Source organism: Drosophila novamexicana, unplaced genomic scaffold (genome assembly GCF_003285875.2).
Source record: "Drosophila novamexicana strain 15010-1031.04,08,12 unplaced genomic scaffold, DnovRS2.1 tig00000193-arrow-pilon, whole genome shotgun sequence".
Lineage (NCBI taxonomy): Eukaryota > Metazoa > Arthropoda > Insecta > Diptera > Drosophilidae > Drosophila > Drosophila novamexicana.
This window is the reverse complement of record NW_020824787.1, coordinates 4,736,004-4,880,182: the sequence shown is the minus strand read 5'-3', so window position 1 is coordinate 4,880,182 and position 144,179 is coordinate 4,736,004. Positions and strand designations below refer to the sequence as shown.

The window sequence follows — 144,179 nt, the reverse complement described above, 5'->3', positions numbered from 1 at the left end:
CCTCAGGGGAGACGTGTGGCGTGCAGGGGCTGGCCATATATTGCGTCTTGGGCGCGGCTTCTTTGGCGAGCCAAGGGCCAAATAAACAAAAAAATCAAGCAAAAAAAAAAAAAAAAAAAAAAAATGAAATAAAATGGGGTAGAATGGGCAAAAACTTTTTAATAAAGGTCGATTGCTGCATGTCAATGGAATGTTGCTCCAGCAGCAGCAGCAGCAGGAGCAGAACTTTGGGCCCGTCGCGTCACGTCGCGATTAGCTTGGCAATAGTTCACTCTGCATGCGCATCCACATCCGTATCCGGTTGCCAAGTGGAGTAGGGGTACTTCACTTTAACGGCACTTTGTCTTCCGTTTTATCACTTATTACTTCCGTTGCGACAGTTTCCACTTTTGGCAGCAGCAGCTGAGGCAGCAGTCGCTTAATTTCTGTCACCTTTTGCATTTTAATTTTGCTTTGTGGCTTGTAATGAGATTTTCGGCCTTTGCCACAAATGAGAAATGCAATTTTGGACGTCACTTGGCTATTTGCATTGCGCATAGTTTGTGGCATACGGCGGCACGATTAGCATTTATATGGGCAACTTTTCCATTCATCTAATTGCTGTTTGCAGCTGCCAAAATAAATCTTAGCCACTCTGAACGCTGAACTACTCCAACCAAAAGTTACGCTGCCCAGCCAATTTAGAGTGTGTCTGGCAAGGGGTTCTAACAAGTCAGGGGTGGATTGGTGGGGAGAGGAGCTGCTGTTGCCAAATGCTGCTTGGCAAAGCGATAAAATATACATAAATAACCTTTATTACACATGCTGCCGCTCAAGTGCTCGAACTTTTTCAAGTCCACTTTGCACAGTTGTTTTCGAGTAGTTCGCTCGGCGTTTTTCGGCGTCCTTTGTGCCTGGTGCCGGAGCGCTGTTCGGTTTGTTTTTCTTGGAGTTAGCCTAGGTGCCCCAAAACCAAAGCAACACATTCCACCATTCCACCATTCCACCATTCGCCATCCACCAACCTCCCATAAATCCCGCTGTGGCATCAAGAATGCCAAACCAGTGCGCACAATTCAAAGTTCAAAAGCGTTTTCCTGCCACAGCCAAGCTAGCTTTATGGCGTTTAACCTGGATTCGCTTCGGTTCGCAAGACATTTCTTAGAATGTAATACATACTGTCAATCCATACTCAATACATTCCATAGTCCTAATCTATTATTTCCGTGCTCAGTAATGCTCTCTAAACTGAATCAAATGTGTGTCGTATTTAACTAGAAAAGCTATCGAGTAGAAGATATTTAAATGGTATATAACAATTCTTTTTATTTTTCAGCTGAGAAAATGCTGCTAAATCCATTAAAACGTGTGCTAACTCAAGCACACTTTGGCGTTGTAATTCGATTTCAAATAATCTTAAGTCCTTTACCGTTTTTAAGCATTACAGTCATGCAGAAGGTATGCTGATTTTGTTCCGCGCTTCGCTTTGCATGAAGCTTCATTATACCCTACACCCATTAAAAATGGGTATAAGGGTATATTGTATTTGTGCAAAATCCAAATGTATGTAACAGGCAAAAGTATGCTTCTCCGACCCCATAAAGTATATATATTCTTGATCAGCATCAATAGCCGAGTCTATCTAGCCATGTCCGTCTGTCTGTCCGTCCGTCCGTCCGTCCGTCCGTATGTATGAACGCAAGGATCTCAGAACCTATAAGAGCTAGAGACTTGAAATTTTATATGTAGGTGCTCGTATTGCCTGCGCAGATCGAGTTTGTTTCCGATAATCGATAACTTACTCCGTTTCCAAGCAATACGAAATCAAAGAAACTACATTTTATATTATAAGCAAAGAGATGTAAGTGATATCAATCTCTTTTGTATAATAATATGATAATACAATAAATTTTCTTGCGCTTGCGACTAATGAAACTTATATATAGAACTATTTACATTGCTATGACTTGTGAGTCGTAAATGTATCGATAGATCAGCTTGGAATCAAGATGCTTGTTGATTTATTAGCTGAATGCGTGGATCAGTTATCCTACTCAGAAAGTGGGGCGTATATAATGTCTACTACTTCCAGTTTTTAAAGATGCTTTGGTTGTCCCGAGCTACAAGCTAAGTTCAAGTGACTTTTCATTTGAGCTATTAAATTTGTATTAAAAACATTTTGACCCAAGCTAGTGTTTGTTTCACTTACTTGCGGCCTTGTGGATGACACTTGTTGTAAATCGAATAAGCTACATACATTTAATACTATAAATTGTAATTTTTTTTCATTTTTTTTATTTACTTACATAGTTTCTTGATTTTAATTCATTTTATTTTACTCTTATAAAGGAACAACTTCAATTAAACTTATATGAATAACTACGAAGACAATTTATTATTATAATATATGGCAAATAGTTCTATTAAGATATATATTTCAATAATATTCTAATATATTAAAAGTAAATATCATTTAAAACAAACATTCTTGTTGTAAAAGAGAGGTTTGCTTCAGGCTTACGCACGTCTTTTATTTTTCCAACTAAGCCGATTTAAGATTCGGTTCATTTTAAATAAAACAATGGAGCTTCATCTAGAAACCGATTCGCTACAAGAAACCTGTTGTAGATGATTTAAATACGATAATTTCTTTGGGCGTAGGTTAGGCTCCAATATCAATCAGTACAATGCTGTCAGGCTAATCAGCTTAATCAGTTTAGTCAAAGCCAATTTGGCAATGGTAATGTGAATATGGTAGTGGGTATATGCTATATCTACTAAATCTATATATATACTATATGTACATGTATGTGTATTTAATTTGTGGATATGCTATTTACAGAATACATTTGAGCTACATTGGGCCTTTGCATACGCTGCAGCCAATTTTAGTTAATTAAAGCACGCAAATCCTAATGTGACCTAATTGGATTCCTGCCGTCAGCTGGCTGTCCATGTCCTTTGGATGGAGCGTTTAGTCTGACATACCGTTAACAGCCGGCTGCCACTTTGTCTATTTTATCTACACTCATTTCGCAGCAACTCAGCCTTGCTCGGCTTTATGTTCTGCTTACGGTTTTCCATCGCGCCAGATATGACCCTTTTGATATGTGCGGGCGTTCATCAGCAGCTTGTTGCTTCAGCCCCATCCGCCAAATGTCCTATCTGGCTGTTTCAGCTTGTGCTTGTGCTTGTGTTAGTAGCCGCCTTGCTTTGCTTTGCTGTTTTCCTATTCGCCGCGCTTTCTAATCCTACAAGCAACTATAAGCCTTGGTAATTATCTGCAAAGTGACCATTTGGCGATTAGTTGACGCTGCTTCGCTGCTGCTGCTTCTGCTGATGCGCTTTGCCTCAGCTTTGTCCGTCAACCCCCCGTGACTCTCTTTCCTCTCCCCTCTCCCGCACTCCATGGCAATATATCTGTCGGTGCTAATGTGGATAGTTGTGTGTCCCATTACGTAGCACAAAGTTTCTGTCGATGTTCAATGCTAGTTAGAAATAAATAAAAATACGCTAGTCGATTGTGACCGACTGGCAGATATCCTGTAATTATTAATGAAATACCTGTGTACCTAACTATGCAAAGATTCCAGCTCCTATAATAATAATAATAACAATAATAATATTAAAAAAAAGTAAACAATATTTATTTGTTTGATTCCCTGTAGAGGACATTCTTTGTCAAATGAGTAAAAGTTTTTATTTATAATAAAATTATACATTTTTATTTGATTAATAATATCTATACAAGGCTAACCGTGTTCCTTTAACAACAAAAACAATACAAATGTTGTAACATAAATAATAATAATGATGATAATAAGTCTAATAATAACACAAAATAATAATAGTGAATGAATAATAATGAATCTTGTAAGACAGATAATAATAATTATAAATATAGGGATAAAAAAATCGAATAACAATCATAATAATAATAATAAATAATATAAACAAATAATCATAATAACAATAATATTTTTAATTCAATAAATATTCAAAAAATAAAAATTAAAAAAAAAAAAAACAAATGATTGATTTTTATTTCTTAAACTTACTATTAATTTTCAATATATATTTCTGATTTTATATTTGTCTTAAGCTAAGCATAAAGTTATTATTTTATTTTAAAGGAAGCCACATTTTGCATACAACAAACATTAACAACACTTTAGTACAACCTTTCTTTACAGGATATACACAAGTAATCTTTTGCTTTTACAACACGGTGCTGTCAATTTATGATTATGAACCGAATAGCAATTGAATCAAAGGTTATTCTTTAATATCTATTAATAGAATTCCAATTTGAGGCTAACAAAGAGGTGTAAGTGATGTCAATCTCTTTTGTATTATACAATAATAATTATTATTATATTCATTCGTATTTTTATCACGCTTACGACTAACGAAACTTATAAATAGCACTAGTTACATTGCTATGACTTGCGAGTAATACATTTACTATATCTGTAGCTCAGCTTGGGATTTAATCTATATGCATGTTGATTTATTTCCTGAGTGCGTGGGTCGTGAGCTTCTTTGATGTCTACTACTTCTACTCTTTAAAAATGCTTTGGTTGTCCCAAGATACAAGCTAAGTTCAAGAGACTTTTCATTTGAGCTATTAAATTTGTAGTAAATAAAATTTTGATCAAAACTAGCTGTTATTTATCTCAATTAGTTGTGGCCTTGTGAATGATACCTGGCATCTTATTACTTCTTAGCATTTTTTTTTAATAAATTCTCTCAAAATTTTTGCAAAAATAATTGCAAATTCGTTTATAATGATTATGTAATATATTATTGATTTATTTATATAGAATTTATTGTGATGTTTTTTTAGCTAATTAACTCAATTATTGATAATTTATCTTCGTCTTCCCGAAGATTCTTTTAATAACTGTCGGACACAGATTTAAATAGTTAGTCGAATAAACTTTATATGCATTTTTAAGACTGCGTACATATATTTATAATATATTTTTTTCAAAATATCTAAAGCAAAGTTAACTATCGCGAACACCGCTGAGCTCCTTTTAAATAAGAATTATCCTATCATTATCAAATTATTATATGATATAGGTGCAACACAATATTTTTACCGAGCTCTCTGCCAGTTTATTTGTGTGTCATTCTATCTGCCTTATAGGGTATTAGGTGTTCGTTAGCCGGATAATATTAGTTCTTTTATGTTTTCATATATAACTTAGTTTGCTTTTTTGATTCATTACATTTTCCGACATACTTTTTATCTTTGCTGGCATTCTCAGATGCTATTCTTTAAAACTTTTCACATTTTTGCTCTCATTAGGCTCTTGTGTCATTCAACTGCGTTGCGTTCGCTTCTGTTGAATCTTTTGATCTACTCCTATTTTATCCAATCTCCACATAGCTCCAACTCGTAAATGAGCCCATCTCTGCCCCATACCCATTTTGCCTGCTCGTCGGCCAAGTTCTGCACGCTTTGCGCATCGCATTTCATTGTCTCATTCTCATTTTTTATGTTCATCTAATTTGCATTTGCATAGTTTCCTTTCTGACGTGCTCCGTTTTCCTTCTTTGTGGCCAGTTGGAAAATATGATGAGTGCCAGCTCTTAGCTGACAACCGCCCCTCCCCCATCCCCCTTTCACCGCCACCCTATACCTTTTCCGTAAGGGGCAAGCGCATGGTTTATGAACTGTTGCATACATTTCGCTCTGCTAACAAGCTGACTTAGTATGTGATAATTTCGCTGGCCGATAGTTCCCCATTTTCATGTTTTTGCTGCCATAACGAAACATGGCAAAGGAATGGAAGGACAAAGGACACTTTTCCGGGACAGCGACAAAAGCTGCAATTGCTTAAAGCAATACAAAAAAAATTTCCATAAGCTCTTCTAGTCTACGCCCATCCCCCAACTCCACTCGCCACCCATCGAAGTCTAAGCACACGCGGCGCATTGAAAATTATTTACGATAACGATCGCATAATCATAATAATAATCACATTATAATAATTCTTAGCTTTATGGCCTCTGGTCTATAAGGGCTGCGGCTGCTACGGCTTGCGGTCGCCGGGGTCTTTGGCTTCCGAGGACGTGTAATAGTTACTAATAAAATGCAATGCCCATCTGCTCCAACATGCTGGCGAGCCACGGATGGAGGGCTAGTAAATTCCGGGCAACGCATTGGAAAAAAATTACATCCGTGTGAGGGAGACTGCACGGGGGAAGGCGGGCGGTGCCTGGGCAAAAAAATGGCAACTGCATTGATGTTATTACCTGTGCCGCCAACTATTTGCCAAAGTCAATAAACAAAACTGACAGGCGGACAACAACTGGGGCGGAAAGGCGACAAAATGTTGAACAACCCAGCCACCCACTGGCACACCCTGCCATACACACACACACGCACACATTGCAGTTGTTGTTGTTTTATATAGTTATGTTGTTTCGCTTGCAGCAAATTATTGTTATGCTTTTGGATTTTGCGCATAATTCTGCAGTTTGCGTTTGCGTTGTTTTTCATGTTGTAAGCGGCATTTGGAGTATGTTACTCATACGCCATGTGAGCCCTGTTTTTAGCATGCAAAGTTTCGTATGCACTTTTAAATGAGCCATAGCCTCAGACATGCCACCAAAACCAGCACAATACCATTTCCCTATGTGCACCTATTTTCTCTCTTCCTTTTTTTTTTTTTTTGGTGTGTGTGTTTTCTTTTCTATTTTCTCTTCATGCATTGTTCACCATTTTTCAGCATTTTCAATTTGTTTTTGGCCAGGCATTTGCCACGGCCAGCTGAGGGCAGCCAGAATTGCAGCTGTCGTCGTTATCATCGTCGTCGTCGTCGTCGTCGTCGTTGTCATGGGTTTGCCATTTAGTTTGGCGAATGGTGAGGGTATGCGGGCAGGCATATAGACTTTGGATTGTATAATATGTATGAGAATATCATACCACTTGTGGAGTATCTATATTCGGCATATCTCAAAGTAAAGCATCTTAATTTTAGGCACTTATAAATATTTTTACGTACGTATTTTGGTATTATTTTTTATATATCAGCTCAAGAGGCACTTTGAAGATTACGTTTTTGTTCCTTAATTCCAATTGTTCTTCGATAGCTTAGATTATGACACCCACAAAACTAGTCGGTAACCGCTTTAAAGATAAGCCTATCTGCGTCATTTTCACACAACGCTGTTCAATTCATCAACAGCTTTCCTGTTATGACTCAACGAGGCGCATGCTTAGCGATAAGAATAAGCTCTATAATAATGCCTATATCTAACCGGTACAGGGGGCCATTGAAGCAGCCGACTCCAGCAGTCGTATCTCTAACATACCCTATACACACGCATTTAATTTTTATAATACATAAAACACACAAGCAATTTAGTTTTAAGTTTCTTGAATAGGCTTTGCATTCATAGTACGATTGTTTGAGGGCTTTCAGCTAAAAGCTAAAAAGGCTTGTAGAAAATATGTAAGAAATGATTGGATATTTATATTTTTTTTTTATCAAATCGGAAATGAATTTGGTATCTGCATTTAGGTTTTCATTAAATTCTATAAAATATTAATATTCTATTATATTAATATTAATTAAAATTTGATTTCAAGCCTTTGCACAGATCTCGAGCTTGGCGACTTTAGGCAGGTCCAGGCAGAACCGTCTGGAGGGTTAGACAGACGCCTTTTGGCCATCAAGACGACTCGATCACTGATGCTAAATAGTGTATTAGTTATTCGGCTTGCATCACCTTCTAGATTGGCATAAACTATTTTTATTTAGTTTGCACGCTGCGGTTGCAAACTCGTTTTCAAAAAATCGACACCAGCAAAAAAAAAATGAAAGAGTGAAAGACTATGGCAAGTTTATTTATGCTTTGCGTGTCTGCTGTGAATTAGTGCCAAATTTGATTATCTATGGCCACACACACATACACAAACACACTAAAACACACACACACATATATAGAGTATAACCCATACAGCAACACGCCTAAAAGTAAGTCACGCTGGTTTTGCTGACAGTTGTTGTAGTGGGTGTTGCTTAAATTTTGGTTGTTTTTGTTGTTGTTGTTGTTGTCACTATCTGTTTTCAAAACGCCCCTATTAAATTGATTACCTTAATCAATTCAAATATTTATGGCCTTTTTTTTTAATTTTAATTTCTCATGTGAGCACCTCTAACCACAAGATATGAATATAATTATATTCTTTTAATTTTTGCCGCAACGTTTTGAATTTTTAAATCGTGCCCAGGTGGGCTTTTAGTTGAGCAGTTGGGAGCGCCCATTATTGCGTGTAGCCATCGACAGCTACAGATTTTCTATACCATAAGTAACATGCCAATGGGTAATTAGTGAGAGCTCTCTCTCCATGGTTGACCTTTAGGGCGCAGCTTTTGCTTGCCTCAACTAGTTCAAGGATATTGTTGGCGCAATTAAATGAAGAGTTGCTGCTTATGGCATTATGAAGGATACGAGAATTTAATAAGTTGTGAAGATTCACTTTATAATCAATAAAAAATTCACCAACCCTCTAGATGGGATTTTCATTGGCAGACCTACTACTTGTGCCTGTGAAAAGTACTTAAGCTGTATTCAACTTTTCAGTGTACAGTGAGCCTTCGAAATATGTACCAAAAATTGTGATTTTTAAAAAATTAAAGATATTTTTCTTATTCATAAGAGATACAAATATTTAATATAATATAATATAATAAAATGTATGTATATATATAATATATAATATTTAATATTATAAAAATATAATTTACTTTCTTCATTTTAATTTAGCCAAGCTAAATATATAAAATCGATGTTATATGTTAAAAAATAGCAAAGGGAAGATTAAATTTTTATTGGAATCTAAAATTTGTGAAGGCTCTTCTTAAGGAGCTACCACCGTATTTATGCTTTACATATTGAACTACTGCGCATCACTTTATTGATTAGTGGCACATCAATGCAATGGAGTCTGTATAGGATGCTAAGAGTATATAAGGACTTGCTCTCTCTCAATGAATTTGTCTGGTCCGCGCTTCTTTGTAACCGATTTCAATGGCTTGGCGGGCCAGGAAGCGCATTATGGCTTCCCGGCGTAGCGGCTGCCAGGCGGTCTGGCAGGCACTCACAACAATGAATGGCGCGAACAATGTCTAAATCTTTATTAATTCGACTATTCAGTGGAGCTGCTCAGATTCTTAGTACCAAAACTCCAGAGCTCTGGTCGAGCCTTTGGGCCCATTTGGGTTGGAGGCGCATCGTCTGCGGACCACTCAACAAATAAATTAATAGCCATCAATCAGTAAATCCGCCAAAGGACCTTTTGCTTTGAATGCAAAGGTTCCGCGTGTGTGTATTTACCATCCTGTGTTTGTGTGTCTGTGTGTGTGTGTATGTGTGTTTGCCGCAAAGGCGCACAAAAGCGCACTATAAACGCGCTCAATGAATGGCTAATATGCCGACTGCACGCGTTCCTGCTACTCCTGGTCTCGCATGGATCCTGTGTGCTGCTCCGGTGCCAATGCAGAGGTCTGTTGGTGGCAGCAATTACATAGCAGCATTGATACAGTTCAGTATGTGCCGCAAATCCGATTAGGCTAGCAAAGCTTAAAATGAGCCTTAAGATAAGCAGAAACTTTAGACAGGTCGAGTTTGAATATGTAAACTAAATAAATAATATACTACAAATAAGTTAATTATACAAATAATATTATTAGATTGGTCTTTTATGGTAAATAATAAAATAATAAAACACATACACGGTATGCAGTGTGTCGTTGGAAGCACACAAAATAGAAACACCTGTCGAATACTTAATATATCTTTTGCATATAGTAGATATGTTCAGTTGTGTGAGTAAATGTGAAGGGTACATGCACTTGCAAATGCCTTTTAACCTGCTTCGGCATCTCATCAACATATTGCTTATTAAAATATTCTGCAATTGAGAATTGCTTCTTTAATTGTAAAAAAAATTCCACTGTTGCAAATCAATAATCAAATAAATATTAAAAAAAAAATTAAAAAAGTTTATAAAAAATTGTCATACAAATTAAATCGTTTTCCTTACACTGACTTTTGGTTATGAAATCGTGAAATTAATTCGTTTTACCAACATTTCTTTATTTATTCATATATCCTAATAGCCCGCGAGTTTATATAGTCAAAGGTTCTGCCTACGATTATACTGCAAAAATGTCAAAGTTTTCAATGGAAATGTCAAATGTCTTGACCTTAAACTGACTGTTGCCAGGGCACAGCATAATAAGGATAACCTTCAAAGTAACTAAATTTGGTTCGATAAAAAATTAAAGCAAACATAAAATTTTGATTGCAGCTATAACTTCTCTAAAGGGTATTGGGCAGTCGTGCAGATTTACGCTGCTTACTCTTACTTCTTTTCAACATGTGTGACGTGTTAGGGCTTATAAATTATTTAAGTATGTATTTCAGATTATTTTAAGATAGTATTTTACATCTCGTTGATTTATAGGTGTGCAACAAGCGTAAACTCATGTGTTAATTATATTAATTATAAATTCTATTTATATGCCGTTGAAGATGTTTTCTAGGAAAAACATTCATGTTTTATAATAAGCTGGGCCAGGACTGTGACTCCTTTGCATATGCGTATATTCATTCGAATTTTCGGTGAGTCGGTTTGCGTTTTGAAGCAAAGGCGAGTTCTTTAGATTCGGTTCGTGAACTTGTTTCTAGCTACATCTTAACTCCCCAAGATTCTGTTTATTATTATTACTACAAGAGAACAATTCAGCTAAAAAGTATTTCGTTATATATACTTGTTATATTTTTTACTTAAAAAGTTAATATATTTTTCTTAAAGTATTAAAACTATCTTGAATAATTGACAACTTCTGCTATAATATTTTCATATATATATATATTTTGTTTCACCATTTAAGAAAAACTATGTTTTGGTTCAGGCACTTCTTTTTTTAATTGATTGGGCTAAGGTGCGTTTACCTTAGTGTGTAAAGGCTCAAATTGAGCCTTGATTTGAACAATTCCTTTTCTTTTTGCTGATCTCAGTTGGATCAGCTGAATTTTATTTTTTTCGAACTAAGCGATTGCACGCTAAGGGCGTTTGACAGTTCAATTTCTTTAAGAGACAGCCTGAGGGCAAATGGCAGATGGCAAACTGCACAACACTGGAACAGCCAGGAAAACAGCAACGACATCCACGACAACAACAACAGCAACAACAGCAACAACAAGCAGCAACTCATAAATCATTTCGCGATGTCGATGTCGAGTATGATGACGACTGGCAATGGGGGCATCTGATTGACTACTGTCAGACAGACAGATAGACAGACAGAGAGACAGAGAGACAGGCAGGCAGGGGACAAACCTATAAACCTACCAGCAGGCATACAAACAAACAGCCATTGAAGCTGTAAGCATAGACCATATATGTTATACGTATGTGTGTGTTTGTGAGTGTTTCTAGAACCATGTGCATTTATTGTAAACGAAAGAGACACAGCAAAGAAAGAGAGCGCAATGGAATTGATGTCGAGGGCTCAAATGGAAATGCTGCAGCATTCATATGCACAGTCGCAGTCGCTGCTGCCGTCGCTGTCGCTGTTGTCGTTGACTGCGCAGCCAGCAGAGCGTAACAAATGAAATGTGACACATAATGCGACGAGGCGTCTAACTGTCTTTCTATAACTGTGTGCCGCTGCAGCTCTCTCTCTCTCTCTCTCTCTGTGTGTGTGTGTGTGTGCGTGCGTGTATGAGTGTGTATTAAATCAAATCGAAATGACTTTCGTACTCCATCAATGTCGAAATTATGCAATAACTTCAATTGATTACGAGTGCGTGAGTAATTTAGTGGCATCGGCGTCCAAGTAACATACAAAATAAATATGCCTGCGTGTGTCTGTTTGTGTGTGTGTGTGTGTGTGTGTGTGTGTGTATATCGGCAATCAGTGGCACCCTTCGTGCAACAGTAGGAGCCACATTTGAGGACAGTAAAACGTTTAAAGTGTCATGTTGCGGCCTTCTGACGCTTTGCTGCCTCGTTACGCGGCACTTGGCTGCCTTTTCTTACTTTATTATTATTTGCTGTTGTTGCTTATGTTGTGTTGCTGTTGCCGTTGTTGTTGCTGTTTGCTTTGACAACCCACTTACTTGGATAGACGGGCACCTGTCCTGTTTGCGTCCTGGTTCCTAGTAAGCAAATCGCACGCATCGACATGGCTGAGAGCAGCAAAACCCTTCAAGTTGGCTTGGCCGTCGTCTTACCCAGTTTCTGCTGCTGCTCCTCCTGCTACTGTTATCTGCCTGCTTAGCTGATGGCTCCTGGTATTTGGCTTGGCTCAGGTCCCGCATGTGTTCGCCATATCCAGTTAAAAGGATAATGGAGCACAACAATTTTTACACGCATATATTTTACAAATATTTGCATTTTTGCCTGGCTGCTTGTCAAGTGAGCCAAGCGGCGTGTAGGCAACAGGACATGGGCATGGCATGGCTAAGGTGTACCAAGAGGATTTGCGTCTTGGGGGGGGACTGTGGTGGGGTTCTGCTATGGAGCACATAACTTTGGCGTACCTTTTGCATTGCTTCCTTTTTAAGACACATTTGTGTTGTAGTAGTTGTTGTTGTTGCTCTTGCTGTCGGTTTTAGGCCTGAAAGCCTCAACTGCACATAAAGGGATTGAATGTGCGTGTACGTGTGAGTGTGTATATGTGTGAGCACAGGATTTGCTGTGTCGCCTGTTAAAGGCTGCGCTTTGTTATAAACATTCACAACCCTATTTATATGTTTGTAAGTGCGTGCTTTGATCGAATTACGCGCCCTTTACACGCCACTCTGTCTGATCGGCAACAGTAGATAGGTATTTGCATAAGTGCTACCAACATTTACATACATATATACAAATTATGGTCAATTTATGACAATGGGTTAATCATCGATGGGTCATTCGACTTGTCAAAGCGCTCTGCGAAAGTCACCTCACCTCAGCTCGCTCCGCCAAATATATTTCTAGTTCCAAGATTTCATATCTTGTGCGTATATATTTTAAGAGAAAATTTCATAACTCAAATTTATTTATTTGTATATTGTCTTATTTATATCTTATCTTTGTTGCTTTTCGTATGGAAATGCCGCAAAATTAAATGTTTGTGAAACATTTTAAAATTATTGTCTCTTTGGGCTTTGCTGCTACATGTTTATCACAAGAGTTATGCTATGCCCTGTATCCTTGTTTTTTTTTTTTGGTATTCAAAACTCGATTCCATGTTTATTTATATGTAAGAATTAAACTTGTATTCGCTGTACACTGAAAATGCTGCTATGGCAGAGTCAAAAATATTTTTTTTTATATAGTCTATCTATTATATATAGTCTATCATTCCATATAAAACTTAATCTCAATTTAAAAGAGAGCGGAAGCAGATTAAGTATTTTAACATAGACTAGGTGTCTCCAAATTGAACGGATATTGATTAGGCGCTACCAAGTTGGCCTTCCGGTAGGTCGCTGCGTTGAAGCCGTTTGTCGGCACATATAGCTGGCCAACTCGGAGGAAAGTTGGTTTGCATAAGTGCGCCGTCTGTCCAGATAGCAACAACTGAACTGGCTGTTAATTTGATTTTGTTATTAATAGTACGATTTCGAACATATAAAAGAGATATAAGAAATCAAAGCTCGAGAGTCATTCGACAAACAGATTGTAATATCCTTAGTGGACGCTGGCAATTATAGCGGTCTATTTGTACATATTTTGATGTGGGATTTATAAGTTAAACCAAAATAATAGAGTCCCTATGTTAGAACCAAACTGTCGTGTCTCTAATTGGTACCTGTGGAATTGATGTTCCCAGGGGCGCCGTTTGAAGCTTAAATTAATCCTATAATAGGAACCGTGAGATTAAACCATCGTGGCGGGTATTCACGTTAAGCTTACTGACTTTGATACCTTCAATATATAGTATTCGAGATACGTTGTATCTTCCATAAGGTTTGGGACCCCGTTTAAGCGATAAAGTGCAAAAAAGCAAAATTTGGAAATATTTGAATTCCTCCCTTTTTTGTATATGTTCGAGCTCGAATGCCTGGCTAGTATATGAATGCTGCATTGTTTTGCTCAAACTATATCCTATACTAGTAAAAATATAAAAAATATTTTCTGAATATCAATATGTAGCTTACATATATATATATTTTTTATTAATATTTTCTAATATTTTTTGCATTGTTCTTGTTGTTTTCGGCATGTGTTAGTTATTTACCACTAACATCTTTTATCATAAGTCACATATTTTCGATAGTTCCCAAGCTACAAAAAAGTAAAAAATGATTGCAATATGTATTTATTCGGATACATGTTCTATTTGAGTGAGTATGCAAAGATGTTGGTAGTTTAAAATTGTATATGATTAGTTATTTTTACTTCTCGGCAGCAAGTGACACAAAGAGCTCGAGGGCCGCCTTTCGCATGGCCTTGCCATTGTGATTAACGGGCAGCTTGTCGGTGAATTTGACGCCGGCGTGCAGCTGCTTATTTATGGACGGCAGGCGTTTAGCGACATGATTCGCAATGTCAGTGGGGCTTATTGTGCAGCCAGGTGTTTTGATCACCAGGGCGCCGGCAGCATCGCCCAATAGTTCATGTGGCACGCCCACAACACAAACGTCGCGCACCTGCGGCAACTCTCTGATGGCATTCTCGATTTCGGTGGGCCAGTAGTGTATGCCCTGATACTTAAGAACTTCCTTCTTGCGATCAACTATATACAGATAGTTCTGATCGTCAAAGTAGCCCAAGTCGCCGGAGTGTATCCAACCTTGCAAATCACGTATCTGCCGTGTGGCAACCGGATTGCCATAGTAGCCATTCCAGTCCTTGCCGGTGTGCACATATATCTCACCCACCTCATTGTGACCCAGGCTCTTGCCATTCTCATCCACAATGCGTATACTTATGCCGGGTATAGGCCTGCCGGCCGTAGCCGTATTCTGAATACCAAAATTCATAGTAATCAGTCCCACCTCCGTCATGGCGTAGGCCGAGTTGAGCGTGGCATCTTTGCACAATGCCTGGATACGTTTCAGTGTCGCATCCGAGGCGATGCCACCGCCATAGTTAACATTGCGCAGCGAGGATAGTGCATAGGGCGTGGCAGCTGGACTAGCGACCAAGGCGGCCAAATGGACAGGTGCCATAGTTACATAATTGATCTTGTATTTCTTAACCAACTCAATAAAGTACTCCGGCGAAAAGGGCTTCGTCGTTAAAATACGCGTGCTGCCAAATACAGCGCTAAACATGAAGGCCCACAGCCCGGTTATCCAATCCAGGCCGCTATTAATAAAGAAAATCGATTCGCTGTTCACAAGCCTGAAAGTGAAGGGGTATTAAATAATAGCGAAACTGTTTATAAGGTTTTAAATACATAAATATAGCCTTATGTATAGGCACATCAATTTAAAGTTGTCGTGTAAGGGTACATTTTTTTTGCTTGAATATTTATTCTAACTCATTGACTCACATATTATCCGTTAATAGTACACTATTTGATATGCACACCGCCTTGGGCATTCCGGTGGTGCCGGATGAGCATAGAATGGCCACAGTTTGATCACTAGATTTAAGAAGCTCCGGTCTGCAAGCAGAATAATTATTAATAGTCCATGGCAGTTATTGCCATATTAAAGTAATAATAATACAGTTCGATTAACAATTGCCACTCACTGATAGAACTTTTCGGTTGTGGTAAATTCCAATAGACTGCGTATATTGGGCACACCGTCCATTGGTTCGTCTATGATAAATATCTCGGGCTGCCAGTCCTTGGTCGCCGCATATACCTTCCTATATTCCTGCTTGTCACAGAATATTAGCGCCGGCTTGGTTATCTCAAACATGAACTTGATAGTCGCTGCACGGTAACAGAGCTCGATTAATCAAGGAAATCAAAGTGCGCGGTAACAAATAACGCACCTTCGTCGAGTATCGGATTGATAGAATGGAATGGAGTGGCATTCAAAAGGCATGCCACGCCCAATGGCATTATGTAGGTAGTATTTCTGGCTGCAATGCCAATGACACTCGAGTCGTCAAGGCCGCGTTTCTTGAAGTGCTGCGCCATGCGAATGGCCCAGGTGAGGGCGTGTTCACTGGTTAAGGACACACCATCGGTATCTGAAATCTGCCAGATTTTTTTTTTATTGATTATAGATATGTTCTGTGTTCTAGCAGCTTCCTTTGCCCGTCTATGCTCACCTGACACACATTCTTTGGCCAGTTTCTCATTGTATTGAAAATGATCCGACCCACAGATGTATTGGGGCTGTACATGGTGCTGCGACCCGGACAACTCCATATTTTATCCGTGCTATTCCAATTGCATTCCATGCTTGTAGAGTTCTTTTGTTGCTTGGACTTCTGTTCACTTTAAAGTGCCGAGAGCGACTATTCAAAATTTTGATTTATTCTTATCATTTTATTGCTTATTTCAAGGCAAGCGCAAACAAACCAAAAATAAAAAAAAAAGGCTTTATCTTATACTAAGCAATTAACTCTGCAGTTTACTTATCAATTAGAATAAGTATCATATTAGGCTTAGCCTTGCCCGTTGAATGCCCGATAAATTAAATACATGCCTTTATAATCAGCGGCACATTCGAATCGATATGCTCAAGCAAATCTGTTTTAAGCTAGCTTGCCAATCTCTCTATTTGACTAAATTGGCTGATAAATTGGATAGGGGACGAAAACTTTCCCAAAGTCTGATGCGACTTCATGCATGACGCCGTCACTGACCTGTCCTAACAATTGTCAGCGCTCTTCTCGAATATGGTTCATGATTTGTATATGTTTATCTATACTTAGTAGCACTCCATGTTAGTCTTTAGCATCGATGATACGACCATTCGCGCTTTTGTATATGCGCCTTATGGATATGAACTTTTATGTATATAAAAAGTATCCGACGCAGTTGAAGACATGTCATTGTCAGTGAGCCAAACTCCAACGAAGACTTGTTGCTGTTAACTCAGTTCTCACTCAGTTGGACTGTTTCGTCTATTGATCTTTTTACTTTTGCAACAATCAGAGCACATACTTCATAATTTAAATGCTATGTATCCCCAAATATTACTGATTGTCACGCTTTGTAATCCCTTGATAAAATTAAATTGTGATTGTGAAAACTTGTTAGCTAACACGAAATGGAATTATATTCCCAATCGGCCATCTTTGGACTGTGCCATAATTTCAATGCATATATTTATAAAATTTGAATAGGTTAAATTAAAATTCATTTGTTTGAGTTTATGACTATTGCAAAAATTGGCTCAAAATGCCATCAGCAAATTATTATTTGCATTTCATAACATTAACATGCCTAAATGAGTAAAAAGTAATCAAAATTTATGAAATGAGATTTCAAATGGCATTCTTTTTTTTTATCTTTATTTTTATTTACAGCCATTTTTATTGCTGTGTCGATGTATGATAATTTGTCGTATACTACCTACAGTAGTGCTTAAAAAATGTGTGAGTGTTAATATGGCAACCTGCATTTATTTATCTACATACAGTGCAGTTCATAAATATATGTATCGGATACTAATTTGAGCAAAAGTTGAAGTCGGGTGAATTCACCAACCAAAAACAGGTGAAAATGCCTTTTTGTTTAAAACCCCTGGCTAGATATTCTGAAAGAAAGATCTATGTTAACTGTAAGAAAATATCTCTAGTATTACTTTTTGCTAACATCTAGACAAGCCCAAATTTTCAGCGTGTCCTATTATTACGAAAGGCACTATTCGCACACGGACATGTGTGCATTTGAATGTAAATGCAATATTTGCAATTAATGTATATATATATAAAAATTGCGCATACGCCATGTGTGACGACTTTAATTAGCTTTATACGCTTTCCTACCGCTCCGACTGCTTGCAGCTAAGGTCAATGTGCACGCTTATTAGGTGTGTGCATTCCATGTGGATATGGGTCAAGCTGCGTTCGCTCTGGGCTTTGGGTACACATTCTCCCTCTTTCTCACTCCTTCTTGGATAAAAAATGATGTGTGCGTGCCAGTTGAATGGAACACAGAGCAGCAGCCATAGAGCAGTTACAGTGGGGACCAGGTCATGTTTTAAAGCTGCCTTTGTTGTGTGTGTGTGTGTGACTGTGTGAGTCTGTGTTGCGCCCTGTGTTGTTGCTGGCAGTATCTATGTGGCATACTGTCGACGTCGGCGTTGACGTCAAGCCGCACTCATCCTAGAAAACAGAGGAGGCGCAAAAACTAAAATGTTGGCCTAGCGACTGCGTGCGAGGCAAGTGGCGCCAGTTTGTATTGTCATCCTTTTACCCGTCGCTTTTTGTCTTCGCTTGGCGCTTTGCTTTGCCATTTTTTATATACTCTGTTTTCTTTTTTCTGCACGACTTCTGGCCTGAGCCAGAGACAGAGCCTGAGCCTGCCATGTCTCTGTGCTGCTGCTGCTGCTGCCGTTGTTGTCTCTATCTCTGGCTGTGTGTCCTTTTGTGTCAGTGTGCGCCGGAGCGCTTTTTCTTTTCTATTATTGTCTCACTTACAAGTGTACCCGATGTATTATGCATATCCTGTAACACTCCACTTTTGTTGTGCATTAGTCAAATGTGCGACAGTTGGAAAACGGAGACGCCAACAGCAGCAGCAAGAGAGGAAAGGGAAGGGTTCTGCTCTGGGGGGAAATGGGCATGGAAATGGAGCACATTTAGTCACACAATTGGCTTTGCATGGCCAATGGGGCTGGCTACGAGCTAAATATTGTTGTCAGCCCTTTTGTTTTTCCAAGGTAAGCAAATGAAGAAATTAAAGCGCCGAATTAATAAGCACTTTATCCATTTCCTTTTGCCTCTTTAATTAGGCTCCCGCGTAGGCTTTGTGCAGCTTTGTTTATATTAATATGCTGCTATAAGCCTCGGCAAATGTCTTTCGGGACAACCCGCCAACCTACCCACCTGGCGTGGGGCAATTATCTGGGCAAAGGCGTCGACTTCGAAGTCGACAATGTCGGCCTCTCGGCAATGCCATAAAAGTGCCACTTAAACTGTTTTAGTTTTTAGTTTTTTTTCTGTTTTCTGTGTGCGTCCCTTTGAAGTTGGAGGTGGCAGCAAGGGGAGTGCCAAACCTACTTACCGCCCGCAACTATGACACTGAACTACAGGGAAATATTTGCTATGCGCTAAGCATAGGTTTGAGTTTGTATTTGTATAGTATTTATTTATAGGTATAGCCCAGAGATTACTTTCTAACCTTGAAGACACAATATTGGGCGGGATATATGCATTAGAAAAGTCATTTATACATATAGAAGGGTTAGATATAATTACATTTTTGTTGTATATATATATATTTTTTTTGGCTGCAGGAAGTTCAGTTGCTTGAGTTAAATGAATCGGAGTATTAAATCTTCCTCTATCTAGTACAACAAGCAAATTGCTTAGAAAATAGAGTGACATACAATGAAGCCTGACAGTATTGTTTGAGCTTCAAAAAGTTACAACAATATATATTATATTGTTATTATATAGTTTGTTTATTTTAATTTAATTTATACTTTTGTATTATTAAATGGAATATTTTTCATCTTATATAGAACAATCTAATACAATACTATTTTAATAAAAATTTTAAAGGCAAGTTATTATTACAATTAATAAGTACTTGCTTTCGGTTCTGCTAGACCCCTAGTTATAGCTTTGTTCGCGGGATCGTTTTTTAAATCAACAGATAAATAGGAAGACTTTTAAACAATATATATATTAATCAAAGCAAAAGTTAAACAATGTTCTTATTAAGCTATATTATATGACATTCTATGCAATTATAAAAAAAGTCAACTTCAAGAGAAAACGAAACGGGCAAAAGTTTTATAAAGTACAAAAAAAAAGCACGTGAAAGGTGAAAAGATTTTTCAACGAGTGAAAGCTAAAGAAAAACGCACTGTAGCAACAAAACGAAATAAGTCGAAAAATGAAAGCTTTAAATGATTTTGAATTAAATTACAAGCGACAATTGCAAGGATTTCAATATTGTTAACAGAGTTTGTGATCAACAGATATTTCCGAGTTGATGTGTTGGCCAGCAATTAGTTAATTATTCAGATGACTTTGTCAAGTTTGGTTACTTTGTAGTTGAGTGTGGTCTGGCCATAACTGTAAATTGTCAGCACAGCGTGCGTGTGTGTGTGTGTGTGAGTGTGGATGGTTAAGCGAGCTGCCAGTTGGCAGTTGTTTAGTTGCTTGACTGTTTGCCTGTTGGCCAGTATGAATGCGAGACGTGTTTAATTGCTCGATTAGCGCACAGTTTGTTGGGCAGTCGGGAGCGCCCACGCGGCCAGCGTGGCCATGTTTGCCCGCAGGCGGCTTGTGGCACAATGGTAAGCGGCCCGTTGGTGGCGTCACCGAAATCCCCAAGCCATAATCTTGAACTTCAGCTGAGAGTTGAATTTGCCTGGATAGAGGGGTCTCCCTCGCACAAGCGAGGTCAAATCTGGTTTTCAATTTCATTTTCACTCGAGCAACACTTAAAAACAGTCGCTGAATTAAATTATTCAAAATGTCAAACAATTATTCAAACGCCAACGGAACTGTAACTCTCGGCTTTATGCCAAAGGGGGACGTGGCGCAGAATTGGCGGGCGATGAATTCTGGCCTCGGGGAGTACCTGTTTCTGCAGTTCCTGTTGCCGCTGGTATAAAGGGCAAGTTATGATTTAAAAAGATATTAGCCTTGTTTACAGTTACCGCTGCCGCAGTCGCTGTCGCTGTTGTTGGCTTTGTGCTTTATGCAAAGCAGAAAAAATATATATATGTGTGCGTAGGGGGCAGCACATTGTTGGGAAAATTTAATTATATCTAAAGTTGAGAGGGCAGCTTTATTGCTGATTCTACGCATAAACTTTTATTAACTGTGTGCGCTCATATTTTGCAATTTTCCCAACTTTTATTTTGCGTTTTTTTTTTCTCCAGCTCTTTCTCATTTTTTGAAGCCATTTACCAGCGAAATGGCGAAGGCAGCATTGATATTTAAAAGGGCGGCAGAGCATGCACTGAACTTTGAACTTTAAAGAGCCTCATCGCAAATAATGCCGTAAAAACTGAATATGCTAAATCGTCGCTGTTTGTGCAGTTTGTTTCTATCAATCAAAGGTTCATGCCACAAAAGCCACACAACCAGCTCCCACTGTCAGTCGCGCTTAGTACATAAACATACACACACACACACATACACACACGCAAATATGCGTGGTGTCAACGAGCTTGCTGCAAGTAGAAATTTAATGGAAATGCGGTTTTCCTTTTATTTTGCACCGAAAGCTGATCAAAGGCAAGACCTAAAAACCGACACTAATATCTGTCTGTGATTTCTCACATTTTTACACATTTGTGGCCCAGCTATGTAAATAAATGTGTGTGTGTGCGTCTGTGTGTGCGTGTGTGTATGTGTGTGTGTGTGTCATAGTGTCAATCCTAATGTACACGCAGACAGATCAATCTGCGAAACTTTGATTTACAAAAAAATGTCCAACTCTTGCATGAAAATATTTTCTATATACATGTGTTGGCGATGCAAAACATCTTTAAAAAAATTGTTTGAAAATGTATTTGACTTAAAACCCAACTGATTCAGTGAAAATGGTTGGTAGAAAGTGATATTTTGGGAAATTAAATCAATTTATAATACAAATATTTAAATAATATGTTAACTCTGCTGACTTATAAATATATTTATTTCAAAGTTAAGACTAATGTTCGAGCGAAAACTGAATCCAGCAATTGTAGTTGCAGCTGAAGTGGCCATCAGAAACTGAGAACACTCGAGATGCTTTCAAGAGAAATGTGAAGTGGGCTCTGTTTATGGGAGTTTATTGAATTGGTTTTAGCCGGCACATCTTAAATGTGCCGAGATGGGCCATCCATAATGCAGCGCGAAAGTAAGCAGCAGTGTTATAAATCCATAACACAAACTTGGCGTCATTAAAACAAGTTTTGTAATGTCTTTCAATTACACTTGACGCTCATAAGTATGCTATGATTAATGTAAAGGCGATTCACCCCACACGCTGCGCTGTTTGGCGCAAATGCGCCCCACTCATTATCGCATCGCCAATCCCAATGTCCATTTATCATGAACGCAATGAGACAGACCTCTCGCTGAGCAGGGCAGGCGACTCAGCTTTAGCTCTTTGGCAAACTAGGTTCGAGTGTGTGTGTGTGTGTGTGAGCTTAAGTAGCGGCTGTGCTGTGCATTGTGACACGCGCCATAATTAGAGAAGCTGGCAAAACTAATAGATGGCCAAAAATTTGCTCATTTTCTTTTGGCTTTTCGGACAGCCGAGCAAATTAAGTCGTTAGACAGACACTGGATTTGTTTTTCCATAGCCTGATTGACATCAATTTTGTATGCCAACTAATTGATGTTAATTTTTGCTCGTTCGGTTTGTTTAGCCAGCGCCAAAATGTAAAACTTTGATGGATTGCCCCTACGCACAAGACCGTGGCCCGTCACCATATCAGCAGCAGGAGTTGCTGCCAGCGTGTATCCATCCATCCATCCATCCATCCATCTATCCCCGGGTGTGGACTGGATCAAACAGAAAACGCTTTGAAAAGCACTTCGCCATTTGCTTGCGTTTTTTTGTATTAAAAATAGAAATGCAAAACTCAATCGACGGCAAAGTTAAAGCGACACAAATCGAATCGCAACGACTTGGGATTTAGTTGAACGCCAGTCTCGTCTTAAAGCGCACGCAGCGAGAATCACGTTTGAGGTGGGCATGACAGGCTTTCAAATACTCTATACCAACACAAACTTACCCATCCAATTACCTTTTACCTATGAAATGAAATTTAAAAAGCTTATGCCCTTAGTTTGGTAAACTCTTCTTGATCTGTGTATGCGGTACCAAATTTTGAGTCTTTGGCGCTGATTGAAACTCATGAGAAATGCTAAGAAAAGAAGCAGTTATATTAATATTTATCTAAAGTGAAAGTTGTTGATAAGATGTTCCAAATTTAACGGTTCTAACTTCCTCAGTTTGATGGCTCAAACTCCTAGATTAATGACTCATGCCCAAAAATTCAGGATACCGCTCGTCTCCCTTGTTCCAAAAACTACTTGAATATACCTTGGGACAAAGATGTCTCCTTCTGGCTACTTTAGCTGACACCATGCTGACACCAGCCGATCTCAACATCTTAAAGGGTATCAAAAAGGATGGCAATGCAAAAAAAAGAGAGAAAACCAACAATAACAACGACGTTTCATCGCCGACACTTGAGCAAAAGTTGCCAGTTGTCGTTGGCAACTGCTTTCGCTGGTGCTCTCCTCATGCATGGTGTGAATCGAGCAGAAACGGTAGCAACTTCTGAATTTATTTTTATCCGTTCGGATGCCGCGGAAATCCTGTCACTGCTGCTGCTGCTCCAGCTCCTGCTCCAGCTCCAGCTTTAGCTCGTGCCCGGTTCCCATGTCGATGTCGTTGTTGACGCTTTGCGTTTTGCGTGCTTCATTCGCAGACACTTTGCCAACCGCATTGCAGCCGGACTGCCTGCGGCTCCAACTGGCATCTATGTCTTACCCGCCGGCCTCAGCTGTCTGTGATAACAAATGCAGCGCCTTAATCAGCGGCAGACGGTCCGTTTTGTGAGCTTCTGAGTTTGTGTTCTCCAACTGCAAAACAATCACTCAATGTTTGACTCAAGTTAATCGCCGTTGGCCCTCACGACTTTGACGGGACGAGACTTTGACTTCGGCAGCAAGTACATTGAAAATGGCACCCAACTTCGAACACACACGCACACACACATCACTCACGCACACACACGCAGAGAGCTGCAGGGGTAAACAGAATTGATTGCGTGTATTTTCATTTGGGCCATTGCCGCAATGCCATTTCATTTTCAGCTTGGCAGACGAGGAGTTGTGCTGCGTGCTGCTTGGCACTGATATGAAAAATTTGAGGTATGTACACACCATAAACATGCATCAGGGTTGGCAACAAGTCGGACAACTCCGAGTTATACAATTGGGGCAGGGACTATTTTGTGTTTTTAATCCCCAATTCAAAGTAATTGCATTAAAAAGTAATTGCATTTAAAATGTCATGCTTAAGTACAGATTCAGAGAACTTATATATTAATTTGCAGCATAATTTACGAATGTATGTATCGCAGCCAACTTAACTCGGTGCTAAAAAAGTCTGGCAGTTCCAAATGTATGACAGTCTATCCAAAAGTATAAATAGTGTACAATTTAAATACTATAAAAACAAAAGAAAATTATATTTTGCAGTTTCGAACAGCATTAAAAAATTTGATAAGCAGATTTTCGCTAGAGTGTTGCCACCTGTTCGGTATTTCACTTAACTTGCCTGCATGCTTAAAGCGTTTCGTCATTGCCAAATATCATAAGGAATTGTAAATGCTTGCTCAGGCACAATAGTATAAATTATTTATTGCAAACAGCATAGAAAATTAATTTGACATTTGAATATTTGTTTACATTAAAACACCTGCAACTTGCTGAGTGTTACCACCTTGTTTGTTGCTTTGTTTATGTTGTAAGTTTGTAATTGCTGCAGGAAAAATATGTTGAAATTTATAAGGACTTGAATCCTGTTGCATAAACGTAGTATATGACCACAATGTTCAATTCATAAATTGTTGTGGGGCAGCTGGATTTTGTAGTGGTTGCTTGTGCTAAGTAGTTAATATAATTAACAATTTATAGAGTTGCCATCTTGTAAGTCTAAACATTGTTAGTTTACTTTCTGAAAGCTCCGTGCTGACACCTTGATGGTTTTTTGTCTTATTATAATTTCTCGTCTTGTCAATTTGAAGGACTAAGAAGTTCAAAAGCGTGAACTCTATAAGTTCTTAAATATTTGTGGTGCAGTCTAAAAAGTTTTTAATCAAAAATCTAGTTTTTGGCCGATCGTTCCTAGTGCAGCTATATAGTTGTCCGATCTTAATAGGATTTTGCATATATATGAGGAGTATAGTATAACTAATAAATGCCGAGTGTGGTTAAGATATTTTACTGCGTGCAACAGAAAGATAGACGTCAGCAAAGTTTCATAAAGATAGCTTTAAAACTGAGAGACTAGTTCGCATAGAAACAGACAGACGGACATGGCTATATCGACTCGGCTGTTGATACTGATCGAGGATATATATACTTTATGGGGTCGGAGATGACTCCTTCTATTCGTTATACATTTCACGACAAAATTCGAATACCTTCTGCAAAGGTTTAATGAGGTTTATGTTTCTTCCCAACACTGAGAATGTTTGTTTACCTGGGGCATTGGAATGTTTTGTGACTTTCTGAATTAAATGCTATTAGTGTGTATAAAATGCTATTAGATACTGTTATTGCCCCATAAGCTTTAGAAAACATATTAAGCTTTACATTTACTTTAAATATGTAATGGAACTCTCTTGTTGCCAAAAATTAAGCAATTACTTTTTTTTTGAAAGTTGTATTTGGATTCAGGCTAACATGTGGCAAGGCTGCCATCATGGACTCTCGCCAACCCTGAGACTTCGGTGCAGTGTGTGTGTGTGTGTGTGCGTGTGTGCGTGGCCTTTTGGCTTAACTTGCAATTTAGTCGTGCTCCTTGGTGTATCTGGGTGCTCGTTGCTGCTGTCATTTGTTGGTGTTTCCTTCGACCTGCTTGCTTGCAACTTATGCGTGACTCGAGTGCATACTCGAGAGCTCGAGTCGGGCTAAAAGTGTACGCAGCTAAAACTTTTTCCACTTGAAATAGTTTTTACTCCCACTCACAGTTGTCTCGTCCTCTCCCTCTCTGCCCCGCTCTTCTTTCTCTCTCTCTCTCTCTCTCTCCCTCTCTCTCTCTCTCTCTCTCTATCCAGCTCTCTATTTCCCTGCCAATTGCTGTGCCTTTCACTCGTGGCCGACTTTATGCAAATAAATGTTTTTACTCATTTTAATATACATTTTTATGGCACTTTTGCTGGTAATGGGCCGCCTCTCATGGCTGCAGCTACTCCTCCAACTGTGCGTCGTCCTCAGATTGCAATCGTGCTTCTCATCTCTCATTTTGCTTCTCTCATCTCGTTAGTGCTTGGTATTTATATAGGAATTGGCTCAATTTGCTCTCGATTTATGCAGAAGATGCTTGAAATACTCCACGCTGCGATTGTTTGCGCTGATGCCATCCAACCATCCAACCATTTGCTACTTAATTGACTTGCATTTCTGCCCAGCAAAGTTTCATAATCATGCCTGCTAGAGGTGACAGCGTGAGGTGCGACAAGAGCTAGGAATTATTCTAATTTTAAATTGTGTACTGATTTAATAACAATTATTAAAATGATAATTATTATTTTCTTTCATTTAATTAGTATTATTATTGTTCATTCATTGTATTTATATTATATTATCTTTATTATTATAAGTTTTATTATAATTATGTAATGTGTAAAAACCAGTTTAACGAACCTTGCTTTTTCGATGAGCCCTAAACTGCTTGTCACCTAGTGTTGGAAAATGGTTGTCCAAAGCTGTGTTCGTCTATGTTCATAAAAAGTTAATTGCTTGTGGTTGTGTTAGCAACTTTTGAGAATCCACCTCTACGGGTGAGAAACGGGCGAAAACTGTACTAGATTTCGATAGCTTGCAAAGCCAATACTTAAGAGCTAGGCTTTTCTATTTATTTCTATTTGACAACTTCAGATACAATTGTACAGATTCTGTGTCGTGAGTTCAGTTTTCGTGCCCATCTTTAGAGTCCATTGATTGCGCTCGCCTGAACTCATACATATAAAGTATATTTATATATGATATTAGTTCTTGTCGCTGGCACAATGTTGCCATTTTATTGTGCAATTTCTGGGTGCGACGATGGCACTTGGAGGGCAGGCGCTATTAAGCATTGCCAAACCTTTCGCCTTTACTTTTGGCCGCTTAGCAGCATAGCAAGCGATTTCCGGCGCTCGTCAAAAGGTGGCGCTTTTGCAATTGAATTGCAAATGGCGGCCGTTGACGTCGTTTGCCGTCTGATGGCGACGGAAGTGAGGCCATCAGCGGCAGCTACAGCAATGCTGCCATTCAATGGATGGGCTTCAGCCGTGTTGCCGCGGGTGGACGGCTGCAGGCCTCTGGCTTCAGATGGCTTCTGGCGACCGGGCTGCCCGCTCGGCTCATGCCACCCAACCGTGTTGGATTGCGGTTGCCTGACGCGTCGTTTGCTTTGTGGCCTGTGCTGTTTGCCGCCAGTCGTTCGCCGCCCACCGACCGTCGCCCGGCGCCTCGGGCTGCTGATTGTTTGTTTGCTTTGCGGCATATTTATTTGAAACGAGCCTGCACTTAGCGCCAACCCCTGCTGCCGCTGCCTTTGCCACAGCTGCTGCTGCTGCTGCTGCTACAGGCACCTTCACAGCTAATGCAAAATTCAAGCGAAATGCGCTTCGAATGAGAAACTCTCTGAGTTCACGTCAAAATGGTTTCCGGCACGGAAGCGGAAGCGACCGACTGCAGCCGTAACGGCGACGACTTCTCTGCTTAGCTTATTTATGTTTTCAAGCCGCAGCAGCCCCAAAAAGGATTGCGCAAGCATTGCCTAATTTAATTAGTTGTCGCCTCCGTTTCCAGGCTTTGGTAAAAAGAGAGAAAAAAAAAAGCAAAAAGTATTGGGTTTAAGAAAAAACGCAGCTTTTCGCTTCGCTTGGCCAAATGATTTACTCAGTTTTTTTGAGCTGCCGCTGGTTGACGTTGCCTGTCATGTTTGTGACACATACTTCAGTCGAGACTGTTCAGCCTGTTCTGTGCCTGTCTCAGTCCTGTTCGTCCTGTCCCAGTCCTGTTCGTCCTGTTCGTTCGTTTGCGCGCCGCATCGCTTTTGCGTGCTGCATGCAACCTGTTCCTGCGCCCCTGTGTCGTATGTGCTTGTCACACAGCACCCGTGTTAGCGTCGCAGTCGGAGTCGTAGTCGTAGTCGGAGTCGGAGTCTGACTCAGAATAGGTGCCCGTCAACTTTTTGCAGACTGTATAAAAATGCTGTCAAAGGCGGCAACATCGCCGACGTCCTCGTCCCCGTCCTTGTCGCCGTCCTTGTCGCCGTCGTCCTCTTCGTCGTTGGCATGGCGATAAAAATCCTTTTGATTAGAGACCCAACTTGAGAAATTAAATTGTGCTCACCTGGCATCTTGGCTTGAGCTGCTTCTGCCGCTTCAGCCGCTTCAGCTGCCTATTACCGCTGCCCCCACTCCAACGGCTGCATTTCTGCTGCGTCTCGCTTTGGCCTTAGGATTTCGCCTTTGCCTGTCTGTTGCTGCTGATAAATTTCCTTATTTCATGGTTCGTTTTTTAATTTATTTTTTCGTTTTTTTTTTTCCTTTTCATTTTCTCCTGTTTTTGCTTTTTGTATTTTCGATTTTGCCGCTCGCGGCATTTCCGCAGCAGACGACGCCAAGGATGTCGGTCCAGAGCAGGCGCGTTGCCAGCAATCCTTACAGGGTAAAGCGCGTCAGTCGTGTACTCTTGTAATTACAGTTATGTCTCTGGGGTATGCAAGCAATTTCTGGGCGTGCGGCTCTGCCGACAATCGCGGGGCGTGGCAAATGAGTAAAACGCTTTTAAATATTGTTTGGCTTTAATGCAATCTCGTCATACAGATTACTGACGCAGGCAGCCACTGCTTAGCACCATGTTGGCGCTGTGATTGCAACAGATTCTCTTGTCCAATGCTTGGAATTAACAAGGGTTTAGGGCGATGCGTGTTTGTGTGTGCATGTGAGTGTGTGCATGTGAGTGTGCGCGTGTGTGTATGCTCTTATCGGACTTGTGATTGCTGCCTGTGCTGCTGCTGTCTGGTGTTAGGTCCTTTGGATAATGAAAGAGCTTTGCCGTCCTGTTATTATATTTTGAGAATTACAGATGATGCTTTAAAGGCAAAAGTTTGGCATTTCATGGCTACAATACTTTTATTTATAACACTAAAAACAGCAAACTAAAGTTCTGGATATGTTAAATTATTTGGCAATTAGAAAATTATAAGAAATAAAATATGTGCGCGAGAGGAAAATGAAAAATTCAAAATAGTTATACAAAGGCTCTTTTATCATTATAATTTTCTTTAATTACATCTGTTTTTTTCAATATACGAATTCAATATTAAATATTTCAATAGTATAAATATTTTTAAATAGAATCTGTCTTAGTTAGTTAATTTAGTTGTAATTAATATACGAATTTGAATTAAAATAATTTATAAATACAATATTTATTAATTTTTATATTTACTCTAACTGAGTCTGTCTTCTCCATGCTGCTTAATTTATTATTATTTTTTAATTCATAATTTATAATTTTACGTTGGCGATATTTATTTATTAATTTATTGTTTAAAGCTACATATACATTTAAGTTATTAAATAGACAGAGGACTGATCCAACTTGATGGATGTAACTAAATCGACTTAGTTGCTGAACGTGAATTTATAAATAGAAATATATTTAAAAACCTTTCTTCAACCCGTTTGGCCCACTTTAAATATTAATATAAAAATATGTATTGAAATAAATGCAATTATTAATGTACGCTCGTATAAAAAATATTGATAATTACAATAATAGTAATTGCATTAATAACTTAGCATATTTATAACGAAGGCCTTTGTTTGTTTGTTTTTTTTTTTGTTGTTTTGCCTGCTCCAATTCCCTGTGGAACCATCATCATTGTCAATTATTAACTTAATTAAGTGTTGCAGCAGCATTCGTTCTTGATTCTTTTTTGCATAGCATGTTGTCAACTTCCCCATTAATTTCACGGCTAACAATTTTTCTTGCTGCTCTTCAACGTTTTTGAATACCCTTTAGCCGGACTTGCAATGGGGTATAGCGATGTGGGCCAACTGTTGATGCTAATGCTAGATTTCAAAGTAGGTTTAAGTACAATGCGGTTGGGTCGAACTGGCATCTGCCTGTCGAGCAGCTTTCTCTTTTTAAGTTTTTAAATGGCATTTATTTTGTTAGACAACTGACTACAGGGTATGCGCGTGTGCTGGCACTCTCCACCAGAGAAGTCTTGTTATTTTTGTCGCGCTGCCATTGCCCCCGGGGCGTGATGCTGTCGTGCGCTGACATCGCTGCTGCTCTGCATCAGGCCTTCGCCAGCCCTATCTTTATATACGGTGCGTCCTCGTTAGCATGGCTCTGCCCAATATGCTCGTCGCCGCCCGCTCTACGCCCCGGCACCCCGAGCGCAGTCGCTCCCCTTTTCACCCACCCACTGGTTTTCCTATCAGCACACTTTTTGCGCTGCCTTTTTATTATGACAGGCTGCAAAATAATATATAAAAAAAAAAAAAAAAACAAAATAATAAAAATAAAGAAATTTAATAATGCCATCAACAATAAATCTATTTGTTGTGCTTGCTGTTATTGTTGTTCTTAGACAATGCACAGCAGCAGTTGGCCCCCCAGCTGACCCACCTCCCCCTGCCGCAGCCCCTGCTGTGAGCTCTTTAATGGGCTTGGGCTTTTGCTCCCTGGGCTTAAATAAATCTGCGGCTATTCTCATTTTTACCTACTCTTTTAATTGCATTTTGATGACGTCTTAATTTTTATTTCAGCTCCCCCCAAATCCAATTTCACTGTTGGCTCCGGCCCACCCTCTCCAACCTGGGCTGGAGTCTGCGGGGTAGCATTTTATGCGCTTAATCTGCTGTTGCCATTTTTCAAGGTTTCTTTGCACTCGTTGCCCCTTTTCGGGCCACCCCACCCAGGATGGTTATGGAGGGGGGGGAGTGGCGGCAGTCAACTGGCAGTACATTAAAACTCCGTGGCCGTTACATTTTCTGGCTGTGTTTTGTATTGTTTTTGTGTGCGGCAATTTTTGGCATTTGCTGCGGGCATAACATCAGCAGAGGCAACAACATGGGGCAACATTGTTGTTGTTGTTGTTGTCGTTGCTGCTGTTGTTGTTTTAATGTCGCGTGATAAGCGATTTATGGCGCAGCTCTCTTGAATCGGTACTCGAGTTTGGCGTCTCGCTTGACTGACTGTTCGGCTGCTTATTGGGGATTGTGGGCCGCAATGTGGCGTGGCTGTTAGCTGGACTGACTTAATTCTGTTTAATGGCTTGCCATGGTTATAAACTGCAAATGGTTTAATTGCCGGGCATAGGCGGCAGCCAACAACAACGACCGCCACAAAGGCATTGACAATTAAAACAGTTGCTTGCCAGAGATAAACGCCAGTTATTTTTAGTCATAAGACAAACTCAAAGTTGTCTAGCATCTTGATACTGTTCCGGTTTCTTAAGCCAAAAGGGTCTTGCCAAACAAAAAAAAAAAAAAACAGGCACATATGATGCCCGCGAAGGATTACAGAAAAGAGCTGCCCACGCTGGGACAGGAAGGAGCTTTCTTTTGGTTTTATTCAATTGATTAAACTTTGTTAAATATTGTTTAAATCTTTTTTTGATGTTGTATTTATTTGTCACTATATAAATTCTATTTTTAGCGACCCTTCCATTTTCAAGTATTTGGTTAGCTGCCCGGAGGTTCGGGTTTTAATATATTAAAATCAAATATCAAAACAATTTGGTATTAATATATATCTTCTTATATATACTTCGGATGCAGCTCGGCAATCGTCTTCGGTGCACAGCAAGAAGCAAACAACAAAAGGGTATATTATTCATTGTACAAAATTTTGATTTAACCTTCTGATTGTTAATTCAATTATATGCCATTCGATAGTGTGGTTCCATACAAATTCAAAAAGGCATATCATTTTAAAATATGACAGTATTTACCCGAGATATTAAAAAAAAAAATCATCAAAAAAGTTTTGATTTGCGAATCGACCCCGATTTTGAGATAAAACGTGAGCGTAGCTTCAATTCAATTAATCTATTAATTAACTAATTAAGCTTATAGTAGACAACACGCTAATAAGTTTAAAGAGCGTTTACCCGTCGTCTAATTAATTGCCGCGACTTGCATCAGTTAACTGAATTGAGTTACCAAGTATCTTATCGCCGCAAATGCACTCGATGGCGTCTTTCGGGTTGGCTCCTTTTTTGGGTCAGGGTAAAAAAAAATGCCAAAATGAAAAACTTTAATGGCTCTGCTCGGTCGCCCGAGCCGCTGGAAAATGGCGGAATGCAGACGATGGCACTCGACTACGGTTTCCGGCTGTGTCCATGTGTTGGCGGAGAGCTTCAGAATAAACAAATATTGTATGCATTTACGCATTTTACGCGCGCGCGTGTGTGTGTGTGTTTGCAATGATGTACATGTGTGTATGCATGTGTATGGCTATGAATGGGCAATAAATAATGCGAAATGCGAGTCGCCCACGAGCACACACACACACACACACAGATATGTATACATGCGCAGCCTTGTGGCAAATCATTAAAAATGCCACCGACCTCGTCATTTGCTGCCTGTTGCCATGCCAGAAGGAGCTGGCGTCGTCGATCTACTGCCAGCTGGTCAGCGGCTTTATTTTGGTGTATATAATTAATTGTTGTAGCCTACCTGACATTACTTCTTGTTGTTGTTATTGTTGTTGTTATTGCTGTGTTGTTGTGGTTCTGCTTGCGACCACTTGGGCGAACTTTTAAAGCAGAAGCAGGCCAATAATGAAATTCGCTTTAATTTTCAAGTTGGCTCGACATGAAAGCAAAAGTTTTCTGTTCTAAATAGTTGAAGCGGCTTGTTGAGACGCTCCACTTGCATTGATGAAGGCTTATTTCAAGAGTAGGTGTGTCTGCGTGTGGGCGGTATTTTCCTTTCTTGCTGCTTGGGCGGGCTATATAATGCCTTAAAGCCGCCAATTAAAAGTTTTCCAAACTGGCGCTGGCGAAACTGATTCAAACGCTGCCTAGAAACAGAACGAGCGTGCGCCTGATTACGGCTGATAAATCTTTAATTTTCACAAAATACAAGCACATCAAGTACAACAACAACAACAACAACAAGTCGACGCAATCCAATTTGCCATTGACCCTCGCCTTTGATTTTGACATGTACATGAGTATAATGGCCACCCAGTCCCCGCCCCCCGCCCCTGCCCGTACGCACACACACCACACACTGGGCCCTGCTGTACGGGGTGGCTTTTTTTGGGGGACAGAGCTGGGCTGGGCTGAATCGCGTGCTGCGGCTGTTATTGAATTTTTAAGATTTATCGATTTTGTGTGCACATGGCAGAAGCCGAGAGTTACCTGGCAGTACTTTGAACTCGGCAACAGCAAAAGCGACAGCAGCTGCCATACTTACAACATACGAGCCCTGGCGAGTATATGGCCCAATGTTATAGTCAATGTAAAACACACACCATAAAAAACGACAACGACTGCGGGTCCCATAAATTAAAGGCCTTAATAATGATGAATGTTGGAAAGGGAGGGGTACGGATTGAGAGCGAGTGTGGCCCTGATATGTGGCCAATATGAAGCAGCAGCATATCACACCAGCAAAGTGCTTTAAAGGTTAGAGCTGAAAGACAACCAGCACGCCTTATGATCTATGCCATGGCAGGTTAATCAATGATGTTCTCGCACATATGCTTTCATGCTGGATTGAAAGCTATGCAAACTATGCGAAACATTCAATGTGATAAATTATCTCGGGCTTATGATTTTGCTCCTTTATGACAACTCTATGCAGTCGTACTAGGCGTTTACGCAGTTAAATTTCATCTTCTTGGCAGCAGCAACGCTTTAAACTAATGCCATTTACATATGCATGCCAGCTTTAAGCAGGAGTTATATATATACCAATGGTATATAGCAATAATTCACTTTAAAGTGTGCTGAAAGCAAAGTAGAGCACTTTGTTAGTTTGCCGATTATTGATATTTTGATAGAGCCCTTTGTGCATATTCAATCAGCTTATCAAAATTAACTTATTTATGTACTTAAAAACTTTTATTGTGTGTTTTGTTTACTTTACCTTGACTAAGCATATTATCGTGTGTGCCTTGCCAGATTGGATCGGGTATACCTAATGTCACTTCTGTTACATTCTTAGATTGAATCACAAGCTTTAATTAAAGATATATAAGTGTATAGTTCGAGCTTCCTAGTATAGTATTTATGTTCAAAATATTTATAAGCCATAGATTTTCAAAATCGAACCATATTTACCCTAAATATTTGACAAAAAGGGTATCTTAGCTGCTTTTGTATCAAAATCTCGGGAGCGGAACCTTTCAGTAGAAATTACCAACAACATAGACGTTCTAAATAAAAAGCCTTTTTATTTATTTTGTTTTTATTTTATTTTATTTATTTGTTTCTCTAAAATTCTCATACATAGTTATTGTTCATTTTATGTTCATGTACGTGATTATTAATTTTTCTTAAAAATTTACAGATATAAGTTTAACTTATAATGGTTATTAATTGGGTTTTTTTGCAGATATAATTTATGCTTCATCCTATAATGACTCCTAGACTAAGTCAGTAATTGAAGTCCAATTCTGGAAACATACGCCTTTAAGGACTTTGCCGAAGTCTGCAGAATCAGTTGGAATTTTGAAGTCTTTAATATTAACATATAAAAATTATTGTAAATAAAACAAATAAAATAAACGAAATAACATTGATTTGACAAAACTCAAATTATTCATATTTTGGGTAGAGGAAATTTGGATGGCAATAGATAGTCGGGATCCGTACGAGTAGAAAGAGGTATATCACTCCGAAATCGGACTGCATTTAGCCGAGTTATTTCCATTTTAATATTTAATAAAATTTTGCTGCAATCTGTTTATTGTGAATGGTTATTCTTATGCGCGGCCCAAAAGTATGCAGTAGAACAGCTACTCTAATCGGCTCAAGCGTTTTATGTGGACAGCTCGAAAGTATGCAATGCATTCTTTTACTTCTTTGGCCACAACACGAATTTTTTTGGAAAACTTTAAAACTTTTCTTGGCCAAATGAAGACCGATTGCGGCCAAAAAGGGAGGGGCTACTCGCGTAGGTCCATAGAATCGAATGCCATCAACGTTTTTCAATTTCGGGAAAAAGTAATTTTTCGAAAAAAACATGATGGTTGAAATTATGGAAATTATGTCGTTTTGAAACGTCATATCTCCAGGCGGACGTGTGAAAATATTTTTTCGAAAACTTTAAGTGGCCATATCTCGGCCAAATAAAGTCGGATCTTGGAAAGATTGGTCGCGTTCGACTCGTGGTCAAGTCCAGTTTTATCTAGAATCGTCATATATCGTCAAAAACTGTATTTTTGATCATTTTGGGTCATCTCTTAGAATGCGGATTTTTGAATGGCAATCGATTGTCGGGATCCGTACGAGTAGAAAGAGGTATATCACTCCGAAATCGGACTGGATTTAGCCGAGTTATTTCCATTTTAACATTTAATAAAATTTTGCTGCACTGTGTTTATTGTGAATGGTTATTCCTATGGGCGGCCCAAGAGTATGCAGTAGAACAGCTACTCTAATCGGCTCAAGCGTTTTACATGAACAGCTCGAAAGTATGCAATGCTTTGTTTAACTTCTATGTCCACAACACGAATTTTTTTGGAAAACTTTAAAAGGCTATATCTTGGCCAAATAACTCCCGATAGAAGGCAGATTTGGAGGGTCTATATTAGGGTCATATTTAGCAAAAAACTTGATGTTTTTTTTAGTTTATTTATTGTATTTTTAGTTTATTTATTTTTTTATATTTCTTAAAAAATATACAGAGTAGAAGACGATTCCCTTTCCTGGAAGAATATGCCTTAATGAATACACGCGTTCTCTTAAAGTCAATTTGATGCCGAATTAAGTAATCTGAAAATAAAATAATATATAGGCATTAAATTTCTGTTTATAAGCTTTGAAAGCCTGTAGAAAGCTTTAAAATTGCATTGTTTAATTGAAAAAATCCGTTGAAGTTAACCGCTTTTAAGCAATTAGAACCAAATATAAAGTACCATAAAAATTTATAATATGTATTTCAAAATAAAAGATATAAAAATTCCTAAATTATACTGGACTAGGTTAAATCAAGAACGAATATGAGTTAAAATTGACTTGAACTTATTTACAATCAAAGTTATCAGCTGAGTTAAATTTAAAATCAACCATACTTTTTTTTTTAAATTATTACCATTTTGCATTAAAGCTAAGCTACTTTCTGCTTGAATCATCCCTAATTAAATGGCATAAAGTGGGTTTACACTTAAAATTTCGGGATTAAAGAGCAAATTACCACTTATCGAGAGCATATTGTATCCTACTTAAGAAAATGCAAGGCTACTTACGTTGGCTACCTCCAGGCTTCGATTTAATAAAGAAATATTTGACTATTTATTTTGAGGATATGTATGTAGACTGCATTGTATTGCTAATTCTGAGCTAATGAAAATCTCTTTAGTAGATGCTAAATGCTTTTTGATTGACAAACATATACTCTCATTTTGGCCAGATCTTACCTATCTGCTGCCCCAACCAGGCTCATTAATATCAATTAAAGCACAAAATATGTGCATGCAATACAACAGGACTATCTGCCCCACTCTCTCCCTCTCGATCTCTCTGTCCAGGCCACCATCGACCGCTTCGACCCACACGTGTCCATTAACACACACAAACATACAATTTGTTAATATGTATGCCAACAAATATACAAACGAGCTGTCGCACATTTGTCTACAATTCTTCTGTGAAATATGAAGATAATTATTGACAATATTGCCAGAGAGCAATTGCGGCAGAGATTGTGTGGCATGCGGCGGAGGTGCGGCGCGGCACGGTGGCGCACGCACCGGTGTTGATGAGGTGTGACAGATGATGAACGTAAGTGAAAGTTGTACGGGCCGCAGCGCATTGCACAAATGAATTATTAACCCCTTAATGCCCCAGCAGTTGGCCCGGGAGAGGGCAAGTGTGCGCGGTGGAAGTGGAAGTGTGGAAATACAAGTGGCGGGCTTTTTGACAAATTGACTAAATAGTTTAGGCTGGCGTTCAAATTAATAACAATCGATACGTCATAAATTTATGCACGTGGCTCAAATCAGACACGCACCAACATGACTACCTGTTGGGTTGATGGGGCAAGGGAAAGGGATTGGGCAAGGGGCTATAGATAGCGAAAGCGCGCAGTTGTTATTATTTAATAGCTTTGACAAGGCGGGCGTTGAGCTTAATAAATAAATAAACGACAATAAAAAGGCAGGTTCTCAGGCAAAGGATATACTCTGTACCAAGAAACTTATCGATATTATGGAGCTTTAGAAAGATATCGAAAAGAGAGCTACATTTGCACCGCGAAACACGAGAATATATCATTCACTTTTCTAGCGTCTATATAGACAAGAAGTCAAGAGGTCGGCGAGGCAACATACATTGGCAGCCAACCATTATGCCATGTTTTACGCATTTTCAATGGGTAACCAGGGGTAACAAATCGCAACGTATCGTATCGAATCGCATCGACTAGAAATGCGACGCCGGGTGACAGAGGCACGCGTCTAATTATCCATATTGGAAAAACATGCCAACTGCGTAGATATCTATGGCGTATATCTTTATTATGTTACTGGGGTTCGGGTTGCGCTATCCAAATGACTGCAAATTGTTTTTATAATTTTGTGTATCTTTATCTTGGCTTATCTGTCAAGGCTTTCCCCCATTGAACAATGTCTTTTTGTGCTGGTTTCCAATTTGATTTGCATGGAAATGTAATCGTCGTGGGGGCGTGCCGGGCAGGATGGGCTAAAGGGAACAACAACAACAGTAGCAGCAGCAGTAGCAGCAGCAGCAGCAACAACGCATTGTCAATGTATTTTGTATTGAATTTTTAATGAGCCAAGCTCACATAGGAGTGGCTGGTATCTTCAAGTGCCTGCCGCCCTCCATCACGCCATTTGCTGGGCGCCCGGTGCGTATACTTGTTTGTTCGCCGTATTTAAATGCTGCTGTAGCATACTTTTCAGCGCCAGCCAAACACCGCTCACCCCACATTAAAGCCAAAGCAGCAGCCCGCATGCCGCTATTGCGTTCTCATATTAAATTGAATTAATTTATGCGCACGAATTGTATATATCTTTTACTTTTTAGCAATATTGTTCTGCAAAATCAATACATTGGAATTAAATGTATTTGAAAGCAAAGAAGTTATTGTGCCGAAACCTTGTTTACTTAAAGACTAAAACGGGTGTGCTCAAGCATATTTTTTGTTCTTTAAAAATAAATATATACATATATAAATTGAATTCTCTGCAGATATTTAAGAAAATATATTTGCAAGTCGCGACCTCAAATTTTCTAGAAAATAGGCAATTGAAACCTTAAAGAAACTGGAAAGCTATATAATTTAATAGCTAGCTACTGACTGCTGCAATTATTGGCCAAATCCATAAATTTGGAAACAGAAATGTTTGAATAACCTAATTGATGGATATTTTATTGCATATTATCACAAATACGAGCATACTTTCAAAAGAATATTCAAAATCCTTGAAAGTATTGTGTGTTATTAACTATTCGATTATATTTATTTACGGTATGCACAAAATTCCGTGTGATATGGCGAAACATACAAATCTGATAGCTTTATAACAATACCGATTCATATAGAGCTTGGATGATTTTTTATTATTATTAAGTTTAGCTTTATTTTAATTTTTCTGTTATTATCTGGAACAACTTAAATTAAATTTGTATGAATATTTACAATCTACTTATTCTACTGGTAAGTCTTATATACAAATTTACAGTGTCAACTATATAAATCGATCTGGGAGATCTATTGGGTGAGACCTTCGTAGTCTCCTCCGCGTTCGGAGTCCTCCAATTCTGCGCCTATTCAGAAGACGCCTAGCCAGTCGATTAGGATGACTTCTCAGTCGCGCTATATAATTTGCGGCCTGTATATTTATTATGTCCCCGACTTTGGGCACTCCTAAGTCTTTTTCCAAGTCGGAGGTTCTCATATACCAGGGGGCACCAGACAGATATCGGAGCGTTTTTGCTTGGAGCACCCTGATTTTTGAAAGACTGGACTTTGCAGCAATGCCATATACCTGGATACCATAACGCCAGGCGGGAGCTATGCAGGATTTATAAATGGTGACTTTATTTTTCAAAGATAGCGCATTTCTACTGTTCAGAAGCCATCTTAGTTTTCTTATTCTGTTCTTTAGGGTTACTGAAACACTTGTGATGTGCTTGTTAAAGTTCAAGCGTCTGTCTAGGTGCACACCTAAGTATTTGTGGCTGTTGAAGTGCGTCACCAATTGGCCGCGCAAGAAAACTCCCGGACACATGTCCCTCCGTAGCGCATAGGTCACATTGGCGCATTTATTTAAATTAATGCCAATATTCCAGCGCTTGGCCCACATTTCAAATTGGTGGAGATATTGCTGCAGGACGTCGGTAGCTTCGTAGACACAATCGTTTCTTGACAAGATGGCTGTGTCATCTGCAAAAGTGGCGATTGTAAGGTCGTGGGGGTCCGCGACTTCAATTGTAGAGCCAGTGGGCATATCGTAGGTAAAGAGGGTGTAGAGCGTGGGCCCTAGCACACTCCCTTGAGGAACGCCAGCCCCGATGGCCTTCATGTTTGACTCAACTCCATCGAGTACTACCGAAAATGACCGGTTTGTCAAATAATTCTGCACAATTAAATATAGTTGAGGTGGCAGTAAGGGCTTAATTTTGCAGAGTAGCCCATCATGCCAGACTCTGTCGAAGGCTTGTTTTATGTCTAAGTACGCTGCCACTACGTACTCTTTGGCTTCGAAACCCTCGAGGATAAAATTCACCACCCTATTTAGCTGTTCCGGTGTGCCATGAGATTTTCGGAACCCAAACTGAAAGGGGGGAATTTTTTCTTTAATTCTGTCCAAAGACAGCAGTCTCGTAAGCAGACAACGTTCGAATAGTTTTCCGATCGTGGGCAACAAACTAATAGGCCTGTATGAGTCTAGGGACGAGGGGCTCATTCCAGCCTTATAGATCATGCATATTCTCGCCTTTTTCCATTGGCTTGGAACATGCCCCAATCTCAATACCGCATTAAAGATTAACACTAAAAATAGGACTGCTCTGACCGGCAATGCCTTTAGTGTTATGTTGTCGATGCCATCATCGCCAGGAGCTTTTCTTGTCTTAAGTGCTGCTATGTGGTCTGATACTTCGTTGACAGTGATTGGAGCAACTGGGAGGCTTAGCTGGCCTGGGCTCTCCAGTGTGAGTTGAACCCTTCTGTTCATGCTTGCCGAACTTGTATTAAAAGGCTTGAAGCGATCCTCCAAGTCTTCGGCAAATGCATCAGCCCGTTCCTTTGGGGATCTGGCCCAAGATCCATCAGGCTTTCTGATCGGAAATTTGGGGGACACTTGCTGTTTGTGCCTTCTCGTCAGTCTCCATAGGGAGTGACTTGAGGATTCATCTGGAGAAACATTTTCCAAAAAACGGTCGGTTTCCCTTTGTCTATTCAGCTGCAGCAGCTTTTTGACACGGTTCGACACTCTACGGTAGATCCTGTCCACAATTGGATCTCCGGTTCGACAGTACTGCCTTCTAATCCTTCTCTTAATCAGCAGTAGTGTATGGATTGCTGGCGGAAGTCTCACTTGTGGTCGTGAGCTTTCTGATCGGCTTACTGGCGCAGAAATGAGGGCTGCCGAGTGAACCTTGTTCAGGAATAGCGCATATACATCTTCGATGTCTTCTGGTGCAAGTATTTCCAAGTTAAGGTCTAGAGTTTCCTCTAGATCTCGTCGAAAAGCAGCAATGTTGGCTCCAGGAGGCAGCAGACGACCTTTAATTGTTTTGCCCTTTGGAATACAGTCGTAACCAACTACTAGTGGGATATGATCAGAGGATAGCTGAAACTCAGGCCTTATACTTAAGCCATCTGGGTGAAGTCCGTTATAAATAAAGAAGTCAATGGCACTCGGCGTGTAACTTTGGGCAAACGGGAAATGAGTGGCTTGCCCAGTCGCTAGTATTTCAGATGATGAGTTTTGCACCGCGTCCAGTAAGCAGGTGCCTCTTGCGTTAGCTCTAAAGCAACCCCAGCATCTGTTTTTTGCGTTAAAATCGCCTCCTATAAGGAACATTCTTCCTAGTCCGCTAAAAAGTTGCTGGAATTCCATTGCTGACCACGACAGTTGCGGCGGGAGATATGCCGAAGCAATGGTTAATTCACCCCTGCTAGTTGCAATCTGGATGCTGGCCATTTGCAATTTCTCCATCCTTACCGGTTCATTTTGGAAATATTCGATCTCCTGCTTAATAAGCACCGCCGCTCCTCCTCTTGCTCTATCGCTAGGATGATCCGCTTTGTGAATTTTGTAGCCTGGAATAAAGATGGATACACCGGTCTGAAGCCAGGTCTCTGTAATTAGCATCACGTCAATATTATGTTCAGTTAGGAAGTGCTTAAGCTCCTCCACATGCCCAGAGATACCACGGGCATTCCACAATCCGAGGCTTAGTGAATTGTGCATCATTTTTTGGCGTTCAATAGACTCAGACACATTTGTTTTAGGAACTGATTCGTCTCCTGAAGTTCCTTAAACATAGCTTGTAGAGTGTCGACTTTCACAGTGAGTGCTTCTATTGCAGCCTCCAGCCTTGAACTATTGTGGGGTGGGGTATCTTGGTGCTTGGGGGTAGGGTTCCTAATTGACGTCTCTTTATTGAACTTTTCCAGCCCAGTACGCAGAGTATCGGCGTACGAAATATTTCCTCGCACTAAGCTTGCTGGAATGTGTTGCTGACGGTCTTTTTTGCCACTGACATTACTTTTAAGTCCTAGACTTACTTTTGGTCTTCTTTCTTGCGTTCTAGCTTTGAACACATTGCACCCCTTATGCCAAGCCTCATGGTTTCCACCGCAGTTGATACAGCAAAGATTCTCAACCAAGGTTTCTTTGCATTGAGCTGTTGGATGATTTTGAGCACACTTTCCACAGGTATAAGGCCTCATACAGTAGTTTTTTGTATGTCCAAATCCTTGGCATCTGTGGCACAGGATGGCATTCAAATTTTTCTTTGGTATTTCAACCAAGACTCTTTGTCGCCCTATTTGCTTGATTTTCAGCGCATCCTTATTATTAGGCTCGCGAGCCAAATCAATGAAAAAGAAATTATTTTGTATTAGTTCCTCAATAGCTTCACCGTTTTCCTGTTGTTGGGCCTTACGAGGACGAGGATTGTGGATACGAAGGACATTGTGTCCATATCGCATAAACTCCTCTTTAATGCTATCTTCAGGGGTGGTGCTAGCCAAATTGCGGACGATAATCCTGAAGGCCTTGTCTTCCTTCAGTTGGTATATTCATATAGAGCAGTTTAAAGTCGGCATATTCATTTATTTTGCTATATGACTGTGATTTCAAAGTATGTTTACGATTCAATTGATGCAGGTTTATTTGTAGCATACTTTTAGGGGCTTTTTAAATTTAGCTGCCTTTGAAGTCATTTGCTGTCTGCTGCTGTTGCTGTTGTTGTTGCTGTTCATATGAAATGAAAATAAAACAAATGCCTATAAAAAGCAACAGATACAGTTTTACAGATACTGATTTGCATAATGTGCCCACACACACAAACGCACACACGCACACACACACACCGAGAGACACAATAACAAATGCAAACAGAATAGGGCAGAGCCACGCAATAGACAATATAATTTACATTAAATTGCTGATCAATATAAATGTATCTATCTGTGGCATTAGTTTAATTTGTATCCCTAAATGTTATTGTGTGTGTGTGTGTGTGTGAGAGAGAATGGGGCTGGAGGAGCTCTAAATCGTTTTACCTCTTGCAAATTGTGCCTGCGCCCCAGGATTGCCTTTGCATGTATGTATATAATGCGTTTACACACGCACACACACATACACAGACATACACAATCCTAAATAGAGATGTATAGATACGCAGCTAGATTTTGGCTGACCACGGTCGAAAAATATTTTTGCATAATTTCTCGCACTGATTTGCTGGGTTTTTGGTTTTTACGCTTTGTGCACCATAAATTATGCTGAAAAATTGAAAATTTTGCTGGGCAACGTCGGGCAGCTTACAAAGTAATTTGGTTTATGGATTTTGTGGGCTCCCCCTAACCCAAATATTCTTCTACTTTTTGTTGTTTTTGTTGCCATTTGGCATCCCCAGAGCTGGCAACAAAATTATCATTTGGCCGTTGATTTTATGCATATGTGTTTTGTATTTTGCATACGCATTTGCCTGCTGATTAATGTTTGATGTGCTATAATTACAAAGGTACACACACACACACACACCCACACACACATAGACATATACGAACAGAGTGTGTTATAGGAGTAGGCAGTTAGGCTGCCGCTGCCCTATGCTTGTTGCATGCAACAGGGGGCGGCTTATGTTTATGCAATTTCAATTTGCCATGCAGTAAAAGCGATTTGTTTTAATTACTTACGCACATGGCATTTAATTATTTTTATTGATTAAATAAAACAATTAAGTTTATGTAAATTAATGCGGACGACACTGAGACATTTGGCATTGGCATTGGCGTGCGCTCAACGCGACAAGTGCTGCGGTGGCTGGGCAAGCCGAGAGGGCGGGGCCAGTCAAGTTAATGGAATCGCTGAGCAGCGTACAGCGCAGGCAGTAAGCAGTTCCTGTGTCTAGTAAAATAATTTAAGGCCAAGCATAGAAAATTAATGAGGCCATTAAATGCCGAAGACGCTAAAGGGACAACACACGCACACACATGCACCAGTATGAGGGTATGTGTGTGTCTATATATGCGAAAACTCTTTGTCGAGCCTCTATTTATGAGAGCGCTTCATGTGCGTGTATGCGGGCTGTTATGCATGTGTGCGTGCGTGCGTGTGTGTGTGTATGTGTGTATGTATTATTATAATGTATGAGAAGACTTGAGAAATAATGCACAAGTGCTTCCGTTTGTGCGCATAAAGTTTCCCTGAATGCCTTCGCGACAGACCGACATCAAGCGTCAATACTTTTAAAGTGTAAATAATATTATTGTCAAATGTCAGTAAAAAAACAAAGAAGTGCTTGAATATGATAGAGGGAACAACAATGAAGCACATAATATTAACAAATATCAAGATATCTTACTAAACGACGAAATTTTCTATGGTTAAAGACAGTTTTCTCCCGCTTCTTCTAATATATGCATATATAGTAAAAATAATGTAAGCCAGGTTCTAGATATTTTAAAAAACCAGAGTTGTTCGTGCAAAACTCAAGTTTTGAACAATAAATTTCTATGGTCATTATATGATGCGGACATATATACATAGTAAAAAAAAAAATATGAGTTGATAAAAAGAATTCAATAAATACATGACAAGCTGTAAAACACACTCCTAAATAGAGAATTGGCCAGTCTGCTTGACTCAGCGCGCTCTTAAGAATTTTTGCTCGTTTGGTTCTTATTTAACTTGCGGTCGCTTTGACCGGCTGGCAAAAGGATTTAACAATATTCCCAGCTCCTTGCACCTGGAATCAGCTGTCTCTTTGTTGATGCTGTTTACTTCCATCAGCGGTTCGGTGTGTCCTTGTTGTCCTGCTATTGAATGATGTTGGGCCCAAAAATAAACTGCCGTTTTCAACAATATTTACTGTCTGTTAGCTTAGGCATATGAGAGTTGCGAGTGTGTGTGTTTTTGTGTGTGAATACTCTCCTCTCTCATCTCGTCGGCCGTCTCCAACTTGCTTTTCGCTTCTTTTTATAAATTCCTCGGGGCTAGGCATTGCCCAAGTCGTTAAACAGGCCGCAATGCATGAACATAAAAGTGCGAGGAGCACCTGGCGGCGTTGTCTTCATTAGATGCGCAGAGATCAGAGGCGAGTTGTTAAAGCAGGTGGTGTTGGTTGTGGGCAAGGGGCAGGGAGGCGTGGCACGTTTTGCATTTTGGTTATTTACACAGGCGGAACAACGGCACGTATATGTAATAAAGTTGAACAAATAAAATTCACTTTCCTTCAGCACAAAAGTTCTAATTTTTGTTTTTTTTTTGTTGCCTGGCGTTGTTCTTGTTGCTGTTTTTGCTTTGTTTTGTTTGGCTTTTGTTGGGCTTCAGTTGCAACCTAAATTTCATTTGAGGCACAAAACTTGTTTAGTTGGCAAACTTTGCGCGTCGTCAATAAGGCGAGGGATATGGCTGGAGAAATTGCCGACTGCGGGGTACGATCTGCGGCAACGAGCCAGAGAGTTAGACCTATGCACGCCATGATATAATCTCGTGCTGGGGCCCGTCGTCGTATTTATTACGCGCTTCCCACACAACTTCCACCTGCTCCACCCACCCACACATACACACACATACACACACATACACAAATACACGCATGTCAAACATGTGTAGCTGCAAATTGTGCGCCAAACTGGAGCGCAATGCGGGGTAAGCAGAACGCGGCTGCCAAGCGCTTCGAGAGGGTATCAAAACGCTGACGTGAACCAGGCAAACCCAATGAAGACGCAAATTAACACTAATAGTTGTATATATATACATATAACATAGTTAGAATTTGTTTTATAAGTGGAGGGAGTACTGTGATAACACATATTACTAAAGATACGAGTTTTACTTGTATTAAATTTGGAAAAGTATGAGGTTTTTTCTTTATAAGCTGTGTAAAATAGAAGTATGAATGAAATAAAAGTTTTGCCAGAAAGACCTCAACTCCATACTGTAAGATATATAATATAAGATATAAAATATTAGGTAAGATATAAAATATAAGATATAATAATCATATATGCTATATATTATACATTTTTAAGAAGTTTGGTTGATAAGTAAAATAAAGGTTTGGGGATTAATTACTTTTTCTCATAATACTTTATATGTGTGCACTTATATACTACAAAATGTAATACTTACTAAAAAAAAAAATAGCATTAAAAAAATTTAAAAAACTCATTATTTACTTACATTCATATAAATTATTTAATACAAACAATGAACAGCTAAAATTAAATTTCGACAAATAAAAATAGGCAAATTTTTCGGTAAATATTTTTGGACAAGTGAAAAAGTGGATTAAAAATGTTGAATTTGGTTAACCATAAATGAATTTAATTTATTTAAATATACCATGGACAGACAGGAATATTAAGGAATAACTTTTGGAGATCATGCGCAAACAACTTTTTACCTAATTCAATTTTTAAAAAGCGAATTTATAGGTCATAAAATATAAAAGCTAAACATATTATGAAAAAGTGAAAAATTATATTTTTAGGGCTTTCATTTCAATGTGTTTCATGGATAGACTAAACAATTAGTTTAGTATAGAGTCAGCTAACTAAGTCAAACTGAAAGTGTGTACAAACTTCGGTCTGTTGGAGGTTTAGCACTTCGCTCTTCATTACGCATATCGATTTATATACTTAACTAGCGAATATGTCGGTGTGTGTGTGTGTGTGTGGGTGAGTCTAAATTTGAGGGTGTGTGGCAGGGTAGGTTAAATGCATAATTGGCGATTAGACGATTGGCCCTAATATGCCAAACGCTGCAACGGTTAACAACAAAAGCGCAGCAGCAGCTTTTGGGCTTTGGCTTTGGGCTTTGGGGCAACATCATTCGGATCCGACATATTGTCTCTGGCTGTGGCAGAGTCTTTGCTGCTACTGCTGCCGTTGTTGTTGTTGTTGTTGTTGTTGTTGCTGTTGTTGTTTTTGTTGTTGCTGATGCCGCGAGTTAATTGGGTCACGCCCCGCGTACCTACCTTTCAGGCTGTAAAAGTAATGACAACGCCATGTGCTTTCATTTATATGTATATATATATATATATATATGTAGATATATATACGTTTATATATATATTTCCTTTGCTTTGTTCTTCATTCAGTTGCTATCGTGCATTCAATGCCTGCCTTTGTTATGCGAACTCTGCGCCCTGTCTGTCATACATGTTAAGTACAATACATCTATATACTATATTTATATTTATGTGTATTTTTAGGTTATATTATACAATACAATAAGTATTACTTACTTAAATGCTAAGGTTATTTTCTTGTTTCAATGTATTTCTCATGCGGGCTACTTTTCCATTCATGTAACATTTAGCTTATGCCCCACACATTTACTAGATGCAAAGAAAAAAGTCTTTGGTTTACCTTAAAAATATTATTTTTTTCTGTTTCCATTCGGGTAATTTTTTTCTTTCTTTTTTTTTTTTTTTAATGTTTTTAGGCTTAACATTAATGGATATATTTTAAATTGTCCTTCGTGTGTGTGAGTGTGTCTGTCTGTCTGTGTGTGTGAGTGTGTCTGTCTGTTTTAGTGTGTGTGTGCGTGTGTGTGTGTACTTGGAGCACTGTGTCTTGGGCATTTACATATGTTTTATTTACGTATGAATTGATGAATATGTTGAATTTCATGTTATATTCTTTATACATTTCTGTTTAGTTTTGAACTAACGTCTGCAAATACGTTCGAGTTACCTAAGTTTAATGCTAAAGCGCAGTCGGACTCACAGTTTATTTTTCATTTATTTACCTTTTCAATATATTTTGCATAGATGAGTTTGATTAGCTAACATTGAGGGGGCTGGGGAAATATACATTCATAGTGCTTGGGGCAGCGACAACTCAACAATCTATTTCTATTAATATGCAAAATTAAACTGGGTCAATCTCCTGGTGCGGATTTCACTTAACCCTATTGCCTGGCATTTAAATTCGATTACTGTCAAAATGTCAATTTAAAGTGAACATTAAACGAAAATCTAGTGGAGAATTTATATATAAAAATTAATGGTTTGTCAGGGCCAATTATCTGCGAAGTATTCTGGCAGCTTTGTGAGCATATTAAAAATAAACTATATGAATAAAGTAAAATTAAAAAATATCTTCATGCTAGCCAGCTGTCAGGGCTGAATGTAAGTTGTCACGGCTGTCAAATCTGGCTGTCAAATGTGCATGTTAGCTGAGTTAACGCTGCCTTGGCTTTTCTTTTGTCGTATCTATATAGTATATGCGTGCTGATCATTTTTTTTTTTCGTTTGTATTGTTGTCTCTTGTTTTCATAGCTATAGACTGGCCACGCCCACAAATAATGCGAATTTTAACATGTTTTTCGAATTTGTCTATATATACAAAGGTCACACAATAAGTTTCGTTTTTTTTCTTTTAATTTTCCTATTACACATATTAAGTCATAACGTGGGCCTTGCTTCTGCTTATAATTTTCTGTTGCTATATATCGCTGTCTCTTGCTGAGTTTTAACTGACAGTTAAGGATTTGTTAAGCCGAATAAGAGTTTTTTTGTTTTTCATTTATAATACTTTACTGCCTACAACTTACGTTTTGCTTTCAAGGGCGTGTGTGTGTGTGTGTGTGTGTGTGGGGAGGGGGACTTGGGTATTCTTTTTGGCTTTTGAAACAACATTGAAACTCTCACACACGCACACACCAAGTCAGAGTTACAGTTACAGTTAGAGTTACAGTTAGCGTTACAGTTAGAGTTACAGTTACAGTTAGAGTTACAGTTCAGTTACAAATTTAAGTACATTTACATGGGCATAGCTGACTTTTCAGTACTCTGTCTGTGTGTGAGTGTGTTCCATTTTTCTGCCTTTAAATTTATTGCATTTAGCTTTTTAGTTTTTCCTTGCGATACTTATTATTTATAATGCGGGGATTTGCGAGAATTGAGATGTTGTTATTTACAGTTTCTTAGGGTACTCTAGTTAGTTGTAGGTGAATACATACATATATATATATGTATATATATATATATTATATGTATATAGTATATATTTAGTTGGTTTTTCTTTTAGTTTAACTTTATACTAGGAGTATACAATTATATTTTGCTTCGATATTCTTTTTAGTTCATTTACTTTCTTTATGTTTTTTTTATGCCTTGCTTTTGCTTTTGCAATTTTCCTTTTAGTTCGTTTATTATCTTCATTCGCAATATCTTTTATCAGACACTATCACAAACAGTTTGCTTGCACAAATTCACGCCACACAAAATCGCCCGATTCTCGCTAGTCGATGAGCCCATATGTATCAAATATGCGTTGGTTATAGTGAGTGTTTACTGTGTAAATTGGGTTTTAAGTTTAGTCAGTTCTGCTGGGAATTGTGTGTGTGTTTGTGTGCGGGTGTGTGTGTGTGTGTGTTTGGGTGCTCGTATGGGTTGGGGGGCGCTTAGACATCGGTGCCGCAGCCCTCTTGATACCCCTCGTCCGGCGAGTTGCGGCTGCTGCTGATGAGCGCACGCTTCAGCGCAGTGACGGGCGGCAGCACGGGCACGCCTCCCTTCTGCCAGACCCGTATCGTCTTGGCATTTACGGGCTGACCGTTGGGCAGTATTGAGCAGGAACTGGAGCTGGCCGGAGCCTGAGCGGGCGTGGGCGATGAGCTGGCCGAGGCCGTGCTGCTGCTGCCGCCGCCTCCATCGTGTAGGCGTGGCAGGGTGCGACTGCTGAAGTGTGGACTGCCGCTGTGCGTGGAACTGGAGCCATGATGCTGCTGCAGCTGGTGCTGATTGAGCTGCTGCTGCAGCTGATGCAACGGATGCATTTGCAGCTGATGATTGTGCTGATGCTCGGCGCCGGGCACCAGCGGCAGGCCATAGTCAGTGGGATAGCCGGAGGAGCCGCCCGATAGATTCGTCGTGGCTGTCGAGGTGGTCGAGGCAACAGCAGCAGCAGCTGCTGCGCCGCTCTGTTGCAAGTGGGAGCGCGGGAAGGTCTTGCTGAAGTAGTCGCTGGCCGCGTTGCGCTCGTGCAGATCGTACAGCTGGCTGGAGTCGATGATGGGCGTCTTGTCCGTGTAGCGCTTCATGAACAGATCATCCGCGGAGCTGGCTGCCGTGTGCTCCCACAGGCCGGATGGATACAGCGAATCGCAGCCGTTGGCGCGACTGTACTCGCCACTGCCGCCGGTCAGCTCCTGGCCGAGCATGACGGGCAGCTTGAGATCGCAGAACTCATCGCTGCCAAAGCGTTTGGTATCGTTGATCAGATCCGGATTGTTGCCATGGCCCGTGGAGCCGCTGGGCGAGATAAAGCACGGAGCCGTCGAGAGCACGCTGCCCGCATTGTCATAGCCCTGCGTTGAATAGGGCAGATCGGTGAGACGCGGCGGTTTCTGCACAGGATTCGTATTGCGCTGATCATGCGGCGAGCCGCTGGCACGCCTGCCACCCGCACCCCCCGCACCCCCCGCACCCGCATGCAGCACGCCCGTGTCCGTGCCCATGCCCATGCCGCTGCTGCTCTTGCGCTCCAGCGTGCCGCCGGCAATGGCCATGCCGCCATCGATGCAATTGGCCACAGCTCCATTGGCGATGACGACGCCTCCGATGCTGCCATTGCCAGTGGCCGGCTGCGTCTTGTTAGTTATCGAGTTCTGGTGATTCACCGAGGTGATGACCTCCATATGATTGGGCGTCTTGCTGTCCACATACGGCTGCCGCTTGACGCGCAGCAGCAAGCACATGATGGCCGCCAGCGCGAACACGATGAGCGCCACCAGGGCGGCACTCAGGCCAACAATCTGGCCGCTGCCCAGGGAGGCCATGCCCGCGGCACGCATGCTCACGTGCAGCGTGAAGTTGGCCTCGGCGCTGCCCGCACGATTCTCGGCCACGCAATAGAATTCACTGGAGTCCGTCTCCTGGGCATTGGTCAGCACCAGACGCGAACGCTTCTCGAAGCCGCCCTCCAGCTGCTCGAACATGTGGACACGCTGATAGGCGCTGAAGGCGCTATTGTTTGCCAGCTGGCGTCCGTTCCAGTACCAGTGGATGCTGGCCGCGGGCACGGCGCGTGCGCGGCACGTGATGGAGGCATTCTCGCCCATGGCCGTTTCCACGTAATGCGATATGGGCAGCATTTCCGGCCGGCAGGCGAAGTCGTCCACATGCAGCTCCGCGAAGCTGCGATCGATGAGGCGTTCGGGTCCGCCGGCGCACACAGGCGCCACCGGGTACGGTATGTTGCGCTGCATCAGCCAGAGCTTGGCATCCCTGAGCCGGCAGTCGCAGAGCCAGGGATTGTCGTGCAGCTCGATGCCGTGCAGCCGGCTGAGCGTCTCGATTGTCTTGGGCAGCAGCTCGCTTAGCTTGTTGCCGTTGAGGCGCAACAGGGTGAGGCCCTGCAGGCCGCCGAACGCCTGCGCGGATATCGTCTGTATGTCGCAGTGAGAGAGATCCAGCTTATGCAGCGAGGGCGTGCTCCCGAAGGCCTGTGCCTCGATCTTGTGTATGTGGTTGGAGGCGAGCGTCAGCTCGCGCAGCGATGAGATGTAGCTCAGCGCCAGGCTGGGCACGGTCACCAGCAGATTATGCGAGAGATCCAGCTCGACCAGGTTCGTCAATCCCTTGAACGTCTCGCGCTCGATCTCGCCAATCTTGCAGTTGCGCAGATAGAGCTTCTGCAGATTCAGTAAATTGGCCCGCACGAACTGCTCATTGGACAGCGTTTGCAGCTTGTTGCCGGACATGTCCAGCACCTGGGTGCTGGGATCAATGTGCTCCGGTATCTGGATGAGCAGCCGATCTATGCACTCCACCGTCTGCTTGCCCCCCTTCCACTTGCACGCGCACACCGTCTGGCAGCTGCTCTGCTGCTGTGCCGTATGGTCCACTTCGCTGGCTGGATAATATGCCGGTGGGGGCGAGGGCGCCAGATAGCCGTCATCTGTCATGGGCTGGCTATCGGCTATGGAGTATACCTCATTCTGTTGCGAGGCCTTATAGCCGTTGCTGCTCGAGCCGGAACTGGAACTGGAACTGGAGCCGGTGCTGGAGCTGCCTCCATTCGCATAGAGCTGCTGTTTGCCGGAATTGTAGCGAGATGCTAGCAGGGATCGGGGCAGCAGCAGGAGGAGCAGCAGCAGCTGCTCCCATTGCTTGGAATGCCTGATATGCATGTTCACCAAGGGTGTGTACTCTGCGTGTGTGTGGGTGTGTATATGTGTGTGTGCGGGTGTGTGTGATATGCTTTAGGCCATGCCAGGCAGGCGTTTCATATGTTTGCTTTGATATGCCCCGTTTGCGGGTGGAACGTGTCCTTTTCCTTATTTTTTTTTTATTTTTTTAATTATGATAATAGTACAAACTTCCGTGTGAATACAGCTCGAATGAATTTATTATATATTGGTCAAGCGGAAAATTGATTAATTGCCGAGTTTTTCGCGTTGCTGTTTTCCCTTTCGCTGTTGTCGTTGTCGCAGTTCTCCTTCTTGTTGTTGTTGTTGTTGTAAATATTTTCATGTTTTGGCGTAATTAGCGGCGCCTGGCGCAACGTTATTTATAGAAGCGACGCTCGCTAAGACCAGATGATAATCGTTTTTCCTTGAGCTCCACAAAAAAATAAAATAGAAGCGAACATTCTTGCCTTTACGCAACTGGCCAGCTACAATTTACTTTTTGTTTTTGCACTTGGGGTGTATTTTTTTTTTTTTTTCGGTTTTCTTTTCTTTTATTTATTTATTTTTTTTTTGTTGTATTTTTTTTTTGGTTAGCGATTTTTGCCACGCAAAGCTTTAATTTTCATCGCGTTTTCATTTTCGTTACGTTTCGGCCTCGTGGCCTGCAATCAGAACGGCGATAGAAGAACGACAGGAGCGTACCGTGGAACGTGTGGATGGACGAGCCCTGCGTTCAAATCGCACACACACACTCTCGCGTCGAGTCACGAGACACGAGTCCACGATGCCAACTGACGATTGTGTGCGTGCCTGTGTCTGTGTGTGCGTGCGTGTGGTGTTTGTGTGTGTGTGCGTGCGAGGTGCGCGTGATGAGTTTTATTCAGCTATTCATTGATTTTCATATGCAACTGTTTCACTTTGCTGCCCACTCATATTGCACATCATCAACATTGTAATGATCATTGGTAACTTCATTATTGCATTGAACTGAAATCACGATTTGGTTCAGGTTCACACTTGTAACGATTTTCAAGCTGACGAAGCTCACGGCTGACAAACGCGCGACAAACAAGAAACCCAACCGCTCGGCAGCAATCATCGACTTGTACTGAGCGCCGAGCTGATGCGCTGCACTGGCAAAAGCGAAAGCCACAGTCAAAGCCAAAGCCAAAGCGACAGCGGCAGCGACACAAAAACAAAAACAACAATAGCTTGGCTACTCGTTTCGTCGCGGCGTCGTTTGTGCTCCTCGTTCTCGGGCAGTGCTTCGTGTGTGCGGCTGCTGCTGCTGCTGCTGGCTTGGCTTGGCTTGGCTTGATTTGCGCTCGTGTCGTCGCTGTTTAGCGCTGAGAAGCGGTTCGGGTGGTTGTTCGCACTCGCTCTCTTTTGTGTTGCTTTTGCTAAAGCGCGCACTTATGTTGCTTTAACCGTTTACAACATGTCGCCAGCAACATGTTTGCAAAAGAAGCCAGTTTTTGTTTACAAAGAGCAATAAAATGTAGCAAAGAGAATTGCTTGGAAGAATCTTGAGTACTCTCAACATAATAATGGGGCTTGTTTATCTATAAGATAGAATCATATCTTTCAGATATAATATAATCATCACACGGGTAAAATATGGTCTGATTCATATTTTAGTTTGGGTTAGAAGTCAGTTTCATTACATGAAGTATTTCTTTTCATGAATTAAGGCGAACTTTGAACCCTGGTTGAATGCTCAATATTTACACAAAGTCAATAGCAGGCATGTCTGAAGAATGTTTCTTAACTTGAACTTACTCTAGTTATAAAATTAAATAATTAAATATAATTTATTTTAATATATTATTTAAATTATATTATAAAACTGAAATTGTTATCCACGTTTCTCACACACGTGAGAAAAACTCCGTGCCTTTTGTATTTTTAAGACAATAAGAGATTGTTATCCAAATATTTGTGAATCAAAGTGTGAATCTATTCATTTATTCGCTTTCTGCTTGAAAGCCAGTCACGCATGCCTGTCTTTAGGAGATGAATAAAAGCATTTCATGATGGTAAATAGAATAATAATAAATCGAAGTAAATATATTCATTAGTTGGCTTTAATTATTTAACAAAGGTCTTTATAAAATGCAATCAAGAGTGTTTTTTCACCGGTTCATTATTGTGCACAGATGTTGGCATATATAACGAACTGAATGATCTGGTGAAATAAGAATGTGGCAAGTAATTGCGAGTTTTGCTTCAGCCGAATACCAGCACCGACCCGGCCCGACCTACTCAGGCATGAAGCACAAAAAAGGCTAAATAAATAAATACAGAAAACGTTCTTTCGGTGGCCCTCTCTTTGAGTCTAAGACGTAATTCGTCATTTTAAGTGAATGACTCACATCCGTCGCGGCAGAGATTCGAGTACGGGCCCAGAGACCAAACGAATGTGGAATGAATCGATGCATTGTGTGCAACGTGTGCAGAATTTCACAATATCATGATATATGTATGGACTGCCAGGCCGGGCACTGCTCAAGATCAGCTTTCAGCTGTGCAAAGTACTAAAATGTATCTGCATATATATATAATTATATATATGTGGACAATTCTATCTGGAATACAGATCGCCTTGGCCTGAACAGAAAAAAAAGAGTTGTTAGATCTGCTGAGCAGCAAAAAAATGAAAAAGACAAAAAGTAAAGATACAGATACAAAGACACACAGACAGGGCTTTTAATGATGATGACAACAAGACGGCGACTCAGACCCACACACTATGATTGCCCCACGAGACGCAGACCAAGACCTGGACTGAGATTGAGACTGAGGCTGAGACTGCGGCTGAGACAGAGACTGAGACTGAGACTGAGACTGGGTAGCTCTATGTGAGCGCTAAACTAATTATCTGCAGGCGGCGTATAAGTTACTTCACCTGCGGGCCACTTCGGGGCAGGTAGTTGTACGTGTAGTTGTCGTTAAAGTTGTTGTTATGCCCTACTTAAAGGAATTATAGTTTTGTCATCAAGTATGTTACACATGGAAGAAGACAACTGCGATCTTATAAAGTATATATTTATGCTTAATCAGCGCTTGTCTGTCTATCTAGATAAAAGAAGTCGGTCGGATCCGATCATTATATTATATAGCTGCCATAGGAATTAGTTCTCTTATTAAAAACTCGTTTGTTTCTCAAGATATCTCCACCAAACTTGAACTCAATATATACATGGCTTAAAAAATACATGAGCTATATCTTATCAACCTTAGAGCACTATATCATATAGCTCTATAGGACGCATCGGTCGAAAAGTTATCTACAAAACCGTATCAAATTAGACATGTTTGCAAGGGTATTTAATGTGCGGCTTTCATTCTTTCAAGTTGCAAAAGCAGCAACAGCTGCGTTATGTGCGGGGCATGGTATCTCATGATGTTGCTCAGACAGGAAACGCGCTGTGTAGCTGCCAGAGTCTGTACCCCCTTCAGCCCCGTCCCCGTCATCACCCCTTCCCGTTTGCTGTTTGTATTGCATATGAATGAAATTGCAGCCAGAGACGCGTCTTCCAGCTGCAACAGAGATTCAGATGCAGCCTGAGAAGTTTTCACACAACGAACGTGTTTGCTCAAAAAACTTAACCAGCTACGCGTTGTTTTTGTTTGCTCAACTCGCTTTTCGATTGCCTCTGCCATATACATACATATATAAGTACATATAAATATAAATGTATGTGTATATGCATGCCTGATAGATACATTTTTTTGTGTCTAGCTTAAAGCCAACTAGAAGCATAACCATTTGCCAGCCGCACAACAGCATTGGGTTTGATTAAGGTCAGTTATGATGATTGTCGAAAAGTGAAATCTTCTCTTGCGTGTTGCTCTTCACAGTTACAGTGGGTGTTTTTCTTTTTCTTCTTCTATTGCTTCTAATTTTTTTCATGCGGATCTCGAGGCAGCCGAGCATAAAGCCGCGCTCTGCCTCAGGCACGTATTTAGATGAGTTGTGTTTTTTTTATTTTCCTAAATTAACCTATTCGAAATGTGTGTGTTGAAATGTTGAAAAGCCTGAAAATTCTTCAGGTTGGGATAAGAAATATATATATATAGATAAAAAGGCTCATAAGATATATATGATTGTATTATTTTGCAAAAATTATTTGCTCTTGATTTGTACTTTAAGTTAATCTTCGAGCATATCAGAGCAACTAGGCTGTTATTGTTTACCAAGTTTATTGAAGGAAATGATTTATTTTACAAAATACAGTCTGGCATTTGAAAGTCGTAAATAAGCCCTGGAAAGTTTATAAAGATCGAGTACCTAAGTTATTTCAGAGTACATATTGACACTAGCGAAGAGGCGGCACAGCTCGTGACGTGTTTGCTTGCGAGTGTTTTTATCGTTTACCTTTCTTTCTATAATGTCTTATTATATTTATAATATATATTAAATGTGTATATGGATGTATAGTATCTTTTAAATTGACTAAAGCTCAACAGCTTAACGCCTCATCAGCATTTCGGAATCGCTTAAACGTCATGTTAGTTATGACAACTTCTTCTTTTTTTGCTGCAAAATAATAAAATCGCTTGGCTTGGCGAAAGTAGAACTCAACATGCTGGCAAATCGTTCCGCAGCGGAAGTTGGGTGAGAAATCGCTGTGAGTGCTTTATGATCGGTTGCTTTTTTTTCTTTTTCTGTTTTTTGCTGCGCTCAGTCACAGGCCGCTTCTCTGGCGCTGTTGGCCTCCCACTCGCACCAGTGGGATCAGCGGTCGCGGCGGCACACACATGTTGCATGAATGAGATTGGAATTGGTTGCCGCGGCTGCCACTTGTACAATTTGTTGACTTTCACATTTAGCTGTACTTAAATATTTCTTTGTACGCAACAATTAGCCGCAGTTAATTGGCCAAAGTGCTTTTGCGCCACGCTTTCTGCACTCGAGCACAACTTGCCACTAATCTTCGAGATTTGAACAACTTCCGCGCCGCCGAGGAAGCAACTGTAAATTTTACAGAGCTACATCTTGTAATTAAAATATAAATAAAAATATAAATAAAAGCAGCAAGCAATTCGGACACTTTGCCTGCAAATGCTTCAAACAAATATTTGCCAACATAATTTCTAGATAGGCAAAATCACCTGGCGCCACTCGGGGACGGCGCTGGGGAGCAATTGGGCAGCAGGATGGATGCTCCTGCTGGAGGTGCTGCTATTGCTGCTTTTGACCTTTGTGCTTGTAATGCTGCGCCTAATTGCCCTTAATTTATTTAACTTCAAGCTGTGCGCCGGCAAGCCGACCAAGTCCGGCCCGGCGACCACGCGCAGTGTCAAGGGTTCACTTTGGAGCCGCCGCTGCGTGTCCTTTGGGTCGGTCATTGGGACGTGGCTGGCCGGTCGGTTGCCTCTCCCATCTCCATCTATACATACATATATATATATATCTCAGTCTCCTGGTTGCTGACTTTAACGACTGTCTGCTCCAAACAGACAGCACCCAGCACCTAGTCCGTGTTGCACCCTTGCTCTGGCCATTACAACTCGTGTCCCAGAAAGCAATTAATGTAAACAAAACTGACCGCTAATGTCTATTTGGAATGTATTCAATTGAATACAAATTGGAGTATAAATATATTAATAGATTTGGGACCCGACATAATCAGGGTACGTATTGAGAACTAGAAGCACACAATAATTACAAGTCCAAGATGAGATATAAATCTATATCCATTACTATATCTACATCTACATCTATATCTATATCTATATCTATATCTATATCTATATCTATATCTATATCTATATCTATATCTATATCTATATCTATATCTATATCTATATCTATATCTATATCTATATCTATATCTATATCTATATCTATATCTATATCTATATCTATATCTATCTATATCTATATCTATATCTATATCTATATCTATATCTATATCTATATCTATATCTATATCTATATCTATATCTATATCTATATCTATATCTATATCTATATCTATATCTATATCTATATCTATATCTATATCTATATCTATATCTATATCTATATCTATATCTATATCTATATCTATATCTATATCTATATCTATATCTATATCTATATCTATATCTATATCTATATCTATATCTATATCGATATCTATATCTATATCTATATCTATATCTATATCTATATCTATATCTATATCTATATCTATATCTATATCTATATCTATATCTATATCTATATCTATATCTATATATAGCTATATCTATATCTAGATATATCTAATATCTATATCATATCGATATCTATATCTATATATATCTATATCTATATCTATATCTATATCTATATCTATATCTATATCTATCTATATCTATATCTATATCTATATCTAGATCTATATCTATATCTATCGATCTATATATATCTATATCTATATCTAGATCTATATCTATAGATCTATACTATATCTATAGCTATATCTATATCTATATCTATATCTATATCTATATCTATATATATCTATATCTATATCTATATCTATATCTATATCTATATCTATATCTATATCTATATCTATATCTATATCTATATCTATATCTATATCTATATCTATATCTATATCTATATCTATATCTATATCTATATCTATATCTGTATCTGTAACTGTATCTGTATCTGTGTCTGTATCTGTATCTGCATCTGCATCTGCTGTTGTCGAAGTTTGGTTGGCGAAGGCGTCACTTGGCCACAATTGAAAAAATATTTTAGCGCATCTTTGTCTCTGTCTGTGGGTTTGAGGTCCAGGGCACTAAACGCTCTAATTATTTTCTAACTGTTGAGATTTAAATGTCTCTGAGGCGTTGCAGCAGCAGCCGCAGTTAAGTTGGAGCAGTAGAAGCAACAACAGCAGTAGAAGCAGAAAGCGCTTTATCTTCATTTGGGCATTAAGCCGCTTAGTGCAGTTGTCGTTGCCGTTGTTGTTGTTGTTGTTTCTGTTGTCTGGTTGTCTGGTCGTGTGCTGTTTGTTGGTCTCCTAGCTGCCGACTTTGGCGTTCCGTCGTTCTGTCGCTATGTTGTTGTCTCTCGCTCTGTTTGCATTAAAACTGATTTGGCCGCTGCCGTTGCCAGCGTCCCAGTTGCCCCTGGCTTTTGCCTCCAGTTTGGGGCAATTATTCAAAGCGTCTAAATTAGGTAATTGCCCTTTAAAGAATCATGCTAATTATTTATGTTTATGTGTGCGTGCGAGCTGCGATTGTGCCCGCATCCCATTCCCGTTCCCATCCGCAATGCATTTCGGCTGCGTTGTCATCGTTGTCCCTGGCCGGGTCGAATCGGCATGGGCCGGGCTGGGCCGGTCCTGAACTCGGTCCGTATTCTGGGACGGTCCACGCTTGTTTGCGGCCTTGATTAATGAAGTCGTCCTGCGGCCGTCTCCCGGACCAAAACAGTGACAAAAACAACAACAACCACACTAACATGGGTCAACAGGCGTGCGCCGACTACGAAGGCGCCACAGCCCCTCCCCAATTGCCCCGCTCCACCCTGAGTTGACTTGTTTTGTTTAGATTTATGTCAAATTGTCGGCCGCGTTGTTGGAGCACAAGTGCGGGGGGCTTGACGACGTGCGCGTCGCTTTTAAGCTTTTCAATCAAATCGAGTTTAAGTGGTTTTCAGCTTTCGGGCCGTGGGCGCCATTCGCAACTAGGCGAAATTAATTGTTTGTCTAATCAGTCCATTGCATGCGGCGACGCTGAGCAGAGTCAGCGGAGCTGCTGGGGCGGGGACGGGGAGACCGCAACAAGCGGCGGCGGCTGCACAATTGACCCGACCATGTGGATAGTTCAAGATGGGTCAATAGGTTAAAGGCAGCGTAACTAATACCGGTTAAATGCAATGCGCAAATTAATTGCCAGCGACTGTGAGTTGTGTGTCAATATAGACGAAGATATCGATATATTGAGTTACCAGTACGAAGAAAGGTAGACAATGGAATTGACTGTCAATTTAGGCATGATTTAATTAAAGTTATGGATATACAGACAACAAAGAGATGAGATAGACAAAGAAGAAAATATAGATAAATATGTAGATATAGGAGATGTAAATAAATAAATATGTCTATAAATATATTTATATATGTAATGTACTATTCGAAACATATATACAATAATATGATTAAGATATATTTATAAATATAATATATATAAAATGTATCTATTGATATATTCATATTTGCATTTATTTATTTAAATGCCTACACATACTATGTACGTGATGTACGTATGTATATGCATATAGAAAATGACAGTTATATGCGCATGATATAGTTAATGACTAATGTTTGAATGTCTACTCAAGAGTAAACTCATGTTAAATAAAGCTAATACTTATACTTCCTTTGCAACACAATCGTTTAAGGCCTAAATTAAATTTAAATTCACATTTCATTAAACACCTTAAAATATGATTAGAGGCTATGCAGTTCAACTCTTATATCTTGGGAATACAACAAGGCGTTTATGGAGACGACACACAAGACAAATTGATAAATGAAGTGCTCTCAAGAAAGCGAATTCGAGAAGAGAATTCGAAGCCAATAGATATGGGTTTTGTGTGACTTAATAAATATTTAAAAATACATCAATAAAACTATCTGCAACAAAATGAAAGAAACATTTTGTAAAAAGTGACTTGGTAATTGTTAATTGATCGGTGTATCAATTAAAAACCATCTGCACTTATAGCCAGGTATTTTTTAATAACAAATATAAAGGCATTATAAATAAATGCTGCAACACTTTTCACTTGGACGAGCCTGTTGCGAGTATAAATGTAACATAATTGATTTTATTTCGAGCGGAAGCTGCATTCCAGCGGGTCTGCTGCATTCAGGCCTTTAATTTCCTATGATTTATGCGTAACTGGCTTTCAGGCTTCGCTTCGTTTAAGTAACTTCCAATGTAGCCTGTCCAGCTGCGACGACATGGACATGTACACCTGTGCCGGGGCACATCCTGTGCGAAATGCAACTGAGAAGGAATAAAACAAAAAAAAAGCAAAAGAAAAACAAGACACACACTCGTCCAAAAGATACAGATACCAAAATTCAGGTTTAACTAGACTTTGGCTTGCCACAAAGACTTGAGCCGGACAGAAACAGGCGACGGGCAGCGGCCGGCGGGCGGCGAATGTGGGGAGCTGGGAATAGGGTCTCGTCGCAAGGGAAACACCTGAAATACAGGTGAGCCCTGCATTTGCTTCTGGGCATGCTGAAGTAGCGCCCAAAGTATTTAGAGAACTGTCGGTGCGGTGCCGGGGCTATTAAATGTCAATGGATTTCTGCATGAATGAGTTGTGTGTCTCCTCTGGGCATAGAGTCGTGGCATGGCCAGAGTACCGCGTGCCCCACCAAATGTTCGCTGCGTGGCGGGTCTTGGCTCTCGTTTGTGCTCGTGTTCGTAGTCTGGTTCTGGTTTTTACCTTTTGCCCATTTGAACATTTGATGTTTACTGGCGCACGTAGTTTCATTTAAATTTCAATTGCCAAAAATAAATCTCTCTCGCTGCCTTGGCAAGTGCTTTGCGTCTCTGCCACCCCCTGGGGAGCTGCCGGCGGGGAGGCCCATCGCAATGCATAAGAATTTAATTTGCAACGCATTCAAACATAATTTTTTCTTTTTTTTTATAGAATTTATTGAAATATGTGCATGTGTGCTGGGCCTGAGACTCAGGCTCAGGCTCATGCCCAGATTCGCCCATTACGACTCGCCGCTTTCAGTTCCTGTTAATTAAAATGTACAGCAGCAGTCGAGGACCACGACGTGCCCCTGAAATGCCGGTCATAATTTTTCAAGAGCCCACCCAAAACTCCAACTAGAAGTATCTACGCCCACAGCTGCTGGCCACAGCTGGGAGCTCATTATGTAATTCAGGCAGCGATGAGGCTTATCATAGTAGTTGCTCCGGCTGTGGCGTTAAATCTTCAACTAAATATTAAACGTCGCCGCGCTCACTTTCTCCTCTAGCGACAACATAAAAGCGTCGGCTTTCCACTTTTATGCCACTTATTGTTTGGGGTTGCAAGGCTTTGGCTTCAACACTTGTCTGGTAATAAACGCAGCCTCCTAATCCGCGCACAGTTGGAAATATTTTTCATTAGCATTAGGGGGCAATAGGCAGAAAAAAAGAAGTGGAAAAACCAAAGTAACAACAGTTGGCCATAAGCTTGCCACGTTTTCACGTGTCGGACTGCTAAATCTTTTGGGCCAGAGCTCGATAACGTTCTGACCCCGACTCCAGTGATTCCCAGCCCCCAATCTGCTAACTGCTAAACACATAAGTTCGCCACGTGTAGCTGAGTGTGCGTGCGTGTGTGTGTGTGGTGGCCTTTATGGCTACGTGTTTGGCAAACGGAAGTGGCCACATAGCTATAGCTACAGATACAGCTACTTAAGTATCTATCTTATGTATGTTTATGTATCTGTGGCTCACCTATGAGGCGTTGCCCCTGTGATTTACACGCCGCAGTTTAACGCTTTAACGACTCCCATTAGAAACAATTGCGAGAAGTTTTAATTAAACTGTGCCACTCATTAGATGCGTTGTCGTTCCCATTATTATTGTTCTTGCCTTTCTTGCCGCCAACAATAAGTATTCATAAGTGTAACCCAGCTGGGCGTCTCGTCGACGCGACGTCTGTCTTTAAAATTAGAAGTAATCACGTATTTTTACGCTCCAATTGCTCATTTCCGTTTGTTACTTTTTTTTTTCATTTTTATGTAAGAGAATTCTCTACTCGCTGCCTATCAAATACCAGTCAAGCATAACGCATAACCCTCGAAGAGTTTAAATAAACCGAAGTTTACCCAAAGTACAGAGAAGCTATTGGTGAAAGGCCGATTCAATTGTGGAAAGATTTATGACCCTTTCGGTTCGGTTACCTCTGAATACATTTAGTGCTTCTAAGTTCAGTTAGAATTTAAACAAAAGTAAATGCAGTAACTCATTCCTGAAAGGTTTTTCGCTCTATATGCATTGTCTAGTTTTTTATAACCAGTTAACCAGCTGGGCTGGCCAAGTCATGTTGGTTCTCAGCCAGCGACTTGCTGGAAAAAAGACATTCATCTTCATTGTAATTTTAAATACATAAATGTCTTAAGCCTGGACTTAAGTATATTCGCATTTGCTGATACATACTTTTGTCCATCGATGTTTGCACACATATCGATTCGTGTCACTCTACAGAATTTCATAGATCCATTGTGAAAATTTAATTACACAATTGTAAACATAATTGTAATTAAATTAATTATAATAAAAACAACTTGTAGCTCTGTGCTTCACATCAATCTCGTGGATATTCCGACAAGGACGTCCCATCTATTCACAAGAAATCGCAGCCATTTTCTTCTTCTTTCTTTCTTTCTTCTTTCTTTTTTCTTCTTTTAACTAATCTTGGAATTATACAAAATCAGACTCTGCTTACATCACATAGTCCGAGTTACCTGAGCTTGGCTTTGGCTAGATATTTTATTCATTAGAAGCCGCAACTTGCCGCCTCTTGTGCAACTTGAAGCAACATAACAAACATATTATGCCCATTTGTTTTGGAGCGCACAAAAACAGAAGCAACAACTGCTACGGCAACTGCTCTTGGCCGGCAACTGTGACAATCAACTGGGATATAAACTCCGCTGGGTAGTCAACGCCACATCCGCCACACCACATCCCCCCCCCCCCCCCCCCCCCCCTACACACACACACATATACACTCAGTCGAGTGTCTCCGAGCAGGCCCCGCTCTGTGCTTAAGCTGCCGCGATACTTTTGACTTCCTCCGGCACACACACTCACACAAAGAGAGAGAGAGAGAGTGAATGGACATAGGCTGCCCAAGTGGGAGCTAGCTATGGGTATCAACCAGGGGGTGGGGGCGCAACTGGGATATCCACACGCCACACAAAATTGCGGCTTTGCAGTGCAACAATGAGATACTTCAGAAAGAATTAGTTGCACTAAAAATTGCAAAAGTCGCACTGGACCAGGGTCGCATCGGGTTCAGGCTCCGTCGCCTAGGACTACTACTACTAGACCAGGATAGACTTTCACCGTTGTCGCTGTTGTTCATTCTCCCGTCCCCGTTGCTGTTGTTGTTGTTTTTGTTGTTGTAGTCCCTGTGCTGTGCACTTTGTGGCACGCCGGGTGGTAGGAGGCAGGATACGGCAGCTGTAGCCGACAAGGGACACTGGATGACTGTTTTTAGCGGTTTCACCGAACATGTTTATAGTTTGACAAAAGAGTATATTAGTCCGATCATTAAGTTTGCAACACAAAGCGCAAGCAAATCGGGGCAAAAATGCTTTAACACTTGGGTACTTGACTTTTCCAAGTGAACAACTTATTAAGATAAGTAGGGATTCTCGATAGAAATTGTGCAATATATTAGCCTAAAGACGCAAACATGGGTAGTTAATATATAACTAAGTTAATATATATAAAGTTAATATATAACTAATAAGAAACTAATAACTTTAACTAACGAGTAATATTAATAGGTGTGTCAATATTGTTAAATATATTATTATTTTATTATGTATTTTAAAATTATATTATTTCTTTGATAATTTAACGAATACCATTTCGAAAATATATTATTTTTTGGAAAAAAAATTTGCATTATTATAATTTAAATAATTTATCATTTGTTAATTTAAGGCATCACTCAATGATAGAATATTGTAGAACGCGGAGTTTATTTCGTGTCAATTTATTTCCCTATTGAAATAATTAAATCTGTTGAAACTGGTATATTAATTATTATTTCAAATAAAAATTATTGATTTAATTTTTCTCAGCCTTCTTGTTTTTTGCATATTTATTAAAAAATTGTTTTTATCATTTTTATTTTTATTTCTGTTTACATTTAAGTGAATCCAAGAGGAACTCGCAACTGTGTAGAGTAACAACAATTTGGAAATTGAAGCATTGCTCAGCAGAAGATAGTTTTTGTTGTTTTTTTCTTCTCTTTTTTTCTTCCGGCTGAGCCGTAGCATGAGCTGGCATTAGAATAAAGGCAACGTTTTTACGCTTGCCGCTTGTTGTTCTTGTGATTGCTCTTGTGGCAGCTTGTTGTCCTTGTTGTTTTTGTTGCTGTCGTTGTTTTTGTTTTTGTCGTTGTTGTTGCCGCTTTACATAGTCGTTTAGCCCGGGCAAAAGTTGCAGACGCTCTTGCCGCAGTTCTTGTGGCCGTACTTTTTGAAGGCCAACGGCGTTTTTAATTCAGCTTTGGCTGTAGCTTCGCTTGCTGCATTTTCTTTTTACGGGTTTGCCGTTGTTGTTATCTAACATGTTTAATTCAAGGCGCGTCTGCTGGAATTAAAGAGCCGCTCAGCCAGAGCCCACAGGTCAACCATAACGAGATCTCTCTCCGTACCGTTGATAAATTGTCATGCTCCTGGTCCCAGCTACTCCAACTGGGGCATCTCGTCTCGTGCCGTCTCGTCTCGTCGCGACTCTTGCGATGCATGGCAAATTTAGCGTAAAATTTTTGTCGCAGTGCATGGAAGCGGGACGCCGTCAATGACAGTGATTACACCTACTATAATTCCCCTATTCCGATAGCTATTGCTATTCCGTTGCCGATGCCGATGTCGCAGTCAAAGTCGATGCTTTCTTCTTCTGTTATTCAGTTTGTGCTCTGTTTCGCTCCGTCGCTGCAAAATTTTGCCTTTGAGTTACGAGTTTGGCTTACATAAAAGTCGCTCTGATTGCCGTAAATGATACAACATAATTATGAGCCGAGTCCCCTCCAAAACGCAAATGAGCGATGGGTGGATCCAAACAAAGGCGCACAGTGTAGCTATGTGGCGCAATTTGTGTCAAAGCAAACAAATAGTAAGATACGGGCCGGGGTTATAGTGGCTGGGGATAAATTATAGGCAAAGGTTTTGCCAATGGCCATTCAAAACTGGACCCGAAAAGTCACTCAAATTGCCGACAATGACGGAGCAAACTTTAAAATCTATGCTTATGTAACCCAAATCTTTGTACATAAATCTGTGCACATACATATATATATATACATGCATTTGTATGAGTGGGTGGGTGTAAGGGGCATACACACTATGTTGACACACACAATCAAGCAATCAAAATCTAAAAACTTTATCCTCATTTATTTACGTGTGAGACCAAACAGTAAACGTCATAGAATCCCAGACATATGCAACATAGTTGTATATACGCACACACACATGTGTGTGTATGTGTGTGCGTCTATGAAGTGGAGTGGGTGTGGAGCACCCTGAAGGCATAATCAAACACAGCAGCGCACACTAATGCAGTTAACAAACTTGCGGAAATACAAGGCACACACATCCAAAACGTGCACATATAGAAATATGCGTGAAGGAGTCTTAAGTGCTGCTCACATACACACATGCAAACATACAAATATACACATAGACACAATGATGATGATGTATTGTGTGAGATGTGAATGTGATTAAATTTCCATAGCAGCTCGTCTTTCATGCCAATTTTCCATTAGTGTTGCCTCTGCTCAGGCAGCTCCTGTTCGTCTGCCCTTGCCAGGATGCAGCCCAAAAACTCACACCCACTTAAAAGCACATCAACTAAAACACACACACACACACACACACTCATACACTCATCAGAAACACACACAATGTGTAAGTGTGCGTGCGTATGTGTGTGTGTGATGTTTGCCGTAAGCTTCGCGCGTCAAAACTGATGATAAATAGTTTGTTTGATGTTACTTTGACCCTCCTTGCGATCAGCAAAAATAGCTCTGGGTGAGTGTGTGTGTGTGTGTAAAGGCTAGTCAGCAACCTGAATGAACCTATTAGCGCATTTAAACGATAATATTCCATTGAATCAGTGCACAAATTTAAGATCAGAGCATAAGCATATTATGAATATAATGGAATGTGTGAGTGAATAAACTTATTATATCCTTATATCCTTCAGTTGCCTTAATTCAATTTTAAGCTCGCAGCTTGAAGTCAATGACCAAAAAGAACAAGGTATAAACACCAAGAGTGAGCTGGTTGTCTGTCTAGCTATTTCAAGAATCTGCCCGTCTTATCACCCGCATACTTTCTTATCGAATCTTTATTTGCGCGGCCTTGTAATCAGTTCGAATATTTAACCGCTTGGGAATTAGATTGTCTAATAACATTCTTTAACAGCTGGCGCAATTTGAGACCTTCTAGAACAAATATCAATATTCTTGATCAACAGTTGTGCGTCAACACAAGAAATCATTAAAAAAGGATTGATTAATGTTTTCGAAATATTCGGAAATGTGACTTAGTTCCTGTTGCAGAGATTCTATTTATCGCAAATTAACTTTTTTTTTAATTTTGATGTATTTTTTTGAAATTGATGCTAACATTTTCTACCGTATTGAAAATTCGATCATTGACTTTGGCATTTGGAGCTTTATATGTCAAGTTCTGTGAACGAACCTCCCGAGAGCCTTCGAACCTCTTTGTCTGGCGTTAAGCTGGCTTCTAATTGTGCGCTTCGAAACAATTAAATGCTTAGCTCGGCAAAAGTCTGCGGTGCGCATTAAATCATCAGTCTGCTGTTAACTACAACCATTGCCACTCGGCTGTGGTGTCAACCTCATCTCCTTGGCGCTGCTGCAGTGCTCCATCAGCGCCATGCAAAATAATTTACATAAGCAGCGACCGCAAACTGCATCTCCCCAAGTTGAACGAGATGGATGGGGCGTTGAGGTGGGATGGTGAGCGCGACACAGGCGCCCGGGGATGCCAAATTAAAGCCAAGCCCCAAACCCGAAAAACCCATGCAGGCAAATCCCTCGACCGGGCAAACAACACAGCTAAACAAAAAACCGAAAACATGTTAGAAGGCAACTAAAAGCCTTTCGACTGGCCGATGCCCTGTAATTGCGTATAAATATGTTGGGCACGTATTTAAACTATCATCAATCACTTTTTATTTTTAATAAAAACTATAAACCTGACAGAAAGGTCAACTCAGAGATCAAGCATTTTGAAAATGTTTTGTTTGATTTGTTCATTTTATATTTTTGAATTTTATAACTGAAGCTGGATATATATTTGGTAAGTTTTCTGCTTCTTACTCTTAACAATTATAATAGAATAGTACACCCTTTTCGGCAATGTCAGGCATACAAGGTATTCAATATCTATAGGTTTGTTCTTCTGCGACTCTAAGGTTTTATACGTTTTTTTTGTTCATTTTTTCGTTGGTGGTTTGGCTTGTTTTGTTTGGATTTTCGTGCATTCACTTGCGGAATTTTTGTGTTGTTGACTCGGCGACGCATATGAATGTATCCCGGTCTCTCATGGAGTGCTCCTCTAGTTCTGGTATGGCATGGCATGGCATGGTATGAGTGTGCATATGTGTTGGCGCATACATAAACAATGGCAACAACAAGAGGACCAAAGCATCCCAACCCACAAACGCACACATAACAATGACAAAGAACGCATTTTGTGGAGCCGTTGCCGCGCTCGTCCTCAACCTCTCCTCTCCTCTCCACGACTATGCTCCATTCGGCATTTCTGTGCCCTTGGTTGTTCCCGGAGTGGTGGCCGTTCCTGGCTGGTTTATTATGCAAAAGTTATGCAAAGATAAGCAAAACTATGAGCAACGACAGCAGCTTGCTTCCAAAAATAGTATGAAACCCTGTCCCATATCCTGGCTGCATAAAGTATTTCACATCATGGCCAAAAGACAAGCGCTGACGGTCGGAGGACTTTGCTCTGGGTTACCAGTTCCCAGTTAGCAGTTAGCAGTTAGCAGTCCGCAGTCAGCAGTTGGCAGTTAGCAGCAACTGTTTTTTGGGAAAGCGGACAGCTGTTCGGTTCGGTTCGGGTTTGGTTTGGGCGGTTACCGTCCGTCGTTCAAGTTAATTGTGCGGCCAAATGCAAAAATCAACTTTTTTACAAGTTTTTTCTTTTAGACCGTCGCGTCGAAGCTGGCAACTCGTCGGCACCTCGTGAACGAAATGGACACTTAAACTCTAATCGAAAAACTTTTGCCCATATACAAGTCACTTTAAAATGCGCTTAATTTGATCAGCGTGTGGCGATTGTCGAACTCAGAACTCAGGACTCGAGCGCACTCTACACAGATTAACATAATTAAGTTCGAGATGGCACGGCACAGTCGGACATGGGATAAGGACTTGGCACCCAGACCAAGACCCAACCCAGACCCAGACCCATACCCAGTTATAAAGTTGTTACTGCCATTGACTACAATTTGTGTGCCTTTCAATTGGGTTTTCTGTTTATTCTCCAAAATGCTCTTGAAATGGTTATATGGATACCCTCAAAAAATGATTATGACCGCCAGATAGCAGATGGAGAGATACGAAAAAGGTATATAGCTTCGGGTTGCCGAAGAAATTAATGGAACAGATCGGGAATTTTATGTGCCCGCCGAAAACTTTACTACTTAGCGTGAATCACTGGGCTTATGGATATAATTAACTTATAATTAAGTCCAAATATTTCTTTAAAATGAATTTACAAATTATAGAAGCCTCTTTCGAGTTGTTCGAGTAACCAAAGTTACTTAAGCAACGTTAAAGGCAAGATCGCGATTTGAATCCATGCGTAGGGCTGAAGTTATGTTTAATTTTTTGTTTTTCTTATTTATAGAGTATTTTAAAGTCGAATTGGCTTAATACATTTTCAATACGGATATATATATATATATATATATATGAGTTCAGTTTTCTGTAGCTGCTGTTTGTGACAACAGATCGAGTGTGCAGTTTTTGGAGAGTGTGTGAAAGTCAAGTGGGCACTTTAGCTCGCCCCACACACACACACAAACACACACACAGAGAGAAGCACACTCACAGACAATTTGACAGCGTTTTGCGGTAGCAGTTGCCACTTGACGCGCCCTGCACCTTGCCACATCTTCATCCTCAACCAGACACTCACATATGGCGCCGAAAAACGGGGTTCTCCAGCAGCATTTGGCTGAGAGCTACTGAGAGAAAAAACAACGTGGTTGGCGCAATTGAAAAATTAAGCAGCCACTTTGTCAAAATGTTGTTTCAATAAAACGTCATTGTGCCCCACTGCGATATGGGATAGCCTGAACCCGAAACGCAAGCCCCTAGTCAAAACCCATTGGCAGCTTTAATTGTCAACATCTGTGGCTGACATGCAAATGCAAAAGGTTCTCGAGGACCGACATCGGCCCGGTTTGATGAAGCATACTCGCTTGGCACTTATTACATTGGCATCTGCGCATGGTTTTGTCATTTATTGATGCAAATTTTCGTCACGCCTTTTGGCTTTTTTTTGGCTGCTGCTGTTGTTGTTTTTTTCTCTCTCGAGTTCTTTGTTGGTAATTTTGGTGGATTTCAAGGGGTACGACAGCACTTAATTGACGTCTATGTCGAGCACAAGTGCGCCGTAGCACTGATTAGGGTTGCCATTGCCATTGCCATTGGCTTATTGCCGTATGACGCTGGGTCCTTGGCGGAGGTGGGGTCCCTGTCATTGTCATCGTTGTCAAAAGTTTGCCTGCGCAACCTTTTTCAATGGCTGTCGCTGTTATTTGAAGCATATTTTGTGGCATTGAGCAATAAGTTGTCATCTTTTAAGCGGATTTTTTTTTGATTGGACACACAATTGAGTTGACATTAATAGCTACTTGGAAGTGTCAGCGTTGGCAGCAAATGCCAAACAATTCTAATGATAACGATAACCAATCAATCGCTTCTCTCAATTCCCCAAAAACTGAGAGTAAACTGATCCACAAACGAAAGAAACTTAAAAACTGTATAATTACCAAGCAATGTGAACATTTAAAGAGTCCAATTAAACTCCTAATTTTTATCGCCCTAATCATGCAACATCATCATACTGCGAGACGCGCCGCATTTACAAAGCAGAATGGATAAGAATAAAAAAAGCAAGTAAAAGGTTCGGGTTGTTCGGCTAATAGATATCCTACATCCATCACCTAACACTATCTTGCTTCATTATATACTATCACTTACTCCCCACTAGTTGAATATTTGATTTTTAATTAGCTTCAAGTAAATTGTAAGTGAACTATGTGCTCGAATATATATACACTTAAGCGTTTGGAAATGTCTCCTTCTGCATTCACTCAATCGCCCATTTCAGTCAATTTATGTTTACGGGGCATAAGAACAAGTCTGTTGAAATAATTCCAACTTGAGTGGAAATTAGAATAAAATTCTCGAATGCAACACGCAAGCAAATGCCATTATCCTGTTTCGGTCACACTCCGCATTGCATGCACAGTTTATTGGATTTCCAGTTGCGAACTTAATGTGTTAGTATTATCGCATACTTGATAAGCCCCGGAGCGAGGGCTGTGGTGTCGCAAGTCCAGGTGTGCTGCAGATGTTGCTTGCGGTTGCACTGGCAAGCGAGATAAATATGCGGAGATAGAGACAGACAGAGAGAATTAGAAACAGAGAAAGCGAGAGAGAGACAACCTGTTGTTAGGCAAGAAGCTAAATATGCAAACATTGAGTCAGATATAGAGCAATAGTAAGAGAGGGGGAGAGACGGAACACCCGTTTAAATCGGCTATCGATAATTATCGCTTATTATGAATTAATTAATTAGAAATGTGTGCAACGAATCAAGTTCGATTTTATAAGATAAAATATAAATTGGATGCAGGGATGCAATAAACTTTCATTTGGCTTTTTTTTCTGAAAAACAAAACAACTTTAAATGCTATTTATATACTAATTATGACAATTTCGCTGAACAGTATTCCATGAATATCTTTATGGCAATAATATTGTGCTCTATTAGACCATAGATGAGGTGTTTTAGTTTATGCGAATGTCAACATGAATATTAATTTTATTTTATTTGTGGGCCTATAAATAGAAACATATATCGAGACCGTGTCTCTCTCTCTCTCTCTACTGTCATTAGGTCCTATATAACATATATACACAATGTTGAATAATGATATGCCAAATTGATCAAGAGGTGAAATCACGAACAATGAGAAAATTTGTCCTATGTCTCTTTAGGATAATAGCGGGTATACCCCGACTTTGCCCGTGGCAAAAAAAATTCTTATTAGGATTGCTTACTTTTCGCTTGTTTTTTGAGGAAATCAAGTATAATTTATTTGGCATATCTCTGCTAGCAATCATATTAAACTGTACTAAATATGTGCATAAGCAATTACACGAATGATGTGCTTCATGAATATCTCTGGTGGCATTCTTTCAGTTATTAGAGATTTAGTTTGGTTTTTACCTTCTGAGAACTCATGTTCTCATGAGCTTTTCTTGTCTGTTGCATCAGTGGGCGTAGCTTGTCATTTGCTAATGTTGCCAGCTACGCTCCTTGTACATTCCAGCAGCATCAGAATCAGAATCATCATCATCATCATCATCATCAGCAGCAGCAGCTTCATTATCATCGTTGTCGTCTTCATCTTGACTTCAAGCCCAGATACTGTGGGCGTCTGCAGGAGTGGCACTTTTTCATGCTGCTGCGACTGTGTGATCTACTTGGCAATGGCAAGAGATGCATCTACTATAGCCGCATCAGCTCCAACTTAGCTAGCTGCCTATCTGAGGTGGGCGTTCTCTGGAATTTCTTGCTCCACTCTGGGCGCACCTCTTGTTCCAATTGCATTCACAGTCGCCGTGTGCCCTGGCAATTCAGTTTGCTGTCGCTTTATTTTTATTTAATTAACTTCATTGCAATGCCTTGGCAGGCAGGCAGGCTGGCAGGCAACCTGCTTGAATCTTTGGTACGTCCCGGTTTGTCACTCTTTGGTCTGGGCCTGGGCTGCCTCCCTGCCTCTCTGCCCACATGTAAAGCTCTTGCCAAGCTACATGCAAGCTCTGCCTGTTGTTGCCTGTCGCAATCGTCGTCGTTTCAGCACCTTGACAATGACTTATTGTCGCATCTTGGTTGAGGGACGCAACCAGGGCCAGAGACAGTAACAGAGACAGAGCCAAGCCTGGACAGCATTGGCTGGGACAGAAGAGTACAGGCCACGACATGCCAGGACAGGACAGGCCAGGCCAGGCCAAACAAGTCAGCGGCAGCTCATCTTAGTTCATTGGCAATTCTTTTGCAAAGTGGCCTTTCTTGTTGGGCCATGCAACGTGGGCTGCTGTTGCTTGTGTTGCGTTCATGTGGGCCCTCTTTGGATTTAAATCAATTTATTTCGTCCAAGTTGAAGTTAAAACTGAATTTGAACTTGTTGTTGCAGCAGCTGATGCTGTTGTTGTTTCAGTTTACCGAAAGTCAAGCGAAGGTCACTCAGCCTCAGCCTCAGCTTCCTGTGGCCAATGCCAATGCACATCCTGTCTGGTGTTCATGACGCTGCAAGCATTTAAGTGTATCCCAGGGTGCGGTAATTATAATAACCAACCAACCAACCAGGCAGCCAGCACACAAAGCCAAACCCAAACCCGAACCCCGGCCCAAACCTAAACTCAATACCAAACTAACTTTTCAGTCTCATTCTCAGTGTCAGGCGCAGTCTCTTTCTCAGTCTGAGTCTCAGTCTCCGTCTCAGTACCTTCTATTTCGCAGAGCGCTCAATGAAAACCGCAAAGTCATCTCCGGTTTATTTACTGGCTAGCAAAAATAAAAGGCAAAAGCTGAAGCGAAGATGAGACTCGGCGTGTAGATATAAAAAAAAAATCCAAAAACCAAAAAACAGAAAAAAATTGAAGCCGCATGAATTTCCAATTGTAAGCCTGCCTGGGCCCAGAGAAGCACAGAGAATTGAGCCAAGGTACAATACATAAAACAAAAGCGAAGCCAAAGTGACTCGAACGAGCTGTCCGGAGCGATACATCGAATTTAATTTCCTGTCAAAATCGAAGACGGTGTATCCCAGTTGTTGTTGCTGCTGTTGCCGCTGCTGATGTTGCTGTGGTGTGGGGCATTCAAGCGTTAAGAATCTGCCTGGTTGCGTTGCCCCAAGTTAATTTTGTGGCTTTAAGCCAGAGCTCGGTTGGTGCTTCATGTCGTCGAGTCCATTTCATGGAATTTCAATTTGAGACGAGGCAACATTATGAATGAAATTTACTCGCAATTAGCGGCCCAGCCTGTGCCTGTGCCTATGCCTGTGCCTGTGCTGGCACAACTTAAAGGTCCTGTTCCGTAGCCCAGTTCTGTGCTAATGCATCTGCCATTGGCAACAACTGGCGCGCATGGCACGTGATCAAAAGTCTGGCAAAAACAAAAAGCAAACAAAGCAAAAAATACTCGTATCGGCGATTATGTGACTTTTGACGGCAGTTGTGGAACTTGTTCCTCGCTTCAAGTTCAAGTCGAGGCCTAATGCGATGAACTGCTCGGCCCGACAGTCGGCCAGTCCGTTAACCAGGACATGTGGCGCCCTTATATATATGTACAAAAATATATCTTTATATATACATTTGAGGCCAACTGACGCACAACGACCTTATTAAGCTGGCTCTTGACTCACATGCTCATATTTTTCATTTTTATTTATTATTATTCTTTTCCTTTTTTTTGCATTCTATTTTAAAGGCATCGACATGGTTCGCAGCGAGAGCATGTCCAAATCCTTTGGCTGGCCATTTTTATAGTCGCAGCCACGGTCATAACTTACTTGAAAAATCGTTGTAGAAAACTGCCGAAGGCTAACAAATGTGAGGGATATTTTCTTACACTTATAGCGCTTTGACAAACTGTACAGCAAAACGCATAAAAATAAATGGAAAACGATTTCACATTGACGCAACATGTGTAATTAATAGACTTGAGGCGTTGGCCCAATGCTCAATGCCCAAAATTCCACCCACCCCTTTCACATATAATACATACAATCAAAATCTATTGTGGAAGTGTGCCTTAACCTGGCCACGCGGCGTATGATGAATGCGAGCTCGTAAAGCAGCAGCAGCAGCAAAGTCTTGGAAACTAAGGTGTCTATTGTATTATTTAACGGGTTCCGTGCGACCATCCAATACTCGATGCCGTGCCGAGAACTAACCATAAAATAGGCGACTCTCGCCCCGCAACGCACACACAAGTGCGACACATGTCCTTGTGCGGCTTTGACTCGGGCCCAGCCGAAAATAGCCAGGCAAGGCGTCCGTGCCTGCATCCCCCTCCCCACTCCACAACAAGTGTGTCACTGTCACACTCGACGATTTTGGAATGGCAACATCCAGCTATAAAAGGATTCGTATACCCTACACCGGACTATTTATGCTCTTACTGTTCTTGTCAAATCAATGTTCGAATTAATCTGCAGATTTATTCAAATTTTTTGAGATTTTTTTAAAATGTTATTGAATATATTAAATAAGCACATGGTATATAAAATGTATATATATCATAACATTATTTATAAATATAGAACAATTACGAGCAATGCTAAAAAGTTCAGATAAATCTATACTTTTCAGATTGTTAAAAAATTAGTTTGATTCGCTTAGATGTCAGACTAAAATATTTGCATAAAAAACTAGAAGAAGGAGACAGAATGGATACAAAAACAGAAGACTCACATAATAGGTAAAATAAATTGCTCTCAATCTATTTAAGTAAAATTTCAATATTTTTAAAACACATCAATGGGGCATATTAAATCGGAATATGTGGAATTGTTTGGGACTACATTTAAAAAATTTTATAGTTGGCCGATTTAAGCTTAATAGAAACAGATTTTGTTATATAAATAATATTAGAAGCAAAATAATTGAAAATACATTACGCGGTATTACAAATAAAATGCTTGAGAAATATAATCGTGACATAATTTTGAATTTTTCAAATGTATAAAAATATTCTTCATGAATTTAGATAATTGCGGAGCAATGTGGAACAATTCAAAATTGGTCGTATTTTTTATTTCCAATTGATAGAGTATCGCCTGAATTTGGCTCTATCGACTCCGCATATCCGGCAGCTAACAGGACAGATAGTTCGCAGCCGCTTTCCTCGTGGCGTACGCATCATACCCGTTCCCGATTATGGGCATACTACAACAACTAGTCAAACACATGCTGCCATATAGAGTGGATGTGTGTGGGCCTGTTTTAAGGCCCCACTAGTCGAGTGTTTGTTATCTGTCGCTTTTGCTGCTGTTGGCTGCTGCTGTTGTTGCTGCTGCTGTTGTTGTTGGCTGGCAAGGACATGTTTGTAGGCTGCAGACTGTTTGGCTGGCAGCTGCGTGCACGCAAATAGAAAAGATACTCAAGGCACTCATTTGAACGAGACGAGGCACACACACGAAACTGTTACGTGATGAGTGAACGCGTCATGCGGGCCGAGCAGCCACAGCAACCGCAGCGTGCCGCACAGCGTGCTACACAGCAACTGAAAACGGTTGAAAGCATCTAGCAAGCAGTTGGCCATACAACAAAACAGCCATCAGTGGGCGTTTAAGCCAAGTCGCCTGATGGCCGCAACGAGATTTAAATAGAATCAAATTAGTGTGCCATTTGCATTTACTGGCTAGCAGCGCCCCGCTCATTTGGGATTGGGTTGCCAGCACCACTTTTACGGTGTAGGTTGTAGGGTGTAGGTTGTAGGGTTCACTGCCAGTTCAATGTACTACGCACTGTGCACTGTGCTGCATGATGAATTGTTTGCTGTGCAGCTTAAATCGCTTACCGAAAACATAAATCCAAATACATATAGACAACAACGCGGACAAACAAACGGACAGACAGGTGGAGGACGACGGTCGTCGACGTTTCATTTGCCTTTGTCAACGGTTTTTGCCATTTAGTCAGGTGCACAAACACAAACAGCCAGACAAACAGACAGCCACACAGCCAGACGATGGGCCAGGTGAGTTTGAATCTGAGTTACAGACCAAAGCGCCCAGCACGGTGCACGGTGCACGTTGTACGGAGCACCATGTAGCGGCATTGACAGTTTGAGCTTAAAAATCCAATTAGTCTTTGATTTGCATACAAACATTCAAAGCAACAGTAGACAAGGTAGAAAGAGACAGCAGCCAGAGCAAGAGAGAGAGAGAGCGTGAGAGAGATAGAGACAACGATGACAGACAAAGAGACAGACAGAAAGTCGCAGCATTTCTTGCTAAATATTTTAAGACCTACATTCGGATTTGGATTCGGATTCGGCCAGGTTACAAAACAACTAAAGCTGGCGATGGCAAACAGGAGCAGGAGGTACGTGCGGCATCTTCAGCCCGCACCACAATAGACAATTGGATTTTTGCGGTTTCTAATCCAATTTATTTCGTCTTAAATACGAAAACCTGCTCGCCTGCTCGCTCGCTCGCTCGCTTGGCGTCCTTTGGCTCTGTTCATTGTTGTTGTTTTTGTTGACTGTATGCTACAAAGTATCCTGTTTTCGGGTGCGGTTCAATGTAATTTAATGGCTGGCAATGGTCAGGCCACACACACACACTCGAACATATATAAGCATTATACATTTACAGTAAGTCGCAAAGTTAAGCTCTCAAACACACACACACACGCACGCATACGCACCCACACATAGAGGCTGAATCACCTGCTCACTCAAATCGTCGACGACAGCTCTCAGCAAACTAATTTAAATATTTCAGCAATTAAAGAGTCCAGGCAATTAAAATAAACCAAACACCCAAAGCGCCACCGCAACTCAAACTATAAACACAACAAAAGGGAAGGGGAAATGGATTTTGTGGTAAGACCCTCAAGAAGTCGAAGTCCAGCTACCCTATCAACCAAAACAAGGCTATCGAATTGCAAAGAAGTAAGCATATGTGCTTAATTGCGTGATAAATCTTTAGATAATAAATACTATATTTTGTGCACTTAAATACATCGATTAATAAAATTCTTTTGTTGTTAAACAAAATAGATATTCGGAGTTTTTCTAGACTAAATTGTATATACGTAAATAGAACTTGTATACATATAAATTGTATTGCATAAATATTAAATCACGTAATATATATTATAAATAAAAGACTAAACTTATAACATCGATAGGAGAGAAGAGATAGGAGAGAAAAGTTTGTTTTTAATATCATATTATACAACAGTACATAAATATAATATATGCTCTCAGTATTTTATGTTAAATATCCAAGAGTTTTAAAAACTTTTAATGGAATATGCATATTTAAAAAAATATACACAAATTTATTGGAAAATATATAATAAGTTATATATATATGACCAGAAAAAGCAATTTATAAATTTTGTATTATGCATAAAAAAAGAAAATGTCTAACCAAGAGGCGTGTCCGCCCAATAGGAAGTTCTAATGGGAGAGTTGTCACTGTAATACTACACAAAGCATGGACTATATAGTGGATTATATGGTATACGGAATGTTTAATACTTGTCGGCATATTTGGAGTATATATAGATGATACGCGCAAATACAAGTTAAACATATTGCCATATTATTTAATATCAGCTGGTAAATCACATGCACAGAAGGTAGTTAAGCTAACTAGCTCTGCATTTTCTTCCCAGTTCTCAGAACGAATATGAAGAAAGAACTTTTAATCTTAGGTGTCATACAATATTATATTAAACTCAAAAAGTCGACAAGAACATAACAAAGGAGAAAACATAATAAGCATAAAACATAGATTGAGAGCGCAGAGGCAAAGTTTTGCATATCGATAGCCATAATAATCGATAACATGATGTGCATAATCAAACAAACACCGGACAGCTTCTTGTTAAGCTAATTAATGTAGGCATTATCGATATTGTCAAGCATTCGTTATACCCCTTTATCGCCAGGGTATAACAATCAACACCGTGTGACTAACAACCTGTATGCCATTTCCCTTATGCCACACACACACAGTCGCACACACTCTCGCACACACACACACACACACACACACACACACACACACACAAGCTGTTCTCGCCATTGGCCATCGCTCATTGAGTGTCCTGTGTGTGCTGTTTGTTGTGGACAACGTTCAATCAATGTCAACGTCGTTGTCATCCTGCCGCCTGATCCTGTTGCTGGCTGCTCGCTGTTGTTGTTTTTGCCATTGCTTTGATGGTGAACGCTGGCCAACCGTCTTCGCATTTGCCTACCATAATTTTGATTCCAGCTAGGTGGCAGTTATTCCATCAGCGGCTGTGCCTCGGATGCGGCTCTAGCTGGGCTTAGTTCCTCTCTCCTTTATGTACCCGCTCGCCACCCGGCTGCAAAAATTTGGCACAATGCTGAGCAATTGGCGTTCACTCAGCGATTACAGCTACATTGGAGGCTAGCTCTGGCTTCGATTGTGGCGGGAGCCTCGTGCCTCCGCAACTGTCAATATCACACGCAGCGCTGGACACATGACAGACACATTGACACATGGCGTACAAAGGCAAAGACACACACACACACGCACACACACACAGACAGACTGAGAGACAGAGACACAAAGCAACATATTCTCTTTCTGTCTAATGCCGTCTGCCTGTCTCTTTCCAGCCATGTGTGTGTGTGTGTGTGTGTATGTGTGCGTCTCCGTCGATGTATTAAGTGGAAACACCTTGTAAAATGGCTGACAGGTGTTAGAAGACTTTGCAAGATTTATGCGCTGACATTAACATGAATATGTATTAGTGTGACAGCACTGCAGCTATCCAAGTGTGTGTATGTGTACGTATGCTGGTCGCCCAGGCAGTTAAAGGATAACAGCGCATTAAGTTAAGCATTACAACAACGGCAACAATTCACAGAGTCTCACACGGAGACATGAACACGTGTGCTAGCACACGCTGTGGTTGCAACAATTAAAGTTTATTTGCTGCGCCCACACACACATACACACACACGCACACACACTCTAGCATAGGGACACACGCACTTATTCAGACAGACAGGACGACGTAAACATGGCATTTGTGTATTTATAGTCGGTCCGCCTTGCCACAAAATTAAATAAAAGCAAAAGTCAACAAGGAACATAGATTTGCTTGCCTGCCTGCGCTTTCCGGCAAGGTAAACAACAATACAACAGCAGCAACAATTACAACAACGACAGCAACACTATGAAACAACATGTAAGCCATCATCGTTATAATGGACAACAGACCTAAAGAGACACCCGGCGGCCTCAACTGGACCTCGACTGACGACCTCTTTAGCTGCTCGCGATGGACGCGTGAGTTCCTATCTAATCGTACAGCAGGAATAGCAGCAGGTGTGATATATATACAAATAATAAACTATGCATAAAAATATATCATATATGATGCCAAATAGTGTTTGTAATATACAACTCTCTAAGAGCAGAAGTTCGTGGCAGTTATATTATCTATATATTATCTAAGCACAGCATAAATTGTGAACATTTTTGGATTGGAGACAGAGAGAGAGAGGTGGAAATATGGAAAAAGATATATACATATATAAATATAAAAGAGATAGAAAGAGAGAGAAGGACACAGAAATAAGGAGAGAGGAAGAGTTTGTTCAACTAACCATATAAAAGTTAAGGCATCAATATTTTTAAAACATGAAACATGAAAATTATGAACATGGTTAAGTTATCATAATCAAATAAAATTACTTACTTGAATTTGCTGTAAGATATGCAAATATATAATTTTGATCCTTGTTCCATACTATTTAAAATTTGATTTCTTCGATTTTTTGGCTATCGTTTGTTGCTGGCAGTGTCTAAAATAAAATAAACAAACAGGAAAATTATTAATTTGTTCAAATTAAAGACTTAAAGTTAAAGCTAGAGAATTAAAGCAGATCTTTATATCCAATAGCAGGAACTCGAAACGAACCTTAAAGCAAGGCATTTGTTTATATTGAACTTTTGCTTTTTTACGGAAAATAATAATTTAAAATGCATCCTAATTTTTTACATTTTAGCGATATCGTTTAAATAATGGTTCGTTTTAGAGTAATAATAAGGTAAGGTGTTTATAGTTCATATAATCCAGTTCGGTTTGATTCATTCATGTTAAATACAAAAGAAGAGTTTCTGGCTCAAACTAATCTCTTATATAATAGGGTTTGTATTAAAATAATAGCTTTACTACTCATTCAATTTTCGATTTCTGGTTAGAATTTGTTTCAAAAGTTACCTAACGATATATTAAGATATATATTTTGTTTTCAAAATGTTTAATTAATATTATTATTTATTATGCAATCATATTATTTCAAAATATATGAGCTCAAATGTCTTTAATTTGGTTGTTGCAGCTATAAAATGCTTCCATCTCTAGCTCGTGTGATTGTTGTGGCATTCTGCAGTCAGGTTTGCTGCTGTCAGCCATTTTGGTGGTGTGTGTCGAGATGTTGCTGTTGTTGCTATTGTTGTTGTTACTGTTGCTGCTGGTACCTGCTGCTTGCCTCATTATGATTGTCAAAGTGACGGACTGGTCATGCAAAGGTAAACACAAAATGTGTAAATACAAAGGCATATATCAAGGATATATATGTGTGTGATATGGTGTCACCAGTTCCACACTCCCCCTCCCTCCTCGTTCTAACAATCGCCCGCTCATGCTGGCCAGTCTTCAGTGTTGGCATTGTAATTATCATTGCGACACTAAATATTTGTTGTTTGCTTAAGTGCTTTGTATGCCAGGCCCGGGCAGGCCAGGTAGCCAGCTGGGCAAGCAAATCAATAGGCTGGCTTTGGTTACCTTTGCATTTGGCAATATCAAGGCATACTTTACGGCTTTAAAGACGGAAATTGCTTTTTATGCGCCTTTAAGTAGGCAAAACGATTCATTTTTATGTCATTCTGCTGTCGTCGCCTTCGTCTTCGCCGTCGCCGTCGCCCGCCCCTCTTCTTCGCTCGACAACCGATTGTCATTCATTATTTGCACTTTTTTGTTTCAGCTTCTTCTTGCCCGTTCGCGATTCTCGTAAAACTCATGAATTTTTTATTATGTTTTTCCGGCTTTACACAGCCCTCTTCCTCTTACACTCCATTGTGTTGTTGTAGATGTTGTTGTTTCATTTTTAAATTATTAAATTTTATTGGCGTATCATTTTTTATGTGCGACCGCTGCTGAAACATTATATTTCGATTAGCACCTGTTTGTTTTTTGTGCCTCGTCGCCCATTTCCCATTTCCCATTTCACTTTTCACGGTCGCCATCCAAACTCCTCGCCCCTTTTTGGGGGCAGGGGTGTGTCGGCTGGTGTTTACGTCTTGTTCTGGCATTGTTTGCGGCTTTTTAGCCAAGTCCTTTGGCTGTCGATCACAGCTGACGATGCCACCTGCTAGACAACAGGTGCGATTCCTGCCCCTTGGCTGCCAGCGTTCTGATTGTCGTTACTTTTTATTGCACTGCGCTTGAGTTGAAATTTCATCGGCACATAAACAAAAGACACGTTTTGATTTACACTAAATTAAATGCGATGCGTTTTACACACGGCCAAGTTCAGCCGAGCAGAGAAACAGGCACAACCAGCTTGGAGTTCAAGCGGCAAGCAATCAAGTTATGTTGGATATTAATTTAAATAGAGTGCTTAAATTATGAAAGTATAACCCAACCACAGCAACTCCCAAGAGGCCAAAAGGCGCTTTGGTTAATCCCATTCCACTTACCTAAATAGACGTAAAAAAGGGCATTTAAATTATGCAGATCTTGATTTATAAAGAGTTTTAAGTCTTGCATTTGTTTATTTATTTATATTTAATTTTAGTTATGTAACTTTTTATGTTTAATAATTAATAGCTTTTAATAGAGCTGTGTGCTGTGAACTCAGATAATAAATCAGGCTGCTATCAAGCTTTATTAAACACATTTACATACGATTTCAGGCAGCACCTACGCTTTATTAGTCGATTTAGATTATCGCAATAATTCAATTACTTCGATAAATCATTTCGATTTGTACACAAAAACTCATAATAATGAATCAGCTAATAAATTTTGTTCATTGTTAAAAAAGCTATTCGAAATGGTTCCTTAAAAACTTAATCTAGAAAAATCTAGTGTTGCATAACGTTAATTTTAAGACTAAAGCATCTCTAGTTACCAGTGTTAACAATATTTAAGAGACTTTTTCAGATTAACTTTTGCTGCTGAGCTGTAAGATACAGCTCCCAGCTATATTGTTTAGTGTTTAAATGAAATATCATAATTTAGAATAAGTTCGTAAAGTTTCATAAAGTATAAAGTAATTAAGTATAATTTATTCTATATACTATAGTTTAAATACCGCAAATGTTTTATATAATATAGATAGCATTATTATTTGTATTTCAAAAACTCGCATATCTCTAATATGCAACCCGTCAGCTAAGAAAGCCTCTGCCTGCCTGTCTGGAGTATATATTTATATATAGCTATAACCCATATACCTATATAGTTGCCAGCAAGACTATACAACTATAACGGTTCCCTCTTCTTTTGATATGTTTATCTGCTTTGATTCAAATTGAATAATTGATTTCATAAAAAACAAGCAGAATGTCGACGACAGATCATTATGTTTGATTTGTATTTACGTTAATTAACTTGATTATCATAAATTGGGATGTGATGCCAAGAAAAAACAAGTGCATTAAAATGACTTGCTTCTTAGGAGCGGGGCTGCAGCTGAGCAAGATGTTGCTCCTTGTTATTGCATGGATTGGACTGTGTGGTCCTTTAGTTTGAATTGCAGTTGTCGTCGGCTGCCCGTGGCACGGCCCCTTGGGGAATAATGGAATATATTCTGTTGTCGTTGATAGGGCGCCTTCGACAACTGCAACTCAATGCCAACTAATTAATGTGCCGATGTAATGGGCGATACTCAGGCATTAAACGTGGGTGGGCTGTCACGAATAATTCCTGCTCGGTCGGTCAGTTAATAAACTGTCAATGTGTTCGTGTCCCTGTCGGTCCATGTGTGTCCGTGCGAGTGTGCGTGTGCGTGTGGGTGTGTGGGCGAGCTTGTGGTTGAAGTCGTTGAATGATGCCATTTAAATTGATTTCAGAGAATCATTCAATGGCCACGATGACAGTTCGGGATGTATTTCTTTCTATGGCAACTGCAACTGGAGCCACTGTCAATTGTCCATTTTTCTCCCAACTTTCCATCTGACCAACTGTCCTGTCAGCTAGCCATTGCCTCATGCGTATTTTTATTGAATAAACATTCATCGAAAGCTTCACGTAAAAATTAAAAACCAAAAAAACAATTACAATTAAGAATGCTTCGTTACGAAATGACCGACTAAAAGATACCCAGCAGAAATTGGCGAGCTGCTATCACAAATATTCTTACTTCTTTGTAGGTTTAGATCTGTGCTCCTGTGAGAAAAATTGCTGGATGTATCCTAAGATTGAAACTCTTTGCTAGACTGTCTTTCACTTCTATGAGTTTCGACATATTCTCGGAGCACCTTATATGAACTTGATTGTTATGGTTATCGTGAAAAAATAGAGTTAGTTATAGACAAATTTACATTTAGCTGATCTAAAAGACCTACATTGTAAATTTCAAGTAGTTTTTAGTTCTTATAGTCAACAGACAAACATGACTAGCTCGCCTGCTTTTTTCATCCTGGCCAGGAATATTTTATTACTACATCTGCATACAGCCATAATAGCCGATTTTGGGCCTACGGGTACAGGGTATAAAAAATGTAAACGGCTGACATTGCAATCGAACCGAAGACAAACAACAGTCAATGCCAATTAAATGGGAATTTTAATTAGCGTAAGTTGCGCTGCATGACGTCACAGCAATCGGTAAATGTCGACGTCATCAATGGAACTGTCCCCAACCAATATAATGACGGTGCAGGCATAACTGAAAGGCTTCCGTTTGATTTTCGTGGGCAGGGGCAACGTTTGAGGCACCTTCAAGTTAAGTTTCCTTTCGAGTTATTCGAGCGTGCAATGTAATCAGAACAATAATGGGTAATAATACCCTCCCTTTATTCATTTGGAATGGCTAAAAAGAAAGGGTAACTCTTTTACAAAATCGATTTTAATCGGAGATAATAAAAGCTAGAAATGCGAAATTTGGTATACACAGTTCCACATTTCAATCTTTCGAATATCTCCCATATCGCCCACATTTTACTGAAAATTAAAAAATTACTTCGAAATAAATAGATTATTTAGGTGACATTTTTGGAAACCGAAAATTTAAATTCAAATTTGATTTTTTATCAGAAACACATTATGAAAATTGGCAAAGGATCCTGGATCGAAATTCGTTATGAAATTTATCTGTTATGCTTTAAGTGATAACTTTTCCTTTTGCTTTCCATTTTCTTTGCAATTTCCGTTTTGTGCATATGAAAACAGAATTGAATTTTAATTCTTGGGCACATAAGCAACATTGCAATTGACAGATGACAAGGCAGCCAACACACATGACGAGCCTTCAAGGGGAGTTGGGGCTGTCGGGGGTTGGGTGTCGAATCCTGACTGCAAATTGAAATGCATGAAAGCAAAATAAACTATGTAACTGAAGAATACAAATTGATCAAATACAAAAACCAGCAACATCATCATAAAACTGAAGGCAAACTGGCAAGGGGAACTGGCGGGCAAAGCCCAAAAGCACTCAACTAACTCAACCAAGTCCCAGGACCTCGACCGGGCTAGACCAGGCGACTGTCAGCCGCGGTGCGGTGCGGGGCTGCCGGCTGCCAGAATCCGAATTGTGAGCTCATCATTGGGAATTCGAATAGAGCCGGGCGAGCAATTTATTTGATGTGTCGATACGTGTCGCCATATTCTGCGCCCCGTTGCCGCACGTCGCTGCTGCTGCTGATGTTGCTGCTGCTGCTGCCCGCCCGCCTGGCAAAATCTGCAAATCAAATTACAAAAATCATAGCGCTGGATTTTCACACGGGCTATGCAATTGGGAGTTAGACTGGGCTCCCAGCTAATGCCACGCCCCGTTGGCGTCTAGCCCAATCCAACCGGCCGGCAAATTGTCATACGTCAAATGATGAAATGAAATCAAACAGAAACAGAAACAGCCCCAGGAGCACTGCAGAGCGGCAACCAGCTGCCGGGCAAAGTGTTGCCCAGTTGCATAGTTGAGCCTGGATCTGACCGGTTTCATATAAAATGTGTGTGTGTTTGCGTGTGTGTGTACCGTCCCGACCATGTCCACGTCCATGTTTGACGAGCGACTAACTAGTGGAATAGTTGCGCCCGCTGCTTCTGCTCCTCGCCCAGGACATCCGCCTGGGGACTCTGCCAATCTGCGAAAATTTGAATTTGAAATTTTTATTTATTTACACACACACAGACACACTCACGCGCGAGAGCAGGAAAAACGGTAAAAAGTGCTAGGGAAAGTGTGAAAAGTGTCGAGTGGCGGGAAAAAGGATAAAGCTGCTGTTTAAACAAATGAAGTGCCGGATTTTGGTGGCTGCCCCAAACCGTTGCCAGCTGCTGGCTGCCCGGCTGCCCGGCTGCCAGTTGTCAGCGGCTGCCCAAACTGAATGCGCACTTTTCACATAGCTCAAATCCACATTTGAAAAACTATCCATAATTCATATTGCCATTTTCGTTGGAAGAATCGATGCCGAAGCGTTTTATAATTGATATTGACGTTTGCCAAGCTCTTCAATAGCCCAGTTTAGTTCATTCATATTGCATTTCTATCTATTCATATCAATATCAAAAGTTATGCCCGACCACACACATACAAGAGACAAGGGTGCTGGGGGGATAAAACACTAAATAAAGTTAAAACATAGAGAGCTGAGGTTGCAAACCAAATTGATGCAGCTCTCTCTGATTCAATTTCCCTAATGAAATGCTCTGCTTGGCGGGAAATCGAGTACATCAGTTCGACTTAAAGCTAACGATAACAATGAATAAATCAATGAATAAAAAATATTTATATTCAATAAATATAAGAAGTCATATCGTATGGATCAGAACGTTATGCCTATTATAGCTGGCACTGAATTGATCGGTTTATGATTATTGATAAATAATAATTAATTAATTAAATAATAATGTCATGGAAAAACTCGACATTTACGCATTGCTCCTTATTTAGAGGCATGTCTTATTTATATCAAATTACTATATATTGTGCATTCTTATATTATTTAGAAATAATGGGTTGGGAAATTAAATTTTGCATGGTAAATTGTTCGGTTTTTCGGAAATTTTGAATTAGGCAATTATTCTTAAAGAGAAATATCAGGAGATGATAATCTCTAAAATAAGTATTTTCTGTTATTTAATGCTAGTTTTGGCTGCTTGTCCATTTTGAAATATTTATTTATTAAAATCAATTATGAAAATAAAAAGTGCGCCTCGACAACCGTCTTCAGGTTCTGTGTACTAAAATTACTTTGTAGTTTTAGAAATTTGAATGTTTGAAGATTCCACTGAGATAGTGCACCCCTATAGGCCTATATAAAGCGAAACAATTTTAATTAAAAATCTAAAAAAATGCAAATAAATGAATTTAAGAAGTTTTTATACTTTACAGCCACAGAAACTTCGCATTAACTTGCTTAAAAATGTTTGCATGCTCGAGAAGAATCATCAAAGCAGTTCGCTGTGCAAGGTTTCAACAAAGCCCAAGTCCTTTCGGTGGCTCTGTGACAGGGCCTTTGACTGGCAGAAGAGAGAAAGGAGCATCATTAAAGACACATCAAAGGCCGCTGACATCAAGGGCCTGTTCCTGATTTAAGACCGAGAAATTGTCAAAGTTTAGGCTGCCATTAAGTCAACTGTGGGCACAGGCGGCAGCTGGTTAAAACATTGTCTCAATCTGGCGATAAACTGGAACTGCTTATAAATTCTTTTGTCTGCGGCAGTTGTCATTTGGGGCTGCGGCATCTTTTGTGGCAACTCTAGGGAGAGCGGAAGGCAGAGATCTGTGGATCGATGCTGTCAGCATTACGGATGCAGGAATGCGATGAGCAGTTGGTCCCTTAACTGGTTTTTTTCTCCTGCAGCAGCAGCAGCAGCAGGTACAGCTGCCTGATGACTGCAACTGCAATTGCAACAGCAACAGCAACAGCATTTCATTCTGATTGCCACAAAATGTTGCACTCATGATGCTACTCGGCAATTGTTATCCTTGCGGGCTTTTATGGCCGCATTACCTGCCCAGCAGCGGAGAACGCGGAGCAAGGAGACAAATTCACATCCTGCGCGTCGATTATTTTATGACAGCAATGCGTCTATTAGGAGCTGTGGCCGAATTCCAGTATCCAGGGAGCTGCTGCTGCTGTGATTGCATTGTGCCTCGGATATGGATCTCGCAGCTGTTTTGTGTCCTGGTCCACTTGGTCCTTTGGCCGCTTTATTGTTTCGGGCAACAACGACGGACGGCCACATCAAAATGAGCCATAAGTGGAACAAAGCTTGGAAACGTGACCAAATCAAATTTAATGTGTGTGTTGCCATGCCACATTATGGACAGGAGCCAGCCAGAAAGGAGGTGCACTAGCTAGGAAACGAAAGTGGCGCCATCGCGCGGACAAAAGCGGCAACAAATACGCCTTGTCAATGGTAACAAAGTAGCTGGCGATTTATTGTTGTTGTTATTGCTGTTGTTGCTGTTGTAATTGTTCGCCTGTTTGGCAAATGATTTATGCCCCGTGTACTCTAAACGTACGCATATATATATATATATGTCTATAAATATTTAAAGAGCACGTGGCTATTGTAAATGGTATGTCATGTCAGCTGATGCACAATTAATCAAGGATTTGTTTTTCAGCGCTAAATAATGAAGCTGGCAGCGCACAAAATGAATTTTAGGCCCAATGTTCCCAAAGGAGCTGCTGGCAACAGATTTATTTATTTATTTGTTTATTCGTGCTGCTAGCGGTAGTCGCAACATGCAACATGTTGATAACCGTTTCGCTGTGGCAACATGCGCTGCGAGCGGACACGTTTATTCAGCGCGTGAGCAACACAACTTGCTTCTGCGTGCGCTCTCACGCGCTCTCTCTCTCAGCAGCAAACAGTATACACAGAAACGAAACGAATTGAAACGACGACTGGCTCAGGCACAGGGTGTTTACGGTATTTACCATTAAACAGCCACAGACGATGGCGTTTGTCAAGTGCGCTTCATCATAATTTGGCCGTTAATACTCATACACACACACACACTCACACTCGCGCGCGCACACACACACACATACAGTGGGGCTGTGAAGCCTTTGACTGGCTTAGTCCCCAACTTGGTGTGTGCTCAACATCCTTGACGGGCATCAACATTACATTTTTAAGGTGTTTTCCTTTGCACGCATTGTTAAATATTTAATCACAAATTTAATGCGTGGTTTTCTAAATCAACCTGAATCTGAAGCCTGTGCCTTGACTTTGAAATTTGGATGTTCTTATAATCGCACGATTCGGATATTCTTTTATTTGTAGCACGCACGTGTAAGATTTTGAATGATAACTGATAGATTGGGTATATTTTCATGTTTCTCACACATTACACTATCCAACAAACAGTTGGTTCTAGTTTTAAATCAAACCCTTTTTAGAATGGCTAACTGCACGGACTTTTAAGCATAATTTAATAATTTCATTCTTGATGTAAAAATTTTGTATTTATATTTAATATATCTATACTAAAAATTAGTTCAAATATTATATTTGTGTTTACTTTAAGCTGGTTATTTTGTATATAAACATGATAACCAACCAAACACAAATTATTATTTTATTCAATTTTAATTCATCAAAAAAATTAAAAATTGTTGCATATTTTTCGGAGATTATGTTCGCCATTTGGGAACGATGAAAAATACATTTTTATCAATTTCAATGTAAATTTAATAAGGCTTTAAAGTGCGCATTTATGACAAAAATTTTACTTTTAAACAAAAATATTTGTAAGCATTTCATTAATTAGTTTCAGAGTTAATCCAAAGTCAACTTCGAGAATCATAACAGAGCCCTGGACTTCTGAGGTAATTAAACATGATTTGATATTGAAAAAGTTTATTCTTTCTCGACTGTCTTTTATGAATATGTATGCACAGAGGGACATTTTTATGGGCTCTGTCTTTGTGTTTGCCGACTCACAGTATTAAATGCTTATTAAGAGGCAACTTCCATAACAAAAATGAAAAACGAATAAAGAAAATACAAAAAAAAAAAAAAATAAAACAAAAATGTTGAAAACAAATTACGCTTTATATATTCCATTATTTGACTCCACTGTAAGCAGCTGGAAAAGAACAACACGAAGAGCAAATACTGCGACAGCAAATGGCAAACACAAAAGTCTTTACTGTAGCTGTAACTGTAACTGTAACTGTAACTGTAGCAGTTACTGTTCTATTTTTTATGTAATTATTTTTAATTTCGGGCCAACTTTGAAGTGGCAGCTCAGCCGCCGGCCATTTCCCTTGTCCGTCCGCTCCTGCCCAGGCCCAGCCCAAGGTTTGCCCTTGTCTTATCTGCTGCTCAATCGGCCGAATGCGAGTCAAAAGTGCTGCTGCATGACATACTTTGAGGCGTCCCCCACACTAAACGACTTGCGTAGTGCAAATAAACCGAAAAAAAATCGAGAGGAAACAAGAGCCGGAGATAAAATACTCTAGATGTGGCCCAAAAATGCTTTTATATACAAAAGTGTTATGTTGAAACGATTGTTCCTATAGAAGCCATATAATATAGTAGTCCGACATGATGTTCTCTTGCAGGTTTGTTTAAAAAGTAACTCGCAATGGCTGAGTTCGATTGAGATATTTAGAAAAACAGCCAAATTTTGGATGCAATAACTTATTTTTAATCGATTCTTCCTAAAGAACTAAAGAACTCATATGTGGGAAGCCTAGGTAAACTGACTAAAGGTACGTTTGGTCAGTTATTTTTACAAGAACTCAAATTTTGAAGAATTATTCCTATATGATAAAGTAATTCGTTCCGAGCTGATGCCGACATTTGTACCGCCTGCAGCAAAAATACGGATCATCTAGTTAGCCTTAAACTAAGAGACAAGCTTGCCTAGATAAATGAACAGATGGACATAACCATGTCGACTCGGATGTTCTTCTTCTAAGCATTATACATTTCATAACAATATTATAACACCCTCTACATGGGCATTAAAAAAATTCATAAGCTGCCCGGGTAACGCATTAAGAGATGGAAATATGAATGCCAGAAGCTTGGCTTGCGGTTGGTTTGCTGCTATTTCTTATTTTATTCTGCAGTTTCTCTCATGAAGCACGCTACGCCCCCATCTCCCACCTTGTTGCAGCTGCCGACCCGACCCTACCCGACCCGACCCTGGGGCCTATGCATCCACGATAAACGCTTAACATATGCTGCGGGACTGTAGACTGAGACTATAGCTTGGATTTGTAGCAGATATTCTTCCGCACCCACTCTCTCTCTCTCTCTCTTTACGTCTCTCGGGTATTTCTCTCTGGTCACGTTTGTAAAATTTTGCAAAAATTTATTTAATATTTTATTCTTCCTGTGGTGCGGCCGTTGCAGTCAAATTGTTGCTGCTGCTGCTGCTTGGCTTTTGTTCACTTTGGCTCAGCAATTTAGTGAAATATTTTGATTGCCAAACATGGCGCTGGCTGCCTGGCTGTGGCTGCTGCCATGGCGTTTGCATATGAATAACCGACAGCACTTAGCACACACACACACACAAACATATGCACATTTAAATCTGTGTGTGAGTGTGTGTGTGTGTGTGCTCTAAACGGAAGTGGCAACATTGGCGCCACAGCAAAAGTTTTTGTCGCTGACAGGAAGTTGCAATTTTGTTTGCAATTTCCTTCAGTGCACATTTGCCAAAAGTGTAAGGAGGGGGAGGGGGGTGGTTGCAACTGTAGCAACAACAATTGTACGCCCCCGTCCAACCATGCCTTCGGCCACGCCCCCCGCCTTCATGCCTGTCAGCTTGTTTAGTTAACTAAGTTGCGGTTATTACGACAGAGGTACGAGAGTTTAACACGTGCGTATGGAACGGCGACTGCGACAGCGACAGCGACTGCGGCTTGTTGCATCTCTGGCAACAGAGCTGACTGTCGACTGTCGACTGCTGACTGCTGCCACAGTCGCTGCCACTGCGGCAGTCTCTGCCATATTTTCCATAGTCAAGTTCGTGCCAAATTAATTTGCAACAAAAGTTGCGCTGCGCATTTAACAAATTGAAATTTGCAATGGCAAAAAATACAAAAATATAAAAAACAAAACTATCTATAAATATAATGAAAATGTACAAAATATGCAAAAACATGACACGTTTTTTAGCTGCTACTTTTACAATAATTTGCAGATTCATATGGAATTACGGTCATGCAGCAGTTGAGCTTCCTGCGGGTGTGTGTGTGTACGTGTGTTTCGATGTGTTTGCGTGTGTTTCAGTGAGGTCTGTCAACATGTTTCAATTAGAGGGTATTATTACTTGGCATATACGATATAAGGCCACAAATAATGCACAAATTCTTGTTAATCAGTCAACTATTTAATTAGAGTTAAATGAAATGTATAACTATTAGTAGATAGCCCATGCACAGGGCTGAATATAAATAAAGTCCTAATTATATATATCTATATGAAAATATGTACTTACCCTGAACTTAACATGCCCATGGAAGATTATTTGATGACAGACTTCACATACCGCACATCTCTAAAAGAACAAGAGATAGAGATTGTGGATTAGGGATGAAGCCGAAGAAAAAAAGAGACGTCAATTAAGAAAGAAATAAATTTATGTATATAGAGAGAGAGAGAGAGAGAGAGAGAGAAAGAGAGAGAGAGAGAGACGGTGCGAAATGCAAGAGTAAAATATTGAGATAGAAATAGAGATAATAATAGAGATAAGCTGAGAAAGAGAGAGGGACAGAGAATTACAAAGAGAGTCTAACTTTATGCGCAAATAAATATTTTCAAAGAATTGATGCATGACAGCCGAAATTCATGAGAATCGCATGGTAGAGCGATATTTTTATTAACCTTGCCTGTGTCAAACAAAAAGTACTAATAATTCAATGATTATGTCTTTGATCTATGCTGAATCTTTAAACAGTAGCTTCATAAACTCGATCTAAATCAAAAAATAAATTATTTTACTTAAATATGTTATTCTCATTGTAGGCCTTGAGGGCTTAATAAAACTGAATAAAATCAAATACAAAATAATGTAAAATAAGTAAATAAAAATGCATTTTTATTTTACAAAGGTGACCACAACTTGATTAACATTAATATATGCTCAATCAATATTCAGTTAAATGTAATAAAATGCCCGGCAGCGCTTTAGAATTGATAGTTGTTTAATTATATTTGCTTTGATGAACAAAAATTATTATTAATTGTTTGCGCTGACCACAATGCAAATAATTTTTTGACATATATAAGACTCACAGCGGACTGCTGTGCTTGCCACGCCCACTGCGGTATCCAGCTGGCCACGCCCACATTTAAATCTTGACCCATGAACAAATAAATTAATAACAACTGCGAAAAACAAAAAAAAAAAATAAGTAAAACAAAACATTTTTTGTTTCTGTACAATGTCGACCAGAAATTTTATTTATTTTTTTTAATATTTTGTTATACAAACATTTCAATTGACGGGATTTGTAGCTACGGACAACAGCTTGAGATGCTCTAGAAGTGATTGAATATGAAGGTGAAGAGCGTTTTTATGATGATAATGATGTTGTTCACGAGGTTCTGTGATTGCATTGGGTATAGTGTGGGGGGAGGGATGTTCATAGGTCAGATGGCAACGAATATTTTTGGACATAATTTGCTCAATCATTTACATAATTTTCACAGCAACTGGCGCTTGCCACACCCCCGTTTTGAAAGACCTCTTCACAGCGTTTCACCCTCCTCCGCCGGCTGTTTTTTGTTTTTTCTTTCGTTTTGTATCTCGTTAGAAAAAATGGAAAATATTCAACAGAAAAACAAACATAATGCTGCTCGGGATTATGCGTATCACTGTGTGTGGCTGTGTCTGTGTGTGTGTTTGTTTGTGTGTGTGTGTGATAAGAGCGTTAAGGAAATTTTGGTCTTGCATACTTTGTGGCCACGCTGCCGACACACACATAAACATAAACATATACATATATGTGTTCGAAACAAAAATAATTGTGTTTACTTTCTATAATGCGATCAATGGGCCCCGATGACATGAGCGTGTTTGTATCAGCCGGATGACTTGAGTGGATTTGTGTGTGTGTGTGTGTGCGTGCGTCCAATAATTTGGATACAGCTGCACATCAACAAAGTATGTTTGACTAATTTAATTTAGCATTAATTTGCCAAAGTCAAGTTTAAATTCAATTCTAGCGCACTGTTTCATACTTAACTTTGCAGTATAGTGTTAAGACTTCCAACTTAAAAATTTGGCAGAGGATTCAAACCCCACACTTAAACGTAAATACATCCTACATGGAAATCTTTAACTTAAGGACACGCGCTGTGGCGGCATCTTCAGCTGTATCGCGCTTATGGAAAAGCTCAATGACATGTCATCAACTGCGTCTTGTATCATAAGAAACACTACCTTAGGCTACATCTACCAAACAAAAATGAGAAATGAGGTGAAGCAATTGACCGCTCGATGATTTCGTTGCAGACATGTCGTGCAGAGCGTTCTGCAACAGAACTAGTCAGACAGGAAAAGGGAGTTGTTTCTGATAACTTAAACATCTGACATTGGCAACTGCAACTAATGCCTAAACAATTGCTAAATAGTTAATGTGGCAGGCTCTTGACTCTTTTGGGAATAGCAAATTAATAAATTTTCACATGTCAAGCGGACAACTTCATTTCTCAAATGAATTGATTTTCAGATGTTTTTCTCTTGTTCACAGTTATGAATCAAATTTTTAATCTTTAATCTGATATGCCCTAATTCAAATTCCAGAAAGCATCTCTCTCTCTACAGCCAACAGCTTATACGATTGCCACAAAAAAACAATGAGTCAAATGCCCAATACCTTTTACATGTTCTGCTGTCTCTGTCACGGCCCCCAGACTGGCAGGTGTTGTCCAGACTAGGTGACTAGCTCCGGGAAAAGCATAGAAAATGGCTACCTGACTGACGGCCAGCCAGCCTGCCTGCCCCTCCATGACTGGTGGCAAGAGGCAACATTTTGAACATTTCAATCAGAGTCCAGTCCAACGACTTTCGGTCGTTGCATGCCTCAGTTCGGCATGTGATGCAAATGCCTCAACTGGACTGTACTTGATGCCACAACGCACATGCTGCCCCGTGCACAATGCGACAGCCAACACAGTGGGCCACAAAGCCCACTCAACGGCATGGAGCTGCTGCAAGCCGACAATTGGTTTAAAATTTAACTTTTAGCTCGATTTCAATGTACCGAATAGTTTGGAAAATTCGTTTGCTACGTTTAGCCAATTTGAGAGTGGCACACAGCGTGCTGCCAACCCTTGCGTGTGACCTTCGAACCAGTGGAGCTTAAGCGACCAGCAAAAAATAAATGAATACCAAAAAAAAATTCTGTTGAACTTGTAAATTTGCGTCAATATTTAAACAAATTTCAGAATTTTTTTGTGTATTCTTTTTTTTCTGATTGCATGCAAACCACTCGAGTCATTTGGCATGCAAACTTAATTACAATTTCATTGGCTTTGCGAACTAGTTTTCTGCTGGTAGTTCTCGTGAAAATGAAGCTAATTCACTTTGAATGGATAAATATTTAAAACAGAGCCGGCGATGTGACTTACTTATAAGGCATATAAATAAATGGCTAACAGTTGAAGTATTCAACTTGTTTGCAAATTAAACTGCCACTCTCTCTCTCTCTCCCTGTATCTCCCTCTCCCTCACACTTGACACAAATAGAAATTGAAATTTATTGCAACAAAATGATTATTTAATAATAATACTCATAGACAGGCTCCCAGAAGGCAGCCAGGCCTGACAAGATGCCACTGCACTTTTCATAAATATGCATATGAGATTGGGAGTACCCACCCCTGCCCCAGGCTCAGCTCTCCCTCTCTCTCTCTCTCTCTCTCTCTGCCAGTCTCTGCCCCACCCCGAGCTACGGCCTCGACTTGATTTGTGGCGCTCTGTCTTCTGCTGTGCTGCTGCTACTGCTGCTGCTGCTGTATGGCATGTTTGCAACTGTAATTGTGACTGTCATGTTGCCGCCTCGTGTCAACTCACAGTTAGAAAATTGAAATTTATTTGCATTTTTGATTTGCCAGTCGTCATAAATATGCACACGGAGAGTGCACAAACAGAAAACGAGGAACTAAGTTAGTGGCATTCGGATTTGATGAGATTTTTTAATGAAGCTTCATCCTCATCGTCATTTTCAGTGGAAGCCAAAGAAGTGGCATTAATTGGTCGGCACCCCCCTACTTCCAACTCCCTATTTCATGAGTCTAGCTTATGTTCCTCTCTCCTCCCCGCATTCATTCCCTTATAGTTACGCTCAAATTACACGACGGATAAATAATGCAAAAGCGAGCCTGAAAATCGCCAAGTTCATCAAAGTTGGAAGCCATTCGAAGGCCGTGTGTGCTCTGATTGAAATCGAAACCGTCAGGATTTGCTTCCTATGCCAAAGGGATTGCCCAGTGTCGTGGCATAGAGTGCAAGATACTTTGACATGGCTTAAGAGTTCAATGCGTCTAGGCTCACCCATGCAACTTGCATTCAAAGGGAAGCTAAGCACTGTGCGGGCAAATGTTCTGGCAGACACATAAAGCTGTATTGAAAATCTATGCATCTGTTGCAAGGTTATAAAAGATACTAACAGGTATAACTAGGCTTTGTTCGAACCCAATACTATTACTCAAATTTCGTACGACTAAAGACAAACAAATGGAGCATAAGGTAATTAGTGACATTCGAAAAGTGTAATACAAGACTCAAAATGTGCACAAATAACTCTGAAAATTAGTTTGAGCCAAGAAGAATTTTCAATAGACACTTTCTACGATGCACTTCTATCACAAAAGGTAGCTGCAATAAAAAATTTAACAAACTAATACCAGCTGGGCTATGTGTCGTTCAGCAATCGATCAGTCGTTTACGCAGTCAATCAGTCAGTCTGTCAATCAGTCAGTCAGCCATTTAATCATTCATTCAATCAGTCCGGACAAACAGCTTTTTATATGCCACCCCATTAAGATTGATTGTGGTTCGTGTAAAGAGTTGCATTAAAATGTTCAGGTTTATATATATATATGCAACACCTGTGCAGGTGCACAACCTCTGTCAGGTCAATTGGGAAGTTCAGAATCAGTGTTGCACCGTGTTGTTCCCCTTGTGTGCCACTAAAAATATATGTATTTCTATACATATATATACATATAAATATATAGAAACACGCATTCCTGGCAGCCAGCTTGATTGACTGCACGTGCCCGGTTTCATATCTTAGCCTGGGAAATACAAACCACATTCCCCCTAGCCACACATAGTAGATGTATTTATCTTCAGGACTTTTGTTCTATTTATCTTATCATGCATCTTGAGAATCGAACGTTTGGCTTTCATTTCCACAAAAGCTGCGCGTCACTTAACATCATTTGTTTCGTTTTTTTTTTTTTTTTTTTATCTCCTTTTTTCCATTTCGGTTCATTTTTTTGTTTTACCGGCAGCTGCTGTTGAGCATTTCACCCCGCTCGCAAAAGGGGAATCTCTTACGCTCTATTTCACCCTCAATCCCATTTTCATTGTGATTCTCAACTGTGTTTGCCCACACACAAATGTACGTGAAAATCATAAATTACCCCGAAAAGTATGCAACATAATACCAGAAATTTGTGTAAGCGCATCCCCCGCCCTCTGCCATCAGCCCAGTTCCGTTCACAGTTTAGTTTTTCTGCACCCCAATAGTGTGCAGGGTGAAGAAATAACAACCCTAAGCGCATTTGCTTTGCACTCAGCAGAACCCAAACAACTGTCAGGATTCGCAGGTGGAGCTGTTGCTTCTCGGGCTTCTGCTCCCGATCCTGCCTGTGCATAAGCTGTTAACTAACGTTTGCTTTAAATGTTATAAATAAATAAAATAACTGCACAAATGCTACTTTTGTTTAGCCTTTGCTTTCCCGCATACACTTTTATATCCAGTTCGTCTGGGGTTTTTCAAAAACATATTTATAACTAATGAAAATTGCCAGTTTCGGTCAGCCTTTGGGCATTCTACATATTGATCCGAATTTATGTTTCCAGTTTTTGTTTGTTGCATATTTTCTTTGTTCTATTTATTATCATCATTTTTTTCTTGTTACCGTAGGTAAATTGGGAATACATATTTGAATATGCCTAAGCACGCCTTTGTTGCAGTTTTAATTGGTAAATTTGTTGCATTTACAAGCAGGTGAGCATCCGGTCTAGCCGGAATACATTTTCGATTTGTGGTCATGTTCACCACTCAGAATAAGCCCATCAATTATTGAAAGAACAACAAAAAATACAAATTATTACATTATTTATATTAGAACTCATGTCAATAGGGGCATGTATGGATATTTTCTAGCAATGCAAACTGACCTCTATGATAGAAAGAGAACTCTCAAATGAACTCTTTAATTAAATCTCTATGAAAACGAATAAATACTCTATCGGGCTGTGAAGCTTAATAATATGATGGGTTGTAAAAAGTAGAATGAAATAAACTGATATATATACTATATTATAATATTTTTTCGTGAATAATTTTTTCCATTCCAGGTTAAGATCAAAATTTTGAAATCAGCTCAAATTTAAAAGTGAAAACATGTAAGGGAATTAATCTTGAATAAAAATAAAGAATATCTTAAAAATAAATTCGAAATTTAATAGCTGCCCATAATTGCACAACTTCTGGCTCAACGATATTGAATAAAATAATTAATATGACTACGAAATCTATGTTATTCTGTAATTTTTTTTTGATATGCTCAGTTTACGGTTACAAATACAAATTTTCATCAATGCTTGGCCTGTTGACCTGGAAATAGTTGTACGTTGGCGCTGTATTTAAAATAAATTTCCATTTCAACTTCAGCAACGATTTGCAGCACAAATCATATAACCTGAAAAGCCTCGCTGAAATTGAATTAAATATTTTTTTGTGCATGTTACTGGCTTAGTTTCTGCGTTTGCCACTTGAACAATTTTTCGATTGAGTTGCATAGAGCATAAGCCCAGATATAACATATAGTATGCGGCATAATGCCTCAATATTCACATACGTGCATATATATATATCAATTGGATTCACAGCTTTCTATCTCTGTTTCGGAGCGACAAGCTCACTAATTGCAAGCGGTGCGTTCAAAATCCAATGGCATTCACTAGAGCAGCTTTCTCTGATGGATATACAAATGTGGAAAAGCCAACGGGCAGGGGCAGGGGCACGGGGACGGGGACGGTTAGGGGCCTGGGGCAAACGCGGACAGCTGCGTAAGTGGTGGGCGGGGGCCGGCACTCATTTAAATTTCATGCTTATTGCCACAAAATAGCTCAGTTGCCTGCAGTCGGCGGCTGCAGTTGCTCCGCATCCTGCAAAATATTTTACATATATCACTGACAAGCGACGACGCTTGAGACCGGGGCCAGGGCCAGCCAACCAAAAAACAAGCTCGGGGAAACACCAAAATAACACCAAGGGACAGCGTGTGTGTGTGTGTGCGTGTCAGTGTAAGTGTGTATGTATGCGCGTGAGTGGAATGTGTGTTGTGTGTGTGTGTGCGCGCGCGCTTGGTTAAGCTTTCAAGTAAAAATAGCAAAAATGCTGTCAACATAATAACGAAATTTTAACGCGCGCAGCGACCGACTCGACTCTCGACGGTCTGGCAACGCCGTTTCAACGCATCAAGTGATTTTTATACCACGTAGTCGTAGATGAACGAAAGGGGTGTCTTAGGCGAATTAATGGCATTCGCAATAAATTAATCTAAGCCAATTTGTGCAGCAAACTTTTTGACTCTTATTTTTGATTAAAAGCAATATTATCGTTGACACTTATGCAGTTATCGATTAATAATAATCGATAAACAGTCAATCTAATGAAATTCATTATAATTGCTGCTGTATCAGATATATGATTTGTATTATGGTATGGTATTGGAAAATCCTGAACTAGACAGCACAATCTATTTCATATACAGGGCATCTTAGAGTCTGTCACTTATTCGCTTTTTATTGCTTGCGCTGCACGGAAAATGCTGGAAAAACGTACGGCAACTAAAAACTGAAATCCAGGAATAAATAAATTGGTGTGGCTATGACGCTTACATGGGACAAGGCTACACGCAACAGAATAGCGAACGCGGCGCTGCATCCTGGCAAGGACACAGTCATCACAGGGGCGCACCCAGCAGCCGGCTGGTAGATGATGTCTGGCCACAAACAGTGCTCAGATTCACCCTCAGCCACACAGCGACGGCAACGGCAACTGCAAGTGCAACAGCTACCAGTTTCCGGGCACTGCTCGTAAATTCGGCATACAAAAAAAAATTAAAAAGAAAAATAAAATGATATATAAAATAAAAAAAAATGTTGCACGAATAAATTAAATTCGTTTGTAGTGGTGCCAAAAAAGGCGAGCAGCATGATGTGGATGCGCCCAGGCAGTGCTCGGGCTCCTCGTGGCCAGTCTGGTGTCTGGCGCTGAGTACATTTGTCTGAATGTGAGTGCATCTATATTTAATAATGATATTTTTAACGAAATATTCATGCTGCCTGCACTAGGATTTCAATTTACGCATGCATAACTCATGGCAAAAACAAAAAAAACCGATATTATGGAATGAAGCCTCAATAATGCATAAAAACAGATAACAGCGACAATTTGGATAAAGTTGACAGATTCAAACTGCGGTTTTCATAAAAATTAGGTAAATTCTGATTTTGTCTTTCATTAAATTTAATTCAAATGCAATATCATAAAAAGAACAACAAGGAATGCCTCGGAGCATAAACATTTTAATAAAACAGATGCACACAACAAAAATCAATCAGTCAATTTTAGTTTGCTGGAAACAATTGTATATGTCTGTATGTGTAGGGAATCGGCAAAACTGGTATCTTTAACTCTTCAAATGTTCTATATTATTTAAGGCAGAAATCGATACTTATCCATTTTGGGTTTGAATATGGAGTCAATAAGCTTTAACAGTAAATTATCTACGAAAACCTTTTATCTAAAATTGATAGTTCTATAATCTATGGGAAATAAATATCGATTTTGGAAATAGATCGATACTTCTCCAGAGCATTTACTAAAATGCTTTGTGAATTTTAGCAAAATCTTTAATTTTAAATTTAAAATAATTAATTATTATACAGAAACTTGTATCTATAATTGGTATTTTTAGCTCTGAAAAATACTAAAGAAATGGGAAATATCGATATTTATAGATTTTGTAGAAAAATATATAGTGATTGAAGAAATATATTATAATTAACTTGAGCTGTGAACTGCAAAGAAGAATATTCATCAAATTTTCGTATCTTTGGCTCTTATAAGCTCAGAGATTGGTGGACATCGAAATTGATAAATTTCGATATTTGAATATATTTTTGGTCATACATAGATTAAAATGAACTTTACCGGTGAAGTGCTAGCAGAAGCTAACATTTTAATGTTGTATCTTCAGCTTTTTTAGGCGACGTCAGCGCGTTTATATAGACTGAACTACGAACGGACAAAAAAATTGACAAAGTTTGATCAATCACGAATATATATAGTGCAAAAAAAAAAAACAGATAAACCTGCTACTAACTGACAGTAAATATTTGCACAGCTGAAATGTACATTTTTATGTAAGTATCGATATTGAACGGGAAGAGCACAGTAAATTTTATACATGTATATAAAATATTTATAAGTCAGCGCATCAAAGGCCTTCAAGCTCATATCGTTTTTCATATTTCGTAGCTTCATTACAAAGCTATAAATATGTGCTTGCATTTTTCGATAGCTGCGAAATAAACCCTTTAAAAGTGCTATTCAATAAAGCTAAATGCATCGCATTGCTGTCGCCCAGGTGACAATAGTGTCGAGTTCGCGTTCATATGTGATAGACAGGCATGCCTAAGCAGAGCTACCGCTGATGCTGCTACTGCTACTGCTACAATCACACTTCTATAGACTTGATGAAATGCAGCATTGACAGATTTGAGTCACAAAATGCTTTGCTGGCAAAGGGCATTCCACGAATTTCCTTAGTACCGATGTGCAGCTCGAATCGCCGCTTGAATGTGCAATTGGCTATGCAACGAGTCCTGCAACAACAACAACAACAACAACAGCAGCGACAATAACAAGGAGAATAACAATGGCAATAAAAGGGCAATAATTTGACACTCAAGCAAAAGCGACGATTCTTTTGCGACTTTGAAGGCAATTGTAGGCAGGCTTCAAAGGACAACGCCTTCCGTTGCCCTTGCCATTGCTATGGCTATAGCTATGGCTATGGCAATGGACTGGTTCCCCTGGCATTGCCAATTGAAATGAAAATAGAAATTAAATAAAACAGTGACAAAGGCCAGGCCCTGGGACATTGCCGTCGACAGTGGCCACCTGGATTAGCCTGTAGAACAAAGCAGAAGCACAAGTACGAGACCAAAGGCAAGGGCAATGGCAATGCCAGTCAAATATAATTATAGCCATAACAAAATGGAGACGTTGTTAGCGGTCGCACAATGGACTAAGCTGAGCGCCAAGCACGCAAAACAGCCGCAGAGCAAGTGTCAGGAGCAGCAGCAGCAACGGAAGGGGCTGGAGCAGGAACAGGACAAAACCCATGCCAAATCGGCTGCGCGCTGAAAGCGAAATTATTATCATTTTTAAAAGTTGAGCAGAGCCCAGAGCTGGCTGCTGCTCAGTGCCCGGCTGGTCGTTAAGGTGCCGCTGCGCTTGTTTAATTAAGCCAGTCAGCTAGCTGCCCGGGCCGGGCCGGGCTGGCCTGGCCTGACCTGGCCTGGCCTTGCTCGTCCATAGGGCAGAACCAGGCTTAAGGGGTGGCAACGGCAAAGGGTGGGCGCTTGTTTGATTGCCACTCAACTGGGGATTTAAAATATGCGACAGGCGTAGAAAAAGCAATCGAAGCGAGGCGAGGCGTGCCCTGGCGCGGTGTGGCGAGGTAGAGCACGAGATGCCAACTGGAAGTGCTGGATAAACTGTCAGTTAGGGCGCTTACAGCAGCTACACGTGTTGTTGTTGTTGCTGCTGTTGTTCTTAGAAGGAAATCAAAGTTTGTCTCTCACCTTCAGATAGTTGTTCAAATATGTCAACAATGAACGACGACGCTGGTGTACAGCAAAAAAAATTTGCCAGACTCGACGCAATTTATGGCCCCAGTTGACATTTTGTTGCAATAACCCGCAGCAACTTGTGCAACGGCAACAGCAGCAACAGCAGCTACAGTCACAGCCGAAAGGCAGCGCAGAAAACAGCATTTTTCATATTTTGCCAAGATGCTGCTAGTTTATGCTCGACTGTTTCTAGCTTTTGCCACCATACTTATATAGCCACAGAAAAATACAACAAAGCGTGGTAACCCGATGAGTAAATACCCTTACAGACATGTACCCTTACAGGAATGCGAAATGGGAGCTCTTTAATATAATTTGCAAGATTTTATATAATACTTTTCGAAATTCCATTTAAAAATAAGATTCAGCTCATATGTAAAGGCTATAAAAACTTTTAAAACAAAATTATTTTGTAATATATATTATATAGTGATCCGTTTCGGCAGATTCCTGGGACAGAGTTGTGTATTTCCTCTACTGAAAGTTTCATCTGAAAAGATGAGATGACAAACAGAGAGACAGACGGACTTGCAGACACGACATCATATTAACTCGCCATTTGATGCTGATCAGATCAGAGATCTCTTCTTCTGAGCGTTGCGAATTCCATGAGATATATCATATACCCTTTACGAGCATATGAAAACGAACAAAAATGGGTAAATTGTTGCACAAAAAATGTTGCAGTGGCAGCCAAACTAACGGCAGTTGTCTTCTTGTTTAGTTTTCCTCAGGAAAAAACACGTGTTTGTCGTGAGCCATAAAGAGGCAGCCCCAATTTGCTTCTGCTTCGAAGATATTTGCAAGCAACTTTGGCTTGCACTTTCGCTCCTCGTTGCCAAATGCGCCATGTCAGAGCCGGGCCTAGGGTGCGCAGCGCCATTTGGACACCGCCACGCCCATTCCCACCAACCCGCCTCCCACAAGCGGCCCCATTCACAGCAACCTTGAGTGAAAAATATTGTATGCGACCAAAGTTAATGTGTGTTTACGTTTACATTTGGCTTTGCTCGCTGTAAACATGTAATTTTCAACAGCTGCACAAGGGGGAGAGAAGGGTGGGGGCTTGGCGTTGTTTGAGAAGGGAAGGGAGGTGGACTGGGGCTGGAACTGGCGCGGACATGTGGCATGGAGTGTGTCGCTTGTGGTGTTGGTCCTGCTGTTGCTGCTTCTGCTGCTGTCGGGTGTTGCGCCACATTACACACACACACTCACACACACACACGCTGTGTGTGTGGGTGTTAACAAAGCCACTCGGCTGACTGGGAGGTCTGTGGAGTCTGTGGATATGAAGACGGATGCGGCAACCTAAACAAACGCAGTTGGACATTTGTTTGCCCGGCGCTTAGTGGCGGTAGGGCTGACATGGGAGATCCTCTCCAGCATTGGCCAGGTGAGCGTGTGATTAATTGTAAACATTTAACGGGCAACTGAATTGTGAAACAGTAGAAAAAACAGACAACAGGCGAAAAAATACGGCAGGAAATGGAAAAGCGTTAAATTGTAATTAATAACTATAGTATATATTCATCTAATAAGAAACCAATTAGAATTTTTCTTACAATAGAAAACGCTCACAAAAGTACGGAAAAAGAAATGTTGCAATTGCAATTGCAAAATGAATTAACTGAAGCAAAAGCAAAGTTTTAATAAATGCCTTAGTGCAGTGTTGGACAGTAGGCAAAAAAGTGTTGAAAAACAATTTGTCTATTATTCGAATGACTTCATTTTCAATATTTCTGGATTGAGTGGAAAATGAGCGGATAAGTCCGGAATCCCTTGTTGTTCTTTTTAAACTAATTGGCTTCATATTCAAAGATCAATGCAAGAAAATTATTTGGTAATTAATTTCAACCTGCTGGAAAATGGATGGGAAATGCACAGGTAAAATGTAAAATTGCAGTTTTAGGGAAAATATATGTTGTACACAGAATTTAGCTGATTAAACATCATTTTTATTGGCAAGGTTGGGTAATTCTTATATCATTTCGATTCGACTTCCAGGGATCAACTATGTGGACTGTCAATAAATTTGGAACACTTAGCTACTTCTTTCAAGTCAAGTTTCCATTTCAGTGACTGGCTGGACGAGGGGACGTAGGGGCGTGCTGGGGCAAAATGGAGAGCTAGGTTTTGTCCTCTTGCTGCTTGGCCATAAGGCTTGGCTGGTTTTCTAATGGGCACGCTTATAGCCTGGTAGCAGCATTGAAATGCAAAAATAAATGCGCTGCGATAAAATGCAAAAACAATAAGAATCATTGCCAGACAGTGCCGGCAACCTGGCAAGGACGAAATGGAGCAACCAGCAAGGAGCAACAAAAGTAACAGCAGCGACAACTTCATTACGCGTGATTTAAGGACAATTGTAGCCGACACCTAACAGAGCCAACTTTTGGCCAGAGTCTGCGTTGCGGGACCTGGGGGCGGGTTTGGGGCGAGTTGGGCGGCGGTTGGGGGGGTAGGTGTCGCCGGAAGTTTGCCGCTGACAAAATGTGCGTCACAAGCCGCTCGAAACGTCCCCCGTTTGTCGCTTTCGGTGCGTTTTATTTATTTAAACGCATTTGTGTAAATTATCATTTTAAATTGCTGTCAGAGACCTAGAGAGAGAGAGAGTGTGTGTGCGGGAGAGAGAGAGAGAGAGAGAGGGAGAGGGGGCAGAGAAAGTGGCAGTCAAAGTAATATATAAATAAATGAATGTTGCTTATACGCAACAGAAGCATCTGTCTGACATCCTGCGAGTCCTGGCTGCCAACCCAACCACTGGCCCAGCACGCCTCAGCCACCATTTTACTTACTTTACAATGACATTTGCAATGTAATTTAATGAGTCACAATCTTGTTCTCAAACTGCCTGACACTTCCTACAGACTCCACTGACGCCCACACAAGCCAAAGATTGATGTTTGGGCTTGCGAACTTTTAAATGGAATTCAAAAAGGTTACAAATAACTCGCCCATAATGATAATACGGGCCGCCTCTGGGCAACTGCTGGCCAGTTTTCAGTTCAGTTTTTCTGCTGACCATGTCTCTATTACGATTTTTCGTTATATTTTTCCAAGTTAATTTGTGGGCGCGCGCCACTTGGCAAGGTTGCTGCCACCTGATTTGGGGAAGGGGCCACATGTGAAGCTGTGTTGCAAATTTTTGCGCACGAGCGCAGCTGAAGCCCCACAAAGTGACGCAGCAGTTAAAGTGCTGTGGGGCGGCGGAGTGGGCCAGCGGCCTGGTCTTGAATGCCAAGTAAGGCAGCTAAAGGAGTCGTCCTTACCGTCAGGCGGCAAGTAAATCACTTGAGCAGCAGCAGCAGCAGTAGCAGCGCAGACAAGCAGGACGCGCACGCCGCGCTGCCATTTTGATTTAGCAAAGACTCAAAAGGTAACTAACAAAGGCTAGCCCAGTGCCAGGATATGGCCTCAGCGCCCAGGACATGGGCCACGCAGCAAGTAAAATATATATATTTCCCTTTTTTTTTCTCTTTTTCTGCTTGGACCGCACAATTTTTCTTACTTTTGCTCGGACCGAAAGCGTTTTGTGAAAAATTGGCTGCTACTTTTCGGGTATGCTGTCGGTGCGGCACGTCAGGGCGTCACGTCAGGGCGTCAAGGTGAGCCCCACGGCTAAAGTTGGCGCCCAACGCCATTATGATGATGTCACCACAGAGCCACAGAGCGCGTAATGATGAGCGACTTGCTGACTGGCTGCTTGGCAGACTGGCTGGCCGTCTGCCTTTGAGAAATTGTAATGGCATGGATTTATTTAAGTATCTGCGTCCAAGGATTGACGCATCGTCATCGCAAACGCAGCTGCACAGATTTGAGCCGTAGCTGATGCTAAGTATTTGCAATCTTTGTGATAAGCGGGCCAGAAACTTTGGCGCTGGCTTAATGAGCTTTTAATAAAAGTCAAGCTGCAACTTGTGCCTTCACACACGCAGACACCCCCAACACACACACACACATACACACACATTAATGGAGGCAGCGGCGTCCAAGAAAGTGGCCACGCACGCTTTGACAGCCTCGTGTGGCAGGGGCGGATCTTTGCGGGGCGTGGCAACTCAGCTGGCCGACTGCTGTGCATTTGAGCGCAAAACTTATTTCTGTCACGGAAATTAAATTTGCTCGCTCCGAGCAAAGTGAAGCCTCCTCTGGCAGGCAGTCTGTGCACAGCTCTTTGCCTAAATCATGCCCGACAGCCAGTAAAAGAAGGCGTTGGCCAAAAAAAAAGCAACACCCACAGCCACCGAGAAAAACTTCGTACAACTTCACAATGCCGCCTCGTCCTGCCTGGTCGGCAGCGTTGTCCTCACTGCTAAGGCGACAATTATACGCTTTTAATCTCTTTTGAACGTCGCAAACGTGCTCAAAATTCTCAAAATCTTTTCGTTCGCCCGCCCCGTCAAAAAACAAGTGAGAACTTTGCTGCTGATAGCTGGGCTTTACTGTGGGTTGCTGGAAAGGGGTTGTACTTAAATGAAATAAGCCTACAAATCTATTGAAGAATCTCTTATGTTGGCAGTCGTAAACGCTTCTATTGGTCATAAATAATGGAAGTCTTGGAAAGAGTTCAATATCCTGAAGCGCGGATTGTAAAGGAAATTGGAAATTTTGTTGTATTTTAACCTGTACTCATGGAACAGGACATTTTCTATAAAGCTTTAAGTGATCGAATCATGTATGAATTTTCCATACTGGGGGGCTGGGAAACTGGAAAAAATAGAGCCTCATCCACAAGGTTCTTCCAGTAAATCATTTTAAGCGCATTACATAGAAAAGCACACTTAATTAGCAGTTAATTCCTGGCTTTGCCCAGATCACATATTAATTACATTATGGTTCACTCATTTTCCGCTCTTTAAAGTGAACTCTTTTTAAATGCGCTTTTTTTTATGATTTAATAACTAAAGATACCCTTGTGCGCATAAAACTGGACATAAACTCATCTGATTTGCGAAAATCCGGCACACGTGGCAGCTGTTAGATCCGATGCCGGGCAATTAAAATTCCAGATGCAACTGCTTTGGCAACTGCTCTGCCCAGTGGAATTTGCTTGTAGTCTATTGGTCGTATGCATAGAAATGAATCTGAGCCGGAACTAAAGCTTACAACTCAATTCGCGTTAATTTTACAAAATCTGGCTGAAATTTTTGATGCTGGACGCAGCTGTGGTCGGCTGTGAAGGCTGAGCCGTGGTCGGGGCGAGGCTCGGCTCAACAATTGTGTTGACAGCCGCGGGAATGCGATGCAGCCAACAAACAAACCGCGAAACAAGGCCGCAACAAAACAGGCGCACAACAATGCCAACTGGCCAGCATGGCCTGGCCTGACGCGGGGGGTGCGTTGGGCATAGCGAAAATCAGGCAACAAAAATCCGCCACAACAATCAGGCGGCAAAGCGAGCAGGCGGCAACTGTAATGACAATCGACAACAATTACAATCAAAAAAGCTCAGCGCAGTTACATGCAAAATGAAGGCATCGAGCCGGCCAGCCGGCCAGCCTGCCAGCCAGGACACCCCATCACCAGGACGAGGAGCCAGGCCAGTCAACCAGTCAACCACTCGGCCCGGGACCATAATTACCTTTCGGGGGGCGGCAGCAGCGACAGCAACTGCCACAACATTGTAATTTTGATGTGCTGGCCACAGAGGTGGCCTGGGATGGGTTTGGTGGGAGAGGGAGTGGTCCCAGGAGGTTGGCAATGTGGACATTGGGAGGCAACTATGGTTGCAACGCTGGGCGAGGTCAATAGCTAAAATATTTGCTACATGACAGGTCAGAAAGTTGATTGCCTCATTTATTTTTCAATTACAACATTTATCCCGTCAGCAGCAACAGCAACAATAACAATAACAACAGCAGCAGCAGCGGCAGCAACAGCAACAAGAATAAAGCTACATCAATTTGGTGCACATAAAAAGCAATGCGAGACTAATTAAAAAATTCAATGAATAAATGAGAAATCACAAAACTCATTAGTCGAATGCCAAATGACAAGACAGCAATAAAAAACAGCAACAAAACCAGCAACAACAACAAAAGCAACAATAATAATAGTAATAGTAATAATAATAATAATGAGAAACGAAGCCAAAACGAAATCAAATGACCCGCAATGAGAACAACAATGATAATGATACCACTTCGAGCAACAACAACAACTCGAATGCTACTTAATTGGTAGCTGGAGAGCTAAAATATTTAATTAGTCAACTAACGTTTAAACTTTTTAACAAATAAGCTGCTTCAAAGAGAAGAAGCGAACTTGAATAGAAATTTAAAAGTTAAAAGATATTTAAGTATGAATTAAAAAAATTAAATAAATATTGGATATCTGAGCGTTCCATTTTCACATGAAATTTGACCATAAATAGTGTTGCCAGATTTAGATTCCAAATTGATCAAGAGGTCGAACCATGAACAAAATGCCAAACTTTATGCAAATTGGTTGAGTTTTGACCGAGTTATGGGGTTCAAAAATGTTGACCTATGTTTATAGGATATTTATATGACATATCTATTCGTTGTCTTTTTATTAAGAGTCCATCCTATATGATGGACTTGGTCAAGATTTCTTGAAAATCAAAAAATGTGGTTGATACAAGAATTGAATCAATCCTTTGGCCTTTGATATATGTATACAGTAATCCGATACGTCTGATTCCGACATCTAAACTGAGAAAAGATTGTTATATGCCAAGTTACATATAACATATATCATATATAAAAGCACATATGGCATGCACATATAGCATTAAAGGAACACGATTAATTCGCACAGAACACGAATATATAATTTTGATGTGGCATGGCATGACTTCTTCCATAAAAATTAAAAACCACAAGTAGCAGTAAAACAAAATATAATTTCTGTCTATTTTTAAGCACTAGATCCTCGCATTAATCCTGCCTGCAATGCTGACCCAAATTCCCTTGAAACAACATCTACATATAGCTTATATACATGTAACATGTGTCAAAACGTAAAAACGTTCATAAGAATATAAATTTCAGTCACGAAATGCATTGACACTGGTTGGAATACAATTAGTTTGCGGACACTTTAATTGATAACAATTATATTTTCATATAATTAACTATGACATTTATTGAGAAGATATTTTATATAAGAAGAAAAAACCATTCTGTGCATTTATTTCATTTGTTGCGGACATTCATCAATTTTTTTTTGCATAGTATATACCCATCAATAATGCAAAAGAGGGTATATGCGAAAAAGTATGTCAATTTAAGATCATCTAAAGTTCTAGCAGAATTTATGTCTCTTTTCATATGTTGAGTTAATCAAGTTTATGTCAACTTTTAGTTATTTATAAAATTGTGTGCAGGGTATCTCCATGCCGAACCCTTCCAGCTTAAATATTTTTACTTCGGTTTTTTCTGCCGCCCAGTTACGAAACTGTGAAAGAATTTTAAATGGGAATAAATATTTTGCGTTACGGAAAATGAGATAATATAATAATATTAATTGCTGCTCGTTGTTAAATAGCAAAGACAATGGCCGGAAGCAATTATTTGAGTAATTGAATGGCAAGCCGTAGAAATAATTTAATTAATCGAATTTATGCACGGGCATTAATACAAGTGCCAGCCAAAAAAGCTGCCGAGCCATACAAATGGGGATCCGTTTGTAACTGTTCGCATTGAAAACTTAAATATTTAAATTAAAGTCAACAATAAAGATCTGGGAATAAAAAAAAAAACTGTCCAAAGGAAATATTTGAAAATACCTTAAAAATAGTTTTCTAAATTGACAGAAAATATGTTCTCACATATATAAAGAGAAATATTTGCATATTTATTTGCAGCTTTAACGATTTAAGTTCATTTCAGTTGACATAGCTGAGCTTGATAAACCATAAGAAACATATTTGTTTAAAAAAAAAAAGTCATGTTTTTTGTCTGTGAAAATTCCATAAATTGCTGTTAAAAGCTTTACACATATCAATTTGTTTTTCGATATAAAACCTGTGTTAATTTTGACAGATATATCCGCGCAGAAGGGTTGCAAACAATTAAGTATTCCCCAGCACAAGCTGCTCTTCACAGCGACCCACTGCTGCTTGTTTTTGTGGGATTTGGTGAATGCCAGGGGAGGGTAGGGAAGGGAATGGTGAGGTGGCCATATAACCCAACATATCTATGCCTAAATGCTAATATCAATGTCTGACAGTTGGCTTTCAGTTCGCGTTGCGCTATCGGATCTGTCGTTGATGTTGCCGCTGCTGCCACAGCCACAGCCGCTGCCGCTGCCACTGCTTATCCGGGCCGGCTTAACTGTCATGCAACTACAGACAGGGAGGCAAAGTATCTATGAGCTGGCTGTTAAATGCTGAGCGAGAGCGGCAAGCGATAGAAGTAAATGCGAATGCGAATGCGGATGCGAACGTCCGATAGAACTGGGGCCGAGAGCTGTCTGTGCCGGGCCATATTGGTGGCAGCTCCGGGGCGGGGTTGCTGCTGGTGCTGGTGCTGGTGCTGCGGCGGGTGCGTCGCTGGCTGGTGACAGCAGCACCACCAAAAAAAAAAAAAAGAAGTGAAAAATAAATAAAATAGAATGCTAAAAATTCAATTTGCAAAACGTTATCCGTGGGATTTACATAAAGCAGTCATTTTGAAGTTATACGCAGCCCGAATCGGGACATACTTCTTATGCGTGTGTGTGTCTGTGCGTGTGTGTGTGTGTGTACGCGAATGTGTATGCGGCAACTAAGAGAACGTAGTGTTACCCTCGTTGAGGCCAAAGCTAAACCCACTGCCATGTCAATAACTTTGCTTGTATTAGTCCATTTGAGTAAGGCAGGATTCTGCTGCTGCTGCTACTGCTCGCATCGCTCGCCCTCTCAGCGTAATTCGAAATTTTTTACTGCGAATAGACGATTGAGTTTGGGTTGCAAATGGAAAGCCATCAAATTTATTGAAATCACTTGCTGCTGCCTCGACGCGTCGTCCTTCATCTTCGCACACTCTCGCCGCTGCACTCCTGCGAGGAGCAAATGCCGCATCCTTTGCTTTTTGTAAACATCAAATCACAGACAGTAAAACCCCAAACACACACACACACACACGCACACACGCATAAACATCAACGTAAACATAAACAGGCGCAGAGCCAGGCATCTTAGCAAATGTCCTTTTTGGTCATGCGGGCGGTCGCCTCATTCTTTCAGCTCAACTCATTCCTCAATTTTGGTGCTATAAATTCTGTTCAATTTTCTTATAAGTTTTTGCTTATCACAAGAAAAAAAAACGAAACAAGGGGGACAATAAATAACAAATCCGTAAGAATATCTAAGCAAATAGTTTGATAAGTAATAGCGCACACTCAGCAAAAGTGGACTTAAATGTTGACTATCTCAATTGTTGCAAAAATATACAATTTTGTTTGCAGAAGGAATTTAGCTTTCCTGCAATGCATTTCAATGGAAAACTAATCTAAAAATATTAGACGTCAAGTGAACAAATGTTGAGTCTATTAAAATATGCATCAGCTATAGTTTTCTAAGAGACGCGGACAGCTCTAATAAAAGGTCAGAGACAAGATTTCTTGGCTAATGAAAACGAAAATTTTAACATTTCACTTTTGCACGTTTTCGCGACATAATAAAGATTTCACGACTTTTGACAAGGGTCGCACGTGCTCAATTTAAACATTAAATAAATAATTTAATTTCAGTTACGGTTGAAAATTTAGCAAGCCGTGCTTGGGGAATGGCTTATGTGACAAGGCAAGAAATATTTGTTTATAAATAATCAAGAGTAATTATTTAAATACATAGAATAACACAAGGATTTACCATGTCAAAATAAATATAAATGAGAAAGTACATAAATTTCGAATTAGCGTGCACTTGCAGAGCAATAGATTTCTTAACAGTAGACAGTTTTTTTTTAATAAAGACTATACTATATTGATTTTAGGCACGCCTTTTTGAGCCACATATAGTAAGCACTCGCATCTAAGAATTAGATAGAGGCCAAATAAAAGCGCCTTCTGTGACCTAACTCAAACGCAACAGCTGCTCATCAACTGCAACCAATTCCTGGCCAAATTCTAGAGCTAGACAAAATTCTGTTAATATTGTATCTGATATTTTTCTCACATTTCATAGAGTTGCAAATATATCAAATGTTTTGGCCATAAATTCCATTCCTGGTGAGTATCAACAACAGATTAGAAAAATACCTGTGTCTCGCCTGCAATTTATATACAAATATATATGTATTTATATTGCCAGTGCTCCGCACTAGGACAGTAAATCGTTGTTGTTGTCTCTGTCTCCATCTTTGCCTCCTATCTCTTTGCCAATCGTGATGTGTTTGTCGCTCTGTCTCGTTACGTGTGTCCATTTGGCAAATGCCCGTCAGTGTGAGCCATATGTAAAACGAGGTGAGGAATCAATAAACTTTCTAGTGGTTAGCAGAAATCTTCGAGGTAAATATTTTGCAATGTTTGCAGCTAACTCACACCGCGCCGCACCGCTTCCCTCCCCTCCTCCAGCTGATGCTTAACTCACCTGGTCGACTTCTGGCGTTTGCTTTTATCATGCAATAAAAATTCAATCGCACACACGTTGCCTCAGCCAGCCCATTGCCCACGCCCCAGCTGCGGCTGGGACACAAAAGCAATGATAGTTATGTGAATACAAGAAACTACGAGCAACAAGGAAAAACAGGAGCTGAAGCTGTGCTGGGGCTGGGTCTGAGGTTGGGTCTGCTGTCCCTGCACAGTGCTTAAATATTCACATATCGCAAATTCAATTGAACGAAACGCACAGGACACAGGACATTGCAGTTAAGCCAAGGCAATGTGGCCAGCGTCGTCTACATCCTACGCAATGGCAAGTATAAAATGGTGTTGACAACAACAATGGGAATACACACACACACACACACACACACACACACACTCGCACACGCACACATGGACTGACAGATACACACGCCCTGAACCTACGAGGGCAGGAGACGCCACAAAACGTTACTTTTTATATGTTAAAAAGGATTTGCGGTTAAGCCGAATGGACAATTGGAAGGACACTGTCTCGCACTGGTTGCATTCGACGCGCCACCACGCCCCCTCGGCCCACTGCTTGTGTGTGTGCGGGTGTGCGTGTGTGTGTATGTGTGTGTATCGGCTGAGCCACAGGACTTACAGGCTAGGCAGATAGCATCTGCACATATCCTTGGATTGCGCTAAGGATTGGACCGGCTAGCCGAGCAACTTGTTTGTGTTACTAATAGGGATCAACATTGGGCAGCCTCTTGAGACGACAAAACCCAGCCAGCATAGAATGACACGACGGACTGGCAACTGGCAGCCGGCAACTGGTAACAACAACAAAGCAATCGCCCAGGTGTGTCCTTAAGTTTTGTAAACAACACACATCCTTGAGAGAGAGAGCTGGAGACCAGAGCCGTCCACTAATAAGCATCGATATTATGGTGTGTTATATGGGATATATTGCGTATACGCCACGTATAGCAATTATTGGGTAAGCGAGAAATAATCGCATCAAAGCAAATTAAATTAAAAGTTGCGCAGCATTGCGTAAATCACGCTCATACAGGGGCAAGTCACGGGCGTGTGGGATGAGGAGATGGAATGTAGGGGCGTATGATGCGCAAGTGGCACATGTTGAAATTCACTTAAGTATTTTTAGACTGCGAGCTGCTGCTGCTGCTGCTGCGTAAAAGGCAGAAATCAAAGGAAAGAAAACTTTTCGTTAACGTTGAGGCAGCTAAAAAATTTGCAGCGAACGTGTTCGTAAAACTGGAAGGAGACGTGGGCCGATGAGGGGGTGGTTAAAGCAGCGACGGGCCAGGCAGCTGCTTTACGTGTGAGTCACTAATACGACGACCAAAGTGATTTTAACGCATTGCAAATGTGTAGAGCGAGAGGGGCGGGGGGACGGACGTAAGTGTATGGAAGGATGTGAGCAGCAGGCGATGGGTGGGTAAATTAATGGCTCTTAACTTCATGTTTACAACACGAATGTGCGCTGGGCGAGAAGAAGGCGACGGAGTTGGGAGATGGAGCAGCTTGTGTACATGTGCAAGTGCAGGAACATGTGCAGGCACAGTCACAGGCACAGGCGCTGGCACGTCGCTCGCTCCACTCCTGACTGATGAGCGTATGCAAATGCAAAGTTCAGTTTGACGTAGTCTGATGACAAGCAAACGAAAGGCTCTGTGAGGATTTCGCGGCACGCCTCTAACACACTCTGTCGCTGGCTGCAGCACCGAATCGGAATCTGAAGCTGAATCTGACTCTGATGAGCAACTGTGCGACGCAGAGCCGATTAAAAGTTACCACGACATCGTTCCATCACAACGCATCACATCGCATCAGCACACGCACAGCGCACACAGATCCAGCAGAGACATTTTAACTACCCTTTGCGCTTATGTGGGCATGTATGTAATGGCATTACGACAGGGCTGCAAACGGAGCTAGTGCCGATAGAACATATTTTGAGAACTCAAAAATGTCCGACCTGCATGCAGACTGCAAATTTGATTTGTATACTAGTGTATTATCACATCATATAATAATTCATTTCAAAATTAAACAATTTTAAATAAATTTAAAATACGTAAAATAATAAATAAGAAACCTACGCGTTCATTGCATACTCGCAGAGTTTTAAAGTTTGGATCTTAAAATACAGCCACAGTTGAAAGGTCACAGCTGAATGTCACTGTTTGGGAGTCACAGTTTTAAAGTCATTATTTTGGAATCACTGTTTGAGAGTCAATGTTTGAGAAGCTCCGTTTGAAAATCATTGTGATAGAGTCACTGTCGCAAAGTAACCGTCATAGAGGCACCTTTTGAAAGTTTCCGTTTGAGAGTCACAGCTTAAGAGGCGCAGTTTGAGAGTCACTATTTGAGTCAGAGTCAGTCAAAGAAGCACAGGCTGTAAGATGCTGCTTAAAATTTAACATTTGCCAGACATTAAAAGTGCACAGCTAAAAATCACTGCTGTTAAGTCACAGTTTTAGTGTTACAATATCGCTTAGACAAAGTTTTCACAATTTAAGAGCTGTTATCCTACAAAAACTGCTTCTTGAAATAATCCAAATGGCATTTGGACTACAAATATTGCTGCCTCGCCCACTGTAAGGATTTTAATCACCAGTTAGAATATCAAGCTCAGTAAATACAGAAGATGACTGTCAACATTTTTTTGGAATTTAAAGCCCTATCACTTATGTGCCAAAAAGCATTTGCACGTGGGCTCACTTAGCAAACAGTTGCCAGCCCTGTTAGAAGCTCACTTGTCATGGCACACGAACACACACACACACACACAAAGTACATGTGTGGCTTACAGTAGTTCTTGAGTGACTTCCCTTCTGGCAGCGCTTGGCTTCCACTTGACAACCGCCATTAGAATAGCTGTAATAATTATATCACTAATGTGCACTTACTATTGTTGACTTGCGACCTCTTACCGCGCCGTGCCACGCCCACAGGCCGTAACTTTTTGACGAGATTTATCAGTCAGTAATACCAGCCAGGGGGTGCGGACCGGTCCCCGTCCAGCCCCAACCAACGGGGCGACAAGTTATGTTGCTGGCCGGAAGGTAAATGCGTTATTTCAAATTTATCGACGCACTGGGAATGTTATTATGACAAAATCAATAACAAATATTGACAGTCAAAGCGGGCGGAGTTCAGAAGTTCGCTTTGTGGCTCTTTAAAGCGCCACCTAGGGGCAGGAAACGAAAGCCATATTTAAATATAGCGCCTCGCCAGTAAGTCCTGAGCGTCAAGTACGCATTGAATCAGGCGCTTAAATCCAAAGCCCATCGAAATTTATTTATATATATATAAAAGTATATATATATTTATATATATATGTAGAAAATCATTTGAGCGACTTCAATGAAGATGATGGGCGGGCGAGTGGGAGAAGGCGGTTTGGATGGGGGCTGAGATGAAGGGCGTGGCGCGACCATGACTGATGGCGACAGCGACAGCATCGCTGCAGTTAGATAGACAAATACAATGGGGATGGTAAATTGGTGGTGGGGGCTGCACATAACAAGCTCAATCAAAGACAAAAAGAAAAAATCATCAAATCAGCACACACACACGCAGCGACAGACAGCTACACCCCACACACTCACGTACACTTAGAGAGTGCGCCGGAATAGTAGTGTGGTGGGAGTACGAAGGACACGCGATTGGATCTGTATTGATATAAATTGCTGGAGCGACTAACGCGAATTACAGAGAACGCGCGAGTAGCGCAGGCCAAGAATGCGGCAGGGCGGTTGAAAGGACCAAAAGGACTGCCACGGCTACGGCGATGGCGCCATTCAAGGGACCTAAATGCGAACGAGACGTCAGCAATCATGGTGAACAAATGAAAATAAAGAAATAATAAAATCAAGCAGCATATTGATTGATTATGCAGCATATATAATGAATTTATATCTGCACATATTTATTTCGAAACAACTATAGCTTAACATTTGAACAATCGTAACAAAATATGCCAGGAATTTAACAAGGGATTAGCTCTGACTTCGGGACAGGTGTTGCTGCTGTTGCAGGACTTTAACTGCGGCTCATTAAGTGCCACTCGGCAGCCTCTAAATTGTAATTTATTTGACATTGCGCATACGCCACGTGAACGTAATGCAAGTAAACAATCTGATTTCCAGCTGTCTTACCGCAATGATTAATTGCTGTATTTTCTATGTGTGCGTGTGTGTGCGTGTGTGTATGTTTGTGTGTGTGCGTGTGTTGGGGTAGGCAGGCCGAGCATGTGGCATGGCGTCTGTTTTATTTATTTGCAACGCAATGAATTCGAATGCCTCGCAACAAAGAGCAGCGCCGGCTTCTTTTGTTTGATCTTTCGGCAAGTTACTTGGACTTTGACAATCGACATGCTACCAACATGTGCTGCATTATTCTTATATACTAATAGATTTTAAGGCGTTATTCAATTAAAACTAAAATGAATATCACGGGCTGAGTTCTATTGGCAATGCCTATCAGCCCACTGCTAAACATTTCTGAAAATGCGCTTTTGCGCAAAAAAGTATGCTACGAAATTTCAAAGTTATCTTATTTACTGATTAAATTAGTTAGTCTCCAATTAAGTTCCGGATATGCACTAAGACAGATCATACAAATTCCAAAAAGTTAATTAAAAATGTCGACTAATTTAGTTTTAGGTATAATAAAATGCTGATGTTTAATTAAAAATTTCCAAAAACCAATTCAAAAAGAGAGCAGAAAAACAGGAATCATAAAATAAATTGTTGTATTATTTTTGTCCAATTATTATCGATTTTTATGTATTGAAATATAAATACATTTTATATTTCCCATTTTCCAAATATTTAAAAAGAAAAAGATAACAGTATGCTCCCTCTATGTATAATTAGGATAAGTTTTATATTACCTCTAGCACTTGTATTTTGTTTTTTTAAATTTAATATTTTTAAACTGCTTAAATATATATTTGTATATATAAACGTCACTTTCTTCTTGGCCTGTGTGTATATATATTTTAAGAATGTAGACTTGCTTTTATATTTTGGTTAAAAATTGTCATCACCTCAGCTGTTGCTTAAGTGTATTTAATATTTGACTTTTGAATATTTAAGAGTTTCCCCTTCGCTGAGTTAAGCTTAAATTTATGTGTACCAGCTCAGCGATTTATATTTAATTAAATAAGCAGCCAGCATGTGTGAGTGTGTGTGTGTGTGTGCGAGTGTTTAAATGTGTTGTCATCTAAATAGGATATGCGATAAGTTATGCTAAACTCGAAGAGACTGCAGACGTTCAAGTGTCTTGGGGCGTAATTTATGCATTATTTTCCACTTAAATACGCCCAGCAGACAGGATGGTTGTATTTGTTGTTGTTCTTGTTGTTGTTATTTCAGCTGCTGTGGCTTGGTTTATCGTTATTGCCCGCCGCAAAACTCAGGCAAAAGCTGGAAAATTGCATTGCCATTGAAAGGATGTGCAGAATATGTTGTTGTTAGTCCGGTTAGCAACTTGATTAAGTGCTGTCTAATCAAAAATGCATGAGTTATTTGCATAAATGATTAGTGCGGGAATCGAGCGATACAACAGAAAAAAAAAGAGGGCAGCAATTGGGCAAATTAAATGAAAAGCACGTTAAATCCACACAGACAGCGCGCATTGTAATACATGTGGAGTGGAAAATTGGCCGACGCCTCGCCTCGCCATGTGATGAGAGAACGCCAACAACAGCATTCCGCACTCCTCGTTTATTATTGGCCTTGGCCAGTGCTCAAAAATATATATATTTCGTGGAATGTGGCAAATTGCTGGCCAGCAGCGCAGCAGCAGCAGCAGCTCAGCAGCAAATGTTGAGTTGTTCCGCGTTGCGTTGGCTGATTCGTTTCCCAGTGGAGTGCAAGTTGGGTTGAAAATTAAATACCAATTTTTGGCCAGCTGCCGCGTCTGCTGTGTTATTTTTGTTTGTTACACAGCTGTTGCTGTAGTTGCTGCTGTAGTTGCAACATTTCAAATAACATTTCAACTTGCCACACAGTCAGCAAGCGGCAAGCAGACAATGTGGCAGCAACAACAACAGCGAACAGGAGAAGGAGGCTGGGACGACCGCGACGTCGACGACGATGACGACGGCGATGACGGTATTTATTTATTTGTATTTGAGCGCGCAGCTCAATTACGTTTAACGCTTTTGACGTTTTACAACATGGCCTGACCAGCTCAAACACACACCTACACACAACATACAGCAACACTCATACAATGCAGTGGGACCCAGTGGGATTCCAGGGGCATCGCTGATTGCGGACAGCTGAGCAGCAACCCGAAAAACTGGGCAACTGGGCAAGTGGGAAGCGCGCGAGTTACTCCAGCCATTGGCCCCGACCCGGGCCAATGCCAATCGGCGCCAGCGCTTGGCCAAGCGATGCGCAACGAAATTGTTGGAATTTCAACCTTGTTTCTGGGTGTATTTGGTTGCGCTTAATTGGTTCTGTCAGCGGCAGCAGCGTCGGCGCCAGGGCAGATTAAAAAAGTTCTCCTAAAACAACATTAGCAGCCCGGCAGAGCAGCAGGCGGCGCAGCAGGAGGAGCGTACGAAACGAGCAGCGGAATTTAAAGTATGTGTCTGTACGCGCGTTGGCCAAACAATTTGCTTAGTTATTGATATGAGAGAGGCGGACAGAGCAATTGCTGGCAGGCGGGCGGACGGCGAGCAGGCGGGCGAACAGCACCGAAATCCTTGCCATGCTGTGAGCCACTTCATTTCCGGGCTTCCGTTTGTAATAATGAGAGTTTGCTGTAATCTCGCGAAATGTACAATCAGTGGAGCAATGTGTACGTAGGTAGCGGGTCGGAGGAGCGACCAAATTGTCGGGCACGTGAACAATGTGCCATTTTTTCGATTTTGCTGAATTGGGTTTGCAAGTATTTTCAGTTCAGTGTTTAGCTTTCCTTTTCAGCCAGTCCCAATGTCCTGGGAGTGCGCTCAAACGTAGCTAAAAGAGTCACGTACACGGCAGCCAGCAGCCAACTGAGCACAGCTGCCGCCAGGCGTGTCCTTCGTCCTGCCGTTCTGCTTCTAACGTCCTCTGCGTGCTATATTCTCTACGCTTTACAGTTTTGCACTCAATTGCTTATGAAATTAATAGGATATGTCAGTGTTTAGTATTGACCGGAAGTAATACAATTGATAAGGATTATGTATGTCCCTCTCTCTCTATATCTCTCTCTCTCTCTGTCTTTCTCTCTCACACACACACTCTGTGTGTGTGCGTGCACTGCTTACTGACCGAGCCAGCGTCATTGATTGCCCAACTGGGCGTATGAGTGATATGGACATCAGCTCAAGGCGATGGATAATTGCAGAGTGGGCACACACGCGCGCGCACACACACACGCAACCTCACACACGCACATAAGTACGTTAGCTGCGCCACATTAGCATATATAATGCAACTACCAGCGGGCGTTCCACGTGTGCCCCTCATCTCTCTCTCTCTCGTCTCTCTTGCCTGCTGTATTCGCATTAGATATGGACTAATTATGCCCTAATTGTGCACAGGAATATTCATTTACTCAAGTTGGTTTCAGTTTGGCTTACTGTTGCACATTAAAACAGATAAACGGGAGTTGGAAAGTATTCGCAAGTGTGAAGCTATTGTCACATATTTCATATAACGAGATGCCTTACAAAGGCATATTGTTTTTTGTGCATAATCAGAAAATGAATTACGAAATTATTAATAAATATTAGATTGCGATTCATATCTCTCAAGACCAGACATGAATATCAGAACAAGAACAACGAACATTCAAATTATTGTGAAAAGTATTTTGGTTTACTCACAAAATGCGTTTCGATTAAGATAACATTACCAATTTAGATAACATCAAGATTAAGAAAATTTTTAAATAAACCAATAAATAATTTAAAATAAACCTTTGAAGATTGAGGACGATTATCTAAGCTGATCGATCTCCTAAGTTTTGGATCTTTACCAATTTAAAATGTTGCTTTTTCTTATAGATTGTGGCCAGTAAGTCCATCTCTATTTTGGATTTTGGCATCGGCTGCGGCAACCGTTTCGATTCGCAATTAATAATTCAGAATTCTCATTATGTTGAGCCCCACGCTGATTGTGCGACTGGTTACCTGCTGCCTGTTGTTTTTATTTAAATAATTTAATTGCTTTTCGATTTGTTTACAAGTTGAAAATGCAAATTTTGCATAGGCCGCGGGGCAGTCAATTGACTGCGATTTAAGGCCCACCCACAGTTAATGCTCTTTCCCTGTGCAAATATGTGGACACATTGTGTGTGTGCCGATAATAAAATTAAAAACTGCATAAATGGTAAATAAATAATGCGGTTGCATACTTTAAATGCGAGCATTGAAATTGCATTAAAGCATCAATGCGAACAACATCAAACGCTGCCCACAAAATCCTTTGGCCTCAACAGTATTTACATTTGCAATCAAGTCCCTGCGCTGCGACCAGTGCCTGGCGGCTGCTTATATAACCACATTAGCCAAGTGCTGGGCCAAATCCAATAGTCAACAAGCCACAGAATGCCAAGGGCCAGCTTGAGAGTCAAAGCAGCGTGGCCAATTCAATTTGTTTGTCTCACTATCAGCCAGTGCGCCCGCCCAGCTGCCCCAGCTTGGGTTAACTAAATCTTTGGCTATTCCCCAGTTGCATTTGCAGCTGCTGGCCCCAAAAAAAAAAAAAACTGAAATGCGGAAATTATTATTGGTTTTTCGAGATGCTAACCCAAAGATCCCAGCGGTAAACTCTCAGCTCTGCGCAATGATGAAGCAAGCCAAAAACTTTGCTGGACTTAACTTTTGCCAGAGTAGCAAGCAACGGCAGCAGCTCTGCCTGCTCTGGCCCATTGTCTCCGCACAGTAGTCGATCCAGAAAACTTTGCTCATGAACTTAATGCCGGGCGGACTGCTCCGATGTTTGGCTGCTGCTCAGCTGCATTATGCGTGAGGTCGCAGCTAAAGTTGAGGCAAGCCGAAGCTGCTGTTGCTGGCTGCCGGCTGCCCCAGGGACAGCCACATGAGCAACAACAATAACAACATCGAGCTGAACATCATGTTGCTGATGCTGATGCTGCTGCTGCTGCTGCGGATGCTACTGTTGACTTTGTGCATTATTCTTAAATCCGATTCAATTAAAATGCAACCAACTTGCATATGCAATGCAATTTAATTAACGTCGCTGGGGGATTTTTGTTTGCGGCCCCAGTCGGAGTTCTGTGCTAGCGCTTGGAGCTGTTGCGCCAGCTCGGACCCCGGTCAGACTCAAAAAGCATATAAATATCCAGTGAGGCGTGTGTGCATGGCAGCATATCCTTCATATCCTTCACTTCATTATGCAACAATTATGCACAGCAAAGCATGCGTTTAATCTTTTGCCCCAGCCGCACATACTTACTACACACACATACACGCACACGCATACACGAGTGCATGCATACATGCATATGCACACAAATATTCATGCATATGCCAGGGCAGCGTCTCTTGCTGCCTCTTTTCAATTTAATATGTCTGTATGTGTGAGTGAGTGTGTGTGTGTGTTCGTGTGTGTGTGTGTTCGTGTGTGTGTGCGTTCCTCTTATTGCATTTTCTGTGCGATTTAATACCCATTTAAATGTAAATTTGTATACGAAATTATCTACGTGAAGAAATCTTCAGGTTTTTAATAACATTTACCCGCAACGCAGCCTTCTGTTAAATACAAAATGTACTTATGTATGTGTTCATATATGTGACCTGGCCTGGACTAACAAATGTTACAAAAATGTAAAAAAAAAAAAAAACAATCATCATATACATAAATAAAAATACATTTTTGTATACATCTATAAACATGTTGATAAGCAAGGAGAAATATTCTGAGCTAGTTGTAAGTGCATTTTAGAGTTTTCGAATAAATTCAAGCCAAAAGATTTAAAATTGAAAAGCAAATATTTTTCACAAACTGTCAACAGCCTAACAAATTAATAAAATTGTCTACACATCTGAAGTATGCAAATATTTAACAATTGACTGAAACAATTCTCTTTTTTGTATTAAAGGAAAGAAAAACGAAAAGTAATATGAACACGAAATCTGAAAGTAAGGATGATATTTGGCATGCCGAAGATTTAATACCCTTATAGACATTGCCGATATGTGGAAATAGTGAATCACGCAAAGAATGAGTTCCAAAATATTTTGGGAAACATAATATTTTTACAAACCAGAACCTACGTTTAAACCGATAGCTTCTATGGCAGCAATATGATATCTTTCGATGTAAAAAGATATTGCATATATATATAAGGAACATAGTGAGACAAATATGACAGCTATATGATATAAGCGCTCCGATTCGGCAGGTTCCGACATAAGTATTGCCGGCAGCAGAAAGAAGGACCCTTGCAAAGTTTCAAGCTGATAAACAGACGGGCGAACAGACAGACGGTCATGTCTATTGCAAATCGCCTGTGAATGCTTATCTAGTACATATGTACATTATGGTTTCGGAGATGTCTCCTTCAATGCGTTACACATTTCATGATTAGGAGAATATTGAAGCTTGGTAATTGGTAATTACTAAGTATAGTCAAGACAGCTTGAGAAACACAAAAGTTTTCCATAAAAAAATTACTTGTCGAACGAATCGACCTGTAGAGCTTTATGATAAAGTAGCATAGTGTTTATTAGATTTCGCCAGTATAAAGAAGGCAAGATTTAGCTTGAATATGAATGTTTTTGGGCGAAAGTGCAAGGTCAACGATTAATTGGAACAGCATAAGTTACGCTTTAATAGTCTTCGCAAAGGCATTTGCGGCGAACTAAATTAAAGATATTTGAAATAATCGAATAAATATATTTTTAATTATTTCATATTATTGAATCAAAATACTTTCACGCCTTGACAAAAGCAGAGCTCAAATTAAAGGTCGTCTGAATTGCATGCCCTTCCCAGCTGGGAGCACATTTTTTGCATACTTCAGCAGAAAAGAAAGGTTTAATAAAGTGAAAGCAGTTCATGAAATTGATTAACTTGGCATAATTAAAACTGCCGAGCACAAAGCCGCTGATGCAAGGTGTGAGTTTTGTTTGTGCCGAGCGCATTTTTTGTAGTACACAAAGAATATATATGTACGAGCACCCAGAGCATAACTATAAATCTGAAAATCTAATCAAATGTCTGACAATACGGGACTATAAAATGCTTGAAGAACTTTTTTGAACCGAACAACCAAGCGACCCGCCCCGACCCACGGCCCATGGAGAGACGCTGCTGTGAAATGTTTTTATGAAATCGTCAACAGCTTTATTTGTTTTCAATGGCAATATTTTTGCAGACCGCTCTGTTTTTGTGCGGCGCACAGACACACAGACACACACACACACACACACACGCACACAGATACTAATATAGACACATAGATACAGATACACTAGATGGCTACTATTTTGGGCAGTGCCTGGCTTTTTATTAGTTGAGGCAGCTTGCGTTGAATTGATTTGTTGTTATCGCATTGTTGCGGGCAGATGAATGAGGTAGAGAGTGGTGGGACAGGGAATGAAAGGGAGGGGAAGGGATCTCAAAGCATGGCTGTTGAAGGGCTCTGGCCGTGGCGATGGCGTGTGGCATCAAAATTGAAAATAAAAGCAACATCTGCGCTGTCAACAAATAAATCAGCAGACAATTTCATTATTTGACAGTAAACGCGATAAACTGTACCGAAAATGGAGACAACGTGACCCGCAATCGTTGGGTTTGGGGCGCAAAATAAATAGCCCCCACTAGCCCCTAACTGTGCCTGCGCCTAGTTGTTCTAGTCACGCCCTCGATAAACAAAAAACAAATACGACAAAATCTGTAGAGTTGTCGCCTGTTGACAGCGCCGAGATTTTGGCTGGCAAGTTTTTCTGAAGTTGGCCCTGACACACACAATTAGCAGCTTCCTCTCGACTTGCTTTATTAATTGAGCTGCAAAAGTTGCGCCCGAACGCGCCCCATAAACGTAAACGTAAACGTAACCCTAACCCTAGGCACAGAGTTCGACCCACACACACACGGGCACACACATGGGCACACCTAGACCAGGCAGACACACGCCGCAGGTTGGATTCAGAGGAGATGTATGGAAATGTGTGTGTTGTGTGTGTGCGGGTGTGTGTGTGTGTGTGTGGCATGTACACAAAAGTTGCTCCTGAAAGCGGTTGCGGGTGGTGCAGCCAACTGGGAACGGGAACCAGGCGCAACCGCAGCAAATGAAAGTAGCGGCTGGCTGGGATTGTGGCCATATCAAGAGAGCTAGAGAAAGGTAGGGAAAGGAGGGCAAGAGCAAAGGCCAGAGGCACGTGGAGCTGGGAGCAAGTGGCTGGCATAGTTGAAATGCTCGAATAAAATTTCATTAAATACACCAACATACTCACAGACAAGTGCACGCAATTATGGTAAGACAGTTAAGTTTTTGATTGTGGGAATCACGCATGAGTACGCACACCAGCTAACATACACACACATACGCATATACGCACATACGCACTACCATAGTTTTTCAACAACAAATTCTGAAACTCAACTCGTGCCAACTCGCCAAGAGGCAAAAGGACGCAAATTTTCATTCGTTGCGGGTTTTAGTTTTAACAATTGCCTCAATTTATGTCTCAAAGTTTTCAGGCACAACTTCTGCACAGGCATTGTCTACACACTCGCACATTCCCACACATGTGTGCATGTGTGAATGGGTAAGTGTGTACGAACTGGGCGGGGCTCCATAGTCAACTACGCGTGTAATAAATTTCAATGCCTTGTCGTTTAATTAATGATAACAAATGGGGTGGAGCTGCCGTTGGGGGCTCTACATAAAGCCAGCTACTCTATATGTCGTTTCAGTAACAGAATATAGACACATACACACACACATACACGCACACACACACACACACAAGCATGGCGTTAATTCAATTTAACAAATATTGACATATGCTAATTCATATAAATGTTTGTCAAGCCCCGTCGTCTAAGACCAGACCTCAGCTCGGGCATAATTGATTGTAAAAATGGCAAAATGAGCCGAATTAAAGCGCAATTATTTGCAGCTGGCATTAAGCGATGTCAGTTAGCATAGCACTTAAACCGGATTTTAGTGGCGCTTAACTCCATACACTATATACCACATATAATATGCACGCGCGTGTGTGCATGTGTGTGTGTGTGTATCGCACATTAATCATATTTCTCATTACGACTGCTCGTTCGCAATAGTTGCTTGTCAATGGTATTTTGTTTAATCATAAATTGCATTGAATTATAAATAATCGATCCATTATTAACAGAAATGCCAGCGAAATATACGATTTCAATTAAGTGCCATAAATCGGGAGATTTTCCGAATTTTATGCTAAAAAATACGCAATTTTAGGAGAAAAAATTAAACAAGTTTCTTTCTAATTTAAGAAAAATAAATATTACGCATAAATAAACAATATATTATTCCCATCTGTTAAGACTTCGGCTTGGATAATCTTTCTATTCACTAGCCTTAGCCCGAATCCTCGTTGTTCGGCTGCCTTAATTGCAGGGAATAGACGGGAGTACTCAGATAACTCCTTTTTCAAGTCTAGGCGTAAAATATCTTTATCCGTCTTCATTGAATTCCTGCAAAAAATTCGACATACCATGGTTTTGGTATTTGAAGAAATGGTTATAGCCTTACGATCTGTAGCGTAACAATGTTGTCTGCTGCCGGGGCAAACGATACGACCTGTAGGTGATTTGTCGTCCTTAAGGGACTCGGTCAGCTCGTTTCTGCCTGAATTAAGTCCCACTTACGATTACAGTGGTCCGATTGCAGATGATGCAGCTCACTTACAAGGGACAGTCTGTGGGCTTTTCAGCCACTTGCTAGGTTGATGCTCTTAGTGCATTGTCTGTGGCTGTGTATGGACCCAAAATCTAACAATAATTTGGCTCCAACTCGAGCACAATCAATGTATACACAGTCTGGCAGAGGTGGGTGCACACTCTATTCAGCCAGCACGAGGCCGGAGAGCACACACACACACAGACTCCTCCCATTCAGAACGTTGTCGTTGTCGTACTCATTGACAGCATCTGAAGTTGATGGCCGGCACATAATGGCAGACTAATGACAATAATCGCCTCGCTTTTTGCCAGGCTACACACCAACATACACAGACCCACACACACTCACCCACACCCACCCGACTAAGCAGTTGGTAAATTTATGGCCAAGGGCAATGGCAGCTTCAATGAAGGCGTTAGGCAACAAGGACGACAACGCCGAAGACGACGACAGAGGCCAGCCGGTTAAGTCTGGCTGAGCACAGCAGGACATTCCGATTTATAAATGAGTCGTGCCTTTATGAAAAATATGTTAAATTATTGAGCCATAAAGCAAATGCCTCAAATGAGTGTTTAGCCAAGAGAGAAACCTAAAGCTGGGTAAGTGAGAGAAATGAACTTCCAGTTGCCAGTCAAGAGATTGAAGGTCGCGCCGGGCAAAGCACTTTATTAAATTTAAAATCAACTGCATTACGTTGCAAACGTTCGTTTCGTGTTCATGTTTTGCATGTCGCCATGCCACGGCGCGCATACGTGCCCCATGGGCGCACGGGTTGGTTGGGTTGGTTGCCGTTGGTGGGCGTGGCCCCGGGGGTTATAGCGTCGCGGCGGATATGCGGCGTGCGCACCATTATTGCACCATTAAATTTGTAAGTCAAGCATTTTAATATTTGGGCCAAACAATGCAAACGAAGCTACCAACCTACAAAACCAACTGCGTTGTCCTTGTCGTCGCTGCTTTGCTCCACAATGCACGCGATTCCCCCGGCGTGTTGCAACTCCCACCCAACCCCTTGCCCCGCCTTGTGGGACTGACTAAAGGAGCAGCGCCGGCAACGAGCAGGCAGCGACAAAGATATGCAATTTCGCATATGTACTTATATCCTAGCGACATGAAAAGGATCAATTGTGGCAAAACGAATTGCATACGAATGCGCTGCCGTGCATGAGGAGCAGCAGCAGCAACAGCAGCAGCAGCAAGCAGGGCCAAGCGGGGGTCAGGCGGGGGTGCGGCAACTAGCGCTGCGACTGGAGTCAGCTCTCGAAGCAAAACGACAAAGTAATCCCGGATTTGCATTTTATCGGAATGTGGCGACGAGGATGGCAGCGCTGCTGAAGCCTGCAGCCAGTGCACAGTGGTTCAAGCGAGCAGCAAAGAATTGTTAATATATTTGCTTTTAATTATTCAAAATATTAATCATTATCTTTTAAACAAATAGGGTTCAATAAATATATAAAATAAAACAAAATAAGATCTTGAGGGAAATGGAAAAAGCTAGCCAAAAAGTTAAATAATATTTATCTATATAGATAAATAGAGAGAACCCAGCTGAGTGTATTTAACTCTCACAGTTTTCAAGTTATGCTAAAAAAAAACCATGCCTCGAAATCGATATTAATCTATATGGGGATAAATGGGAGGTGATATCGAAAAAAGGGAAATTTTCTTAACCCTTATAGACTATTCGAGAACCTGCATACGAGGTTGGGATGTGTGGTTCTTATAGTTTCCATGTCCTGCTTAAAAGTCCATTTCTCGAAATCGATATTTATCGATACTATGCAAATTCTCAATCGGTTTATACTATGCGGGAGGCTACATACCAAGTGTAGAGTGTGCGAATAATGCTTAAAAATCAATATCCGTAAATCGATATTTATCGATACTGTGAAAATTTAGGGAGATATTGAAAAAAAATTTATGACATAGAGGAATATACATTTCAAATTCAAAATCTCTAATTTTTATAGCGCGGACTCTATCGACTAAGTGATTAACCTATCGGCCTTTGAATTTAGAGATACAATGAAGCATAGTTATTTTGTTCATGCTTTACATTCAGTCCAAGAAAAACTTGTGCAAATGTTTCTACTAAGCATAGTTCTAAAAGATTGATTGCTTAAAACGAGTTTTTGTTCTAAAATGATTGCCAAATATCTGTGTCTGTGATCGCATACAACAAATGCTGACCCCGGCATTGCTGTTTGGTTTTTCAATTTCCAGCTATTAGTTTTGTGTATTTTTTAATCCAAGTGGGACTTAATGGCATTGTGTGCACAAGTCCCAAGTGTACTTGTATGTCTTCTATTCTATTTGAGGACCAGTGTGCAGTGTGTCTGCAGTAGAAGCAGCAGCAGTACGTTCTTTATATCTTGCATCTTGCTCTTGCAGCAGTTGCTGTCTCTTTCCGAACGTAAGTCAGTCATTTGCATGCGTCGCATATTTGTCGTTACAACAGCCAACTGTTTGTTATGCAATTGCAGCCGGGGAGTTGCCACAGCTCAGTGTTTGTGTGTGTGTGCATGTGTGTCGAACGGCTGCTGTGTCGCATTGTTTGTTTTTGTTTTATGCATGTTTGCAGCGGCAGCTTATTCATATTACATAAACTAACTGCGCGCGTCTTGCGCAACGAATCGAAACTGCAATCAAGAGGCAATGCCCCAGTGTGGCAGCCACAAAGCCATTTGCTGACCAACAGTGTGGAAAAAGCTCTAGTAGCTGTCGCTGTCGCTGTCGCTTTCGCTGTAGCTGTAGCTGTAGCTGAGGCCAGGCACTTAGCAGCCGCCAATTGGCAATTGGGTGCTAATGTGCGGCGTCCGTTGACAGATGTCTTATCAACATTTTTGCGATTTGAGCAGCAAATTTCGTTGTGTTGTTGTGCCACAAATCGAAACGGCAGCTAGGCTGCAAGTTATATTTTGACACTGCCACACACACACACACACACGCAGTTAGGCAGTCACACACACAAACGCAAAATGTGCGATTTACCAACTACGTGACGCTTTTGTTGGCTGCGAGTTTCGGGCAACAGTTGCCAATGCCAGGGCTTCATAACCAAAGCCTTAGTTCGGGCAAAACTCAAGCACGCATACACACATACAAACACACACAAGCACACACACAGCTTGGCAAATGACAGTCAGTTTTGTTGTTGCTCGCATTCCAACTTGTGCCGCACATTTTTTAACATTTTGGCGAGAAACGCATTAAAATTTGTTGCACGTCGCATAAATGCTGCGAGTGTGTGTGCGTGTAAGTGAGTGTGTGTGTGTGCTGCAAAGGCAAACGAACGCCCCAAACGAGCAAAAGGGTGGCACAAGGCACAAGGACAGCTGGCATAGGAGCTACTAGAAGTGGGCAGGCTGGCAGATTGGCACACACACCTAGCCCCAATGCCAATGGCTGGCCACAGGAAAAAAAAAGTTTTTGCTACGCTCTGCATTGCAGGCAAATAAATTTGCGGATACCGAAAACCGAAAACAGCACATAAAATCACAGCTCGTGAGATTTGCCAAGGTATTGGAGATGAAAACAAGCAACGGCCCGAGCATCCTGTAGCTGTCAGGCTCAAAATTGCCAAAGACTTTAGAGTTTAGAGTGAAAACTTTTGGCAGAGAAAAAGTGAAAATTTTCTCATTTAATTCAAAAAAGCCCAAGGCCTTTTATTGACAGCCAATAATTGCATACGTGCTCATTTTGGACACAGGCTCATCAGACCTCAAATTCCATTCCAGTGCTAATTTCTAGAAGCTGTTCTCACTCTGGAATAAGTACGGACACTCGGCAATTTTGTATTTGGCAAGCAATAAAAGCCTTACTGGCCAAATATGAAATCCTATTAACTGAGCACAATCAAGCAAACATAGTTCGAAGAGCAACTTAAAATTGAAGCACTTACAACGCATTTAAATATTTGTTTTTCGATAAGGTAGGATTTGGTTTATGGCGAGGCTGGAAGCCATATTTGAGCCCGGATTGAGCCAGGAATTCGTTTCGCATAGTCAAACTAAAGGCTGAACCGAGCCTTTGAAAAACAGATGAACAAAACCGATGACAATCTCTGTTGTCTTATAGCCATGTTTAATAAATAAATTACATGATTCTAGTTCAATCTACTCTAGTTTAAAAATTTTCTACATTTATGTGTATGTTTATTTTTTTAAGTGGATAGATATTTGTTGCTTGTGGGTCTTGCTGCTTGGAGAACCACAACATAGCTCACTGGGCATTATCGATGCCATTTATTCAGTTCACATTACCCAACGCTGTGCTCGGATTACTTATTGATGGAGCAAGCCAGCAGAACTTGCACCATCTTTATATCGTCAGTCATTAGGACAAATAGTAGCTCATCTGGCACACCGTATTTGCCAATATCTGGAAATAGTTACAGACCCCCAGCAAACTCGCATGCTAAATGTGCAATCTGAGGCCCACTAATTGCAGCGCATTCATCAGATACGCACCCAGGCAGACAAGTCGATAGACCACGACAGCTGGCCGCGCAGGCCTCGCTGGCTGTTCCTTTGCGTGGCATGTGTAGACTCTGTTGCTGTTACTGTGATTTCTATGGCACGGGTGAGCCAAATGAAAGAAAATTGTAAATTGCTTTTAATTAAAAGCACAAACATAAACACCTGCTGTTCTATTAAGCCCCAGCTCCACTCACGCACACACACACACTCTAAGGAATAAAACAATAGACGGAAATGGAATCGCATCGACTACGAATATAACTTTAGCAACTGGTTCCACCTACCGTTTGCCAGGCTAGACCCCTTGCCAGCTGCTTGTGTCCCTTGATTCTAATTCTTATTGTTGTTGGCGCTTTCGAGGCACGCATTAATAAGCCCGGCGCGTATCGTAGAGCCAGTAGAAGCGCCAGCTGTTGGCCTTTGGCTCTTCTGTTGTTACTCATACGCCGCGTGTGCTTTGTTTTCTGTTTCGATTTAACTGTACAATTTGCTCGGCCCAGTCTACGCTCTTTAGATGCCTTGGTATTCAATTGCAATGCAAATTGCATGCACTGAGAGAAAACAGTGTTAAGTCTTCAATTTGAGTCCATCATAATTAAAACCATATTTACGTATCAATTAGGCAAAACACTGATAATGATAATGATAATGATAATGATAATGATAATGATAATGATAATGATAATGATAATGATAATGATAATGATAATGATAATGATAATGATAATGATAATGATAATGATAATGATAATGATAATGATAATGATAATGATAATGATAATGATAATGATAATGATAATGATAATGATAATGATAATGATAATGATAATGATAATGATAATGATAATGATAATGATAATGATAATGATAATGATAATGATAATGATAATGATAATGATAATGATAATGATAATGATAATGATAATGATAATGATAATGATAATGATAATGATAATGATAATGATAATGATAATGATAATGATAATGATAATAATAAATTAAGAAGAAAAAAAGAATAATAATCAAACTAAAAAGTTTCCTAGTTATTCAACACCTTTCTATATTAGCATTCATTTAAACAAAACACAGCTATTTTTCAATGCACCCCATTTTTCTAGCAGTGCAGCACACTGGGCAATACCGATTCCTATAAAGCTTCGCTGCTCTCGTTGACTTGTTGCCACAATGTTGCTGGCGTCAAGTGCGCCACATGCCGCATTTGCATGCAACAATCGAGGGGGCGGGCATTGGCAAAGCAAACATTGCCTTCGGTGCGATGCGGTGCTGCTGGCCTGCATTTATTGCATCCTACATCTCATGGAGGGCCTCGGTTGCGCACTCTGTCTCCGTGTCGGGCTCAGTTTGTTGCAGTTGATTGTTTTCGTGCGGCTGGCGCACCGCAAACTGTGAAAATGTGAAAATGCATGAAACAAAAATTGAATATCCAGCCGCTGCCACCGCCGCCGCCCGCCACATAATGGCAGCCAGAACCAGCAGGATGTTGCCTGCATCTTCGTTTGTCCATGCCGCAGCTTCAGCGGCTGCACAGAGATTCCTTTTGTTGGCCCTGGAGTCGAGCCGAACCGCCTCAGCCATAAATAATGCAGTATTATTTTCAAATAAACTCGACGCTCTGTGGCTGCCTTAGGCAGATGGCCCCACCCTATTCTCGGCCCCTACACCTCATCCTCGTCCCTCGTCCTCGTACTTTTCGCCTGCCGCCAAATGATTTGCACACATGAGGAACGTGCAAAACTGGCCATAAATCTTGGTGGCCATAGCGTTTTTTTGGCGGCCTCGCCTCTGTTTCCCTTTGCCACATGCCCTTTTTTGCTGCCATGTTCATTGAATTTGATTCGCAACTGAACACACAACAACAACAACAACGAAGGTGGATCTTGGCATTGTTGTTACGCCGTTTTACATTTGCAAGTGAAATGTTTTGCGGCCTGTCAGCCAAATGCCCATTGAAGGCAGCAGCTGTAGCCGCTAACCAATATGCAATTGTTGTTTTCCTAGTCGTGATGCCAAGCAGATGCCGCGCAGCACCAAAAAAAAAAAAAAAACACAAGTATGAGTTTTGTTTTAGGGAGTGCCCTACTCGGAGATACCCTGTAGGCAATGCTGATCTCCAAGTATTAAGATGTTGGAGGGAAATGGAAGAATATATTTAAAAAGTAAATTATTCTTATAAAATATTTTATCTTTTATTCCGAGCTCTAAGATATGCTAAGGAAACCCAACTTGAATGGACTTGTATCGATTATAGGTGCAAGAAGACAGACAGACAAACATGGCTAAAGCGACCCAACTGTTCATACAGATCAAAAATATATACAAGCTTTATATATGTATATGTATAATTATATGTATAAACTTTAGAAGTTCGAGAAAGCCCTCTTCTGTCATTTGCACAAGTTTACTATACGCTTCTTTACCCATAGGGTATAGGGTATAAGAAACTAAGCACGAACATGCAACCTACACGAAACCCATTGCTTGGAAATGTATTTGAAAATATGGCGGTTTTCGTTTGAGAGTAAAAAACTGTAAGTAAAAGGATATTATTATTGGATTAAAAAAATAAAACAGAGCGAACTTTTTATTTATCAATAAATTTCATAACTTAAATAAAGCGTTCATTTATATAATAACTAATTTATAAAATGATAAGTCGCAGGATAGCTGGCTCAGTACTAAATTTTCATTAAAATTAAGCATTCTCTATCGCTCTATCTGTCTCTCCTTCCTTAAAGATGCTCAGAATAATCTCCTCGCTCTAGCTCCTAGATTTCGAAGAGCTGACCTGATATTATGTAATTGTTTAATCTCCATCTCAATTGCATCCTTAATATTCACTTTATAATTCCTGAGATGCCAAGCCACTCTTTGTCAGCTTCTCTCCCTTTCTCTTTCTCTCTCTGTCTCTCTCGCCCCCTCTAGGAGTCACAGATTTATAGCAAGTTAATATGCTCATTTCACCCATTTCACATGGCCAAAGAGGGCATAAAAATGCGCTTGTTATAGTTGAATTGCTTGGCTCTGGTCCTGCTACTGCTACTGCTACTTCTACTCCTACTGCTACTGCTACTGCTACCGCTACTGCTGCCCCCGCTACGTCTTGTTTCTTGCCACTATGTGCTCCTTCTAGCTGGCACACGGCAAATTATTAGTTGAGCATGTGCCAAAAATATTGCTGAAGACGTTGCCATTCCAAAAAGAAAGCCCCCGCGACCCATGCCCCTTGCCCTCGCACCAACCTCCCCCAACCACCCTCCTCTAAAAGCCTATGGCATTTCTATAGCAGTTGGCAGTAGGTCGCAAAATTTATGGCCGTTGTCTGTCGCGGACAAAGAACATCTTTGAATGTTGTATAACTTAAGTGCCAGTGCAAATTTTCTGCCACTTCATGGCTCGCATGGAAGCACATGCAGGCAATGCAATCCTATGCCGAGTGCCACACATATATAAGCCTCTATATATATCTATATATACATATATATATATATATTCGTATATACGTGTGTGTTAGTTTTTGTTGCCACTTGCATAGTTTGTGTTATATTTTTTCTATATTTTTAGCGTTTTTCTATGGCAGCAGTCTTTATGAAAAGGCATTTGCAATTTGGCGCTGCCTGCGAGTGAAGATACTTTGGCAAATATATATGCTCTCAACTATTTCTACAAAAAAATAAAAATACGATAAAATTAAGTCTTAATTGTCTACTGGCAAATTATGCTGCAAGGTGTTATAGAGAGAGAGAGAGAGTTGGTTGAGTGCGGCCTGCATAGATAGAATGTATGTGCGGGAACTCAATTGGCCGGGCAGTTAAGTGCAGCAACAGCGACCACAATGACAAGTGGCAGCAACAGCAGCAGCCCGCGCGGCAAACATAAACAAAATGCAATAATACTTAACATGGCAGCATGGCCATGGTGCACAGAAACCAATCGAAGGCCTACGCCAGTGTGTATGGGCATTGGGTGAGCCGATTATGGCCAACACATGTTCACTGGGCAAATGGCAATGGCTACGGACAACCGACATGGACATAAACATGGACATGGGCAATGCGCCGGATAGTTGGCTTAATTAAGCAGAAACAATTGCATATAAATATATAAAACATCGAATTGCAGCTTGAAATGCAGCTCGAGATTTGGGAGCACATCGTTTGTGTGTGTGTGTGCAGGTGTGTGTGTGTGTGTCTGTGTGCGTGTGGATTAATTCGTTTAAGCCTATTAAATTGTTATTGTTATATGCTGTTGGTGTATTTAAAACATATGTTGACTATTTGTAGCAACATGAAAATTACACAAATCGTTAAATATTTGCGCTGGGTACGTTTTTTTCTTTTTTTTTTTTTGGTCCCCGTGCAAGTCCCAAGCAATGGACCCATAAATTTTGTGTTGTCGCGCAGCCATTTTACCTGTGACATTATTATTGCTGTTGCTGCTGTTGCTGTTGCTTTTTATTTGTTTGTCGTAATTGCGGCGGCACGAAAAAAACAAAATAAACAGAAAAAAAAAGCAAAAACGAGGCACAGGCCCACAGAGATAACAACAACAAAGCAACAACAATGTGCGGGCCCATAAAAATTTAATGAAAATTAAAATGAAAATAATTTGTGTATTTAATTTAATTTTATGATGCCCCAAAGACTGCAACAACAATGCCAACATTTGCCGCAAACGTTTAAAACACGCTTCAGACGCCTTGATGAATGCGCCTAAAACTATGCAACAGATCATAAATCAAGCGCATAAATTACCATCAACGATGATGGGCAGATGGGTGAGCAGGAGCTGCTCGGTAAGAAAAAGAGCAAAAAGCAAAAGCAGCCCAAGGGCAAGAGCAAAGGCGCCCCTGGCCACTTGGCGACAGACGCTAAGATGGCCACGTCCAATGACAGCAAATGGAAAAACAATAAACCAAAGTTCTTTGGCCTTGTTGTTGTTTGCGCACAGAACAAAAATAAAATAAAAAGATAACAATAACAATAACAATAACATTAACAGTAATGCTAACAATAACATTACTTCAAATTTAATTTAAATTATTTAGCCCGCACACAGCCTGAGACTATGAACACAGTCCACAGATACATTTCGCCAGTCCACAAACTGACAACAATTGTGAGATGCGTATCGCAAAAATTACCTGCAATACTTGGCCACAGTCCGCCATTAGCCACAACCACAACAACAACATATGTGTGTGGCACATAAGTTTAGCAGCAGAGCTGGCTCCAACAATGGTATGTGGTCATATCATTGGAGTCTATGGAGGGCGCTTGGCAAATGGGCAGTTCGCGCTTTAGATAAGATCAAATCTCATCAAGGCTAAACGGAATTGCTTTGGGGCTTTCAGTTTTGGGTCAACAAAATTGTAGCTAATGACATAGTCAGAGTATGTAAATATCTTGATCTGAAACAAGTTCAAACTAGATAATTTTTTCAATTGGCTTCATTAAATCCAACTTTTGGTACCAGTATATAAACATTAGTCGTACAAATCATAAAGCCTTTGGTTATGGTACGTATTAAAAGCTCAAAGGACTTTTTTTGTTCACTAGCTTATCTGTGAAAATCTTAAAATCTTAAAATATGGTGCATGTACTAAGTATATATATATATGGGTATTTAATCATTGCTTTATTTAAAAGTTTTTCCTATTTTTATGGCAAGCACATACAACAAAAACCTGCTAAATAAAGCATATGTTTAGACAATTCCCCCGCTGCACCCAACTGCAATTAGTGTGCACCATTTTCATGTGCTGTTAATTTCCTCTTTAAATGAGAAAAAAACATTTTTGCAGACAACATGACAAAAGTCATAAGTACTTGGAGTGGCCCTCCCCAAAAGCCCTCCTATGCGTCTATTGCTTTTCCATTCGTATTTCCATTTCCGTTTTCATGAGAGCGGCTCTGCATTAGCAATTCAAATTTGATGTCCGCCATTAAACTCATTAACTGCACACAGATGCAGAGACACGAGGCGGCATTAGTTCAGCGCGGGGTGAGGGCCACACACTAGACAACACTAGACATGGCCAGACGCAAAAAAAAAAACTTAATAAACATTAGGCAAAGCCAAGGATGAGATGCAGTAAATAGCAGGAATGTTAAGGAGAAGGCACCTGGAGAAAGCTCCTTTAATGACTGCAACCAACGATCGAGACAAATGAAGAACTGTCTTCATTAGCAGCACAGCACTTGGTCAGCAGCTGGAGGGAAGCTGCAAGATGAGGAGGAGGGAAACTGGCAACAGTTTTTGCGTGGCGGCAGCTCGTGTAACTTTCAGTCCGCCTAGAACTGAGGGCAAAAACTAAACGTAAATACCTAGAACATAAAAAAGGTAGGTAGCAGGATGTTCGGTAGTAGTAGGATGCTCAGAAGGACGCCGGCGTAGTTTGCATGGAAAACCCATTTGCACGCCGTTGAGCGTCGTCTGCGCCGAATAGTTAGTTGACTAGCTCCTCCTTGGTGGCACAGGATAATTGACTTTCAAATCAGTTTGCTATAAATTTTTATCGGCACTTTTGATGCTGTCGCTGGCAGCACTCGACCCGCGGCGACAACGGCTGCAATCAATTGCCAAAGTCAATGGAGACCATGCCGGTGATAATTGCCAGCCAGGCTATGGAGAGCGGCAGCAGCAGCAGCCATTGCCTGGACCAGGAGGAGGAGCCTCAGCAGCAGCGCCCTGGACAAAACGCCACTAATGAGTTTTATTGAGTAGTTGCCGTAGTTTGGCCCCCTCCCAGGAGCAAACCTTTGCCCAACCTATGCTCGAACCCGGCCAGACTGTTGCCGTGTCACCTCTGGGCACCTTCTAGCTACAAAACCCAACTCGATGACGCACGGAAGCAGTTAATCAAATCTGTAAGTGCCTGCTGGCCATCGAGTGGTGCTGCAGTCCATACACGTAATTGCATTTGCTGCTTCACACATGGCAGCTCCGAGCGGTGCATTGCGGATCGAGCATTTCGCTTATATTTAAAGTCTAGAGAGACAGAGCGCTTTTTGCCCCAAGAATCACGATAAAAATAGCTCAGAAATTGAAAAGGGAAATGAAAATTGGCATAAGCACGTAAATTATGTGCTGCCAATTAGCAGTCGCCAATTTTTTGCACGCAACCAAAAAAGAAGAAAAATCAAAATGAAAATGTGCTCAAATATAAGTGCGCAATGAGGAGGCGTGGATTGGTAGCCAAAGCGGCCGAAATTTACACAAAAAATAAAAGCAACAAAAGCAACGCATAGAAAAAAAATACAATACTATTTTGCTATCAAAATGTACACGACTTTGGTATACCCTGTAGAAAATATTAATGAGCTAAGAATAAAAAAGATTTAAATGAAAAGCTTCTCAAAAATGTACAGCCCAGCTCCTAAGTTTCTATATGCAGCGCAGCAAAAGATGCTTTAAGGAGTTTGACTTGGAAGGATGGAAAATGCGTGGGAAAGATATTAAAATATACAAGAAAGTTTAAATAGCTCGAAGGTGGAGATGAAGGGAATGAAGGGAATTAAAGAAATTAAAACAGAAATTAAAATTTTAAAAAAATTCTACTCATAAAGCATGATGAAATATTTAGGTTTAAATCGCTTTAGTAAATCCACCAAAATCCAAAAAATTAGATAGTATAAGCAAATATAATTAGATAAGCAAAGCCGGATAATATCTATCTAATAGTACTCAACATGATAATTTATGTAAAAAACGCTGCATTCCAATGAAAATAGAGTCTGCCATTAAAACAAAGCTTCATCAATTTAACATTTGAATTCATTTTTCACTGGACTTTTCTCTTGTCATATATTTTCATATACACAAATTGAAGACGAATGTTTCGTCTGCACTATTCCCGTTTACAGGGTATTCATAAAAATATGTATATATAAATATATTTCGTCACGACATAAGTGGCATCATTAGAGGCAGTGTGTGGCGCACTGGTTGACTGCCACCCCAGCCAGCACAGACACCCCCATGCCCCGCTTCTCCTACCTTCCACCATCCAGCGACTCGTCTCAAGTGCCTGACGTAAAAAAGTCAAATGCCGAAATTGCCAGGCAGTCAAAAAAAAAAAAAAAAACAAAATTGTAAGAAGCAGAAGAAGAAATGCTTTGCCCAGTGACGGGGCCTAAAGCTGTGCGGGTGAAGGGGTAGGGAGCTGCGAATGAGTGCGAAGAAAACATGGTAATTTTTCATAAAAACCGCCAAATGCGCACACAACCCGAAGCGAAAAAGAAAACCGCAGAGAAAAACCGGCAAAGCGGCAAACAAAAAAATTATATTTTTTTTGCTGTCCTGCGCGTTTTTCTTCTATATTTATATATATATATACACATTTTTTTGCAGCTCTCTGTAGCTGGAGTGTAATTCAAAGACGTTATTGGGGGGCGCTGCGGGGGGCGTGGCTTGCCATGTTTATGCGACGTCTTTTGGCATTTAGGCATGCGAAATGCGTTGCCCCAAATCCTTTTTACGTGGCTGCCAAGGACACAACGAGAAGCGCCATATGGGCCGTGAAGTGGCAATAGATGCGGGCAGCGGGGGACATTGTTTTGCTGCTGCTGCTGGCGGAGATTGAGGGATGATGGAGGATAGCCAGGAAAAACAAACTTTTAGCGGAAGCGGCAACGGAAATGTCAACAAAACGGCCAACGCAACGGCGTTCTAGGGGGGTCCCATTTAGAGTTGGGGGGTTCGCCAGTTGGGATTGCGGCCCAGTCATAATAATTCCCTGCTGAAATATTATCAAATTGCGGCAATTGATTTAACCGCCGGCGGGCGGGCAGCGTAAAGGCAACAAGGCGTGGCAGCTATTGAGATTTACGAAAAGTTTAGAAGGCATTGCGAATGGCAAAGACCACTTTTTATTGCCTAGACTGGATGGAAGTGTATGTGTGTATGATGGAAAATATATGAGAATTGCTTTGAAATGCATTCCTGTATTCATAGATAATATATGTAAATATGTACTTACCCGCAATAAGATATACAACAGACTGATTATTTAAGTCTCGTCTATAAGTAGGCGGCAAACTAACTTTATTAGAAAAACTTTCACTGAAAGAACAAGAGAAAGGGATTGTGGGTTAGATTAAGAGCTGGAGAAAGAGAGATAAGCTATGAAGAGACAGAGAGCGAGAGAGACAGCTAGGGAGAAAGTATGTGCAGAAATTAAGGTTATTTAAATGCTAAAACAACTTATAAAAGCCTCTAAGTCTTACATTAATTTGCTGAGAATCTCATAGTAAGGCAATATTAAAATAAAATACTTTTAGAAAGCATTGAGAATTTCAAAGTTCACTTTTTATTGATGGGCTGAGTTGAAGTATGTGTAAGAAATGTTAAAAAGTATATCAAGAGTATATTCAAAAAAGCAGGTGAAATAACTTTTTAAAGGAAGTGGGGGTTAAAGTAAGAGCTGGTGAAATAAAATACAGCTTTGAAGTCTTGGCTTCATTTTCTGAAAATCGCATAATAAGGTATATACAGATATTTGATAATTACGCTTTTCCCTTTAACTCAGTAGAACGAGTTATACACCAAAATTCTAGTGAAATCCTTGGAAACAACTTCAAAGCCCAACATAATTTGTATTCGAATCAGCTGTAAGTTCGTAGCCCATTTAAAAGCAACGGCTTAATAATAATTTCCTAACCGGACATTTAAAAATAGTTTTGCATTTCAGCCTTGAGCGTAATCGATACTGCGGCAGCTCCGATTCGCGGAACCGACACTGGCTGATTTGGCATTGGATTTGTGGCCCACGCCATTTGGCGCAACTGATTTATTTCCGTCAAGTAATTGGAAGCGTTGTCAGGGACGCTGGCTCAAATGCCAGCATAATTAGTGGCATGCTCAAAAATAGACCATAAATAATCGTCGCTTACTTTTGCCTGAATATACACAGACCAGGGCCAAGGCAGAATAGGAAGGAGGCGGGCAGGCATGCACAGCAGTTGGGGGCGGCAGCGTGTGCTCAGCAACACCGCAAATTGTCTAAGGCCCTGCATAAATTACTTAAATGTTTTTCGAGGAAATGAAGATGCTGCTGCGCCACAATGAACGGGTAGCTCGGATAGCTCTTTTGCCCGAGCAACGCGGCGTATGCGCAATTTTATTAAATTACATTCGTGTTTTGGCAAATTAATTACGAAATTATGTTGTCCTCTGACGCCTAACGAACTAAATAGTAGCTACATACATATATGCATGACGGCATTTAACTGAGCGTTGCCTGGACAAGGACTCCTTTGTTTTGCTTCTCTAGCCCAACTTTCCATAGATCGCATTTATCTCTGAATGTCAGTCTCTGGGCCGAAGAAAGCCGAGAGTTCGGTGAATGGCTTCTGGCCTTGCGTACGCTGGCCACGCATATTAAAAGTAATTTTGCCTCATTTTTTGGGAATATTTCGTTGTCTGGCAAGGACAGGACATAACCCGCGCAGATTATGCAGCAATTCACTGCCGTCCTGCTCCTCATCGTTGGCCATTTTTCTAGCGCATATTCAACTGGAAATCTCAGTCGCAATAAATTTGACTTTATGTTCATGGCTCGCTAACCAAATTATGTTTACAAATCATATTCTGGGCCTGAAGCTCACCCTATATCTAATTAAGCCGCAGCCACTGAAAGGGCAAAGCTCTCGCATTACTCATACGACGCATTAGCCAGGTCCCCAATCATTGTCAAATAAATAACGTTAATTTGTTAAACCAGCTAAAGCCAAAAAAAAAAATGTATATGAAAATAAGAGAAAATCCCGCAACCAAATGTGAGCAACGTTTTCAAGTTAAAAATCACATTTGCATATTTCGTGCATAACAATAAGAAACCCAATGGATTGTGACGTAAGCGATTTTGGGTGAAATCAGAATGGAGTCTGCCTGGACTCACACACACACACACATGTGAGTATTCCACCTGGTGCTGCTGGTGCTACGACATTTCGGCAAATTGCTCAACTTGCAGTCAGCAATCGAATCCAGAGCCCCCCGCCCCTGTTTAAAACGCATGTGTACGCTTCATTTATGCATTCATCAATCAGCTAACCAAGTGTAAATTTTTGCATTTCCTGCGCGCTGAAATAAAACAGAGAATTTGAATTTGCACCAAAGACCCAAAGTTAAATCAAACTCGCAGCCTCCAGCAGCAGCCCCCGGTTCCCCCTCCCCTCCCCCTCCACCCTAATGTAGCAATTTAGCCAGGAAAAAGCCAGCTCCAACCCCAACTCAATCACCGCATAGCTGCTTTGTCTTTTGGGCTTGCTGGCTGGCTGGCTGGCTGGCTGGCAGGAGCAGCAGCAGGAGAAGCTGCAGCAGAGGCACCAAACGAGAACGCCCTTCATTTATTTTATTTTGAAATATATAAATCGCACCTAAAAAGTATGCTACACTAAACTTTGATTCATGGCGCAAAGTTTTCGTGCGCTTGAAAATTCGTTTTCCTTGGCCTTACGCACACCACCAACACATCAACACACACACACACCCACACACACACTTCCCTGCAGCTGTTGCCCACAACGTTTCGGTTCAACGCTTTTTACGTGCTCAGCTGCCACGCCGCCCGTGACCCTCTACACCTTGCGCGTTTAAATTTGGCTGCTCTGGCAAAGCAAGGCAAAAATATAAAAAAAAAACACATACACAAAAAAACAGCAACAAAAACAAGAAAGAAAATTTTCGCAATTTTCCCTGGCGCCCATTTAGCACTTGGCCATGATACGCAGTTTCTCTTTTATTTGCTGTGAAAATAATAGAATCATAAACTGAAACTGGGGCGTGGCATGGGCAAACGGAGTGGAGCAGGGCTTGCGAGCAGCAGCAACAGCACGTGATACCGCTTTGAAGTGTTTGATGAAATTTTCGACACTTAATGATAGCACACGCAACACACAAGCACACACATTCACTCACGCAGTCAGCCCGTCAGCAACAGCAACAGCTGCCCCCCAAACTGTCACTCGTGCAGGCATCACATCATAAAGGACAACGGCCATGCACCGCAAAATTGTTAACAATCGGAATGAAGCCAAAGCTGGCGTTGACTACGCTGCCAGAACCAAACCGGGAACTGCCATGCGGCGCAGGCCGTGCCAATGGGCCGCCAATGTGACTGGTAATGACATCGCTCCGGGCAGATTCTGGATGCCCGGTTATGGACTCTCGACGCAGTCGACGGCAACTGCATAAATAGCAGCCGTGACACTCGAGCCTGGTAATGGCGAGCCAGTGGCACGGTCCGTGCCACTGATGCAGCCAATAAAACCA

General features: G+C 40.7%; 2 protein-coding genes and 1 long non-coding RNA gene across 3 annotated transcripts; all 3 read right to left on the bottom strand.

Annotated features, from left to right (window-relative positions):
- Nucleotides 1-14,318: 14,318 nt before the first annotated feature.
- On the bottom strand, nucleotides 14,319-16,360 carry LOC115759272 (4-coumarate--CoA ligase 1-like). Its single transcript, XM_030700174.1, has 5 exons — nucleotides 16,229-16,360; nucleotides 15,947-16,154; nucleotides 15,698-15,884; nucleotides 15,495-15,608; nucleotides 14,319-15,343 (listed from the first exon to the last, which is right to left on the bottom strand). Exons 1-5 carry the CDS (start codon nucleotides 16,358-16,360, stop codon nucleotides 14,392-14,394), a joined length of 1,593 nt encoding a protein of 530 aa, XP_030556034.1. The 3' UTR covers nucleotides 14,319-14,391.
- A 32,397-nt stretch (nucleotides 16,361-48,757) lies between these two features.
- LOC115758990 lies at nucleotides 48,758-52,407 on the bottom strand. The gene has a single exon (XM_030699792.1). It carries the CDS (start codon nucleotides 51,863-51,865, stop codon nucleotides 49,136-49,138), a length of 2,730 nt encoding a protein of 909 aa, XP_030555652.1. The 5' UTR covers nucleotides 51,866-52,407; the 3' UTR covers nucleotides 48,758-49,135.
- Nucleotides 52,408-80,425: 28,018 nt separating this feature from the next.
- Nucleotides 80,426-140,958, bottom strand: LOC115758850. The gene is made up of 3 exons (XR_004017466.1): nucleotides 140,884-140,958; nucleotides 92,329-92,388; nucleotides 80,426-80,490 (listed from the first exon to the last, which is right to left on the bottom strand). It is a non-coding gene; the product is annotated as an uncharacterized LOC115758850 (long non-coding RNA).
- Between the last annotated feature and the right edge of the window lie 3,221 nt (nucleotides 140,959-144,179).

Excerpts from the sequence above, each read along its gene's own strand:
- LOC115759272 (XM_030700174.1), bottom strand. The coding sequence starts at position 16,360 with ATGGAATGCAATTGGAATAGCACGGATAAAATATGGAGTTGTCCGGGT. Across the intron at positions 16,155-16,228 it reads GGCCAAAGAATGTGTGTCAG|ATTTCAGATACCGATGGTGT; the intron begins GTGAGCATAGAC and ends AAAATCTGGCAG. Across the intron at positions 15,885-15,946 it reads CAATCCGATACTCGACGAAG|CGACTATCAAGTTCATGTTT; the intron begins GTGCGTTATTTG and ends GTTACCGTGCAG.
- LOC115758990 (XM_030699792.1), bottom strand. The coding sequence starts at position 51,865 with ATGCATATCAGGCATTCCAAGCAATGGGAGCAGCTGCTGCTGCTCCTC.